The sequence below is a fragment of the Phocoena sinus genome, chromosome 3 (assembly GCF_008692025.1).
Source record: "Phocoena sinus isolate mPhoSin1 chromosome 3, mPhoSin1.pri, whole genome shotgun sequence".
In the NCBI taxonomy this organism is placed as follows: domain Eukaryota; kingdom Metazoa; phylum Chordata; class Mammalia; order Artiodactyla; family Phocoenidae; genus Phocoena; species Phocoena sinus.
In genome coordinates this window covers 130586934-130731112 of record NC_045765.1, presented here as the reverse complement: position 1 = coordinate 130731112, position 144179 = coordinate 130586934, and the positions used below count along the sequence as shown (strand labels likewise).

The window sequence follows — 144179 nt, the reverse complement described above, 5'->3', positions numbered from 1 at the left end:
ATGGCTCAAGGGCCCAGCCGCTCCATGGCATGTGGGATCTTCCCAGACCGGGGCACGAACCCGCGTCCCCTGCATCGGCAGGCGGACTCCCAACCACTGCGCCACCAGGAAAGCCCCCTAATGCTGTTTATTATCAAATCATTTGATCTTTGATAACGCATATGTGTAAAGTGTGCTTTAATTTTATTATTTTTCTTATTGTGAGGTAGAAAATATTTCATATATTTAAAATGCAATTGCATTTCCTTTTCTATGAATTGTCCTTTGTTATTATTTTTGGCTCTGTCTCAAACTCACACATAATCCCAAGTTAGGACTCCCAGGAAGCAGTGCTTTTCTAGAAAGCAGGGTTTTTTTTGTTTGTTTGTTTTTCCACATTAAGTCTCAGGTATCTCCACAGCTTGAGACCCCAAATGTTTGGGGATCCTATTGTCCATTCTTAGCAAGCACTTGGCCTATCAATTGTTCTTTAATAAGCATTGCTTTCACTGATGAACTGGGTATATTCTAGGCCTTTCATCATCGGTTCTCTGCTTTACTAGAGTCCGGATGGTACCAGTGGATGTATTGGGAAGCCATAGATGTCATCCAAGACAGGTCTAGGTCTAAGTTGTCCATGAGGTGAGACAGCACCATCTGTGCTCTTCTGCACCTATGATATGAGGTTTCTCAGAGGACCAACTGGTCTGATTTTGTTCTCTGCCTCCAGGCCTGTCCCTAACGTTTGTGGAACCTAGGGCAAGAATACAAATGATGGACCGCATACAATGCATCTAATAATGAAAAATAATAAATCAAGCCAACATGCTGTACACAGCATATTTTAACCCGCTTCCTTTACAAATATACCTTCATAATGACCTGGAAGGCTGGCTTCAAGTTTGGCATTATCAGAGTTCTTCAGAGTTCCAACTGGAATGTGGAACACCAGCTTCTGGTCTATTCCCCATTCCCTTTGCACCCTTCGCTCAACCCAGGCCCCACTCCTGGGATTCTTGCACACACATGTGTGGACACCCCAGTCACCCATACCTCCACTGATCAACACCCGTTGGTCACCTTTTGGGCTTGGAAAGTGCACACTACCAGCTCAGTGACCCTCTGGAGGTCACATTTCGGGAAGAAGGCTGTTCAAGAAGCAGGTGCAAGGGCCTGTTCTAGTTCCCAGATGCTTGGAGCATGATCTACAAGAGGATGAGCTTGGCTCCTTGGATTTCTGGGCCTGTGGAGGAGATGGAGGCCAGAGGAGGACCACAGCTGGGCCCCCTAGATCCTGTAGCCCAGGAAAGGCCCCTTGACCAGGCCTAAGCCAGTGCCATCTACCTCCTTGTCTACCTAGTACATCATCACAGAGTGTATTACTGAAGAACTCTCTGTGACTTGGCTTTTTGTATACTTTTGGAAAAAATTTTGACAGTTTGTTGAGTTTTCCTGGTGGCAAGCTTCTACAAGGACTTTGTCATCTTCAGGTTATCGCAGCAAGATATGTAAAACTACAAAGTACTTTATGCTTACTTTCATGTGTATGTGTTTCAATAGCACATGTATTCATAGAGATATTTATTGCTGTTGTTGTTGTTCTAACTAAATATACATATTTCCTTTTTCTTACATAAAAGTAATATATGCTTAGAATAAACAATCCAGACATTGCTTGAAGGTAATAAGAAAAATGCAAAAAAACCCACCTATAATCTCACCATTTAGGAAGAACCACAATTTACATTTTGGTATAAAGACTTCTAAACATTTTTCTGTGGATACACACATACATGCTTTTTTATGCAAAGATGAGATTATTTTATTCATGCAGTTTTGTGCTGTGCTTTTCCTTTTAATAATAGTTGACAGATAGCTTTCCATTTCAGTGAATTTAAATTTGCATCATCATTTGTAATGACTATAGAATATCTACTATATTTATTTGTTTATTTATTCAATAAATAGTCATATATGTACCAGTCACTGAGCTAGGGTCTTGAGATACAATCAAGTTTTTAAAAACACAAATTTCCCATAATTCATTAAATTAACCCCCTATAGCTAGACAGTAAAGTTTTTCAATTTTGCTATTATAAAAAGAGTTATGATGAATATCCTGTACATAGATTTTTATGCCCTTGCCTGAATAATTCCTTAGAATAAATTCCTAGAAGTGTTAATTGCTTGATCAAAAGTAAATATATTTTAAATATTGATAGAAATGCAGATCGACTTTCAGAGAAGTTGTTCCAATTGAAATCTCATCAGTAGCATTTACTGCTCCATATTCTTGCCAACACCACGTGTTAGCAATTTTTTAAATCTTTGCCAATCTAGTGGGCAATAATTAAAATAAGCATTATCTCTTTTTCTCTTTCTCTTTTGTAAACTGACAGTTCATATCTTTTACCTTGGGATGTTTATCTTTTTCTTAGTGAAGGTAAAAGTAATTATGTACATTAAGGGAATTGTCACATATCTTACAAATACTTGCTAATTTTTTGTTTTGTCTTTGGACATGGTTGTGGTGTTTTAGACACATTGAAGTTATTTTTCCCCAAATAGAACTGCCCATAAATTTTTTTTAACATCTTTATTGGAATATAATTGTTTTTCAATGCTGTGTTAGTTTCTGCTGAATAACAAAGTGAATCAGCTATACATACACATACATCCCCATATTTCCTCCCTCTTGCGTCTTCCTCCCACCCCCCATATCCCACCCCTCTAGGTGGACACAAAGCACTGAGCTGATTTCCTTGTGCAATGCAGCTGCTTCCCACTAGCTATCTATTTTACATTTGGTAGTGTATATATGTCCATGCCACTCTCTCACTTCATCCCAGCGTACCCTTCCCCCTCCCTGTGTCCTCAAGTCCATTCTCTATGTCTGCGTCTTTATTCCTGTCCTGCCCCTAGGTTCTTCAGCACTTTGGGTTTTTTTAGATTCCATATATATGTGTTAGCATACAGTATTTGTTTTTCTCTTTCTGACTTACTTACTTCACTCTGTATGACAGACTCTAGGTCCATCCACCTCACTACAAATAACTCAATTTCATTTCTTTTTATAGCTGAGTAATATTCCATTGTATATATGTGCCACATCTTCTTTATCCATTCACCTGTCGATGGACACTTAGGTTGCTTCCATATCCTGGCTATTGTAAATAGAGCTGCAATGAACACTGTGGTACATGACTCTTTTTGAATTATGGTTTTCTCAGGGTATATGCCCAGTAGTGGGATTGCTGGATCATATGGCAGTTCTATTTTTAGTTTTTAAGGAACCTCCATACTGTTCTCCATAGTGGCTGTATCAATTTACATTCCCACCAACAGTGCAAGAGGGTTCCCGTTTCTCCACACCCTCTCCAGCATTCATTGTTTGTAGATTTTTTGATGATGGCCATTCATTTTTTGATGATGGATATCTCATTGTAGTTTTGATTTGCATTTCTCTAATGATTAGTGATGTTGAGCATCCTTTCATGTGTTTGTTGGCAATCTGTATATCTTCTTTGGAGACATGTCTATTTAGGTCTTCTGCCCATTTGGGTTGTTTGTTTATTTGATATTGAGCTACATGAGCTGCTTATATATTTTGGAGATTAATCCTTTATCAGTTGCTTCATTTGCAAATATTTTCTCCCATTCTGAGGATTGTCTTCGTCTTGTTTATGGTTTCCTTTGCTGTGCAAAAGCTTTTAAGTTTCATTAGGTCCCATTTGTTTATTTTTATTTCCATTTCTCTAGGAAGTGGGTCAAAAAGGATCTTGTTGTGATTTATTTCATAGAGTGTTCTGCTTATGTTTTCCTCTAAGAGTTTGATAGTGTCTGGCCTTACATTTAGGTCTTTAATCCATTTTGAGTTTATTTTTGTGTATGGTGTTAGGAAGTGTTTTTCTTTCATTCTTTTACATGTAGTTGTCCAGTTTTCCCAGCATCACTTATTGAAGAGGCTGTCTTTTCTCCATTGTATATTCTTGCCTCCTTTATCAAAGATAAGGTGACCATATGTGAGTGGGTTTATCTCTGGAGAACTGCCCATAAATTTTAATAGTGATTGATGATTAATAAGCTTATTGAGTTGAAAGAGTTTGAAGTGATCAGGATATTTGTATGTAGAGACACCAGTATGAGTGTTCAGATCTCCTGTTGAATTCTTGGCAGAGTGAATTGAAGCCCTTGGAAACATGCAAGAGGAACAGTAGAATTACCTGAAATTCTGTTCCTTTGCATGGGGCAACAGTAGTTTGTGTTGAGAGGAAAATGCAAGCTAAGTGATTTAAAGAAAGGGAGTGGTGAAGGAGGAAACAACCAGTTTGGCTGTAAGCCGTCTCAGGAGGAATATGGGGCAGAGAGAGAGAGAAAGAGATGTAGTACCTGTGGTGGAGAGTGGAAATCTGAGGAAAGAGCAAGAGGTTTACAGATAATTTTTAGGAAGTTTGTAGGTATGATAGACAGTTCTCACAAAACCTGTGGAACAGAAACCATATTACTCATCCTACTTTGAAGTTGGGCTTGGATATATTTTTGGATACAAGAGTGGGAGATGAACCCCAAGGCAGCTGCTGGTGAATGCATTGTCAGCCCAAGGCACCCAACTGTGTTTAAGGTCCCCAATGTGGCCACACTGAGGTTGACTCCCCATTCCTCCATCCATCGCCACATAATTAATCCAAGCTGCTCATGGTAACTGCTCCCTCACCAGGACTCTGTTCAGGAACTTGTGCCAATGAGATGTCAGGGAATCCTTGCTGGGGCTTTCAGAAAACAGAAGTGAGTGTCTCTCCTGTTGAAAAATAACAGGGAAACATGTTGTCCCAGGTTGTGTGGCCTCAAGGGGAACTTGCCTTAGAGAGAAGCTGAACAGGTAATTAGCAGAGAGACAGACAGAAAGAACTTGGGTCCCTAGTGACATTGTTTTTGTTGTTGTTGTTTATTTTACTTTATTTTTGGCTGCATCAGGTCTTAGCTGCAGGATCTTCATTGCAGCGCGCAGGCTCTTCCGTTGTGGTATGTGGCCTTCTCTGTAGTTGTGGTGCATGGGCTCCAGAGCACCTGGGCTCTGTAGTTTGCAGCACATGGGTTCTCTAGTTGAGGCGTGCGGGCTCAGTAGTTGTGGCATGCAGGCTCAGTTGCCCCTCAGCATGTGGGATCCTAGCTCCCTGACCAGGGATCAAACCCCCGCACTGGAAGGCAGACTCTTAACCACTGGACCCCCAGGGAAGTCCCCTAATGACATTGTTAAGCCACTGAATCCACCAACCCTGAAGTCTGCCCACCCTGTCATATGAGATAATAAATGTCCTTAATCTTTAAACCTGTGGGAGTCAGACTCTGTTACTTGCAGCTGAAAACATTCTAACGGACTGACACACAGAGTAAAGTGTGAACAAGCTGGAACCCTGGCAAAGTGCTGAATTCCTAAATGTAATAGTCGGGACTCAGTGCAGACCAAATGTTTAGATTGGACCTGAACTGCTTTCAGTTCCCAGAACATGCTGTGTTCTCTCCCACCTCAGGGTCCTTGCATACGCCATTTCCTCTTTCTCCTCAGTCTGCTCTTTGTGTCCCTGACTCTGGCTCAACTTCAGGCCTCTAGTAGGAAGCAAGGGGTCCAGAAAGATTTCCCTGGCCCGTCATGTCTGAGTGGGTGTTCCTTCCACATGCTCCCACAGAGCCGTGTGCTGTACTGAATTGCCTGTATCTCCCTGTGAAGGCAGGAATATATCTGTGTTGGTCACAGTTTGGATGAACCTTGAAGACATTAGCTAAGTAGAAGAAGGCAGACACAAAAGGCCACCTATATGATTTTATTTATATAAAATCTCCAGAACAAGCAAATCCATAGAGGCAGAAAGGAGATTTGTAGTTGCCAGGGGCTGGAGGGTAGGGAAATGGAGAGGGCCTGTTAATTGGTATGAGGTTTCTTTATGGGGTGATGAGAATGTTCTGGAATCAGATAGTGGTTATGGTTGCAGGTATCTGTGAATATACTAAAAACCATTGAATTGTATACTCTAAAAGGGTGGGGGGGGGGAGGCTATGCTATGTGAATTGCATCTCAATTTAAAAAAACAAAAAACCTCCACCGTTTTCCTGTTTTAGCTGATGAAACCAGCTAAAAGAAAATGAAAAATGTCAATATATACTCATTTATTTAGTGAAATACATAGAATTTCACAATAAAAAATGTCATCCTAATTGTAGCATATGTCAGGGCTTCATTCCTTTATGTGTCTGACTAATATTCCATTGCCTGCATATATCACATTTTATTTGTCCATTCGTCAGTTGATGGATATTCGTGTTGTTTCCACTTCGGGGCTATGATGGATAATGATGCTATGAACTAGTATACAAGTTGTTACGTGAACATATGTTTTCAATTCTCACAGGTATATACCTAGGAGTGGAATTGTTGGGTCATATGGTAACTCCATGTTCAACTTCTTTGAGAAACTGCAGGACTGATTTCCAAAGCGGCTGCATTGTTTTACATTCCCACCAGCAATGTGTGAGGGTTCCAACTGCTCCACATCCTAGTAAAGGTCCATTTGAGTACATTTATTTTTGGCAAACAGAATGCTGACCTGGAGAAATAGGAATGATACACTTCATACTTACATAATTAATGTGCATAAATCAGACGATCAGAAATGACCTTGCCAATCTGCCTTTTGACATCCAAGAGCTCATAAGGAAAAGGCAAAAGAAAAGAAAACAACTAACTTGGGAATGAATGACTGATATTATCTGTTTAAAAAAAAAAAAGGCATACATATTGGCTAAAGAGCCTACAGTAAATTTAAACTTGAAAGTTATATAGCAATGGTCTCCTTAGCTTAAGCCTAAGCCATCCCCTGCTGGGGTTCAGATGTGTCTGGGCCTGTTTGGTGAAGTCAGATGTCAGAAACCAGTTTTTAAGAGGAAGAATAAACTTGGGAGAGAGAACTAATTTAAGGGAAGACAGACTTAAACAGAAAAGTTTATTAAGGCTTTTGGTGTGAGGCATAGTTCCGAAAACACAGGATTCCCCAAACCTTGGTCTTGCCTCCATGTATCCAGGACGGAGTCCTAGAAGAGAAAGGCCTGTGTGTAAAATTTGAAAGCATGATTTCTATGGTTTGAATGTTTTTGTCCTCCTAAAATTCAGATGTTGGAATCCTAACCCCGCAATGTGATGGTACTAGAAGGTGGGGCTTTTGAGAGGTGATTATTAGGTCATGAGCTTGGAGCCCTCATGCATGGGATTAGCACCCTTATAAAAGAGACCCCGCAGATTTCCCTAGCTCCCTGTGCCATGTGAGGATACAGCAAGAAGTCAGCAGTCTGCAGCACAGAAGAGGGTCCTCCCCAGAACCCAACCACGATGGCACTCTGATCTTGGACTTCCAGCCTCCAGAAGTGTGACAAATAAATTTCTGATATTTATAAGCCCCTTAGTCTGTGGTATTTCTGGTATAGCATCCCGAATGGGCTAAGATAATTATTCTCATTAAAAACTCTAAGAGGGCTTCCCTGGTGGCGCAGTGGTTGAGAGTCCGCCTGCCGATGCAGGGGACATGGGTTCGTGCCCCGGTCTGGGAAGATCCCACATGCCGCAGAGCGGCTGGGCCCGTGAGCCATGGCCGCTGAGTCTGTGCTCCGCAATGGGAGAGGCCACAACAGTGAGAGGCCCGCATACCGCAAAAAAAAAAAAAAAAAAAAAAAAAAAAAACTCTAAGAGGGGGCTTCCCTGGTGGCAAAGTGGTTGAGAGTCCACCTGCCAATGCAGGGGACACGGGTTCGTGCCCCGGTCCAGGAAGATCCCACATTCTGCGGAGTGCCTAGGCCCGTGAGCCATGGCCACTGAGCTTGCGCGTCCGGAGCCTGTGCACCGCAACGGGAGAGGCCACAACAGTGAGAGGCCCGCGTGCCACAAAAAAAAAACCTCTAAGAGGGACTTCTCTGGTGGTGCAGTGGTTAAGAATCCGCCTGCCAATGGAGGGGACACGGGTTCGAGCCCTGGCCTGGGAAGATCCCACATGCCTCGGAGCAACTAAGCCCGTGTACCACAGCTACTGAGCCTGCGCTCTAGAGCCCACGAGCCACAACTACTGAGCCCACATGCCACAACTACTGAAGTCCTCGTGCCACAACTACTGAAGCCTGCACACCTAGAGCCCGTGCTCCGCAACGAGAAGCCATTGTAATGAGAAAACCGCGCGCCGCAACGAAGAGTATCCCCCACTCGCTGCAACTATAAAAAGCCCGCACGCAGCAACGAAGACCCAACGCAGCCAAAAATAAATAAATAAATAAACAAACAAATTTATAAAAAAACAAACCAAAAAACACTTCTAAGACACTGGATAAAAGATAGTAGTGCCTCAGTATTCCATTCATATAGATATATTACCCAAAAGGGAGAGGACTTTCTCCCATTTTGTCCCCAAACTTCATGACCTCCAGAATATTCCTCTCCACATTGGTACACTGAAGGCCCCTGTGTATTGGGGGTGGTGGCAGTGGCAATGTGCCTGGATGAGTTGTTGGCTGGGGACATTGGAGGCAGCCTTGAGGCACCATCGTACAGCTGCCTGGGGAGTGCAGGCTGGGCAGTTGACATCACTGGAGAGGGACAGGGCAGAGGAAGACAGTGGTGGCAGCCCACGATGGTCCTGTGCTTTTTGGTGAGTCCAGGTGAGACGCTCTCTGGGGACTCCCAGAAGGGGCATTGGAGGGGACTAGAGGTGAGGATAAAAACAGGAGAGACTCAGATCATCACTATTTGTATATTCAGAGTGCAAAGCATTCTGGCTGGTGTGGCCTAGAGAAATACAGTCTAACCACTATTGAAAAAAAAAGGAAAACTAAGTAGGTAGCTGAGGAATGAGCCAACTTTGAAATGAAGGGCTAAAAACACATTGTTCTTCTGGGATGACTGGTAATCTTATAAAATAATCATTTTTCCACCCCAAGAATCTTTGCTATTTGTGATAGCTGATGTAATAAAGCTGTTTAGTGGCCTTTCCCACCATAGGTTGCTGTGTTGTTCTCACATCTGGGAACTTTCCACTGCTTCAGAGATGAACTTTCTCACAGTTTTCTATCCCATGGCATCTGAGGTTATAGATGAAAATGTAACTAGTGGTCAATGGCAGGAAAATTAAGTGGCTGATAGAGTGTGTAATAATCAAAAAATGAAGCAAGTTCAATTCGATCCAAGATGTTGCGTTAACACAAAGCCAATGCAACAGAGCCAGTGAGGACAGCCGCAGCCTGGGTTCTCCCATCTCACGGGGGAGGTGAGGGAACCATCTGTAAATGCTGCCTTCTTGACCTCAAGGAAATGAAACCACGTGATCACACTTCTATTTTTCTAGGAGAATAAAATACATGAAGTTCAGGCCAATGCTCTTTTTTGAAAATATCACAAGTTATCATTAGACTCATTTTCCATCAAAGGACACTTTCCAACTTTTAAGAAAGAAATACAACAAACCTCACCCGATAAAGTTCTTGGCATGTGTTGAAGCATAAAAGCAGTTTGGGGGAGGGGTGGGGGAATGTTGTTTGGGGAGCAGCTGAGGAGTCAGGATCAGAGAAGATCCATATTCCCTCTGTGTGTGGGGAAGACAGACCAGAGCAATGGCTTTCAAACCCTGGGTTCCATGGGGCCGAACAATACCCCGAAATTACCCTGGGGTGACTGGGGGAGGGGCCACGTGGGTCCACAGCCTCCACAAAAAATCAGACAGACTGAATCTTGATCTCTTTTGTGTACTGGTTTTCATTTAAAATGTATATTTGAACATAGGGATTTGCTGCCAAAGAAAGGGAAAAGAGAGAGAGGGCCTGCGAGAGAAAGAGACTGAGATTGAAAACCACTGGGGTTTGCTTGAATCCACTTCTGCAAATGTTATGGTTTCTCAGGAGGGGCCTTCTACTGGAGGAATCCTGAATGTTAATCACAGTCACAGCAAACTCGGGTGCTGTTTTCCTTACTCACACCGGGAATTCATCTACTCCTGGCTCCCAGCACATGGTCTTGGCAATACTCGTCGTGGCTGCTTTGTTTCTGAGCCACATGGTGGAAACTGAGCAGAGCCCTTGGCTGGATCCGTCACACCAACCCCTGGCTGACCTTCTGAACTGTACATCTCCGCATACAGAGGAAGAAAACTCAGGAGCCCCAGAGAGGAGAGGGCTGACCAGCTGGTCCTGTCCAGAATTGGGGAAGCTCTGCTCAGGACAGCTGAGATTAAAAGACAGTCAGGAAAGAGAAATCAGCGATTCCTTTAGGGGCCAGAAAACTTATGGAAATGCCAAAAGATGGCAAATCCAGAGGGCTTGGAAACTTGGTCACTTAGCACTCAGCTCTCTGACCTTTGGAAATGACACATCACAGTATTGAGTCCAAAACCAGCTTTGATAGATTTTTTGTTCATCTTTGTACTCAGGCATTTTAAGACACTGTAGAGAGGTCTTCTGATGTTTTCCACACATCATAATGGCATAAAACCAGGAGAGGAGCAGCGACAGCCAGAAAGAATTACAAATAGAGAATAGAAGACAAAAAAATGTGTGTCGGGGGGGGTGGCTAGGGGTACATCTGTGGGCTTAATCAGTAACTTAATCTGGCAATGCAAACTTAACCAGTTAAGAGTAAACAGAATCCAGTTAGGCCCCTGCCTCCTAATGAGCACTTACCCCTACCTTGGGCTTTTGGGGTCCTCAGCCAACAACATGCAGACATGTCAGTTCCTGCTGGCGTCAATCCTGTCTGGCCTCTGGAACAACGGCCAAGCACTTGATCATTCTGCATTTCTCAGTCCTGAGCCTCCGAAGGCTACATGTGGCATTATTGGGAGTTCTTTGCTTATTAGTGGGCTTGGAATTTGCCTGCTGCACCCACATCTGGCCCCCAGATGGTGGGATTGAACCAGGTGTGCACTAAGCTGTAGGTTCCCCGTGTTTATGGTCAGTGTGCCCGCCTGGTCCCTGCTTTTTCCCTGGGACTGGAACGTGGTCCAGAGCTGGCTGGGGCTGCCGTGCCTCCCCTGGCTTCTGCCAGTCTGCTCAGGCCATCTTTTCCCTCTCACTGCCACTCTTCCACCCTACAGCAAAGTTGAGAAAACAGTACAATGAATAGCCATATATCCCTCACTTAGATTTACTAATCATTAACACTTTACCACATTTGTTTTTCTTTCTTTCTCTTCCTTTGCACACAGACACACACACAATTGTCTTGGTAATGTCTTTTTTTAATATAAATTTATTTTATTTATTTTATTTTTGCTGCACGCGGGCTTTCTCTAGTTACGGTGAGCAGGGGCTACTCTTCGTTTTGCTGCGAGGGCTTCTCATTGTGGTGGCTTCTCTTGTTGCAGAGCATGGGCTCTAGGCGTGCAGGCTTCAGTAGTTGTGGCTCGCAGGCTCTAGAGCGCAGGCTCAGTAGTTGTGGCGCACGGGCTTAATTGCTCCATGGCACGTGGGATCTTCCTGGACCAGGGCACGAACCTGTGTCCCCTGCATTGGCAGGCAGATTCTTAACCACTGCGCCACCAGGGAAGCCCTTGATAATGTCTTTTATGGCTGTATTGTTTTTCAGTTCAGGATCCAATCAAGGATCATGCACTGCATTTAGCTGTCATGTCTCTAGTTTTCTTTAGTCTAGAATAGCTCCCTTTTTTTTAAAAAAAAAATTTTTTATTGGAGGATAGTTGATTTACAATGTTGCGTTAGTTTCTGCTGCACAGCAAGGCAAATCAGCTATACATACACGTATATCCACTCTGTTTTAGATTCCTTTCCCATATAGGTCATTACAGAGTATTGAGAAGAGTTTCCTGTGCTGTACAGTAGGTCCTTATTAGTTGTCTATTTTTATATAGTGGGGTGTCTTGACTTGGATATTTCTGAAGAGTTCAGGACAATTGTTTTGTAGAACGTCCACGGTTTGGATGTCTGCTTATTTCCTCTCGGTTGGACTCCGTGGGACCACGAGGATTTTTTTTCCATTCCCTGCGCTGCTGCACATGCAGCGTTTTTGGCGGGAATACCTTGCAGGTACGACTGCCTCTTAGGCATAGGCTGTGCCCAACGCCCACTGGCTTTCCTCTGTACCTCACTGTAACCACCTCCTCGCTGTCCCGGCCAGAAGGCGACACAGCAAGGGTGGCCAAGGAGCTTGCGCCGGGCAGACCTGGGCTCCCAGGGACCCGGCAGGGCTGCTGCCACCAGACACCACTCTGACGATTCAGCCCAACTGGATTGGTTCAGAAGGGAAATAGCTTAAATGTTCTCCTTTGGCTCCCACTTTCATTTGTCACAGCTGAGCTCTCAGATATCCTGGGCCCTTAGAACCCTGTCATAGTCCAGTGGTGGTTAGGTTGAGGAAACAAACAGGGCAGAGATCCCACAGAGGCAACATCTTAGAGGCTCCATAGGATATAACCTTCGGTATGTGGACAAAACTGCTGAACTCAAGTGGAAACTCCAGGCAAAGGGCTGCTGTGCTGGGCTTCAGAAACAAGAAGAACCAGGAGAAGTTGGGACCAGATGTCTGGTCGAGTTCAGGGATTTGGCAAGTATCCATGTTCTGCATTAACAAGAAAACCAAGTTCCTCCTTGGAAAGGAAGCTATAAGTTCAAAAAGTCAATGTCAAAACCCAAATCCAGAGCCCTCATAGGTTGGAGGAGACCTGGAACCAGGAGCTCCTCCAGGGCAGGAAGCCTTTCCTATTATCCTGTGCATCCCCATGACTGAGCACCATGCTTGGTGGGTGGGAGACACCCAACCCTTGCTGTTGAATGAATGAATGGATGAATAAATAAATAAATACGATTTCTAAAGAAGAAGAGTCAAGTTTAGTATCCAAGAGTCCAATTTAATTAGGAGGATTTAAGAGTCAGTATCTGAGGGTATAGATGGGGAGAGACGGCAGAACGTAGAATTTCGAGATACATACATCAAGGGTAACTGAGTTGAAAAATGGGGTTAAGCCACAGTAAGCTGTTGAAATGTGTTATAATTCATCCTCAATCGACCTAACTCCAGATTTTTCTTTTATGATGAGCTCATTGGTGTCCCGGTTTTCTTCAGGCAGAGAGAGAGCTTTTGTTCAGCCACTGTGCAGCCAGGAACGTGCCTGTCCCATCAGGCACACAATCTGCCTCTGAGAAGCTGGGAATGGGGCCACAAGGATGATTTTCCCCCCTTTCCTTTCCTGCTACAGGTGGCAGAAACAGAAGGTGAGATGTGGGCACCCTCATATAATATCCAGGCTTTTCAAACCTCATACAGCGACACACAAGCTCACTCTCTAATATCATAAAAGCTGGGAGGAAAGTCCAGGAGTGGGAATGGAGAAATTCCATGGAAAGAAAGCTCAGGAAGCTCCTAATAAAACCTAGCTTAAACATAAAAATTTGGCACTTTATCAAGACAAGGAAAATAGTGAGGGTTCGGTGACTGAGCTACGGGCTGCATTTAGCATCTGGAGTGTTGGAAGCTTCCAGCAAGGCCTGCTAGACTGATAAAGGGGCTCTGGAAGATCTCTTAATGGATATAAGTGCTGTGCAGGGGGGAGAAGACTTGTCAGGTGATTCAGAATAAAAGTATTTTTAAGTTGAGAAGAGTGCAATTGTATTACCATCCCCACATTTAGAGATGAATAAAAAAGGCACAGAGAAAGGAAGTGGGCTGTTACTGGGCCTCCCATAACTACAGTCCAGCTCAGCTTCCTTATATAGGTTTCTTTTCACACACATGCTGTTAGGTTAGGTTTCTAAAACTCATGGTTTTTATTTATAGGTTAAGCACACCCCAATTTTTCTAAATACTGAAGACGATGCTGGCCAGAACTTAATTTGGGTTATCACCATGCCTAGCACTCCCTCCCTCCTGCCTTCCTGTCTGAGTCCCTTGAGGAACCTGGGTGGCCTTTTCATTTCTATAAACTTTCCCAACTTTCTTCTCCTTTTCCTCCCTCCCTCCCTTCCTCCCTTCCTTCCCTCCTTCCTTCCTTCCTTCTTTCCTTCCTTCCTTCCTTCCTTCTTTCCTTCCTTCCTTCCTTCCTCCCTCCCTTCTTCCCTATTTTTTTGCCAACGTGTCAGTACAGCTGAGCCCCCTGATCCCTGTTGGCTGCACAGACCCAGCTCCAGTTCTGTCCTTTTACTGGGGAACTGATGTCAGCATGGCTGGATTACAGCCCAGCACCCGTTCTGTTACTAATGAATTGGCAAGGAGAACAAAACACTCTCCTGGAACAGTTTTGTCATCTATAGTTGGAGCACAGAAAACCTTGGGATTTGGAAAAGAACAAATGTCATTCGTGTTTGTTTATTTGCCTTCAGATGTCAGGACCCCCGGTTCACCACGCCCTGAATGTTTGTCTGATTACAGAACTCCTGCAAATAACAAAAGGTTAAAGGAAAACTCCACCCTTGCAGCATTTCCCTACTCATTTTCCGCCCTCCAGGACTGGCTGGCAGGCTTGGGTCGGGAAAATTTTTATATTTATAGTCCCATAAATAGGGGGACCAGACTTGGCAGCTTCAAAAGGGCTGAGACAATCTTGGAAAGCTGGGATTGAAAGAGCCCTTAAGGAGCATTAAGGCCAACATTCTTCTCTAAATATGAGAAGCTGAATCCAGAGAGGTTGCCGGTGTTATGGGTTGAATTGAGTTTCCCCAAAATTCATTTATTAAAGTTCTAACACCCAAGACCTCAGAAAGTAATCTTATTTGCGGATAGGGTCTTTACAGACATATAAGTTAAAGTGAGATAAGCGGGGTTGGGTATAAACCAATGTGCATGGTGTACTTATAAGAAGGAGAAATTTGGACAGAGGCACGTATACAGAGAGAATACTATGTGAACATGAAGCCAACCGTCTGCAAGCCAAGGAGAGGGGCAGGGAACAGATCTTTCCCTCCCAGCCTTCAGAAGGAAACAGCCTTGCCAACACTTTGATTTTGGATTTCTAGCCTCCAGAACTGTGAGACAATAAATTTTTGTTGTTTAAGCTCAGTTTGTGCTACTCTGTTACAGCAGCCTTAGCAAACTCTTACATGTGGAATCTCAGTTCAAGAGTGGCCTCGCCAGTTAAATCTTCTGAATGCCTTGCCCAATGCTTCTTTTGTCACATTGCCACCTACACTGGATACATACTATGAGATTACTATTTACAGAAAACAAGAGTACTTTTCCAAAGGGACAATTTGTCTAAGAATTTGAAGAGCAATGCCTCTGATCTTCCATGCTGGAAGCTCTATGTGTAAATAGAGGCAGGAAGCTGCTCCCCACCTACCCCCATCTTATTCAGTTTAAAAAGCTGCTCCCATTTAATTCACTTCCTCAGAACCCAGGAAATAGGCATTCTCTTTTTATACGATTGACCTCATTTTTAGTACTTGTCTCAATCTCTTTAAAAAATTACCTGGCCTTAAAAGAGCACAACTAGAAATATGAAAATTATGAAAGAAAAAAATCTCATTGGTAAAGGTAAATATACAGTAAATGTTGTAGATCAACAACATATAAAGCTTGTAGGAAGGTTAAAAGACAAAAGTAGTGTAATCATCCACATTCACAATAGGTGGTTATGGAATACACAGAATAAAAACATGCAAAATATGATGTCAAAAACATTAAACGGGGGGGGGGGGAGTAAAAATTCAGAGTTCTTAAAAATTTCAGGGTTGTTAAAATGTACTGCCTTGGGCTTCCCTGGTGGTGCAGTGGTTGAGAATCTGCCTGCCAATGCAGGGGACACGGTCTGGAAAGCCTGGTCTGGGAAGATCCCACATGCCGCGGAGCAACTAGGCCCGTGAGCCACAACTACTGAGCCTGCGCGTCTGGAGCCTGTGTTGCAACAAGAGAGGCCGCGATAGTGAGAGGCCCGCGCACAGTGATGAAGAGTGGACCCCGCTTGCCACAACTAGAGAAAGCCCTCACACAGAAATGAAGACCCAACACAGCCATAAATAAATAAATAAATAAATAAACAAACAAATAAATAAATAAAAAGCCAAGCATTTGAAGCCCTTAAAAAAAAAAATGTACGGCCTTTTTCTATGTCTTATGGAATTCAGTTTGCCGATATTTTTTTGGGAGGATTTTGCCATCTATGTTCACAAGTGAGAGGGCCTATGAATTGCATTTCTCACACCAAAAAAAAATTACCTAGCCTTTCTCTTTTTGTGAGAATATTCTCAGTTTAGCTACTATCATCTATTTTGCCCAAAGTTGTGTTCGTTATTTGTTATTAACGGTACCTTTGGTTTCTATCAATTTATAATTTTGAATGGGCTTGAATTTTATTTGTGTGCAGATAAACCATGGCACTTTATTACTGGAGGAACATAATTGAGGAATGGAGTGATAAGAATAATTGCAATAAATTTTCACAATAGATTGAAATTCTGTCCTCAAGGCAGTTAAAAACAACATCATCAAGAACAAAAATAGCCTTTGCTATGATGGCAGGCTCTTTTCCAAAGTGAAGACCCCCAACAGGGGTATTAGAGGATCGGGGAATTGACTGAAAGCAAGAGAAGTCTCTCTTCTCTGCACGTCTCAGTGCTGAGAGAGGCGCAGGGGCAGTGAAGCATTTGGACTAAGCTTAGGAACATCTCAGAGAAATCCAGCCACTACACTGACTTTACTACATGGCTAGTTTGTGTAAACCCCTGTGTTAGAAAGGGTGTACCCATGTGGGCTTGTGATCAGTGGCTCCCAGAGTTTAGGATTTCATGACACTGTCCCCGCACCCCCTGCCCAGTAAAAGAGGGACACTGGCAAATGGTTGGCAGCTTTTACTTCTGGCAGATAAGAGTATTATTTAAAACATAGTATCTTCTACCAATATAATTTCATAAAAACGTGAACATTTAAACAATTATTTAAATTAAAAAAACAAAACCTAAGAACAGTTACAATCTCTCCATTGTAGCCAAAGAATGTCGCCCGCCATATCAGTAAACAAAGGATGTTTTGGCCGTCAAGCCATCAGCCATTGCAGCTGGTATGATAACTTGGTATGATATTTTCATAAGTTATAAAATAAAGGTAACTGAGATAAGAGTTTTCAGGTGAACTCTTTAGGAATAATTATGGTTTGGTATATCTATCTAAAATAGTTTCTCCAGGTTTTTGGTAACTTGCAACTTAATTGCTAAATTAACCTAAATGAAGAGAATTCATTTAATAGCCAGGTCATTATGAATAAGATAAAATACTGGAACATTAATTGCTTAACAGGTCTGCTTTTGTCTTCTTATGAGAGGAAAACTAAAGATGTTTGGGGTTTATTAGACACATTTCTTGCACAACACTGAGAAAAGAAATTATGCTATCAGAAGAAGTATGTTTCTAGAGGTTATGAAATATTCCTAAATTTGCCAACCAGGAAATGCTGGTATGACCAACAGTTCACAATTACGTGCAGCTTGTCAGTTTTCACTAGAGATTAAAGATTTTAAGGGTTAAAATTGTAATATGTACATAAAGCTACTAGAAATAATAAGGGAAACATGTCAGTACGCAAGGAAAGTAGGATGTGTGTTTTCAACAAGAGAAGGTATGAAAAATGGAAATACATTTTCTTAAGGGGCAAGGGTGATTTTGTCCTACAGCTTGTTATCTCTAAATGGAACAGGAGAATAAGAGATAAACTAATACAGACACAGAAAGTTGTGGAAGGTCTGTAGAAAGGGAACCCTGAGAGAAGAGTTTTGTACATGGTAGGCTGGGATTGGGTTAAATATAATAGGTAAATAAATTTTGTTATGCAGGATTGGAATTTGGTTCTCTCTCTCTGTTAAGAGAACGAAGTTTTCTTGGAATGTTGAGTTACTTTTAATAACAAACTGTGAATTTATTTGCCTTCTAAATGATCTGTATTTGCCTTAAAAATCTTTTATTGTCACTTTGGTTGAATAAATAAGTATTGTTTCACAGCAACCTATCCTATTTAACCAAGTGTTTTAAACCCTTTTTATATCTTTCACAAACTTCCCCTAGTCAGATTCTAAATAAAGTTCATTTGACCTCCAGCTAACTTTGGGATGCTTCAAAGGGCCCCTGAAACATCCCAAAGGGAGATATTAAATTAAGGTTTATTTATGTTCAGTTACATGAGAAACATTGTCAAATAAGTGGTGATAAAACCTTCTTAGGCTGGGATGAATGAGACAGTAGCACTGACAGATATACACTACCATGTGTAAAATAGCTAGCTAGTGGGAAGCTGCTGTATAGGACAGGGAGATCAGCTCAGTGCTTTGTGACCACCTAGAGGGGTGGGATATAGAGAGGGTGGGAGGGAGGCTCAAGAGGGAGGGGATATATATATACATATAGCTGATTCACTTTGTTGTACAGCAGAAACTAACGCAACATTGTAAAGCAATTATAATCCAACAAAGATGTAAAAAAAAAAAAAACTTCTTAGGTTAGATGACTTTAACATGTATATATTCCAAAATTTATATGGCATTCCTAAAAGTCTGATATGTCCTGGTATAAGGTTACCAGGCATAATTCTAATTATTATCTTAAAATGTTGTATGTCACAGAAATATCCAAGTTCCTTGTCAATTGCATTATAATCAAATATTTAACCATGCCATTTTAAGTCTTTTGCTGTTTATAAACAATCATTGTTTTACTCTGATGCTTTCATAAAATGAAGATCTTCAAGAAGGTTCATAAAAAGGACTTTTTAACAATTATAAGTTTCTGATAACTTTTAGATCATACCACTGAACTGGGTAAGAAATTAAAAACTCTAATGGAAAACCTGATGATTTCATCCAGATCAACAGGAATTAATTACACAGGACTGAATGAACTGATAAATATGGTTTATAATTTTATGACTTTTTAAAAATATACTGGCTTTTAATCTTTGTTTTCTAGAAAACCTTTCCTCTTACACTAATTATGACCTACAACAAACTGATAAAGTATACTTTTGTAAAGAAGATGAAATATTTATCTTTTTCTCTCAACCTGATCCTTCCAGAATTTGGCTTCTCCACCTGGCTCCCCTGTGGACCTGATGGCTTATTGTGACCAGATTACAAATAGTTTACTAATCATTGTTTTAATGTGCTCTCTCTTGTTGTTTTCAAATTATTTATGCCTTGTGGCTCTCTCTGTTGCACTATGACTTTATTAATGTTGTTAGTTGTATTACTTATATCCTGTCTGTTTTATAAGATTGTTGTCTCCTGCATTACGAATGTGTAACCTGGCCTTCAACAAAATTAATGACATCTCAGGATAGTTGATCATATATGTAGCTCTATATAGAATAATTGTCATAGTGCAATTCTAGGTATGAGAAAAAGCAACAAGGGAAAACATTTCCTGGATTATGCTAAACTCGTAAGTCAGGCGATCCAGAGAATTTTAGATTATCAGCACAGTGAGAGGCCCAGAATTTTTGCCTGGTCTAGGAAGGCTTCCTAGTGCCTTGGGACAAAATTGCTCATGAAATGCCTCCCAAATGTTGGCTGAATTTATGACCAAGACGAGGCCCTGTGGACAAAGAATGTTGCCTTGTCAGTAAACAAAGGATGTTGTAGCCATCAAGCCATCAGTCACTGCAACTGCTTCCAGCAGCGCACCCAAAAAAAGATACTGGCCCTAGATATTAAGATGCATATCAAAGGAATAATTTCATTAAGCCCAGACTCTTGCATCTTCTCATAAGTAGGAAAGCACTGAATTCATTAACTTGAGATGTCTGTTTTTTCTTTAAATGACAGTAATCTTTTGGTGTTTGACTACCTGGTTTTTTGTTTGTTTTTCAAAAACTCCTATATATCCTGGCTTCTCCCTTACTTCTTTAGAACAGTCCCTCAGAGCTATCTGAGAGCCCATCTCCTGGGCTTACATCCTCAGTATGCCTGCTGAATAAAACATAATTCTCAACTTTTAGGTTGTGCTTTTTTTCAGATAACACCATCAAACGACGTTTGGCAATGCTGAAGTGACATATTATTTTGAAATAAGGATATATTTATAATTTTTTCAAATGGAAAAATCACAACGTAATATTTTATTTATCACTGCCATCTCTGGTACAGTTACTGGTGCTTGAGCCTGGACCTCTCTGTGGTCACAGGCTCTTGTGGAGATTTTCTTAGCAAGCCCAGCACCCCCAATGTTTCAGCTAGATGGTGTCAGGTACGATAGGGGTTCCCTACCCTATCTTTTATAGTTCCCTTGGTTCTACAAAAATAGAAGAATCTTTGCATCTCTCTACCGAGTGAAGAATTACAATTCATTATTACTTATAGGTAGCTCCTTAAAATGCTTTGTTAGCTAGTATCAGTGCTCAAAAAGATATGTCATCCCCCACTATAAAGGTGATGTCCCCTCCTGTCTTAGTTTGGGTTCTCTCAGAGGCAGATCCTGAAAAAAGGATTGGAGTGCAAGTAGGTTATTTGGAAGGGGATCTCGGTAGAGGAATGGGGATGTGAGACAGGGAGGGAAAGGCAGTTCATAGAGAGGAAGCATTCACAAGCCCATTGCCACTGGGGCAGCTGGGAGACTCCTTGGAAACTGCAGAGTACCCCTTGGAGTGTTGTACCATAATTCCCACCTGTTACTGGTTGAATGCTACTCCTGAGGGCATGGATTGCCCAGCACTTGCCACTTGCCCTGTGCACAAGCCACGTGAGCTTCTGCAATCAGAGCAAAAGTCTTCAGGAAGAGTCACAGAAGCCAAGTGCTTTAATCATAGCAGGGAGTGCTACAGAACGTGGGTAGGGCACCAAAGGAATCTGCTATCCCCACTTCGGCAACCTCTGAACTCCTGATATGAAATCATATCACAGACCCTGCCCTTTGATAGATAAAGCAGGAAGAATTATGACTCACCTCAGCCCTTAAAGGAAAAAGGAAGGGCCTTCTTCCCCAAAGAGCCACATCCTATTTTTCCACGGGTGGCCAGACAACCTCCAATAACCCTTGTCTCGAATCTGTGGGTGAGACCACCGCTGCACATCATGGTGATAAAATGCGTACACTCAAGACAAAAATCTTCCACTAATACCACGGGACTTTTACTAACAATGACCTAGACTAGAGATGGCAAACTGATTCCACCTGTGGGTCAACACTGATCAATTGGTGGTGGCTGCCAGAGCACTGTGTTGAAAAGAATTCTGAAGCATGGAGAGAAAGAGTGTGTTATGGATTAGGGCAGCTGGGTACATATACATAAGGGGTACCCAAAAAATCACTGAAAAACTTCAAACTCCTTTCAGGAATGTACTATGTGTGTACATATGCTACTGGAAGGAACATTTTCATAAGATCCTTGGAGGTTGTGTGTGGATGAGGCATGCAGTGGAACCCTCAGAAGGCAGCATGCTCTAGCTACATCTCGAGTGGGGGCTGGGTGGAGGATAGACGGACAGTTCAGGTTTTACTGTTGACATGGTAGACAAAATTACATTTAAAAGTCTCTTAATGGCTTACCTGGTGGCACAGTGGTTGGGAGTCCGCCTGCCAATGCGGGGGATGCGGGTTCGTGCCCCGGTCCGGGAGGATCCCACGTGCCGCAGAGCAGCTGGGCCCGTGAACCCTGGCCGCTGAGCCTGCGCGTCCGGAGCCTGTGCTCCACAACGGGAGAGGCCACAACAGTGAGAGGCCTGAGTACCGCAAAAAAAAAAAAAAAAAAAAAAGTCTCTTAAAATGTCCTAAAGCTGCTAGTATCTGGGCCCTCAGAAGCTTAAAAGCCTGTACAGTTAAACCCCCAAATGCAAACATGATGCAACCGTTCTACATGGTCCCTAACTGGCCTTCTAAGGTATCCACAGGGGTCAGGTCTGGTAAGCTGAGGGCTTTTATTTTGTTGAGTGGATTGTGTAACCTGGTGGCTGCCTTTAGCTGCCTTCCTTTCTCTTCCCACACCTAGTGCTCTGCTCCTCCTCTCATACTCAATATTGACAAAATGAGGAAGTTAGGCCCCCATCTCACATAACACAGGAAATCACATTTCAGATAGATCAATGAGCTAATTGTAAAAGATCAAAATTATTTTAAAAACCTAAATTCGGGGAGTTCCCTGGTCGTCCGGTGGTCAGGATTCAGCGCTTTCACTGCCATGGCCCGGGTTCAATCCCTGGTCAGGGAACTGAGATCCTGCAAGCCTCGGGGCGTGACCAAAATAAGAAAAAAAAAAAAAGAAAACAACTTAAAAGTTTGATAATATCCAGTGTTGGCAAGGATGTGCAGCCATGGGTACAATTAACTAAGAGGACTATTCCTATTAAAATTTTTACTTCGTTTCTGGTTATCTATCCTGTAAAAATACTAAGTAAATACTAAGACACCTGTACAAGGTTATTCACTGCAGCATTGTTTATAATAGTGGAAAAAAATTGGAAATAACCAAAATATTCCTCAAAGAAATACGGCTAAATAAATTAAGATGCATCCTTATAGAATGTTACACAGCTTTTTAAAAAAAAAATAAGGTAAATATATACACAATGACAGGGAAATAGCTCTAAGACATGTCAAAACTTACTTGAATTCAATTTCTTCATCTGTAAGGTGGAGAGGTTGGACAAAAAAATCTCTTAGAGTCCTTCTAACTTCACTCTATGAAAACGGAAGTACATCATATGGCTCAAGAATTTTGTGCGCCTAAAAATAGAATTGTCCCCTTTTCAACTTTTTCCCTGGGAAAATCTAAAATTCACAAAACCCGTAACTCCCTCTCTACTTTTTCTCCTTTCTCAAGGTTAAATCTTTCTTTCTCAATTCAGATGATCAAAATATCTTGGAATCTAAAAGTAAATAATAAAACTCTGAGAGTAAATATGTTCAAACAGCTTTACTAAGCGAAAAACCCCTGAATACATGGGTTTCATAGACAATACACTCCAGGGCCAGCAATTAAACGGGTCACTCTACATCCTCTGGGTAATATTGGTGACATTGATCAGCAATGGCCTGCTTGGCCAGAAGAGGGCTGTATTTTTTTATTTTTATTATTTTTAAAAGGCTAGGTTTCTTTTCTTTTTAATATTTATTTACTTATTTATTTAGGCTGTGCCAGGTCTTAGTTGCAGCATGCATGCTGAGATCTAGTTCCCCAACCAGAGATCGAACCCAGGCCCCCTGCATTGGGAGCTTGGAGTCTTACCCACCGGACCACCAGGCAAGTCCTGAGGGCTATGTTTATATGAAGAAGAGAGGCCTCATAACCAATGACTGTGGTGTCCTGGAGAAAACTGGTTCCAATTAGAGGGGACTCCAAATTTACATGTGTCAACAACAATCTCCTAGGAACTGATAAAATAGAAAGGATCTAATTTTAAACAAACAGGAAAGATAACCTAAGGAAGCAGAAGTTTCATTCCATTTTGACTAGATTTCCATAACCACTTGAGAACCTAGAGTTCCTCTGATGCCCTGGTAGGGAATTTGCTTAACCTTTCTGGGCCCCAGCTTCCCCCTATGGAAAGCAGTTATGGGACTTCTGACTCATCTTTCAGGATCATTTTGAAGAAAGGTGAATATTAGAAAATCCATCTGAAAAAATAAGAGAACACATCAATCACTGAGGGAAAACCAGGACATACGGCATAACAAACAATAAATTATCTACTGCCTAAGAAGGTCCTGGAACCAATATAGACAATTATTTTGGTTCTTATTTACAGCCAGAGAGGCCTCTGAAGCTCATTAGAGTCTGGAATTACTTCATACTCTGGGCTGGAAATTTCAAAGGAAAATTTCAAGAAATTCTGAAGGAAACTTCCAAATCCACTAGCTGGTTTGCTCTTCACTAGATGTTAACTGGATTATTTACTTTTAAAAATCAGGCTGAATTTTGCACTGACTGAGCCAAATTTTGCATCTATCTCTGAGCAGCTCTTGCTGTTGTCAGTGTAGCTTCCACGTGTGGACAGGAGAAGAAAATACGGGCCATTGTCCTACCAGATGCAAATTATGGTCCCGATTCAACAAAAAACATCTGTTCTCCACACAGGAAAAATAAGAACAGACTCTGAAGCCAGACTGATCTTTTGTGACATGGAACCCTGCTCTTGTAGAAATTCACATTGTGGTTTGTGATTAGCAAGCAAAAAAAAAAAAAAAAAAAAGATTCTGAAATTCACATGATTTGTAATTTTTCTCAGTTTTGAGGCCTGTGTTAATGATAAAAACTATTAAATTTTAATTAGAATAAACTGATAGTTTTTTGAAAGAGAGAAAGAATTTTGAAAGAAGAAATTATTTGTCTGACATAGCTATACATAACAAAGTTGATGCTATATTCCATCATTCTCTCTGGACCTTTGAGAAACCAATACCCAATAAAAAAGTAGTATCAATAATATAATTGGGGGCTTCCCTGGTGGTGCAGTGGTTGGGAGTCCGCCTGCCGATGCAGGGGACACGGGTTCGTGCCCCGGTCTGGGAAGATCCCACATGCTGTGGAGCAGCTGGGCCCGTGAGCCATGGCCGCTGAGCCTGCGCGTCTGGAGCCTGTGCTCCGCAGCGGGAGGGGCCACAACAGTGAGAGGCCCGCGGACCACAAAAAAAAAAAAAAAAAAAAAAAATTTATATATATCTATAACTGATTTTATAATTTTCTGTAGTCACTGATGATTCTTTCATTGAAGGTATGAATGACTGAGATTAAGTGTTGGTGGACTACATATAGATCACACCCCTCAAATATATTTGATCCCTACCTACTTGTAATAGAATAATACTATAATATTAATCTTACAGTTCTCAATTCTTTGTACTCCTACACCTCCCCCATCATTTCAGCAGCAGTGAGGCCTTTTTTTTTTTTTAAGCCTAGAGCTTTAGACAGCTCTGGGATATTTATTTATTTAAAAAATGGTTTTTCTTGGCTGCATTGGGTCTTAGTTGAGGCACATGGGATCTTCGTTGAGGCATGCGGGATCTTCGGTTGCGGCGGGCAGACTCTTTGTTGTGGTGCGTGGGCTTCTCTCTAGTCGTGGCTCGCGGGTTTTCTCTTTTCTAGTTGTGGCGCGTGGGCTCCAGGGTGCATGGGCTCTGTAGTTTGCGGCTCACAGGCTCTCTCATTGAGGCGTGAGAGCTCAGTAGTTGTGGCGCGCGGGCTTAGTTGCTCTGAGGCATGTGGGATCTTAGTTCCCCGACCAGGGATTGAACCCTAGTCCCCTTCATTGGAAGGCGGATTCTTGACCACTGGACCACCAGGGAAGTCCCAGGGCTTTTGTTTTGTACTGCTCCTAAGGTAGTGTCTAAACAGCTAAAATGCAGAGAAAGAAACTGATTCAATGCCTGGCTCTGAGTTTTAAAATCTTGGCTTTGATGATCAAGAGCAAATATGAAGGAGTGTGCGCAACTAGAGTACCCTAGTCAGTAATGAGCACTGATTTTTTTTGTCTTTTTCTTAATAATATTTATTAGAAAATGGTTTTTATTATTTTATGACTGTTAGTCATTTGTACTTCCTCTTTTGTGAATTGTCTGTTTTTATGTTCTTCCCATTTTTGAACTGGAATCTTAGATTTCTCCCCCTTATTCACTTTCACATTGATATGCCATATATGTAGCTAATATTTTCTCAGTTTGATATTTCTTTTTAAATGTAGCTTATAATTTTTTTGATCTGTAGAGTTTAACAGGTTTTTTTTGGGTTTTTTTTTGCGGTACGTGGGCCTCTCACTGCCATGGCCTCCCCCGTTGCAGAGCACAGGCTCTGGACGCACAGGCTCAGTGGCCATGGCTCACGGCCTAGCCACTCCACGGCATGTGGGATCCTCCCGGACCGGGGCACGAACCCGTGTCCCCTGCATCGGCAGGCGGACTCTCAACCACTGCGCCACCAGGGAAGCCCCGAGTTTAACAGTTTTATGTAATCAAATCTACACCTTTTTTTCCAGATGATTTCCTCCATGGCTTGTAAACTTAAGATAGTTTTTATCCATACACAGCCAAGAGAAGCATTCACTCATACTTTCTTCTATTTTGTTTGTAGTTTGATTTGTTACAACAAATTATTCTACCAGGTATCCTGTTCATTCCATCAACAAGTATTTCCTGAGCATCCATCTGCCGTGTGACAAAGTAACAGGTGTTAAGGATAAAGCAGTAACCAAAACACTTAGAGAGTAACAACTGGCAATTTCCAAACTGTTGTGTAGTGCTGGGGAAATAGGTTTGGCTGCTTTTGGTACAGTTTTGAGCCCAGTGAAGTCGGTCGGGGTTGAGAACTACTGGAACCTCTGCAAACCTTAGCTTCCCCTCCCCCCCGCCCCGCAGAGAATCCCCTTGAGCTAACTTGATAAACTAACACAATTCCTGCAGCAGTCTAAATCTGATTAACCATAGAGCATTAATATGCTCCAGGTACTAGACAAAAGGTCATCAGAAACAAAGGAACCAAGAGAACTACTTGAGAAGGACTTAGAGAAACAACAAAATACACCTTCACCAAGATTTCGAATCAGGATTCAGAGCAGCAGGGCTGTCGGAGATGATTTAGACTTGGCCTTTGCATAATACACAATTAAAGAAAACCTTAGGACAACCTGTAAATGTGAAAAAAAGGGAACAAAGTCAACTGTAATTAAAGACAGCCTCTGAGTGTTTCACCAGCATCAGGCTAAGTTTGTCATTCAAACTTAACCTGACGCTGCCTTTTGGGCTCAGTCTGTGACCTGGGAGGTGCTGGGCCCAATGGATAGGATTAGGACTGCTTTGTGAGGGCACTGCTTGCTGCTGGGCCTTGAGCAATGGCCTGACCAGAAGATCCCTTTCTGCCTCTCACTCCTGGCCCCAGGACTGGCTTGTCCCTGCCAGCTGTCCCAGTTGGGCCTCATCTCTCAGTGTTTCAGAGCTGCTGTCTGCTGGACCTGCTATCACATGACATGCTATTTCCTAACACGGCACACCCAGCATCGCCATTGGACATTCAGCCTTAAGAAATTCCTGGAAAACTGATAAGGAAGGGAGGGGGAAACTCTTTGCAACCTGCGGCTGTGATTTAAAAGTTGGTATGATGGTTAATTTTGTGTCATATTGGCTAGGCTGTGGTATCAGATTATTTGGTCAAACATGGCTGGATGTTGCTCTGAAGTTCCTTTTAAGATGAGATAAACACTGAAATCAATAGACTCTGAGTAAAGCAGATCACTCTCCATAATGTGGGTGGGCCTCATCCAATCAGTTGAAGGCCTTAAGAGAAAGACTGACATCCCCTGAGGAAGAGGGAATTCTGCCTGCAGACTGCCTGTAACGTCAGCTCTTTCCTGGGTCTCTAGCCTGCCAGCCTGCCCTGCAGATTTTGGACTTAGCAGCCTCTACAATCACGTAAATCAATTCTTTAAGATACCTTCCTAACCATCCATCTATCTATCTATCTATCTATCTATCTATCTATCTATCTATCTATCTATCATCTATCTACCTGTCTCCTATTGGTTCTATTTTTCTGAGAACCCTGACTACTACAGTGAGTAAAGGGCTCAAGTAACCCTACTTTGGGCTTAGACAGGAAAGAGCTGAGGAGTAGGATATCTCCTTTACTTTTTATTTGTATACATATAACCTAATCATGGTTTTGCCAGAAAAGTCAGGACTAACTAGGACTAAATAGTCCTGATTTGCATGATGTAATTAAATGCACCAATATTTTGTGTTTCCATGATTTCCAGATGTTTTATCACCCACACTCACTTGAAAACCATTCACCTGACTACAAGATTTCTTTTCCCAACCCACTGCCATGCTTCTCTTGTTAAGCTGTACAGCCCCTCAGTAGGAGTCTGGCCAATTCCATGAAGTGTTTTCAGGAATGTAATGATATAATCCCCAGACTGAGCATTTGTACAGTGTATCACAGCTTAATAAGGTGTTTTTACATAGTGTTATATATTCTTCTAAATAATTACATAAATTAGGTAAAAGAGGTATAATTATTCTAACTACCTCCATTGTGCCAAAGAAGAAACTGAAGGCCAAGAAGTGTGAACGTGTCATAAAGCTAGTCTATTCAGTGATTCTATGGCAAAGCCAGGATTAGAAATCAGTTCTCCCATGCCCTTACATAGCACTTTTTCTTACCACCCAAATCTGTATCTGACCAGGTAAGCAAACTCTTTGCCAGATTAGACTGCCAACTCAGCATCCTAAGAAGGAAATTTACTGTCAGTGATTTTTGACGAGATGAGAGGAAAGGGAAGCTGGGGCAGTGGGAATCAGGCTTAGCTAGGGCTGAGGGTAGCTGGAGAGCTGGAAGTTCAGGGAGTAGCTGGTGAGTCATTTCCATTTTTCTACAAAATGAATTTCTAAAGTGTAATAAGGGACTCAAGGCTTTTATTCCTCCTTTCTGCAACTTGTCAAAATAAGTTTAATTCAAATGGACCCTATTCTGGAAAGCAATTCCTGATTACCAAGTCAAAATTAATCACTAAGTCTTCTGTGCGCTCATTCACATCTTTTATTATAGGACTAATCATATATTAGACAGGCATGTCTCCCTAACTAGACTACGAGTGCCTTAAGGGCAAGGGCTGGGTCTTTCTCTGTGCACTCATTCAACTAAGATTGCAGGCACCTCTTCTATTGTAGACAATGTGCTAGAGGCAGTGGGTACAAAGGTGAACTTCCTCCTCTGGATGGTGAAATATACACAGCCAGTAATTACAATACAATGTGATAAATGCTACATTAAAAGCATGTGTGAAGTGGACAGCACAGAAAAGGGGGCACCTAAACTATTTGGGAGGCAGTTAAGGCTGATTTCCAAGCAACCTCCTGAAAGATAAACATTTGTCAAGTGTACAAAAGGAAAAGGGCACGTCAGGCTCAGGGCACAGCATGTACAAAAAGCAGATGGAATAAGAGAGAATTAGTAGTTTTGTATGAACTGGTGTGAGGTTCGAAAGGTATAAAGATTGTAATAAAAAGCCTTGTTTACCATGCTAAAGCACTTCTATTTTATTCTCTAGGTTGGTCCTTTCCAACCTGCAGACCACAGAATTGTTTCAAAGTTTATAATGTAGACTAAATAAACAGGTCTAAAAGGTGTGTGTGTGAGTGTGTGTGCAGGGGGTGGGGGGCGCTTGTTTAAATGTTTGTAGATACTTTAAGAATATATTCAAAGCTATGTATAAGTGGTATAGGAGTTATAGTAGCTTTTGGTCATTATTTTTATAAATCAATAAATACTAAAAACAGAAGTACTATTGTGTGAGGGTGCAAAGGATTTTGTTATATCATCAAAAGCGATCCTTATAGTTAAAGTCATGAGAAGTCAGTGAAAGATATTTTCTTTTTTAAGAAAAAAAAATTTTATTGCTTTTTTTCATAAAACATGACACATTTAAAAACTTTAGAAAATACAGATAAACAAATGAGAAAAGAAACACCCAATAGTCCTAATACCCAGAGATGCCCAATATTCATATTTGTTATATAAACTTCCAACATATACATATATATACACAAATATTTTAAATTCTATACATAATTGTACTCTCTTTACTTATATTTATGAACATCTTTTTCACACTTATTACATATAGGCACCTGCATCGTCATTTTAAATAGCTAAACAGTATTCTATTGATGGGTATTCTGTAATTTATCTCCTATTGTTGGACATTTAGGTTGTTTCTAATTTTTCCATTACAAATAGTAAAGAGATAAATATCTCTTTGTGTTTATATATCTACACCTTCCAATTAGGACATACATCTGGAAGTGAGTCAAAGTATATGAGCATTTTGAGGCTTTGATGCATATTGTCAAATTATCTTCAGAAAGTTTACACCCACTTTTACACCAACCACTTGTGTATGAGTGTTCATTCCCATACGTTTGTCAGTGTATAATAATAATAATAGTTACTATTCTTTTAGTATTCGACAAGTAGAAAGCATTTTAAATTACTTTTCTACTGAGGTTGAACTTTTTAAAAAACTGCTTCAAGGGATAATTTACACTTCATAAAATTCAATGTAGTGTACAATTCAATGATTTTAGTAATTATATAGTTGTGCAACTACTACCACAATCCACTTTTAGAACATTTCTATCACCCTAGAAAATCTCCTCCACATGGCCATATACAGTGAGTCCCTGCTCCCACCCCCAGACACAGGCAACTACTATTTCGCTTTCTGTTCCTGTAAATTTGCCCTTTCTAGACATTTCATATAAATGGAACTGTTAGTCTTTTGCATGTAGCTTCCTTCACTTTCATGTTTTTGAGGTTTATTCGTTAGCACAGATCAGTATTTCGACTCTGAACTTTTTAAATCTTCATGTTAACTTGCAGTTGCTCCTCTGAGAGCTGTTACAAAGGCCCTTGCCCATTTTTCTATTGGGGCACTGAAGGATTTTACAGGAGGGATATAATCAGGTTCATGTTACATTAAGAGAATTCTAGCAGCACTGGGAAGGATAACTCTATATTTGCATTTCCAATTCTAGGACAATCATCAATACGTTTACCGCATTGAATTATGCTTTATCTACCTACAATAAAGAACTATAATATAAGCTACAAAGAACTATAAAATTATAAAAGGTATAATTATTTGAATAGTTTCCTCTCCTTAAGGAGTGTCATAAAGTTCTAATTTAGTCTCTAAAAAAGGAGACAATTATGCAGTTGATTTTATTTTACTGTAGTGAAAATAGGTCCCTTCTGGGACAGTGAAGTATGAATAAATAAATGTTACCTTATTCTAATGTTGCTCTTGGTGGCTTGTTTTCTGCATCAAGAGCCCTTAAAATGTTCCTCATCTCTAAGGTTCATTGAATAGGTATTTGACAAACAGTATCTTTGAACTCTATTATTTCTGTAAAGTTAAAAGGAAACCCCCCTGCTGCAAAACCCATTCCCAAGTAAAACCTCTCTAAAAAAGAAAAATGTCCTATTGTGATCCCATATTAACCATTACTGAATTTGTATCCCATGCTATTTTGCTAAATCCAATTAGACTCTTTGAGAAGTAAAGGCTCAGATCTAGTAAAAGTTGCAGTTCTTAAAGGTAGCAGAGGCACTCAAAGCTTGACATATTCGAGTGCTGAAACTTTTCTTCATTACACCTCCTTCAGTCTTCTAAGTCCCGTCCCCAGAGCTGTGTGGATGATTTACCTTAAAGCTAAAAATCGTTAAAGCAAGGGATCCTCACTTGTATGGGGTTCTTCCTAATTTTGTATGTTTTTCCTTAAGAGGGAAGAACAAATTATATAACTTCAGGCCCCACTAAACTTGGACCTGCCCTGTAACCAATGACCTCTATCCCCCATCCCAAAGGTTCTTTGTAAGTTGGTCCTTTACTTCATGGCTTGAGTCTAGATAAATTTCTACAAGCCTTCTTTTAATACAGACATCCTTTTAGAAAGCTTGTCACGCAGATAATAAAGTAACAACATAAATGATTCACCTAGAGTCTCATCACTTCAACAGGTAACCCACATTTATTCTTCTGTGGCCCCTTCCAGTTTTTGTCCACATGTCTACATAACTTTGTGTGATTATAATTAAAGTTGTTTTATCTTGGAAAATGACCAGCTGCCCGAGTTCAGAGGGTGGGCAAGGATGCTGTCAGGGCCACATCCACCTTGTTCACCACTGGATGCTCTGTGCTTAGCACAGAGTCTGGCATCCGGTTAGTACTTAAATATTGGCCGAATTGGCCGAGAGACTAATTCTGAATCTGAATGGCCCAATTTTTTTTTTTTTTGGGGGGTACTGAACTCCAAGTAGAAACGAAAAACTCTTAAAAAGTAGCAATTATTGTTTTCCATTAAAGTGGAATCCTGCCTCATTAATTGATTAAACAAGTGTATATTAAGTGTCTGTTAAAACCAAACACAGTTGGATTACTTGAGATATCAAGAGAGACCCAAAGGAGGAAAAATCTGCAGAGTGTGCTCTTTCTAATCCCTATCCCAGCCCTGTACTTTATGGCCTGAGATGAATAAGGAGAATGGAGGAATTTTTAATCTTTTAAAAAGACACAGCCTTATTTTATCTTTGCAGAAGAGTTGAGAAATATATTTTAAAAAATGGCATTGGGGAAAAAAAGGAATTTTACTTAAGGCAGGCAGAAGATTAGAGCTCTCTATTGCCTTAAATGGCTCTGTAAGATTATGATACTAAGCTCTTTGCCAGAAACTGGGCTACACTTATCTGAAGTGCCACATTCATTCTGAAATGCTCTTAGAGGGAGAAGTCACACAGTATTATTGTCCAAAAGGGATGATCATTTTAGGTTTTGGTTAACATACAAAGCATATACCTTTTTTTTTTTTAGGATCTAGAACATGAGGGAGGGCATGTGAGACATGCATCGGTCACTTGAGTGACCTCATGTGACACATGCAGAGTCACTTGAGAAGTCTGACCCTGCAAAAGATTGTCTCCTTCTACCCTGGGGTCAGTGCTACTAGGCAATGGCATTTCCTGGCAAAGTTCAATTAAACAAAATCCCAGAGTCGTTTTTCTTCAAAATAATTTTGATTTAATTTCTTCTTTTATATAAAAAGACAACAAATTACATTTCAGAGAACAGTGTTTGGGTTATGAGGTTCCCGTCAGAGCTGTTTTGCAATACATGTTTACATAATCTGAAGTGAAGTCGGCAGTCGACTGTGAAACTGGGGCCAGCCAGGCTGCCTTGTGTGCGTTCCATTTTGGACGACAAACTAATATAACATTCTATTGTTTAGGTGTCAGCTAGATTGGGATTTTCTTTTGGACGTTCGAATTGGGATGAGAAAACAAACCACCACCACATCACCATGACCAGACTTTAAAAAGCAACAGGTCAGTGCTTTGTAAAGAAAACAAGCAGCATCAATATTTTCTGCTCTAATCAATGAGCCCAAACATTTGACGTTTTGAATACAGATAAATAAGTCAAATTTTTGGAGAGAGAAATCTTATAGAGTCTTTCTGTTTGTACTGCCCAATGTGTTACTGATTATTTCCCCTATTGACCAATTGTACTTTGCGGTCCAAGATTCACAGAAGTGAATCTTGCAGTGTTAAAATGCAAAGAGAACAATAAACAGTATACAGAAGCAGTTAAATACTTCTTATAAAACTTATCTTAAGAGAAAATTTGCCAAAGTAAAAGCAATTACACTTTAGAAGATCCCACTTGATGGCGAATGTATCAAACACCTAAAATTTTGGACAGTTATTAGGAGAAGGCTGAAAATGTGTCCTTGCAGCTTTACCACTCAGCTTCATTTACCTGCTCTCCCTGAGGAGCCCGACTGGAAGGGATCTGTTTCTCTTTGTCTGAAAGTGCCTTGCATTATAGTTACCTGTAGGCGTAGTTTACTAGACCACAAGTTCCTTTAGGATATGAGTGATGTCTTATACATATTTGCCTTCTCCAAAGTACCGAACATGGCAGTGCTGGGGCTCAGGACAGGCTGCCCCAAGATATGTCACAGTGGCATAGTGATTATTTCGAATTAAAGTTACTTGAGAAACAGCTGGTGGAAACAAAAGATATAAAAAACACTCTGACTTCCCCCTTCCCCATGAAAGCAAGAAATAAATCTCCCAGGTGAAGGTATCCTCCCTATACCAGGAGGCTACAAAGCGTCCTTATCACCCGAGTTAGGGAACTCAAGGCTTAAAAAGCTATACTATAAACAAATGTTGTTACTTCTTCATCAGTTTGCTCCCTAGCATAACTTAAATCTTCATAAATCTTTCTTTGTCTAAAAATGATATATGGACAACTTGCTTTGGTCACTTCGGGGGTCCCATTTCTCTGAGAATTCTACACATGCAAATTAAATTGTTTTGTTTTACTTCTTTCTCCCGTTAATATGTCTTGGGTCAATTTAATTATTAGACCAGCCAAAAGAACTCAAGAGGGATGGGGGGAAATTTCCCCCTCCCTGATAGTAGTTATTCAATTATTTATGGAAATGAGTAAGTCAAAATACAGGTAAAAAAATTCTCCTAATGAACTCCAAGTAGAAACCAAAAACTCTTCTGCTTCTACATTTAGTGGCTGTATTGTATTTGCAAAATGTATTTAGCGTAAATGAAGTGAATATTTCCCTCTAATACAGTCCCTTTTTGTGGGTAAATTTATTCTTTATTCCAATACATTTTTTGGGTGTGATGATGAAACTGATTTTGGATGATCATCCATAGGTGTCAAATGTCAAAGCATATTTCTTTGTCCTTTCTGGCACGGTATTAGCATACCGCATATTCATCCAGAGCCTTTCCAAGGAAGAGCTCTCTAAACAAGCTATTTTAAATTTTATAACGTCCTCAGTTATGTGTTAAATAAGCTAAATTCAAAGAAACTAAGATTAACCACATCAGAGCAAAAAGTGAAAGAAATTTAATTAGAAAATTCCAAGAGATGACAGCAGAGAAAGTCTAAAATTAATTGTAATATGATCAGAATGAGATCTCATCTCATCATTCTAATATGGGGGCGAGGACACACGTACACAAAGAGTTTTCCGATCAAGCTAATTAATAGGCCAAAGGAGCTGGTTTTGTGAAGAAAAACCTAAAGAGGCAAAGTCATTCAGCATAAGTCTAACATAGGATTTTGGAAATTCTAAATCAGCAAGTCTCTTAAAGAAAACAAAAAGCAAATATCGGGCTTCCCCGGTGGTGCAGTGGTTGGGAGTCCACCTGCCAATGCAGGGGGCACGGGTTCGTGCCCCGGTCCAGGAGGATCCCACATGCCGCGGAGCGGCTAGGCCCGTGAGCCATGGCCGCTGAGCCTGCGCTCCGCAACGGGAGAGGCCACAACAGTGAGAGGCCCGTGTAACGCAAAAAAAAAAAAAAAAAAAAAAAAAAGCAAATATCACGTTGCTTTTCAGTTTAATCAATAATGCATTCATTTTCATATTCACTTTGATTATTAAATGCACAAAAATATATCAAATCACTTTTCTATGTGTTAAAACATTCAAGTATATCATTGAAAAAAGGCAATGCAACTTTGTCTCTGAAGTTTTTAAAGACAAGGGAGGCAACTAGAGATAAACAAGGATTAAGCTTGGAAGATCTCTCAAGGTCTGGCTTTTGATTCCTATGTCTCTAACTGAACAAAACCCTCAAGTCATAAAGGCACAGAGACACATTTTCTCCACGCCTTATATTCCTGTTCTAAGAGAGGTTAACACCGGGATCCAGACACATAACGCAGAATTTTCTAATTACCTAATTTCTACCAGCAGTTTCTGCTAACAACGACAACAAACAACTTCAGAGAGACTGTCTCCCTCAATAAACGTAACTAAGTTCAAGTGCATATTAAGGTTTGTAGAGATGAAATGACATAACTTGAAGATTGACTTTAAAATGTTTCAGTGGAAAAGAAAAAAAGGGGGATAGGTGAGCAATGTGGCAAAGTCTTATAATTACTAAATGTAGGGGATGGGTATGGGGGGATTTATCATATTATTTTTTTCTACTTTTGTGTATGCTTGAGAATTTTCATAATGAGACTTTTTGAAAAAGAGCTTTAGGCAATATAGTTCATCAGTATAGGTATGGGTCTATGGACTAGATAGAAAGCTCTGCTAAAAAGAAGAGTGGCTGGTCTTGAATCTGGGGCTCTTTACCAGGTTTAAAAAACCATTTTACCTGTCTTTCTCAAAGGAAGGAAAATCACACAAATCTACACATTATCTTGGGATGTGTATTAACACAATACACTGTTTAATGTTACCATAAAATTAGAAAAATCTAACTTTTCCAGCTGAACATGGAGGCTATATTACATGAAAGACATGGATTTAGATTTTGGTTTAGCTTTTAGTTTGAAAGAAAAAGAGGAGAGTGTTAATCAAAGAATTCAGATTCCCTAATCCTTTTCTCAGATCCAAGCAGTTTTTCTTTTGGGGATTTAACCTCTACCCTGACAGTTACAGAAGTATGTTGAGGGGGTCTCCTTCTGGAGGTCATACTTTGAACAGAAGTAATCCTTTCCTGTGTTGAAGAAATCACTTTCACCCTCAGCAGAGAATACACTTTTGAGGAGGCCTCAGTCTTTCTGGCCCCTCTCTATTCCCTTAACGCCTCATATATCCCTCTCTTCCATGCTTCCTATATTCTTCCCCACTGGTCCTGTCATCACATCCTATGCAATCCTCAGAGGTCCAAAAAGCCAAAGAGCCCCCTGGGTCTATGAGGACAATACTTGTTTCTATGCAAAATGTGGCTTGGGGAACTGGAACTGGATTAGAAACAAAAGAGGAGTCAGATAGCAACAAATTCTCTCCTAGTTCCTTTATTTTACATAAGTTTCATGACCATGGGGCCTGTTCGGACATTGCTTTTTTTTTTTTTCCTTCTTTCTTTTTTAAAACAGAGATTAAGGGCTCACATAAGAATTCACTCTACTAACACTGATGTCATGGACACTTCTTTTTTAAAATGAGGTATTTGGTTTACTGTCTAAAACAGTAAAGGTTTGGGCAAACTGCAGAAATGATATAGCAAGTAATAAAATAAAAGTGAATAACTGAAACATAAAACAGAAACGGGATCTGGCAACATAGTTGCTCTGACACTCTAAGAATCATTATTGTAGCCAGAATAAACCCACCTACCCTACATCTCTAAAAGCAAAACCCAGCATGATTTTTCCTAGGGGCATACATTTCTACTCAGAAAAGACAGTGAGAATGAAGAGATGAGTGAACATGAAAATGGTAAAGAGATTAAGACCACTCTTACTGCCCTTTTCCCCATTCTAACACGAATTACTTATTAATGGACCACTATTTCCCTTGGTTTCAAATTACCTTAGGAAAACATTAATAATTACAGCAACAACAGCATTTACAAGTGAGTTTATGTGGAACTGTTGTCAGTTCAAAACACCATGAAAGATCTGGAGAAGACAGTTGACTATTTCACATAAAAAACTGAACAATCAGGTTAGCCAGGCCCAAAATAATGATGACAACGTGAGAGATTAACTTAGGCCATGTTAGACGCTCTTCTTGGTAGAGGGAAATTATATAGATGAGAGATGGATATATGAATACAAAGGCCAGGCCACATGCTGCTCCTGAATACCTGCAAAATAAAAGCTTTTGGGTTAATATTCATCCTGTGTTTTTCTGATTTACAATTATGGTAAATATAGTACAATTTAAATCCTCCTCAGTCTGATATTACAATAAAATTGTTTTTGATTCATTTGTTGACATAAAGCATTTGAGTTTAAAACTTATTTTACTTGCTAAGTTGATATAAAATATTATTTCCTGTTCATCTTTATAGCATCTGCTTGACAAAGAGTTTTTTATTCATCTCTCAAATCTCCCTAGTTCCTCTGTATCTCAGTGATTATGGCTACTTCCTCAGAAACATCTGGAGATAGGCTTCATACCTTTGATCTTTTATAAACTAATTATAAATTCTGAGTTGTTGAAGGACTGCTAGCATCTGCTTAAGACTGAGAGTGCCTCCTTGGCATTCAGCATAATTATCAAAGATAGTAACAAAAACACCTAAACACATGACAGAGGAACCTATACTTTCTTCTCTCCTTCCCTATACTTAGTTTTCTTGAAAACAGGTTAATGGGAACTTGTAAATCCATTATATTCAATAAGCATCAGGCTAAAAGTCTCCCCTTTTGTTTCTTGCTACTTTCTTAGGTAAGGGTCTTCCAAAAAGTGACTCAGTCCTGCTTTCTACAGGTCAAGGAAATCAGATCATTCGAAATTTCAGTTTTCCGTGAGAATCTGAGGCCACAAATATATTCCCAATCTACTCAACCTATCACAATGTACTTGGAGAAAGGATATCAAGGAAAGAGCCATCTGGGATCTAAACTCTTACTTTATGACTACAATCGACAGTGAAATGTGATCTTGAGTAGAAATGGATTAAGAAAGTTAGGACATAGCCTTGACATATTAGGGACATTTGAGGTACCCCAAGAAGTTATATATTATATATTAAAAACAATTTTATTTTGGATAAAGAAAAAGGAATACAGTAGAAAATTATGAGAAAAAGAAAAAAGAGAAGGGGAAAGGTACATAAGGCTAAGGGATAATGGGGCTTCTAGAGTCAGGAATAAGCAGAAATGGAAGATAATGAGCACCTTAACTGATACCAGGGAACTACATTTGAATGTTACCAGCTTTAAATACTCACAGGAATTTTATACAATTATATCAAAACAACAACTACAACAACAACAATAACAGGAAAAGCATAAAAATAAAGACCAATATATGAAGGGGCAAAGTTCCCTTACAGGCAGTACCTTATGATTCCTCCTATGTTTGGGTAGAAACAGGCCATGAGCACGCCAGCTCCCACAATAACTAGATTAAGAATCAACACGTGGAAAATGCTAAAAGTTGAGAAGAGAGTTTGGAGGAAGAAAAAATATAAAAACAGGCAAATTATAACAATTAATATGAGAATAAAATTCATTATTATCATCCTTAAAATGAGAATGTCTTAAACTTGACAATAAAATTACAGCATAAATAGAAGGCAACAACAGTACTCAATACCGGTGATGGGACAGTGATACTGGCCCTTTTTTTGCGATTATATAAATAGGTTAAATTTTGTAGGAGCAAACTGGTAGTGTGTATCAAGGTTCACATTCTTTGACACATAATTCCATTTGGGTGGAAAATCATAAGAAAATAATTGAAAAAGCTATTAACATAAAGATATTTGTGAAAAGACAGAAGCATCCTAGATATATGGCAGGGTAACAATTTACTTGATGGAATATATTAAAAAACATTAAAAGTAAGTAATCACTGTTACCTAGATGGTAAAAATCCATCTAGGCAACTTGAGGGAAAGTTAGTTAGATTTTTTTTTTTTTTTTTTTTAGTTAGATTTTTACTACACAAGAAAATCTGAAAACACTTAAAAAAATATCAGAAGGAAATACACTGAAAAGGGTGTAGTGACTGTGTTATAATTTGGGATTTGGGGTAATCTTTGTTTCTATATTTAACAAATTTTGTATGTTTTACAATATTTCTTTGTAAAGTGTTTACTTTTATAATTAGAAAAATAAATTTTATTAAGGGGTAAGGCAAAATGGGCAGGTTTTTATTTTTCAGATTTAGTCATTTAAAGCTATTCAGTATTTACCATGAATAGAATATCTGCTAAATAACTTGAACTAGATGTTAACAATTCAAGGTTTGGGAATCAATTCTGGACACAAATAAACATAATGTAGATGGAATACGATGCTCAAGAAATAACACCATTTCCCCCAAAAATGATCCTTAAAAGCCAAATTTACACATCAAAGCAACATTTTGAGCCCAAGTTATCAGAGGTTAATTAATCCTAGGTAAAGATTACAGAAAGAATTAAAAATAAGGAAAAGTATTTACACAAATAAGTGGTTAGTCATCCATCTTGATGAATTACAAAGATATTCAGGCTTCCAGATCTTACTATTTATCCAGAAACTCCAACCTTAAAATTGCTTCAGAGCTTTGAGAGAGACATTGGTTGGGCCTTTGTTATTTCTATATTGTAAAAGGAATCAACTTTGTGTATTTTCCAAAGTAGTGGTTCTCAAAGTGTAACCACGAACCCCAGGGAAGTTCCCAATTCCCTTTCAGGAAGCCCTGAGGTAAAAATTATTTTCCAATCAGACAAAACATTACTTGCTTTGCAAAAGCATTGGTAGGTAAACTGCTGCCCCCTTAGCATGGATAGAGGCAGCTTCACTTGTCTGTATTCTATACTGTATTCTTCACTGCCAAACACTCTCAAAAAAACTAAAAAAGTTTTATTAAAAATTGTCCTTGATAAAGGAGTAAAAATTATGTTTTATTAAATCTCATACTTTGAACATACATCTTTTTAATATTCTGTATGATCAAATAGCAAGTATATAATAAAGCACATCTGCTGCATACTGAAGTAAAAAGGTTGTCTTGAGGAAAAGTACTTGTGCAACTGAGCTGGGGGACAACCCTGCCGTTTTATCCAAAGACTGCTATTTTTATTTGAAAGGCAGATAAACTATGGTTCTTCAGACTTGGGTATTTGACAGACATGATCTTATCATTTCAAGGAAAGCAACTGGTAGTTTGTGTTGCCAATGATAACATTTGAGCTTTCGAGCAAAAACTAGAATTTTGGAGAGCTTGTATTTGCCACCATGAGAGCTCGACAGTTTTCCAATAAATATCTAAAGACTTTTGATATTAATGAATGTGGGTTTTGAAATGTGCATAATGAAGTGTGTCAACATTTGGAAGATCTACAGAACTCACTGAACCAGTATTTTCCAAAGGATTAACCCTGATGTTATAAAATCATGCATGGGTAAAAGATCCAAAGTGTAAGATAGACCAATGGATTTTAAAGTAACTGAGTTTCAGATTCAACTAACTTTTAAAAAACTACCACTTGTCAAGGTTTGGCATAGTATCAAAAAAGAATATCCACAATGATCTGAAAAGGCTATTAAAAGTACTCCTTGTTCCAACTGGGAGGGTGTATTTTCTTCATATATTTAAACAAAAATTACACATTACAACAGAATGAATGCAGAAGAAGCTAGGAGAATCCAATGATCTACTAGCAAATCAGACATTAAATCAGTTTTTCTTTTTTGCGGTACGTGGGCCTCTCACCGTTGTGGCCTCTCCCGTTGTGGAGCACAGGCTCCGGATGCGCAGGCTCAGCGGCCATGGCTCACGGGCCCAGCCGCTCCGCGGCATGTGGGATCTTCCCGGACCAGGGCACGAACCCGTGTCCCCTGGATCGGCAGGAGGACTCTCAACCACTGCGCCACCAGGGAAGCCCCCATTAAATCAGTTTTAATGTCATTAATCAGTTTTGAAAGGTAAAAGGAAAGTTTTTTTTGGAAATCGTTATTTTTCAAAAATGTTATTTATGTTAACAAGTAATGATTTTATTATTGCTTTTTAAGTAAATTAATAAACATTTAAAAAATTCTGTTCTAATTTTTCATATGTTAAATATTGATGGATATAACCCACATAAGCTAAAGTTCCTGGGGGTCCTCAAATAAACCTTAAAAGTGTAAAGGGGTCCTGAAATCAAAAAGTATGCTCCAAAGTATGCAGTCTGTAGAGTACTTGTAACTGTAGGATAAATGATAATGTCTTCTTGGTGGCAGGGGAAGAAATGTAATGTGAACACAAAAGGGAATTCCAGACTTTTTACAAGAAGAAAAAACATTCTAACAGCCAACATTATGCAAAATAATGGCAGAAAACAGGAATAAGGCATTTACCTAGAATTTTTTTCATCTATTACTTCTCCGTATTTATTTTATTTTGGTGAATGTAAATCTAGCAGGGTGTATAAACACAATAGGAATCATATTTACTGAAATCCAATAGGAGAACTGTAGCTGCTGCTATTGTCAATGCTAGAAGCCTGGTAACTCTCGATTTCTGCTTTTAAAAGCTTTTTTGTTTTTAAACCTACACATTTATAACTAATTATTTATTAAATGAGGGGAAAGACTGCATTAGTTCACTTCAAATAAACTGGTTAAGACCACTTGTTTAGCTGGTTACCGTAAATGTAATTTTTTTCTAATTTTATCCAAAAGTTTTCTTCATTTAAGATCATTTATTCCCAATAAAATAGGTCAGGACTAGGTACTTTTTACTAGAATGAATCTATAATAAAACTTAATTAAGAGTAGGAGTTAACCAGGGGTCCACAAGGAAGTTTCAGGGAAACCTGAAGCAGTATATGGAAACTTCTCTTGGATGAGGGTGACTAGCTTTGAACGGATTTTCAAAAGGACTCACCACTCCTCCATTACCAATAAGAGATTAAAAATTACTGCAATAGTTACAGAAGCAAATAAGAATTTAAACTTGTTATGTATCTCACCTTCAATCCTAAACAATGATCATTTATGTAAAAATGCATGAATGTTAAATATACAAGTAAATATCAATAACCAATAATTAAAAGAGTTGCTTCTTATTAGCCATACAGGTCCCTACATACTATTAACTTCTTGGCAAAGAGTAGATTAATAGTGACTAAATCATAAGATAAATGTAACTGGTATCAGAGCTAACATAAATTCACTGGAAGGAATTAACTTTAAATCATTCTGGACAAGGGAGAGGCTTCTATTTTTAAAGCTCTTCTGGGACAAGAACACGAATGATCTATCCTTGGTGTTAGGCAAGTTTTTCATTGTTCATTAGGCAAATTTTTCTAGCAAAAGGATCAGTCACATTTTAAACTGACCTGTTTGCACAGTCATTTGTTGCTTGGCACATCTTGCTGGTCAAGAGAAGAGCCCTTACCTAGGATAAACGTCACCGAAGATATGGCCCAACAGCTGGACACGAGCCAAGTAGCCTAGGAGTGGATATACAGTCATCATCTGGAACAGCAGGAATATCCTTGCAATGAAGGACAGGATGTCACTGCTAGGGAAGTTGTCTAAAAAATTCTAATCCAAGAAAGATAATAATGTTACAAATCAAATTCAGTATATACAAATTTATAAAATGGAATTTTTTCGCTTCGGTTGAACATGGGTGTCACTCAAATTGTGGTTTGTGGATGGGCGTCCACCCACAAACTCTTTGTTAACTATGATTCTTCAATGACCTAAGTACAGAAATTGAAAGTAAGTGTTTGGAAACTTAAAGACATTTGACATTAGAATAAAAATGTGGCATTTTACGAAAGTATCAGTCTGCAAATGATTTGATATTAAAACAACAACAACAAAGAAGACCTTGTCCACCACTGACAGTCTGAGAAGTACTGCTCTATAAGGTTCAAGCATAAATTTGTTTGAATAAATTTAAACAGCTAATTCAATGCTACTTCATCCTTAATAGTTCTCTTGCTTTTCCTCCTCTGAAACACTGTTACACTTTCAAAGTAAGATTATAGAATAAGGTGAGAGTGTATCTATCACCTACTATCATTATTATGTACAGTCTATCAATAAATAGAAAAGAATTTATTTCTCCTTCCTTTCATGATTCTTTTCTCCATTTTCGTTAGGCATCTAAGAAAACAAAAGCTAATCACTCAGATTTTTTTTTCCTTGCAGATACAAATACCACAGATATTCTTATTCCCAAGGGAGTGGGCTTTATATGGGATTGTTCACATCAGGGGAATTTTCAGCAAACATTTGGCTGCCAAAGAACTTGTGGAATCAAGGAAATCAAGAGAACATTTCAAGCTATCATAACAGCAATAACCCAAACCTATTTATCTTATAAAGATGAGAACATTATTACCACTATCATGCTGAAATAACCTTTATAATTCATCTGTAATAAATCATACTATATACTCCACTACACTCTATTAGAGGAATTTCTTCTGCCTAGAAAGAAAATCACCTGTGCATGCTATTTCTTGTGAGAAATTCTTCAGTTACATAAAACTAGAGATTATACTATTCCCAGGTTTATGACAGGCCAAAGCAAAGAAAATATTATTTATGGCAACCTTTTAGTAAAAGAATGTTTCTTTTATTCTTTCTGTCTCTCCCTCTGTCTTTTTAACAGTCAAATAGTCTTTCTTTGCTTTGATACTTGACACATAGTACCAAAATGGGTGTCAGACCTATTATTACGGACTGATGAACTAAGACACCAGTTTATTCAAGACATTTCCAGATCTGGACTTTGGAAAATAAGGGAATTGAATATAGTCTCTGTGGAGGGTTTATAAATTCAAGACTACTACTAGTACAGTTCTCCACACACCCAAAGATACTATGCATATAATAGGAATCATTTATTTGAGTACTACAAGGTGCCAGCATGCAGTAGGACTTCTCAGAGAGTCCATCTAAAAATCTATGGAGTATCTATTATAATATTTAATGGAAGAGGAAACCGAAGCTCACAAGGGAGGGGTAAGGTGCTTAAATTCCCACATGCACGGTAAATAGTAGAGATTGTATTCAAACTCAGGCCTGTCTGGTATTATATTTTGCTACTGTATCACACTGCTTGCTCTGCAGATATGAAGGTGTAAACAATCACATAGAGAGGGTACACAGTGCCTTACCTGCTCTATACAATCTTTGGATAATGGTGGTGAAGGAAATGAAACAAAAACCAGGACTCCAATATAGAAATAAGTTAATGTCACCAGCATATAAGCAATGGACAAGTCCCTCACCTGTAAAGAAAGAATAAAATTTCCACAATGTTGAATAAATTTTTAGTAAGTAAGTATGCCTGAATAGGCTAAATAATAAGACTGACAAATAAATATAAGATGTATCTTTTTGCTCTGTGTGTCTGTGTATACCTCCTGGGTATCCAGTTTGCTCAGAGAAAGTAGTTAAAACAAGATTCACATACTTTACAATTAGTCTGACAACTTTTTAAAAACTATTCTGGAGTATGTAGACTAAGCTACCTGTTGGCAGACTTAGAAAGTTAACATAAATGGTGATTTAACATGATTGAAATTCTGACTTAATTTCAAAATGTAGTTCATTTACCAAAATATAAAATATTTAACTAAAATAATAAAGCTAAGGGACAACAAGAAATCAAGAATAGGCTACTTTCTGTATGACTTATGGAATTAAAAAAATTTTTTTCTTCTAGTGAATTAACTTGTTAATTCATCAAAGCATGCCTAGACCCAAAGAGACTGGTATATATTAAAATATATTTAATAAAGGAAAGCTAACGCAGACAATAAGCAGGTATTAAAGACAAGCTTGATAAACTTAAACAGTAAACAAAAGGAAATCAAAAGGCAGCTGTTCAAACAGCTGCACAATCTTATGACTGGAGCCAGTAAACAAATGGAGAACGTTAAATAAATTGGACTGCTTTCTTCCACTGCTGCTCCCACCCTCCCAACCATCCCCATGCAAAGTAAAAAGCTCCAAGATATTTAATGAAGCCAGCTGCCAGATCCAAACAGAACAGATCCCACAGCTTATAAATCTGGTCTCCATCACCACTAAAGTTATGGCCAAATAATTCAGCACAACTAAATTATGGCTATAAGCCTATTCAGTTTTCATTTTAAACACACATTACTTTGAAAGCTAAGAAAACAGGTAAGAAAAGAAATTATATATAATTTTGCTTTAGTTTGATTCCACAGTAAGAAAACTGGACATTTGGTATTAGAGAACATTTCTGATTTTTGGGAAAACGTTCCTCCTTAAATGGGCTAAAGCAATAGTACAGAGTTATAAACTTAAATGTTGATAAATTCACTTAAAAAGCAAGTAACAAAATATGAGAAATCCAAAGTTAGGTCTAAGTTGACAATCAGCTTGAAAACAAAACAGGGATTTCAAACCCTAAATTAGACAGTGGATAGGCTATGGAACTACAGGAACCTGGATTATGGAGATTACTTCCAGCCTTTTCAGAGTTTCTAATTGTGTAGGGTTGAAGAAGGAGAGGCTGACCAAACCTCCAGGGAAGTTCCAAAGTCTTTCCTCTAGTTCTTGAAGCTCTAGGGCCCATCTCAGGCTAGACTTCAGTCACCCCTTGGGTTGCCTGATGGTCTTGTGTAGTTATTAACAGAAATGAACCAGGCAACTCTTATTTTCATATCAAAGGGTAGTAGTCTCCCATTATGACATTTGAAAGTCATTCTACCCTCAACCTACTCAATGTCACTCAAGAACAAAGAAGTTTTGCAAAATGCAAAACCTTGGAAGGCCGAGAAGGCTGCGTCAGAGACAGCTATATATAAAAAAGGACAGCTACCATTTCATGGAGTCTTTAGCCAGTATGATCAACACATTATTTTGGGCAGGTTTCCTGCAAAGATGTGTATCTTAGCAAACTTTGGGGAAAATCTGATGAAGATAAAAAGGCAAAGGTGCAAGGCCTTCCTGATAAGATAGTTTCCCCCTTCTGCTTCCCTGTTCTTATAGCACTGTACACATATCTGAAATATAGCATCTGCTACCCTATATTGTAACTGTCATGAATTTTTATTATAAAAGATTCTATATATATGATATGAGGATATCAACTGGAAAGAAAATGTCCTTTGACACCCAAAAAGTGGTCAAGGTTAATAGTTCTTCTATCATGTTGGTATTTTAATTTTTCCATATCTAAGTTGGTCCATACTACTAGACTATGAGACCCCTGAGGACAAGGACTGTGTCTTCTTCATCTTTGTATCCCCAATCCCCAGGACAATACCTGGCACATAGTAGGAACTCAGTAAATGTAGGTAAAAATAATCATGCTGTCTACAATTATTAAGTGCTTCTAGGTACTAGGCTCTGTGCAAAGCACAGTACATATATTATCTCACTTAATGTAGGTACAATCCTTTTCTTCATTTTATAGATAAGTAAACTAGTGCAGCTAGGTTATTTTCTCTTTTTTTTTTTTTTTTTTTTGTGGCGTTGAGTCTTCACTGCTGCACGCGGGCTTTCTCTAGTTGAGGTGAGCAGGGGCTACTCTTCACTGCAGTGCGTGGGCTTCTCACTGCGGTGGCTTCTCTTGTTGTGGAGCACGGGCTCCAGTAGTTGTGGCGCACACGTGGGGTCCTCCCGGACCAGGGCTCAAACCCGTGTCCCCTGCATTGGCAGGCGGATTCTTAACCAGTGCACCACCAGGGAAGTCCCTACAACATTTTTCATGGTTACACAGTGAACAGTTGGTGAAGTCAATATTCAAACCAAAGACTTTCTGGCTCCAAATTGCATGCCCTTAGCTACTACAATGGAGAGCTAACCAGTTTCTAATACATTTGTGTCATAGTTAATAAACAATAGTAAAGAAAACAGTGAAAGAGAGGTAACAAGTTTTGAGTAACAAACGATACAATAAAGCACACATATAGATGCAAGAGAAATAACTATAATCAGAAAAGTTCTATTTCACAGTAGCATAAATGTACATTCAGTAGAACTAGGTCAAGAGTTACATATCTGGGGACTTCCCTGGTGGCGCAGTGGTTAAGAATCCGCCTGCCAATGCAGGGGACACGGGTTCGAGCCCTGGTCTGGGAAGGTCCCACATGCCACAGAGCAACTAAGCCCGTGCGCCACAACTATTGAGCCTGTGGTCTAGAGCCGGTGCTCCGCAACGAGAGAAGCCACCGCAATGAGAAGCCTGTGCACTGCAACGAAGAGTATCTCCTGCTCACCACAACTAGAGAAAGCCCACGCATAGCAACGAAGACCAACGCAGCCAAAAATAAACAAATAAATAAATTTATATATTAAAAAAGAGTTACATATCTGTTTTCATCTGAAAATACTCTAATGAACAGAAATGATATTTTAATATAAAAAGCAGCTGAGGTTTAGCACAATCCTGGGAAACATGCCACCTATGAAGAGCATGCACACATGTGGGCTTTGCTATTCTCTGGCTTGAACACAAGCCATCACTATTCTAGGCCTGGGGATACGGCCTCTTAAAAGCCTGTTTAATGGAAAATGGTAGAAAAAACCCATCTTTTAGAAAATGAGGCTCAAAGTAAAAAAGTATTTAAAAAACAGGCACAAGTGACCATATGAACTGGTAATGTGTCAAGAATCCTACACATTAATAAGGTAACTTATTCTGCCTCGCAAATAAGCAGTGGCTAGCAGGGCTGGCACTAGAGAACTAATGACAGGAAGAATGACAACTGGAACACAAGTGGGTCTGGGAGCACATTCTGTTTCTCAAATATGTTTTATAATCTATCTGTTCCACGTACTGTTCATAGTGAAAATACTATCCAGTGGAGCATTTACTAAGCAAATGACAGACCTACCCCAAACATTTACATAAAAACTTCTGCTGATGTATATAGTTGAGTAAACTACACAGATTCATAAGAAGCAAGAAGTGAATAATAAATTAAGATATAAGGCATCTCAAATAGTTTTTAAAGAAGTAAGTAGGGCATAAAACTAAACAAAGATAGGCAAAACAAAACAAAAAAAGCACAACATAGGTTCTGATTCAAACATGATGAGGAAATTCAAACAAGATGAGGAAATACCATATCCAGGATGGTTATAAAGAATACATATTCTGATGATAAGAAATGAGTTGGATGATCTTCAACTCTACAACGTTTTTTTGGTAAGGTATGCCTTACTAAAAATAGAAATTATATCTCATTTAGTTATACATATAAAAAATTATGTTTGGTGAAAGAAAACCCATGAAATTAAGTCAAATTTGGAAAACCTGGAAGATCTGAGCACTACACCTGTGTAAGAGCCTCACTGTTCTCCTTCACAAATGTCTTTAGATCCATGTCCAACTATAGTTTATATAGAAGAGAATGAGGCCTTTTTTATTCTTATATCTTTTCTATTTTCCAGCTTTTTTTTTTTTTTTTACTGATCTGTGAATGACTAACTCAACATCAACATTAAGAATTCAGAGTTCCTGACAAGCTTCATATTTTCTGACTTAAATCTCAAGAAAATATTGTATCATGATATTAACAAAACATCTGTGAGTCAAATTACTTACTGACACCTGATTAAAAGTACAATCATTAAATAAATCAAATGACAAAGTTTTTCTCAGAATATAGTAGCATTTAGCTTAATTTATGCAATATATAAGTACAGTCAAAAGGAGAGTATTCTATATTTACAAGTATTTAAACTGCTTAGAATTTTGCTGGCACACAGTGCTTCATAAATATTAGCTTTATCATTAGTAATTATTAATATTTTAAGAAGTTAACATGAAGCATAACTGATTTTTTGAACGCTGGGCCGCATTTCACATACTAGTTTCAATCAATTAAGACAGTAAGAAGACATCATCCATTTCAACTTTTATTTTTAAGCCTTTACAAAAATATTTTCCACAAGGGACAAAAGTTGAGTTACACTTCATTAGCTGAACCTCACATACTAGTTCTACAAAATGCTAGTCCCAAAACTCAGTAGAAACAAGAACTCATTTTATGGTATTTACATATGGAATACGGATTTCAAGGCCCATTTGAGTGTTTTTGTATAAAAGGCAGGCAGGACTCTTCCTATGCCTTTCGGGGACTATGAACAGGAACATTCATCTCTCTACCCAGTCCGGAGCTTCTCACACTGAGGAATGCACACCTTCAGGTAAACTGGTGTAAATTTCCAGCAAAGCTCTTCCTCTTAAGAATTTTCAGGAGCAAAAAAGCTAAGTACAGACAGTCCTCTCTTTTCATGGTAGTATGAGACTGTGAAAGCGCCTGGACACCTTTCCGAGGAAGATACCTTTGCAGCTGCAGCACAGTTGGGGTCGGTCTGCTCCTGCCTCACCGCTGTTTGCTCTCACCCAGGAACAGGTCAGTCAGGAAGCTGCACTGCAGCAAAGGCTTGCAGATACTGGGAAGACCCCTTTAACACCTCACCAAGGGAGAATTACTCCATCCAGCCACAACATAACATCTCTGGAGAAGGGATGTGCTGACTCGATCAGAGGCACAAAGGAAAAATATCTAAAAATGAAAGGACCAGTTCAGATGCCAACCAAGACTCTGGGAGTCACTACAAGAAAAACTCTTTGAGATGAAGGTTCTAAGACTCTAAGATTTTTCAAAGTTGGTTCCAGATGAAGAGCTGTAAGTGATTCATTGACTTGTACAGTCTTTCAGAGACTGTTAAGCAGATTACTTCCACCAGTATTGAGCAGTTGAAGTCACCAGTGCAGCTGCTTATATCAACTATTTTAATAGATTAATGGTTGTTAAAAAAAATGACCATGCAGTGCGATCATAATAATCAATGGGAAAAATTATGATTGTTCCATGATGCTTCCTCTTTCTCACGGTATAATTGTAAGAGCAAACTTCCTTTCTATGCTTTGGTGAACTGTCATATTCCTTTCTTCTAAGTTTTTATCAGCTTCCAACATTTCATTTTTTGTGCTTTCAATGTTGTAAAGTATCGCTAAGAATTCTTTCAACGTGAAGTTTTTTGACAGTGTCATTTCCTCTGCAACATCTTCATCCTTTTCATCACAACCACTTTCTTCATTCATGTTGGTAAGTTCACCTTGCCTAAGTTCCTCTGGCTGCATACCTAGAGTCTCTCGAATGGCAGCAATGTCAACATTTCCACAGTCAAATATGTTTGATTCAAATTTCATTTCCACCATTATGACTTTTTGTTTCATTTTTGCACTTTGATGTTTGTTTGCCAATTTCCTTTTGATTCTCCATTTTGTAAAATATAATGTGGGTTTACCACCTGGTGACAAGGAGGCAACTGAACTATCTGCTTTGTCATCTGGATGTAACGTGAATAATAGATGGGCAGTGACCAACCTCTGACAGATTTTGAAAGAAGTGGTGTGACTGGTAACTAATCATGTTGTGCATCTGTAATTTATGGAGTGAATTATGAACTGAAGGGGTAGTAGTTACTACTTTATGCAAGTACTCATAATTCAAATCCTGTGGCAACCTAAATTTGAACCATGTGGTTAGGGGGTACTGAAATAATTTAACTAAGCCATAGTAACTGAAATTCACGCATATGGGAGCTGTGCAAAGTGAAGTCTGCCTGTAATTTAACTCATTATTTTCAGACTGTTTTCTAGTAAGACAAACTAATTATGAGCACAATAAAAATATGCATGAGTGTTTAAGATAAAACATGAGAGTTCACTGAAATTGTGTTCTTCACCCCCAGATACCCAGCGTATACAAGGTGTTGTTCTCTGTCATTAAGGGGACTTTGGTGGTAAAGTTTGAGAAACACAGCCTTATGGATAGAATGACCCAATATACATGAGAATCCAACTTCACAAAATGTGTCTCTGTGGTACTTGGTCTAAGCTGGCATAGTTGATAAGGATAGATAGGTGACTTGGCTGACACCAAGGTATACACTGTTAATGAAATACACTATTTCCTGTAAAGATAAAATAGATTTTTCCCACATATCTCTAAACTTCCTAAACGTGTGGTAGGCAGCTTAGTTCAAGTCAGGAAATTTGTGAAGGAGAGGAATTTAAGAGTAAAGGCCATAAAGTATATCCTCAATTTTCCCTCTACACCCCAAAGTTCCAAATGATTATTTAGGATAAGTAACATTTTCTTCCTATTCCCTCAAAAGGTTTAAAACTGTTTATGATAAAAATACAATAAGACTAAACATTTCCAAAATAAAAACCCTATCTAAAGTGTGAGGGATACAGGGAAAGATAAAAACTCTAAAAATACATTTGCCTAAGAAAAGTTATAGAAACAGATAAAAGAACTTAATACTTTAAGTTTTCCAAAAGTCAAAGCAAAAATTGAAACAAGAATAGTTATATGACCCTTACTGTCAAACAATGAGTTTATTAAGAGAAACTTTTTCCTAGCCTTGAACACAGGAAATTTTCTCTCCACAGTCTTTGTACAAAGGATGTTGAGCAATTTAACAAAGACTATCCCAATGACAGTTCTTAATAAACAGTGAAGCAACATTCTGCATATGGCTTTCTTGTATTACCCTGAACCTTTGGTAAAAAGTCAGTTTTAACATTAAAATTTAGTGCAGTGATGAGAGAAGAGAAAGAAACAACTGATGTGGTTCAGTTATATATTTTTCTGAGACTCTAACTATATCATAGGAAGAAATCTTGGAGAAGACTTAATATGTTCTCATTGCAAAACAAATTTAAAGGCACTAGAAAAAATCTGCGGGATACTCTCCTGTTAACAGAAAGATCCACAGTTTGTGAACGTCAGGAAAGCAAGGGTAAGAGAGGTAGAAAAGCTAAAAACTTCTAGCCCCTACTATACACCAGGTCATGTTAAACACTTTTCCTATTTTATAATATTTGATTATGATTAAAAACTTGAGAGGTAGGTATCAAATTAGGCTATTTTTATATACAAAGAAAATGAAATTTGAAGATCACCAAGCTAGGAAGTTGGGAAAAATCAAGGTTTACTCAATTCCAACACCACTCACAGGTAATATGCCAGTCGTATGTAACCAGGTAACAATAAAGATGAAAATGGAAGAGCTTGACTTATATTCTTGCCCTAATTTGAGACCTAACTTCCTTCTACTTAGAAAGGCCCTCATAATGACTCTGCCAAACATTACTTGAAGCCTTCTCAGAATCCCCAGGCACAGTGAACTCTTCTTTCCTTTGTATTTCAGTAACAATTGTATAGACTCCTATTAGAACTTCATCATCTTTGTTTACATGGTTAGAAGCTATCAAATCGAATTCAAATTGTACAAATAAGGCCACAGGTAACTGGTTAAATTTTGCTTCCTTTGGGTTTAGTTTGCTCTTCTTTTTTCCAGTGTCTTAACATAGAAGGTTAGGTTACTGATTTGAGATGTTCTTTTCTAACGTAGGTGCTTACAGCTATAAATTTCTCTCTACACATTGTTTTAGCTGCATCCCATATATTTCATTATGTTGTGTCTTCATTTTCAGTAATCTCAAAATACTTTTCTAATTTTTCTTGTGATTTCTTTCTTGACTCATTAGTTATTTAGGAGTATGCTGTTTAATTTCCACATATTTGTCAATTTCCCAAATTTCTTTCTGTTATTGATTTCTAACTTCACTGTGGTCAAATAACATACTTGGTATGATTTCAGTCCTTTCAAGTTTATTGACTTGTTCAGTGACTCAGCATGTGGTCTATCTTGGTAAATGTTTCATGTGCATTTGAAAAGAATGTGCATTCTGTTCTTGTTTGAGAGAAGACTTTTATAAATGTCAATTAGATCAAGTAGGTTGATAGTGTTTTTCATGTTTTCTACATCCTTACTTATTTGTTCTATCAATTATTAAGGGAGGGGTGATGAAATCTCTAATTATAACTGTGGATTTGTTTACTTCTTTCAGTTTTTACAGTTGCTGTTTCATTTACTTGGAAACTCTGTCACTTGGTGCATATGTGTTTAGGATTATTATGTCTTCTTGATGAATTGATCCTTAAAGATCATAATATAATGTTCCTCGTTATCTTCGGCAGTACTCCTTGTTCTGAAGTCTACTTTGATATTAAGACAGCCTCTCTTGGGGCTTCCCTCATGGCGCAGTGGTTAAGAATCCGCCTGCCAATGAAGGGGACATGGGTTCGATCCCTGGTCAGGGAAGACCCCACATGCTGTGGAGCAATTCAGCTGGTGTGCCACAACTACTGAGCCTTTGCTCTAAAGCCCACGAGCCACAACTACTGAAGCCCGTGCGCCTAGAGCCTGTGCTCGTCAACAAGAGAAGCCGCTGCAATGAGAAGCCCAAGCACCGCAACAAAGAGTAGCCCCCGCTCGCCACAACTAGAGAAAGCCAGGGCGCAGCAATGAAGACCCAACACAGCCAAAAATAAACAAATACAAAACAAACAAACAACCCCCCCCAGCCTCTCCACCTTTCCTATGTTTAGTGTCTGCATGGTATATCTTTAAAGTAAATTTCTTGTAGACAGCACATAGTTACGTTTTGTTTTTTATCAGACTGACAATCTCTGTCTTTTAGTTGTAGTCTTTAGACCATTTTTAATGTAATTATCTATACTACTCGGTTTGAATCTTTTATCTTTCTGTTTGTTATCTATTTGTCCCATATAGTCTCGTTTCCCTTTTCCTGTCTTCTTTTAGATTACTTGGGCATTTTTAAAGATCCTATCACCACTATTTGCTATTATCCGTACATCTTTTTTTTTTTTTTTAGTGACTGCTCTACAGTAAACTATGGCCCATAGGGGAAATCTAGACCACTGTCTGTTTTTGTAAATAAAAAGTGAAAACAAGAAAACACTCCCATTTACCACTGCAACAAAAAGAATAAAATATCAAGGAATAAACCTACCTAAGGAGACGAAAGACCTGTATGCAGAAACTTATAAGACACTGATGAAAGAAATTAAAGATGATAAAAATAGATGGAGAGATATACCATGTTCTTGGATTGGAAGAATCAACATTGTGAAAATGACTCTACTACCCAAAGCAATCTACAGATTCAATAATATCCCTATCAAACTACCACTGGCATTTTTCACAGAACTAGAACAAAAATTTCACAATTTGTATGAAAACACAAAAGACCTCGAATAGCCAAAGCAATCTTGAGAATGAAAAACGGAGCTGGAGGAATCAGGCACCCTGACTTCAGACTATACTACAAAGCTACAGTAATCAAGATAGTATGGTACTGGCACAAAAACAGAAAGACAGATCAGTGGAACAGTAGAGGAAGCCCAGAGATAAACCCACACACATATGGTCACCTTATCTTTGATAAAGGTGGCAGGAATGTACAGTGGAGAAAGGACAGCCTCTTCAATAAGTGGTGCTGGCAAAACTGGACACGTACATGTAAAAGTATGAGATTAGAACACTCCCTAACACCATACAGAAAAATAAGCTCAAAATGGATTAAAGACCTAAATGTAAGGCCAGAAACAATCAAACTCTTAGAGGAAAACATAGGAAGAACACTCTATGACATAAATCACAGCAAGATCCTTTTTGACCCACCTCCTAGAGTAATGGAAATAAAAACAAAAATAAACAAATGGGACCTAATGAAACTTCAAAGCTTTTGCACAGCAAAGGAAACCATAACCAAGACCAAAAGACAACCCTCAGAATGGGAGAAAACATTTGCAAATGAAGCAACTGACAAAGGATTAATCTCCAAAATTTACAAGCAGCTCATGCAGCTCAATAACAAAAAAACAAACAACCCCAACCAAAAATGGGCAGAAGACCTAAATAGACATTTCTCCAAAGAAGATATACAGAATGCCAACAAACACATGAAAGAATGCTCAACATCATTAATCATTAGGGAAATGCAAATCAAAACTACAATGAGATATCATCTCACCCCAGTCAGAATGGCCATCATCAAAAAATCTAGAAACAATAAATGCTGGAGAGGGTGTGGAGAAAAGGGGACACTCTTGCACTGCTGGTGGGAATGTGAATTGGTTCAGCCACTATGGAGAACAGTATGGAGGTTCCTTAAAAAACTACAAATAGAATTACCATATGACCCAGCAATCCCACTACTGGGCATATACCCTGAGAAAACCAAAATTCAAAAAGAGTCATGTACCAAAATGTTCATTGCAGCTCTATTTACAATAGCCAGGACATGGAAACAACCTAAGCGCCCATCATCGGATGAATGGATAAAGAACATGTGGCACATATACACAATGGAATATTACTCAGCCTTAAAAAGAAATGAAATTGAGCTACTTGTAATGAGATGGATAGACCTAGAGTCTGTCATACAGAGTGAAGTAAGTCAGAAAGAAAAAGACAAATACCGTATGCTAACACATATATATGGAATTTAAGGGAAAAAAATGTCATGAAGAACCTAGGGGTAAGACAGGAATAAAGACGCAGACCTACTGGAGAACGGACTTGAGGATATGGGGAGGGGGAAGGGTGAGTTTTGACAGGGCGAGAGAGAGTCATGGACATATACACACTAACAAACGTAGTAAGGTAGACAGCTAGGGGGAAGCAGCCGCAAGGCACAGGGATATTAGCTCGGTGCTTTGGGACAGCCTGGAGGGGTGGGATGGGGAGAGTGGGAGTGAGGGAGACCCAAGAGGGAGACATATGGGAACATATGTATATGTATAGCTGATTCACTTTGTTATAAAGCAGAAACGAACACACCATTGTAAAGCAATTATACTCCAATAAAGATGTAAAAAAATAATAATAAAAAATTTAAAAAATAAAAATAAAGTATACAGGAGGATAAAAAAAACAAAAAAAACCCAAAAGTATATTCTTGACTAGGGCAAAACTACTGTCTACTATTATTCAGAAATTTTTTAAAAATCTGAGAGGTGTGTTCATTAATATTAAAACCAGATAACATGGTATCAACAATAAAGGAAAATCTCAATCAAAATTGTAAAAAAAAAAAAGAAAATTTTCTTGCAACACAGTCACCGCCCACTTGTTTACATATTATCGTTACTTTCATGCCACAATAGCAGAGCTGGGTCATTGTAACTACATGGCCCACAAGGCCTAAAATATTTACCACCTGAACCTTTACGGAAAAGTTTGCAGACCACTGTTTTGTGGTTTAAATTTAAAAATTAATATCTGGTAACAAAAGTCAAATCCTCAGGTAATTACTCACATTGTTTTCTTGGTTCTTGTTGTTCTTCAAGAGGGTGATAATACAATTATGAATAAAGAAAGCAAGGGTAAGCACCCCAGTCAGCTGTGGAAACTGAAATCTTATCTCTAGGAGAAAAAGGGGGGGAAAACACATTAAAACTGACAGTTGGAAAATGAATATTAGTAGCTGAAAGTTGATTACTAAAAATCAGTTGTCTCTGTTTTGTCCAGGGAATAAGAATATTAAAATGTCTTTACAAAGTTCCTCAAGGCTAACATTATACTAACAAATACTTGAAAAGGGAAAGAAAAGGAATCAAGAAATGACTACTCTGTAAAGGTACTTTATATCAGTTATTTCTGTTTGAGGTCATACAACTAGTATGTGGCAGGGCAAGATCAAATACAGGGTCTGTCTGATTAGAAAATGGGCAGAACACCATGGAGAACAGTATGGAGGTCCCTTAAAAAACTGAAAATAGAACTACCATACAATCCAGCAATCCCACTACTGGGCATATACCCTGAGAAAACCATAATTCAAAAAGAGTCATGGGGGGCGTCCCTGGTGGCGCAGTGGTTGAGAGTCCACCTGCCGATGCAGGGGACACGGGTTCGTGCCCCGGGTCCGGGAGGATCCCATATGCCACGGGGCGGCTGGGCCCGTGAGCCATGGCTGCTGGGCCTGCGCGTCCAGAGCCTGTGCTCCACAACAGGAGAGGCAACAGCAGTGAGAGGCCCGCGTACCGCAAAAAAAAAAAAAAAAGTCATGTACCACAATGCTCATTGCAGCTCTATTTACAATAGCCAGGACATGGAAGCAACCTAAGTGTCCATCGACAGATGAATGAATAAAGAAGGAGTGGCACATATATACAATGGAATATTAGCCATAAAAAGAAACGAAATTCAACTATTTGTAGTGAGGTGGATGGACCTAGAGTCTGTCATACAGAGTGAAGTAAGTAAGTCAGAAAGAGAAAAACAAATACCGTATGCTAACACATATATATGGAATCTAAAAAAAAGAAAAAAAAATGTGGTTCTGAAGAACCTAGAGGCAGGACCAGAATAAAGACGCAGATGTAGAGAATGGACTTGAGGACACGGGAGTGGGAAGGGTAAGCTGGGATGAAGTGAGAGAGTGGCATGGACATATATACACTACCAAATGTAAAACAGACAGCTAGTGGGAAGCAGCCAGATAGCACCGGGAGATCAGCTTGGTGCTTTGTGACCACCTAGAGGGGTGGGATTTGGAGGGTGGAAGGGAGACGCAAAAGGGAGGAGATATGGGGATATATGTATATGTATAGCTGACTCACTTTGTTATAAAGCAGAAACTAACAAACCATTGTAAAGCAATTATACTCTAATAAAGATGTTAAAAAAACTAAAAAAAAATGGGCAGAAGACCTGAATATACATTTTCCCAAAGATACACAGATGGCCAACAGGCACATGAAAAGATGATCCACATTGCTAATCATCAGAAAAGTTCAAATCAAAACCACAATGAGATACCACCTCACATCTCACACAAAATAGCTATCATCAAAAAATCTATAAATAACAAATGTTGGTGAGGATGTGGAGAAAAGAGAACCCTAGTACACTGTTGGTGGGAATGTAAATTTGTGCAGTCAATGGAAAACTAAAAATTAGAACTACCATATGATCCAGCAATTCCACTGCTGGGTATTTATCTGCAGAAAATGAAAACACTAATTTGAAAAGATAATGCACCCCAATGTTCATAGCAGCATTATTTACAATAGCTAAGATACAGAAACAATCTAAGTGTCCCTCAACAGATGAATGGATAAAGACGGTATGGTATATATACACGTATAATGGAACATTACTCAGCCATAAAAAAGAATGAAATTCTGCCATTTGAAGCAACGTGGATGAACCTAGAGAGTATTATGCTTAGTGAAATAAGTCAGAGAAAGACAAATAGTATATGTTATCACTTATACATGGACTCTAAAAGATAAAACGAATGAATAGAACAAAACAGAAACAGACTCACAGATATAAAAAACAAACTAGTGGTGAATCAGTGGGTAGAAGAAAGGCAGGAAGGGCTATATTGGGGTATGGGATTGAGAGATACAAAGTGCTATGTATAAAATAAATAAGCAATGAGGATACATTGTACAGCACAGGGAAATATAATCATTATTTTGTAATGGAGTACAAATATATTGAATCACTACACTGTACACCTGAAACTAATATTGTAAATCAACTCTACCTCAATAAAAAAAAAATTCAGGTGTCTGACTGAATTTGTCTGACTCTGAAGTCCTTCCTCTTCTATTACTTGAATTTGCCAGAAAAATACTTAGAAAAGTCATCAGGGAAGGGAGAATTTGTCATTTAACATTCTTCAATGGCTAATCTAAAATGCATTGCTTAAAAATACTGGAAATAATTTAAATGTCTACATAGAGGGGAATGGCTAAACTATGATGCAGTTGCTCAGTGGTACATATTATGCAAGAATTATGTTCCAGAGAAAGATTTTATGCTACAGCAAATGTTCATAAGTCAAATAGCATGTATAATACAATTTTACTTTTATTTTTAAAAGTGTGTGTATGTGAAAAAAAAAAAAAAGACTGCAGAGATAGCCACAAAGTCTAAATAGTGGTTATCTCTGGTTAATGGAATTTATTGTAAATTAATCACTTACCTATATTCTCTAAATTTTCTACAATAAACACAGTAAACATAGTTACTTTCAAATAAGAATAATAAAATAACATTTTAAAAGCACTGCCAATTTTTGTCTTTAAGGTTTGCTAATATAAAAATGAAAAAATTTCTTTTCTGTAGAAAAAGATCATGATTTACTCAAAAACAGTGCTGCATCTAGGCAAAGGAGGTGGCAAAGTGGAGGACAACTCATCACAAGTGATTCCTTAGTGTAAAAAGTAGAAATGAAAAAAAAAGCTCCCTGGCTTTTTACCATAATATTTTAGGAAAGGAAGTGAGAACAACTAAGAATCAAGCAGTAGCTCTAAAAGAAATCAGGAAGTAAGATAAAAAAAAATTACATACTTTTGTTTTATATCAAGTTTTTTGTCTGCTAGCTTTCATCTGAATTTTTATCTGTGGAAGCAATTCAAAATGTATTTTTCTTAGGAAAAGTCTCTCCTTCTTCTGTCTATAATCTTTTAAAATTTTACATGTCAGCAACAAAGTAAAATGTGGGGGCAATTTCCACTTGTTTTTTAAAAAACTCTTAAATTGGGAATAGAAGCATACTTTTTTTTTTTTTGACATTCTACACAAAGTGTAAAGGGTCTTTTTTTTATCATGTGTTACACAGGCAAAATTATTTAAATCAATAAATTTTTAAGAAATTTCACATGTTCTGATTCTTTCCACGGCCAATCACATTAGTTCCTCCAAAGTCATAATCTTCAAGATAAGATAGCCCTTTCACTTCCCTGGTGGTGCAGTGGTTGAGAGTCCGCCTGCTGATGCAGGGGACGCGGGTTCGTGCCCCAGTCCGGGAGGATCCCACATGCCGCGGAGTGGCTGGGCCCGTGAGCCATGGCCGCTGAGCCTGCGTGTCCGGAGCCTGTGCTCCGCAACGGGAGAGGCCACAACAGTGAGAGGCCTGCGTACCGAAGAGTTTGACTGTTAGGTTTTTCAATTTATTTAGCAGCTCTGTCTTGTAGTTCTTTCCCACTGATCTAATACATAGTTCTATGAGTAAAGGAAACCACATAGTTACTCTATGAAGTGCTTCCAATGATATAGGTTTATAGAAAAAACCCCATCGGGATAGACCTCAACAGAAGGATACTTTCTCAACAAGAAAAAGAATGATCACTTTAGATCAACAGTTAGCATTATATTTATATAATTATATAGAGCCCCAAATTTGGGGGAAGATGATAAAATTATTATTTATACATGACAGGCCTAACTCAAGAAATAAGAAAAATCTCAAATAAATGGTCTAATTTTACACTTAAAGAAACAAGAAAAAGAAGAACAAATGAATCCCAAAGTTAATAGAAGGAAGAGAAATAAAGATCAGAGTGGAAATAAATGAAATAGAGACTAAAAAGACAATAGAAAAGATCAATGAAACTAAGAGCTGGCTTTTTTTGAAAGATAAAACAGACAAACCTTTAGTTAGATTAACCAAGAAAAAAAGAGAGGACTAAAATAAATAAAACTATAAATGAAAGAGGAGATACCACAACTGATACAATAGAAATATTACAAAGGATCGTGAGGCTACTGTGAACAATTATATGCCAACAAATTGGACAATCTAGAAGAGCTGGATAAATTCCTAGAAACATACAACCTACCAAGACTGAATCATGAAAAAACAGAAAATCTAACAGACCAGAGATTGAATCAGTAATCAAAAACCTCCCAACAAACAAAAGTCCAGGACCAGATGGCTTCACTGTGAATTCCACCAAACATTCAAGAATTAATACCAATCCTTCTCAAACTCTTCCAAAAAGTGAAAGAGGAATGAACACTTCCAAACTCATTTTACAAAGCCAGAATTACTCTGATACCAAACCCAGACAAAGACACACAAGAAAAGAAAATTATAGGCCAATGTCCCTGATGACCACAGATACAAAAATTCTCAACAAAGTATCAGCAACCCAAATTAAACAATACATTAGGACTCTCCTGGTGGCACAGTGGTTAAGAATCCACCTGCCAAAGCAGGGGACACAGGTCCAAGCTCTGGCCTGGGAAGACCCCACATGCCGCAGAGCAACTAAGCCCATGCGCCACCACTACTGAGCCTGCGCTCTAGAGCCCGCCAGCCACAACTACTGAAGCCTGCGTGCCTAGAGCCCGTGCTCTGCAACGAGAAGCCACCTCAGTGAGAAGTCCGCACACCACAACGAAGAGTAGCTCCTGCTCACCACAACTAGAGAAAGCCTGTGCACAGCAACAAAGACCCAACGCAACCAAAAATAAATAAATAAAATAAATAAAATTTAAAAATACATTAAAAGGATTACACACCATTATCAAGTGAGATTTATTCCAGGGATGCAAGTATGGTTCAACGTGTACAAATCAATCAATGTGATACACCACATTAACAAAATGAAGAATAAAAATCATATGATCATCTCAATGATGCAGAAGCATTTTACAGTATTCAACATCAATTTATAATAAAAACTCTCAACAAACTGGGTATGGAGGGAATGTATCTCAACATAATAAAGGCCATATATGACAAACCCAGAGCTAACATCATATTCAATGGTGAAAAGCTGAAAACTTTTCCTCCAAGATCAGGAACAAGACAAGGATGCCCACTCTTGCCATTTTTATTCAACATAGTATTGTCCTAGCCAGAGCAATTAGGCAAGAAAAGAAATAAAAGCCATCCAAATTTGAAAGGAAGAAATAAAACTGCCTCTATCCATGGAGGATATAATACTATATATGGAAAACCAAAAAACTGTTAAAACTAATAGTCAAATTCAGAAAACTTGTGGGGTAAAATTTCAACATACAAAAACCTGTTGGTGTTTCTATACACTAATAACAAACTATGAGAAAGAGAAATTAAGGAAACAATCCCAAATGCCTTGGAATCAAAATTCCAAGGCATTTTTCACAGAAATAGAACAAACATTCCTAAAATGTGTATTGAAACATAAAAGACCCCAAACAGCCAAAGCAATCTTGGGAAAGAAGTACAAAGCTGGAGGCATCATACTTCCTGATTTTAAATTCTAATACAAGATATAGTAATCAAAGCAGTATGGTACTGGCAAAGAACAGACATATAGATCAATGGAACAGAGTGCCCAGAAATAAACCCACACATATACAGTCAATTAATTTATGACAAAGGAGTCAAGAATACACAATGGGGAAGGGACAGTTTCTTCAATAAATGGTGTTGGAAAAACTGGGAGACACATGCAAAAGAATGAAACTGGGCCCCTATCTTAAACCATATACAAAAATCAACTCTAAATGGATTAAAGGCTTGAATGTAAGACCTGAAACCATAAAACTCCTAGAAGGAAAAGGGGGGCGGGGGGAGGGTAAGCTCCTTGACATTGGTCTTGGCAGCGATTTTTTGATTTGACACCAAAGCAAAGGCAACAAAAGCAAAAATAAACAAATGGGACTACATCAAACTAAAAGACTTCTGCACAGTAAAGGAAACCATTAATGAAATGAACAGGCAACCTATAAAATGGGAGAAAATGTTTGCAAATCATATATTGGATAAGGAGTTAATAACCAAAATATATAAACAACTCATATAACTCAACAGCAAGAAAACAAACAATTCAATTAAAAAATGGGGGCTTCCCTGGTGGCACAGTGGTTGAGTCTGCCTGCTGATGCAGGGGACATGGGTTCGTGCCCTGGTCTGGGAAGATCCCACATGCCGTGGAGCGGCTAGGCCCACGAGCCCTGGCCGCTGAACCTGCGCGTCCAGAGCCTGTGCTCCACAATGGGAGAGGCCACAACAGTGAGAGGCCTGCGTACCGCAAAAAAAAAAAAAAAAAAAAAAAAAAAAAAGGGCAGAGGACTAAATACGGGCATACCTTGGAGATATTTTGGGTTTGGTTACAGACCACTGCAATAAAGTGAATATTACAATAAAGGAAGTCACATGAATTTTTTGGTTTCCCAGTGCATATAAGTTACATTTACAATATATTTAGTATATTAAGTGTGCAATAGCATTATGTCTAAAAAAATACATACCTTAATTAAAAATACTTTATTGCTAAAAAATGTCAAAAATCATAGATCACCATAAAAATATAATAATAATGAAAAAGTTTGAAAATTGTGAGAACTTCTCAAATGTGACACAGAGATATGAAGTGAGCAAATGCTATTGGAAAAATGGTGCTGAAAGACTTGCTAAATGCAGGGTTGCCACAAACCTTCAATTTGCAAGAAAACGCAATATCTGCGAAGTGCAGTAAAATGAGGTATGCCTATAGGCTGTTATCCAAAGAAGACATACAAATGGCCAACAGGTACGTGTAAAAGTGATCAATATCACTAATTATCAGGGGAGCACAAATCAAAAACAATGATAGTGCTTGCTTTGGCAGCACATATACTAAAATTGGAACAATACAGGGGCTTCCCCAGTGGCGCAGTGGTTAAGAATTCGCCTGCCAGTGCAGGGGACAGGTTCAATCCCTGGTCCGGGAAGATACCACATGCCGCAGAGCAACTAAGCCTGTGTGCCACAACTACTGAGCCTGCGTTCTAGAGCCCATGAGCCACAACTACTGAGCCTGCATGCTGCAACTACTAAAGCCTGCGTGCCTAGAGCCTGTGCTCCACAACGAGAAGCCACTGCAATGAGAAGCCTGCGCACTGCAACGAAGAGTAGCCCCCACTCGCTGCAACTAGAGAAAGCCCGAGTGCAGCAACAAAGACCCAACACAGCCAAAAAAAAAGAAAAAGAAAAAGAAAACTGGAACAATACAGAAAATATTAGCATGGCCCCTGCACAGGATGACACACAATTCGTGAAGCATTCCATATTTTTTCAGTATTCTGTAATAAGCCATAATGGAAAAGAATATGAAACAGAATAAATATGTGTGTGTGTGTGTGTGTGTGTAACTGAATCACTTTACTATATACCAGAAATTAACACAGCACTGTAAATCAACTATACTACAATAAAAAATTAAATACAAAAACAAAACACAATGATATATCACACCTGTTAGAATGGCTATCATCAAAAAGATAAGAGATAACAAGTGTTCTTAAGGATGTGGAGAAAAGGGAACCGTGGTATATTGTTGGTGGGAACGGAAATTGGTGCAGCCACTATGGAGAATGGGATGGTGGTTGCTCAAAAATTTTTAAATAGAACTACCATATGACCCAGAAATCGCACTTCTGGGTATATATCCAAAGGACTATCTTGAAGAGACATCTGCATTATGTTCACAGCAGCATTATTTACAATAGCCAGGATATAGAAACAACCTATAAGTCCATCAACAGATAAACGGATTAAGATGTGGTAAATATATACAATGAAATATTATTCAGTCATGAGAAAGAAGGAAATCTTGCCATTTGTGACATGGATGGACCTTGAGGGCATTATGCTAAGTGAAATAAGTCAGACAGAAAAAGACAAATAGTGTATGATATCATTTATATGTGGAATTTAAAAAAGCTAAATTCATAGAAACAGAAACCAGAATCCTGGTTATCAGAGGCTGGGGAGGTAGGGGAAATGGGGATATATTGGTCAAAGAGTACAAACTTCCAGTTATAAAATGAATAAGTTCTGGGGATCCAATGTATAGCATCATGATTATAGTTAATAATACTGCATTACTTGAAAGTTGCTAAGAAAGTAAATCTTAAATGTTCTCACCACAAAAAAGAAATGGAAATTATGTGATGGAGACGTTATCTAGTGCTATGGTGGTAATCGTTTTGCAATATATAAGTGCATCAAATAAACATGTTGTACACCTTAAACTTACACAGTGTTATATGTTAATTATATCTCAGTAAAGCTGGGGAAAAAAAGTTCAAAGTAAGGGAGCTGGAAAGAAAATTTTATATAAATAAATAAATATATATATGAAATCAACATCTTTCTTATATACCTATAATTGGTTAGAAGATATAAAGAGAAATTAAAGTCCATTCACAATAATAAAACAAGCATACATATAATACCTTTAACATATTTAACGTACTGTTAAAGGTATTCCCAGGCCACAACTAGGAATAACATTAATAACATGACAAATTTATATTAAAATATTATAAAACTTCACTGTGGCAGCCATGTAAATGTACTACTCCGATATCCAAGTGAGAACCTGATGCAAGGCATGCAGTGAGCTGATAAACTCCAGCTGCAGCCTCTTTGGGCTGCGCTGTGCTGACCTTATCAAGAAGTCATATTTTCCCTGGGCAGCTCCTAGTCAATGACTGAGCAAAGCAGAGTACTTGGGCCTGACCACTTTTGCCCAACCCTAGACTCCTCTGCAGGCAATCTTTGACAGAGCTTCACATTGGGTTGGCTAAGACTTTCTTAATCTATTCCTACCCAATCCTCCTTCTTTCCTTTTCTCCTTTTGTAGATTTGAGCTACAATATGGTCTGATGTAGCTACCTACTCCTGCTTGCCCTCCTCTTTCACAAATGCTCCCCTGCAAAATTTCTTATACTTCTAACCCCATTTTGATGGCTGCTTACTGATATTGGAAGTTGTTTAAGAAAGCAGACAGTGAGATGGGATTTGGGCATGGGATCAGTCATCACCCATCTCTGAATTACCATGTCAGCAATGCTTTAGCGATATCCCAAGGTTCTAACAGTGTTTTCACTGTCATTGCTTTTCTACAGATTCTATTGATTCAAAGAGGCTACAGCACCTCTGACCTCAACTTACCTTTTATGAGGGTGGTATCTGACTGCAGCAGCTCCATTATGAATCCTAGTTTTAGGCAGGGAGGTATAGGACTACTCTTCCTCTACTCTATTAACCTAGGGACACAGAAGCCTAACTCTTAGTTCAGCCAATCCCAAATAAGGGAGAAGGAGGGTCTCATAGCCAACCAGAGAGTTATTTCTAGCTTAAAATAGAAGACTCTTCATGATCTAGCCTTTGCCTCTTTATCCGTGTCTCCTATTACTTCACCAATAAGTATTCTTTCACTTCAGCCATCCAAATTCTTGTAATTTCCTAAATGGGTCATGGTATCTCAGGCCTTAACTGTTTCTTAAACATACTGATCCCTTGTCCTGGCATTAACCCATTCCTCCAATTCTTCATTTAAAGAACTCCTTTTGGCCTTAAAATACTCTTATTTAGAACACTTCTCTGATTCCTAATTCTCATTTACATGCAATTCCTCTATACTACTATGTCTCTTGTGTATCTTCATACTGTGATCATTAATTCACAAAGCAGTCTTACAGCTCAACTGCAAGCTCCCGAACGGCAGTGGACCACGTCTTTTTGGACAATGCATGACATAATCACAGGCATTCATTTATTTTCATAATAAAGGACTCTTGGCCACGAAAGTGGTCAACATTCTACTTTAAATGGCTCTTCAGAATGATTTTGCTTTTTGCTAAGATTTACACGTTTTCGATAAGCTCTTTTCAATTTAACTGATCTTTCCTGTCTTCTGGAGCACTCAACGTCTATTACTTCTAAGATGCCTCGTGAAGCAACTTGTTAGTTGATTCTTCTGTAATTAAGGCAGGTGATACCACTGTTGTTTCTAACTTGTCAAATTAGAGTGAGTGAATATCCAGCTTTTTCCAATTAACCAACAAAAACTCTGAGTAAATTTCTTGAAAAACCTAAGATTATCTTTAACAGCTCTACTGAGATACAATTTACATATCTTTCACCCGTTTAAAGTGTACAGTTAAAAGTTTTTAGGGCTTCCCTGGTGGCGCAGTGGTTGGGAGTCCGCCTGCCGATGCAGGGGACACGGGTTTGTGCCCCGGTCTGGGAGGATCCCACGTGCCGCGGAGCGGCTGGGCCCGTGAGCCATGGCTGCTGGGCCTGTGCATCCAGAGCCTGTGCTCTGCAATGGGAGAGGCCAGAACAGTGAGAGGCCTGTGTACCGCAAAAAAAAAAAAAAAAAAAAAAAAAAAAAGTTTTTAGAATATTCCCAGAGTTGTACAACCATCACCACAATACCTTACTCCTTTCTATTGCCAAATAATATTCCATTGTACGGATATACCACATTTATTTATCCATTCATCAGTGATAGATATTTGGATTGTTTCCACCCTTTGACAACTATGAATATTGCTGCTATGAACATTCGTGTACAAGTTTTTGTATGAAAAATATGTCTTTTAAAGAACCCAGACATTTATACCATGATCAATGTGTAGTAAATTAAAGAAGACAGATTCCTTCACAAAGTGGTTTTAAAGAAGCCCCAAACCTCCAATCATTCTCAAACTGCCTACTTTATTCCTCTGAGAAGTCATATTAAGAAAGGAAGTAAGCAGAGGGGGAGAAGATAATTGAATACATAAGACAGGTACTTAGAAAGTAAAAAGAACTCCTATAAATCAATATGAAAAAAATAGAAAATGGGCAAAAGACTTGAAAAGGCACTTGACAAAAGAGGAAATCCAAATTGGCAATGAACATATAAAAAGGTGTTAACTTCATTAGCCACCAGGGAAATGCAAATTAAAAGCACAATACCACTACACACCCACCAGCAAGGCTAGATGAAAAAGAAAACAGAAGTGTTGATTGATGAAGACATGGAACGACTAGAACACTCAAACACTGCTGGTATGGACGTAAATTGGTACAACCATTTTGGAAAGCTGACTGGCAATATCTGCAAAAGTAGAATATATGCATACCCTTTGACCTACCAATTCCACGCCTAGGTTTATACTCAAGAGAAAGCAGGCATGTATGTTCACCAAAAGATATGTAAGAGAATGAAGAGTGCTACAATAAACATAATGGTCGCAAATTGGAGACTACTCAAACGTCCCTTAATAGGAGAAAGATAAACTGTGGTATAGTTATAAAATGAAATACTAATGAGAATGAATAAAATACACACAACAATATGGCTCAATATCACAATATAATGCTGATTGGAAGAAGCCAGACACAAAAGAATACATATTGTATATTCCAATTACAGTCAGTCAAAAAACAGACAAAATTAATCTTTGGGATTAGAAGTTAGAACAGGTGGTTATCTCTGCAGGGAGACAGCAATTGGTAGGGAGAATGAGAGGGACTTCTGGGGTGCTAGTAATTTCTGGTTTTGATCTGGGTGCTGGTTATCTGGTTTGTTCAGTTTGTGAAAATTTTGTGAGACTTTACTTTCTGAAAATACCTTTATTGTACTCTAACAGTTGAATGAGAGTATGGTGGGATTTAGAATTTTAAGTTAAAATAATTTATTCTGAGACCTCTGATGATACTACTATTGTCTTCTAACTTTCAGAGTTGTTGTTAAAACGGCTGATACTACTCTGATTCCAGACCTTTTGTACAGACTTGTTTTTTGTCCCTGAAAGTCCTTCTCTTTATCCCTGGTGTAAAATTTCATAATGAGCTTTGGTGTGGGTCTTATTCACAATGCTGGGTATTTTGGGCCCTTACATCTAGAAACACATGCTCTTTAGTTCTGGGGAAATTTCTTAAATTATTTCTTTGATAATTTCCTCACCTTCATTTCCTTTCTTCTCTATGAAACTATTTTTAGCTGGATATTGGGCCACCTGAATTAATTATCTATTTTCTCATCTTTTCTGTCCTATTTTTTTCCTTCCTCTCTCCCTCCCTCCCTTCCTTCCTTCTTTCTAACCATCCATCCATCTGTCCATCCATCCACCCATCCGTAATCTCTAGTCTTTTGGGGAAGTTAGCTTTATCTTCCAAATTTTCTTTGAATTCTTAATTTCTATTACATATTTTATTTCCAAGATCAACTTCCCATTTTTCCTTCCTTGCTTGGCATCCAAATATTGTTTCATGGATATCACTGTCTTTTGTTACTTTGAGGATGTAATTTTTTGGAATTTTGCTTTTGTTCCTTCTTATTATTTTTCCCTTTAAATTCCCTTTTAATCTTTCTTTCTTTTTTTTTTAATATTTATTTATTTGGTTGTGCAGGGTCTTCGTTGCAGCAGGCAGGCTCATTAGTTGTGGCATGCGAACTCTTGGTTGCGGCATGCATGTGGGATCTAGTTTCCTGACCAGGGATAGAACCCGGAACCCCTGCATTGGGAGCATGGAGTCTTAACCACTGCACCACCAGGGAGGTCCCCTTTTTTATCTTTCTTGTTTTATTTTTATGTAAGAGGTTTTCCACAAATATCTAGTGCTCTTTGTATGTTTGTTTATATTTAAAAGTGAAGCACTAAAAAAATGCATACTTAGTGGACATCTAAATGGTCTGATACAAGCAAGGTACCTGCCATTTCTTTGGTAGAACCCAAATATCTGAGACTCTAGGTCTTTCCTCTTAGGCTTACTTTCTCCTGAGAAGAATCCTCTATTACCCTATTCTATCAGCATTTTGGGAACCAAGGAATAAAGAAAAGAGAATTGGAGGGGTAGACGGTGGGGTATGGCCTCACCATTCAGCATATATACTTTCACTTAACCTGTTTTCAGACTAGAGGCTTATTCCTACCCTTTTGCTGTATCTGGCAAACCCGAGTCCAGAGAGTATCTGATTTAGTTTCTTCCATCTCTTGCTAGGTTGAAGAGGGAAAGGGGATGGATTATAGCTAATTATTCCTGATATAAACCTTCAAAGAATTCTCCCATTTTAAGCCCTTCTCCTTACCCTTGCTTTCAGAGTTAACCAGTTTTCTCCAAACACTCAGGCTTTCAAGAACTGTGTAGTTCAAACTGGCCTCCTCTCTACAGGTACTTACATTTCAGCTTTCTCTGCTTTGCTGTCAGTTACCAACCATGTATCAGTTTTTGAGCTTCTAAAAATCTGTTGCTCTCTCTCATTTGCTATTGTCTCTTCTATAGAGCCTCTTTGTGTTTGTTTTTTACATTTATTTTTTTAACGTAAATGTTTTAATGGGATTTAGAAAGGAGTGGATATAAACACATTTACTCTTAATAATTATTTATTGAGCACTCATTATATGCCAGAAGTATTATAGGCCTTGGGGACACAATAGTAATAGAGAAGTATAAAAAACAAAAAAAAATTTCTTTTCTCAGAGAGCTAACATTCTAGTTAAGGGAGACAGATACACAGGTAAAAAAAATAATACAGATATTTCTTACCATCCGAACTTTCACTACTCGAATTCAAGAACCAAAAAGATTCAGAAACAGTTCTAGGTAAGTCTCTTGTTATCTTAACATCTGCTACTTTTTATCTTAAACTCAGGAGCTAAGTTGATTAGAATAACAGATATGCCTCAATATTCCAACTAGTCAGAATCAAGAACTTAATAGATTTAGATGACCAGGGATACCTGCATATAAGATTTGGTAGTGATGAGGGCTCTAAAGAAAATAAGGAACAAGAAGGAGGTGTGAGAATGGGCAGGAAGTCAGGGAAGACCTCTCTAACGATACCAGCCATGTAGATACCTGAGAAAAAGACAACAACGTTTCACGTACAGGGAATCCTAAGTGCAAAAATTCTGAGCTAGGAGTGTGCTTGGCATTTTTGTGGAACAGCAAGGAAGACAGTGTGGTTGGAGTGGACTGAATGAGTGGGAAAGTAATAGGCGATGAAATAAAAGAGGAAGCCAGGAGTCAGATCATATAGGGCCTGTGGACTATGATAAAGACTTGCCTTTATTCTGAATGAGTTGGGAAACCATTAGAGGCTTTTGAAGGTTGTTTCAAAAACACCACTCCAGGGCTTCCCTGGTGGCGCAGTGGTTGAGAGTCTGCCTGCCAATGCAGGGTACACGGGTTCGTGCCCTGGTCCGGGAGGATCCCGCATGCCGTGGAACGGCTGGGCCCGTGAGCCATGGCCGCTGAGCCTGCGCGTCCAGAGCCTGTGCTCTGCAACGGGAAAGGCCACAACAGTGAGAGGCCCGCGTACCGCAAAAAAAAACCAAAAAAACAAAAAACACCATCCTAATTAGCCTGAAAAACAGCAATATTGAAAGAAAAAAACCCATAAGGGGAACAATGATGTTAATTACCAGTACTGTCCACATATATTTATATAACACTGACTATGTTCTAAATAAGTCTCTGAAATTCTAGGGGTATGTTTCCTAGAGAACGAGTTCTTGATTTTTCAATTGCATTGTGACTTTAACTCCCAAGTAGAAATGACAAAGGGTACTGGTTATCCCTAACTGCAAGAAAACCACAGTAATTTCAACTGTACTCCTGTTTTTAGCTTAACAGCATTAATAAAAGTGTTCATCATAAAATCTACCAATATTTCTTTTATAGTAACAATAGTTAACTGAAGATCACATTATTGTAATTTATTAATTCTTTACTTGGGACAAATAGCTCACCTGGGACAAAAAATTCTGTTGGCATAAACCAATGAAACTCCAAATGAAATCCCAAGTGAATAGCCTTCAAGGTGACAAGAAAAATCAAGTAGAGAACGGACACTGTGCCTGTAAGGACAAATTCAGAAACCATTTATCAACTTTGTTTTACAGACTATTTCAAAATCAAGTTTTGTTTCTATATTCTCAGCATAGTTTGGAAAATTATTACCTTTGTTGTTTATGCCCACTAAAACCCAGGTAAGATCTAAAGAACAGAAAGAAGCTATGTGAGATATCAAAAGATAAAGCAAAAAACTATGTAGTAGGCCTAAGAAGAACTTATGACCTGAGTTTAGTGGAAGATACATGCAGAGAGTCCATTATAAAATTGTAAGGTTACATAGGAGAGAAAAAACAACCTGAAACTGACTCTTATTCTTTGTATTGAAAGTATTAGAGGGGAATTCCCTGGCGGTCCAGTGGTTAGGACTTCTCGCTTTCACTGCTGAGAGCGCAGGTTCAATTGCTGGTCGGGGAACTTCAAGATCCCGCAAGCTGTATGGCGTGGCCAAAAAATAAAGAAATAAATAAAAAATTTTAAAATAAAAAGGAACGGGTGAAATTAACTTTAAAAAAAAGTATTAGAGACAGTCAATAAGCTGGAAAAGTCTGTCAAAATATTTAGTATAAGAAAGAAAAAAGAAAGAAAAGTAGTAAATGTGGATTATAAACTTATTTGAGAAAGGCAATAAGCCACATAATCCATGAACAATCTGATCTACTATCTAGATGAAGTTTTGATTGAGCAGTACTACTTGCTAGATGGAAAGATGCCAGATTCCATTCACTTGTGTAAATGCCCACTTTATGCAGGGTAAAGTGGGCATTCAGAATTTCAGGATTTTTTAGTAGTCTAGATGTTAGAGGATTTAAGGAATTAAGTCCAGTCATTATGGAGTAGAGTCAAGAAATCCAGAAAGGTTTCTAGAGGAATTAGATTCTAATTTCTCTAAAGCAGCTTTATATAGTTTTAAAAGTGAAAGTACCAAGAAAAAGGGCAAAAGAAAAATATCCTTAAGGAGGTAGAGAATAATTAACCTGGTTAGAGGCCTAGTGATTGTTTTGCCCAACTGAGCAAATTCTTCTATAAGTTTACATGCTAACTTTTAAAGATCTGTTCCATGGGAAAGTCGGCAAGCAAATCAGGAAACCACAAATGAGCTATATAAGCTCTACTGTGGGTTTGGAGGTTAGCTGATTCAGAAAGGATGAATATAAGAGGCTAAAGCTTATATAACCACAACTCTTCATTTTCTGTGTGTGTCTGTGGTAGTCAGTCTTACAGTGAATCCTGTTGTGAAGCAGAGGTATAGAGAAATATCCTTACCTCCTCCTTTGGTCTTCTGAAAACCCAAAGCCACCTCCTTGATGTGATGAGTAATCTAATTATTTCATACTCTAGGCCGCCTACCAAGAGGTCAGAACTATAGGGAGGAGGTGAAATCCTATTATCTATTTAGGTTATCAATTCTTTATGAATGATATCCTTGTCTTTAGTTAACCAGATCTGAGCTTTCATAGGGGTTCTTTTTCTAAAACAGGTCTCACAAAAAGAAGTCTGTTCCTTTAAAGAGGCAATAGTGTTTTAAAAAAGAAAAAGCACAGAGGAAGAGAGCAGAAGCAGAATAAACCTAAGGAGCTTCAGCTAGAGAACAATATCCCAGGTTGAAAGTCAAGTGATAATTTTGTGCTATACTCTTAAATAGATACTATAGGAAAAAAATATTCCATAACCTCCCTTAGTAAGTTCTAATATTTCCAACCCTTAGAATTGAGAATTCCTAAATTATCCACTTTGGATCTCTCCTGCTGAAATCTTAGTTTACTTCCTCTAGCTGTTCTCTTAGAGGAAATGAGGAATAGTTGTTCAGTAAGGATAGAATGGAAACCACAGCAACTCATCCTTTTTTCTCTTTTTTTTAATTTGGTTGAACCGGGTCTTAGCTGTGGGAGTTGGGCTCCTTAGCTGCAGCTTGAGGGCTACTTAGTTTTGGCATGCAAACTCTCAGTTGCAGCATGCATGTGGGACCTAGTTCCCTGATCAGGGATCAAACCCAGGCCCCCTGCACTGGGAGCGTGGAGTCTTATCCACACTGGGCCACCAGGTAAGTCCTTTTTTTTTTTTTTTTTTTTAATGCACCCAGCAACTCATCTTAAAAAGGGACTTGGACTTGAAATGGTCATCTATATTTTTCTTTTTTTTTAAAGATGTTTTTTGATATGGACCATTTTTAAAGTCTTTATTGAATTTGTTACAATACTGCTTCTGTTTTATGTTTTGGTTTTTTTGGCTGCGAGGCATGTGGGATCTTAGCTCCCCCACTAGGGATTGAACCTGCTCCCCCTGTACTGGAAGGTGAAGTCTTAACCACTGGACTGCCAGGGAAGAGCCCATCTATATTTTTCTCTCTTCCAAACTCCATAAAGAAAACCAAAAAGCAGGGTAACATATGCATGAACTAATTAAACATAGATGAACAGGCCTGGAAGGTAAGTATTGATATTTCCCCAGTCAGACCATATTTCCACAGAATCCAGCATGTATTCTACTACACAGAGGCTCTATAACACAGTGCCTTGGCTTACCTAGGATATTAAATTTTGAAAAAAATGAAGGAGATTTGAAATTAAGCAGTGGCAGGAGGAGCCCCATGAGGTAAAAGGGCACTGTCTTGGACTTATTCCACCACTTTTCAAACTGCTGGAGTCCCGAGTCATTGGTGTAGAAAATCATAGAGCCATTCTCAGGATGGTCACCACTCCTGGCACTTGGACAAATCACTGCAATAGGGAAGCAACAGGTTAGAGAAGGCAACAAAGAACAGAAAATTACTACCCCCAAGACTGACACTTGTTCTGCCAACCGCAATTTTTACCATGAATGCTAAGTTTCTTCTTTCTGGAAAAAAACAGAGGGTTATATTTAGATATATTAGGAACCCTTTTTATTTATTTTTATTATTTATTTTTATTGAAATATAGTTGATTTACAGTGTTGTGTTAGTTTCAGGTATACAACAATGCGATTCAGTTATTTATATATTCTTTTTCAGATTCTTTTCCATAATAGGTTATTAGAAGATATTGAGGGCTTCCCTGGTGGTGCAGTGGTTGGGAGTCCGCCTGCCGATGCGGGGGACATGGGTTCGTGCCCCGGTCCGGGAAGATCCCACATGCCGCGGAGCGGCTGGGCCCGTGAGCCATGGCCGCCGAGCCTGCGCTCCGCAACGGGAGAGGCCACAGCAGTGAGAGGCCCGTGTACCAAAAAAAAAAAAAAAAAAAAAAAGAAGAAGATATTGAATACAGTTCCCTGAGCTATACAGTAGGTCCTTGTTATCTATTTTATATATACTTATATTAGAAACCTTTTACCTATAAATAATTGAAGGTAGGAGAATGTTAGAAAATTTTGAGGTATAGCCTTAATTTCTACTTGAAATTATAAAATTATCCTACCAAATATCCTTTGGTCCCATTGCTAGAGAGAAAATACTGGGTTGGATGATATTTGATCCTATTTATATAATAATATAAGAAATATCATACAGGTAATTGTTCACTGTGCTAATAACCCACACAAAGGCCAAAGAACAGGTTTCTTCTAACAATAAGCAAAATCTCTGGGTTTGGAATAAAAAGTGGACACCATCAAAACATCTGCCATGGTATTGCCAAAATCTAATTATTGCTTATAGCTTAAGAATCTTGAATTCCAGCAATCCACAGTAACTGTCCTGGACGTTTATCACAACTTGTAGCAGCTTAAGAGCCCAGATGATATCCAGAGAACTGGGAAGCGAGTAAAACATATTTTTCCTAACACTGATCTTCTGTTAGCAGAGAGAATACAAATCATTCTCACTGTTTCTAGTTTCGTAATAGTACTTTTTCTAATAATCAGCTCTTTGTAAAGAATGTTTAATGCTAGTGAAAAATGCTGACAATTTAATTCTCTATCCATTATTTCGCATACCACAAAACCAAACAATTTTCTTTCACCTTTTTTTCTTAGCACTTTAACATGCACATTTTTCTTCTATGCTCTGGAGAGAAGTAAATTAACTTTAATTTTTGTGCTAATAACTGTGCTAATAATTACAGTGGTAAAGAGCACAGGCTATGGAAGTATATTGACTGAATAAAGAATCTCGACTCGGGCTTCCCTGGTGGCGCAGTGGTTGAGAGTCCGCCTGCTGATGCAGGGGACACGGGTTCATGCCCTGGTCCGGGAAGATCCCACATGCTGCGAAGCGGCTGGGCCCGTGAGCCATGGCCGCTGAGCCTGCGCGTCCGGAGCCTGTGCTCCGCAACGGGAGAGGCCACAACAGCGAGAGGCCCGTGAACCACAAAAAAAAAAAAAAAAAGAATCTCGACTCTGTCACTTAATAGTTATGTAACCTTGGGCAAGTCACTAACTTCTCTGTACCTTGGTTTCTGCATAGAAAATGAGAGAAAAGATCTACCTTATGGAGTTGCTGTAAAATATTTAGAACAATGCCTGCACACAGTAAGTATCCAATAAATGTGAGCTGTAATTTTAAATATTAACTGAGATGGACTGTTTCATACTCTATTTAATACACTTCAAAATAAACCAAAGAATCAAGAAGTGCTACCATCAACATATCACTATGCAAACTAAACTGACTTTGTTGATGGTGCTCTCCAAATTATCACTGTAATTGTGATATTTATGAACTCAACAATGAACTCTAGTGAAGAAATCCTATTAGATATTAATAAACTAGTTTTATCAATAGATATCAGAATAGCTATAGTAAAATGGATTTCTCTTTTAAGACAAGTTACTTGGTCTTTTGAAAATTCTGAGGTAAGGAACAGTGTGCAAGAGATACATGTTTAAATTATACTAAAATACTTTAGTATAATTATTGAAAAGTGTGTATGTGTGTGTTCACAGAAATAAAACCTGATACTTCACTCATTTTCTAGTGTTAATAAATGACAGGTTAATCAGTTTAATCAAGGGGTAAAATAAGACACTGAATAGAAAACATGGGAATGTACGCTTTATGAGAGGAGAAACTCTTGTCTGTCTATTATATCCCAGAGCCTAGAACAGTTCCTCACAGGTAACAGACTTAATAAATATGCATTGAATGAATTGTCCTCTTAGTGATCAATGTGTATCTCCATGAAAATGCTATGAATTCAGTATCTCTGAAACTTAAACACATAAAAGCTTTAGGTGATGTTAGTTACACTGTTAACCAGGTTATTTTATCTTTTCTATTCACTCTTCCTATGACTGCCATATTGGATAAACCCATAGGCTACAAACGTTTATTTTTAATAAACTAATTAAAAGAAACTTTCCTAAGAAATTAAGGGTTTTTTTTGGACAAATCTTTAATTTATTTTTCTGTATTTACTAACCTTGGTTCATTATTAGGAAATTTAGGCCACAGATTTGTATATCTTAAGTATTACTAACTAAAACAATAAATATTTAAAACTAAGTTAACAAACTGAGAACTATGGTTCTAGGCTTCCAAAACAATTAGCAGTGATACAGGTTCTTCAAAATGTGTATTGATCATAGGCAAATATGGATACTATAGATGTGAGCTATAACTGTGGATTGAATAATATGAACTAAATATTGTTTAGCTCACATTAACACAAAATTTTGTGGAGTATTTTTTTTTTAAACATAGTGACTGCCAACAACTTAACAGTGGCTTACTTAACATAATGATTTTATGCTGGTCATTTACCTAAAATAAAGTTATAGGTTCTACCTTAGAGCATTTTTGAAGCGAGGTGATGAATAAAGAAACAAGCCAAACTTTCAATTCCAAACTACTTACCAGGGTTGCTATCGTTGGTGCTCAGTATTGCATCTGTGTCATTAATGTGATGAATAAAGTCTAAAAATTAAGGGGAAAATATAGTTTAATACTGAATGAAAGATGCTAAATCAGTCACCCTCTAAAGTCTTTTACTTATAAAAATCTTTTAAGATCTACTGTGTGGTAATATTACCTAGTACACTGAACAAAGGCTACTTCACTGTTAACATAGCTTTACCTTCTTCAGCTTTCTCTACTTACAGGAACAATGTCATTGGTGTCACAGTCCCACTGTGTTTTACATGATTGAAGATTTTTTAAAAAAACTACTCACAAGGCTGAATTTAGTTAAAAGCCCTGGAATAAAGACAGTGTGCACAATTTTTTTACCTATACGGACACTAATTTATATAAGTGTAGTTACATCTTACATAATAAAGTTCTAAAGTCTGCAAAAGGGGTAAAGCCAGTACTCATAACAGCTGAGTTTATCTGGAAAAACACTCAAAGTTTTTACAAAGTATAGGATGTGCTATTATAAACTGAAAGCTATATAGTAATTATTGCTCACAAGCACCATTAAGTAATACTAAAAGAAGTAGCAAAACAAAAAGCTAATGCAGATACCTGAGCATTCATGTCATTCTACAGTGAATGAGAGAATGGGTAAAGAATATGTTTTTACTTGCCTGAGGGAATTTACTTTATTCTGTTTGATGTTAACCTTTTATAACCTTAGTAAGCATTAATAAAAGTAATGTAAAACTTAAAAATAGGATGATAAAAAATGCTGAAGTTAAATATGTGAATTATTCATTCCATTGTACATTAAATATGTGAATTATATTGTAAGTTATATAAAAGTAAGTAAAATATGTGAATTATTCATCTCATTGTAAAGTAAGTTAAATATGTGAATTATTCATCTCCATTGTACGCCTCTCAAGATAGAATGAAAGAAGTAGTCTCGTGCTCTAGGTTTTTACAGTTATCTCCAGGGCTTATTAGTGATTTAAGATAGGAAGTTATGAATCTTTAAGGAATCCCTGGTGCCAAAGACTTACATAACGCTAGTAAAACCTTGATACCAAGTATACTGGGTTGAACTGTATTCTCCCCAAATCCATGTCCATCGGGAAACTCAGAATGTGACCATATTTGGAAACAGACTCTATGTAGAGATAATCAAGTTAACATTAGGTTATACTGGATTAGGATAGGCCCTAAATTTAGTGACTGGTGTCTTTAATAAGAACAGGAAATTTTGGACACAGAGACACTGAGGGGAGATGGCCATGTGAAGGCAGAAGCCGAAACTGGAGTGATACACCTACAACTCAAGGAATACCAAAGACTGCCAGCAGTCGATCACCAGAAACTAGAAAGAGGCAAGAAAGGCTTCTTCCCTAAAGGCTTCAGAGGGAGCAGAGAGCCCTACAGATACTTTGATTTTGGACTTCTAGTTTCCAGGACTGTGGGAGAGAACAAATTTCTCTTGTTTTAAGCCAAACAGTTCATGGTAATTTGTTACAGCAGCCCTAATACATCAAGGCTCAATGAGGACAGTATGAGAAAGAAAAACTCTAGGCCACTATCTCTTATGAAGAGACACAAAAGTTCTAAATAAAATATTACTCCCACTCCTCCCAAAAGTAAACTGAATCCAGTAAGAAAATTTAAAATAAACATCATGACTTAAAAACTAATTTAAGTTTGCCCCAGAATATAAGTATGATTTAAATATTATAAAATGTATTCACTTAATTATCCATATTAACAATTTAAAGGAGAAAAGCTTTACAATCATTTCAAGAGATGTAGATTAAGTATTTAATAAAATCCAGCACACATTAATAAAAATGCTTAAGAAAACAATAGGCTAGAACATCTCTGAATTACTAAAGGGTACAACCCTTTGATCCTACAACTAATGCAATATGTAATGGTGAAACATTAGAAAGATTTCCTCAGGAACAATATAAGGATGTCTACCAGCACTGCATCCATACAACTTTACAGTTAAAAAAAGCTAAATATATCTAGATGTATATATATGTAAACATATATATGTGTGTGCATGTGCCTGTGTGTATGTATGTACATATTAAATATAAATGTATGCATACAGATATGAATCATTCAAAAAATAATAACTAGAGAGGAAGAACTTTTCACTATTCATGGATGACATAACTACCTAAATAGAAAATCGAAAGTGAATCTACAAAATTATAAGCAATAAGAGTTCAACACATTTACTAGATTCAAGATAAATATTAAAAATTTAATTAGGTTCTTTTACTATAACAGCAACAAATAACCTGAATTTTTTATACTTAAAAACTATATCATGAAAAGCAAGAAAAACTACAATTCTGCAGCCTGTGGAAGGAAAACCATTCACAGAAAGATAGACAAACGAAAAGGCAGAGGACTATGTAACAGATGAAGGAACAAGAAAAACCCTCAGAAAAACAACTAAATGAAGTGGAGATAAGCAACCTTCCAGAAAAAGAACTCAGAATAATGATAGTGAAGATGATCCAGGAGCTTGGAAAAAGAATGGAGGCAAAGATCGAGAAGATGCAAGAAATGTTTAACAAAGACCTAGAAAAAGTGAAGAACAAACACCTAGAAGAATTAAAGAACAAACAGAGATGAACAATACAATAACTGAAATGAAAAATATACTAGAAGGAATCAATAGCAGAATAACTGAGGCAGAAGAATGGTAAGTGACCTGGAAGAGAGAATGGTGGAATTCACTGCCACGGAAGAGAATAAAGAAAAAAGAATGAAAAGAAATGAAGACAGCCTAAGAAACCTCTGGGACAACATTAAACGCAACAACATTCACATTATAGGGGTCTCAGAAGAAGAAAGAGAGAAAAGACGCGAGAAAATATTTGAAGAGCTTACAGTCAAAAACTTCCCTAACATAGAAAGAAAACAGCCCCCAAGTCCAGGAAGTGCAGAGAGTCCCAGACAGGATAACCACAAGGAGAAACATGCCAAGACACATAGTAATCAAATTGACAAAAATTAAAGACAAAGAAAAATTATTAAAAGCAACTAAGGAAAAATGACAAATAACATACAAGGGAACTCCCATAACGTTAACAGCTGATTTCTCAGTAGAAACTCTACCAGCTAGAATGGAGTGGCACGTTGTATTTAAAGTGATGAAAGGGAAGAACCTACAACCAAGATTACTCTACCCAGCAAGGATCTCATTCAGATTGACAGAGAAATCAAAAGCTTTATAGACAAGCAGAAGCTGAGATAATTCGGCACCACAAAATCAACTCTCCAACAAATGCTAAAGGAACTTCTCTAACTGGGAAACACAAGACAAGACAGGGACTTACAAAAACAAACCCAAAACAATTGAGAAAATGGTAATAGGAACATACATATTTGATATTTACTTTAAATGAGAATGGATTAAATGCTCCAACCGAAAACACAGGCTTGCTGAATGGATACAAAAACAAGACCCATATATATGGTATCTACAAGAGACCCACTTCAGACCTAGGGACACATACAGACTGAAAGTGAGGGGATGCAAAAAGATATTCCATGCAAATGGAAATCAAAACAAAGCTGGAGTAGCAATACTCATACTAGATAAAACAGACTTTAAAATAAAGAATGTTGGGCTTCCCTGGTGGCGCAGTGGTTGAGAGTCCACCTGCAGGTTCGTGCCCCGGTCCGGGAATATTCCACATGCCGTGAAGCAGCTAGGCCCGTGAGCTATGGCTGCTGAGCCTGCGCGTCTGGAGCATGTGCTCCGCAATGGGAGAGGCCACAACAGTGAGAGGCCCACGTACCGCAAAAAAATAAAAATAACAAGAATGTTACAAGAGACAAGGAAGGACACTAAATAATGATCAAGGGATCAATCCAAGAAGAAGATATAACAATTATAAATATATATGCAACCAACAGAGGAGGACCTCAATACATAAGGCAAATGCTAACAGCTATAAAAGATGAAATTGACAGCAACACAATCATAGTGGGGGACTTTAACACCTCACTTACACCAATGGACAGATCATCCAGACAGAAAATTAATAAGGAAACACAAGCTTTAAATGGCAAAGTAGGCCACATAGATTTAATTGACATTTATAGTACATTCCATCAGAAAACAGCAGATTACACTTTGTTCTCAAGTGCACACGGAACACTCTCCAGGATAGATCACATCTTGGGTCACAGATCAAGCCACAGTAAATTTAAGAAAATTGAAATCACATCAAGCATCTTTTCCGACCACAACGTTGTGAGATTAGAAATAAATTACAGGGAAAAAAAACGTAAAAAACACAAACAGGATGTCCCTGGTGGTTAACAATCTGTCTGGCAATGCAGGAGACACAGGTTCGAGCCCTGGTCTGGGAAGATCCCACATGCCACGGAGCAACTAATCCATGAGCCACAACTACTGAGCCTGCGCTCTAGAGCCATGAGCCACAACTACTGAGCCTCTGTGCCACAACTACTGAGTCTGCGCTCTAGAGCATGTGCTATGTGACAAGAGAAGCCACCGCAATAGGAAGCCTGTGCACCGCAATGAAGAGTAGTCCCTGCTCTCCGCAACTAGAGAAAGCCTGCGCACAGCTATGAAAACCCAATGCTGCCAAAAATAAATAAATAAAATAAATAAATTAAAAAGAAAAAACACAAACACATGGAGGCTAAACAATACGTTACTAAAAAACCAAGAGATCACTAAAGAAACCAAAGAGAAAATCAAAAAATACCTAGAGACAAATGACAATGAAAACACGATGGCCCCAAAATCTATGGGATACAGCAAGAGCAGTTCTAAGAGGGAAGTTTATAGCACTACAATCCTACCTCAAGAAAAAACAAAAACCTCAAACAATCTAACCTTACACCTAAAAGAACCAGAGAAAGAAGAACAAACAAAATCCAAAATCAGTAGAAGAAATCATAAAGATCAGAGCAGAAATAAATGAAATAGAAACAAAGAAAACAATAGCAAAGATAAATGAAACTAAAAGCTGTTTTTTTGAGAAGATAAACAAAATTGATAAACCTTTAGCCAGACTCATCAAGAAAAAGAGGGAGAGGACTCAAATCAATAAAATTAGAAATGAAAATGGAGAAGTTACAATGTACACCACAGAAATACAAAGCATCATAAGAGACTACTACAAACAACTCTATGCCAATAAAATGGATAACCTGGAAGAAATGGACAAATTCTTAGAAAAGTATAACCTTCCAAGACTGAACCAGGAAGAAATATGAACAGACCAAGCACAAGTAATGAAATTGGAACTGTGATTAAAAATCTTGCAACAAACAAAACTGCAGGACCATATGGCTTCACAGATGAATTCTATCAAACATTTAGAAAAGAGCTAACACCCATCCTTCTCAAACTCTTCCAAAAAATTGCAGAGGAAGGAACACTCGCAAACTCATTCTACGAGGCCACCATCACTCTGATACCAAAACCAGACAGAGATACTACAAAAAAAGAAAATTACAGACCAATATCACTGATGAATATAGATGCAAAAATCCTCAACAAAATGCTAGCAAACAGAATCCAACAACATATTAAAAGGATCATACACCATGATCAAGTGGGATTTATCCCAGGGATGCAAGGATTCTTGCATTAATATGCAAATTAATCAATGGGATACATCATATTAACAAATTGAAGAATAAAAGCCATATGATCATCTCAATACATGCATAAAAAGCTTTTGACAAAATTCAACACCCATTTATGATAAAAACTCTCCAGAAAGTGGGCACAGAGGGAAACTACCTCAACATAATAAAGGCCATATATGACAAACCCATAGCAAACATCATTCTCAATGGTGAAAAACTGAAGGCATTTCCTCTAACATCAGAAACAAGACAAGGATGTCCACTCTCGCCACTATTATTCAACACAGTTTTGGATGTCCTAGCCATGATAATCAGAGAAGAAAAAGAAATAAAAGGAATACAAATTGGAAAAGAAGAAGTAAAACTATCACTGTTTGCAGATGACATGATACTATACATAGAGAATCCTAAAGATGCCACCAGAAAACTACTAGAGCTAATCAATGAATTTGGTAAAGTTGTAGGATACAAAATTAATGCACAGAAATCTCTTGCATTCCTATACACTAATGATGAGAAATCTGAAAGAGAAATTAAGGAAACACTCCCATTTACCACTGCAACAAAAAGAATAAAATACCTAGGAATAAACCTACCTAAGGAGACAAAAGACCTGTATGCAGAAAACTAAAAGACACTGATGAAAGAAATTAAAGATGATACAAACAGATGGAGAGATATACCATGTTCTTGGATTGGAAGAATCAACATTGTGAAAATGACTATACTACCCAAATCAATCTACAGATTCAATGCAATCCCTATCAAACTACCACTGGCATTTTTCACAGAACTAGAACAAAAAATTTCACAATTTGTATGGAAACACAAAAGATCCCGAATAGCCAAAGCAATCTTGAGAACGAAAGACGGAGCTGGAGGAATCAAGCTCCCTGACTTCAGACTATACTACAAAGCTACAGTAATCAAGATAGTATGGTACTGGCACAAAAACAGAAATACAGATCAATGGAACAGAACAGAAAGCCCAGAGATAAACCCACGCACATATGGTCACCTTATCTTTCATAAAGGAGGCAACAGTATACAATGGAGAAAAGACAGCCTGTTCAATAAGTGGTGCTGGGAAAACTGGACAGCTACATGTAAAAGAATGAAATTAGAACACTCCCTAACACTATACATAAAAATAAACTCAAAATGAATTAAAGACCTAAATGTAAGACCAGACACTATAACACTCTTAGAAGAAAACATAGGCACAACACTCTTTGACATATATCACAGCAAGATCCTTTTGACTCACCTCCTAGAGAAATGGAAATAAAAACAAAAATAAACAAATTGGACCTAATGAAACTTAAAAGCTTTTGCACAGCAAAGGAAACCATAAACAAGATGAAGAGACAACCCTCAGAATGGGAGAAAATATTTGCAAATGAAGCAAGTGACAAAGGATTAATCTCCAAAATTTACAAGCAGCTCATGCAGCTCAATATCAAAAAAACAAACAACCCAATCCAAAAATGGGCAGAAGACCTAAATAGACATTTCTCCAAAGAAGATATGCAGATTGTCAACAAACACATGAAAGCATGCTCAACATCACTAATCATTAGAGAACTACAAATCAAAACTATAGTGAGATATTACCTCACACCAGTCAGAATGGCCATCATCAAAAAATCTACAAACAATAAATGCTGGAGAGGGGGTGGAGAAAGGGAAACCTTCTTGCACTGTTGGTGGGAATGTAAATTGATACAGCCACTATGGAGAACAGTATGGAGGTTCCTTAAAAAACTAAAACTAGAACTACCATACAACCCAGAATCCCACTACTGGGTATATACCCTGAGAAAACCATAATTCAAAAAGAGTCATGTACCACAATGTTCACTGAAGGTCTATTTACAATGGCCAAGATATGGAAGCAACCTAAGTGTCCATCGACAGATGAATGGATAAAGAAGATGTGAAAAAAAAAAAGATGTGGCACATATATACAATGGAGTATTACTCAGCCATAAAAAGAAATGAAACTGAGTATTTTGTAGTGAGGTGGATGGATCCAGAGTCTGTTATATGAGTGAAGTAATTCAGGAAGAGAAAAACAAATACCGTATGCTAACACATATACATGGAATCTAAAAAGAAAAAGAAAGTTACGTAGAACCTAGGGGCAGGACAGGAATAAAGACGCAGGTGTAGAGAATGGACTTGAGGACATAGGGAGGGGGAAGGGTAAGCTGGGACGAAGTGAGAGACTGGCATGGACTTACATATACTACGAAATGTAAAACAGACAGTTAGTGGGAAGCAGACACATAGCTCAGGGAGATCAGCTTGGTGCTTTGTGACCACCTAGAGGGGTGGGATAGAGAGGGTGGGAGGGAGATGCAAGAGGGAGGAGATATGGGGATATATGTATATGTATAGCTGATTCACTTTGTTATACAGCAGGAACTAACACACCACTGTAAAGCAATCATACTCCAATAAAAGTGTTAAAAAAAAAAAAAAGACCCAATGCAGCCATAAATAAATAAACAAACAAACAAATAATTTTTTTTTAAGAAGGAAAGAAAACAGGTGAGGGGAACATGAAGGTTCTTTATGTTGTTCCATTTAATTTGTACATGTTTGAAATTTTCTATAATAAAAAGTATGTGTATTTGAATATTAAACTAAAACTGCTTTACTAAAGAAAAAATATTTTAGGGTCCTGAGAATAAAATAAGTCTAAAAATAAGATATGTAAGACCTTTATGAATAAAAATTTAAAAGATATTTAAAAAGACCTAAATAAATGGAGAACTATTCCATGCCATGATCATGGACAGTAAGACTCAGTATCCTAATGATATTATTCTCTCCACATTTATACATCCAATGCAATGCTAATCAAATTCTAAAGTCAGTACCCTAATGACATCAATTATGGTAGTGGTTGATACAGTAATGTACACTGATAAATTCAATACAATTTCAATCAAATTCTGATTGGAATTTTTTGTGGAATTTGACAAGTTGATTCTAAAATGTATGTGGAAGAGTTGTGGACCATAATGAAAAAGACTGAGTAATTTGAAAGTAAAAGAAAAACTTCTGAACCAGAGAGCCACCATAGACCAAGTGAAGATAAGTCACTAACTGGAAGATATTTGCATACATTAATCAATAAATATTAGTATCAAAACTTTACAAAGAGTTCCTATAAATAAATAAGAAAAAGACCAACAATCCAAAAGAAAAATGGGCAAAGGATATAACAAGCTATATAATGTCCAATTAAGAGAAGATGTCTAGGATCATTCCTTATGAGGAGAAATGCAAATTAAACCATATCCCGACTGGCAAAATTTAAGTCTGATAATATCAAGTGTGTATGAGGATGTGGAACAAGGGGAAGTTTCATAAACTGTTGGCAGGAACATAACTGGTATAAATAAAGAACAATCCCATAATTTCTAGTGAAGTTGAAAATGTGAATATTCTAAGTTCCAGCAATTTGTCTTATAGGTACATAGCTTGAAGAAACTCTCCCACATATACACAAGGAGACAAACAATGATGTTTAACAAAATCTTGTTTGTAACAGGAAAGTACATAACTGAAAACAAATTAAATAGCAAGAGAATGGATAAAGAAGTCACGGTACATTCATATTATGGAATAAAGCAGTTAAATTGAACTAGAACAATGTATTATTGAAGATGATTACAGAAAAAAGCAAGTTGCAATAGCATTTATACAGATTAAAAACATGCAAAATAATATGGTATGTTGCTTATATATTTATATAGTAAGATAACAAAAACATGTAGGTACCATTATTTTGTACCAAAATTAGGGAAGAAGGAAAATGAAATTGAGAAGGAGTACACCTGGGGTTACATTTATAGGTCTGTAAGAATAGAGAACTAATGTAAATATGGCAAAATGTTAAGACATGAAAACTCATTTAGTGGGTACAATGGTATTTCTATTACCCTCTGCATTTCCTTGGTAGTTTGAAACGTTTCATAATTTCTCATACAATAAAAATGATTATTAATAAAAAACTTAATTAAAATGCTAATTTTATGGTTTAAAATAAAAATAGAATTTATCTCCCTCACTCACCTGCCTCTCAAAAGTTCTTAGGAAAACTGGCTGTTGTAGTTATGTTAGAACTTATTTTGAAATTTGGTTTTCATGTAAATCTAGATTTTAAATATATAGGGCTTATTTAATAATATATTTCCCATATAAATTCCACTATTCTATTGTTTCCTAATTTTAGATCCTAATATTTTGAAAATACATGACTGAAATTTGTTTCTTCAAGACTCTACACATTGAATTCTTTAGCAACAAACACCAAGGAACTTCATAAGTTTTTCTGTTACACTAAAATTTTGTGGTAAAAATTGAGCAATGCTTAAAACATCTGTTAGAACTTAGAAATATTTTATGTTAATTAGAGAATTTGAAGGAATATTATTTATTCAAAAATTAATTTTTGGAAATTAACATACACATTGTATTTGAGATCATAACCATAGAAAACAAACTGAATCAAGTATATCTTCTAGAATTACAAATATTACTTTTTACTTTATTAATCCCAAGGCCAGAATTTAAGGTTGAAACGAAAATATTATAGTAGTTATTGTATCTGAAAGTAACTCTGTTAAATATGGATACTTACTAAAAATAAACTTTCCAGTATTAAAAAGAAAATTAGACATAAGCACCCAATACACTATCATTGCTCCAATAAGAGACACCAAGGAGCAAAGGAGACTTGACCACTGCCCAAAGGAGCCAAAATAATATCTGCAGACATCTGGATATTCCCAGGTAGTGGTATCCACTGATGCTAGATAAAATATAAAAGGGAAAGAATAAAATAAGATGTTAATTATATATTCCATATTCATAATTTGTGTTCTCCAAATTAAAACATTTAGCAAAAGATTATGGGTATTCCACCACCAGGTATTAGACCATATTATGAAATAATAGTAATTAAAACATTATATACAGCAGAAATTAACACAACATTGTAAATCAACTATACTTCAATTAAAACAAAACAAAAAATTATAGAACAAATACATAAAAAGAAATGTAGGTGAATGAAATAGTACAGGTAATCTGAGAAGTAGATTATAGTATCATAAAATTTTATAATTAATAAAACCAAGTGATAAACCAAGGCTAGAAAAAATCATCAATAAGGGACAGAAGACATTATCCAATATTTGGCATACTTAATAATAACATTTCTTGAGTCATACTTCACACCACATGCCAATTTAAATTTCAGATAATGAGGGAAGTGGGGAAGGGCAATAGAGTAGTAGAGGAATAAGAGGTACAAACTATATATTATATATAAAGTAAGCTATAAGGATGTATTGTGTAATATGATGAATATGGCCAATATTTTATAATAACTAAATGGAATATAAATTTTAAAAACTGTGAATCACTATACTGTACACCTGTAACATATAATATTGTACATCAACTATATTTCAATTAAAAAAAATTTGAGACAACTGAGTTAATTTAAAAATTAAATAACAGAAAATTTAGATGACAATGTAAAAATAGCACCTGAAAGGTTATCCTTTTCTATCAACTGAAGAAATAGAAATTACAGTGGAAAAGATAGGCAGATATAAACAAACTAATACGATACAAAAGCCATTCAAATATTGAATAGGAAAGAAATTGACAAAAAATAACAGGTAAAGGGCTAACTGCTACCTCATATAAAGAATTTAGCATTATCTATAAGAGCACCAAGGGACTTGTGGATAAATGGGAAAGGGATATGACTAAATAATACAATTAAGAGAAAATATACCACTGCTTAATAGAGACAGAATAAAACTGGAGCCAAAGCCTGGTCTGTTGATTCGCACTTGCTAAGATTCAATGAAATAATGCATGTCTATTTAGGTCCTAAACTAAAACAACCTAAAAAGGTATTTCCTTGATCTAAATTATAGAAATGACTGGAGGTAACGCATTGGTACAACTTTGAGAATTCATTACAAAGGACACATTGCTCACATTTTCATACTTACAATTTCTACTCTTAGGAGATTCCAACATTTAGATCTTTTGGTAGGGATAGGTCAAAACAAGTCACCATAAACGGATAAGAATCATAGAATTCTCAATTTAGTTCTAGCAAAGACCTTATTTTTAAAATACAACTTTTAAAATGATTCTTACGAGGAAATTAGCACCAAAGTAAATGCACTCTGCAAAGAACCAGTCTCTCAGAATATCAAAGGCAGCCACTAAACTCATTAACGTATCAGTTCAGTCAAATGCTATGAATTAGAGAAGTAAATCTTTAGGCAGAAAATAGTTAACACATTTGTGAAATGTACACATTAGTGATCTACCTCAGCATAAATTCTTAATACCCATATCACTCATCTGTTTTTACAGTGGCAAGTTCTTACATATGATAGTTCGTGATTTCACCACTCTGTAGCAGCAATAAAGTGTTAAAAGGCCCATTAGCATGATGACACACATTCCAGTAGTAAACCCAGCCTGTTTAAAAAAATAAAAATACAGAACAACATATATCATCATTTTAGGATAAATTCATATATAACGATATTGTTACCCTAAACAATTATGATTAAAAACCAGACAACTAATGTAAAATTAAATATAATCATCTAGGGACCTCCCTGGTGGTGCAGTGGTTAAAAATCTGCCTGCCAATGCAGGGGACACAGGTTCCATCCCTGGTCCAGGAAGATCCCACATGCTGCAGAGCAACTAAACCCACGCGCCACAGCTACTGAGACTGCGCTGTAGAGCCCATAAGCCACAACTACTGAGCTCACGTGCCACAACTACTGAAGCCCGCGTGCTGCCACTACTGAAGTCTGCACACCTAGAGCCCGTGCTCCACAAGAGAAGCCACCGCAAATGAGAAGGCCGCGCACCGCAGCGAAGAGTAGCCTCCACTCGCTGCAAGTAAAGAAAGCCTGTGTGCAGCAACGAAGACCCAACTCAGCCAAAAAATAAATAAATAAAATTAAAATAAATAAATATAATCATCTATTTTCTTTAACAAATTTTATGTAGATTTATTAAAACCTCTATTGTAAAACTTAAAATACAAAGAGAAAAAAATTCTGGTAAAAAGTGTGCTGAAAATTATATTACCTGTCTTATGCCCCAAGGAATACTTAGTATAGATGTTCCCATCATGGTATTCCAAATCATAAAACTGAAAGCAGAGTAAAAGCAGTAAAAATATGACGTTTGACTCTTCAAACATTTTAATTAAGACAAAAAATTAAAATAATCAATAACTTTTGTTTACGAAAAGTTTGTTATGCTCCAAAAAGTAGTTTTACTCACATGGTTACTAAACTGGTGTTTTTACCATATCCTTCAGTGTAACTTTGAAGTTTATAAGCAGAACCTAATGGACTATACACATAGCACTCTTCTGGAGCTGGAACTACATGATCTGGGGCAACCTGGTTAAAAAAAAAAAAGTACAGAAATGTTAGAACCAGTAAATGTGCAACAGAGGATATTTTCTATACAACAGAGTACCTGACTCTAGACACATTTCCAAATATCATGAACAATTAAATAGTGTGTATATCTGGTTAATATAAAAATTATTTTTCAAATATAGTAGAAGATCTAAAGGAGCAAGAGTTTAAATACTATAAACAATAAGCTGTTCATCTCAAATGAGAATGAATTCCTAGAGTATGCAATGTCAAAATATTCTTCTCTTCATTTTCATGAGACAGGAGGAAGAAGAGCCAGCAAAGACCTAGATTAAGTAATTCTAGATGGACGAGACTTGGGTCTGAAGTGAGGGAAATTTTAAGAATGAAGTGGTCACCAAACTCCTATGTGAAGGTGGTCTTAGCAAAGAGGCAGGTAGGGACCTCAAACTATAAAGAATTGAGGAGTCAATAGAAGGGAAAGAAAGGAATAATAAATATGGACTATTCTTCTAAATGCTTTGGTACCAGAAGAAAAAGGTGAGCTAAAGTGGCTTAAGGAAAAGGCAAAGCAAGGGTTCTTAAAGACAGAAGATGTAAGCAAAAGGGAAGGAGCCAATAGAGAGGTTGAAGACGTACACAGAAAGAACAATTGAATAGATATACATTTTTATACACATAGCTCCCACCTTACCCTGACACATTTCTTTCTAATTCTACCTCCCTATTTTGGAGGGGAAAAAAATATGGTTTCCTGATGGAATTCTGACCATCTCCCTGAGAATTGTCCTTTGAGAATATGTAGTCCTTACACATAATATTAAAGACGTAGGAGCTGACTGGTATAAATCAACAATCTTTTATATCAGTACTTACTATGTAAATCTACAACTCTGTGCTAGGTTTAGCATTCAAGTAAAAATAATATACAACCCCTAACTTCAAGAAGTTTAAATACCAGTTGGAACACATGTGAAACAATTAGAAAACGCTATAAGAATAAAAATTAAGTGTTCAACTCAAGCACAGGAATGACAATAATAATGATAACAACAATGGGGACAAGAATAGTTGGGAAACACCTCAAGAAAGTGGAGCATTAGGACTCAGCAGGTAGACAGGTTACGAACTGGTGCAAAAAGAAAAAATATCAAATCCTTCTCTCTTTATGCATATGATTGGTGGTGTCTTGCGGGCAAAGAATGTCTTGAATGCCATGCCTGGTGTGGCTTTGGAAACAACTATTTCCTATAGATACAAAAGCATATATGGAAATAGGTCTGCTGCCTTCTCTTTACCCTCAGTCCTCTTGGGTCTGAGTTCTGCTGTCTTCTACTATGGAGTAAAAAGAAAAAAGGGGCAGTACCATGTCTGTATCAGGCAGCAGATAAACCATGATATCTAGCAGAGCAAGGTCAGAAAAAGTGAAAATCAAAAGTTATCAGGGATAGGATTAGAAGCTACAGGATAAGAAATTATTAGGAGAGACAGAAAAATTGGAAGATTGGATCCCACACTCTTATCAGTGGTCTAGGACAGTGCTTTTCAAACTTGAATGTTCTTGTGATTCACACAGAGAATTTGTTAAAATACAGATTTTGATTCAGTAGATCTGGAGCAAGGACTGAGATTCTGCCCTTTTAACAAGCTCTCAGTGATGCTGATATTGCTGGCCTGTGCAGGCCACACTTTTATTAGCAAGCATCTAGGAGATGTCAGCAGCCAAATAATTTACTACCCTTCCCCAATTTAGAGTAAAAATATTAACGTAAGTGGGGAAATTTTCAGAAATAAAAAGGTGTAACTGTGTAAAGACCTGACACCTGTGGTTTCATATTACTCTTCCCTAAAAGGTCTTTTAGGAAAAATAATTTTGGGATTCTCAGAAAATGAGCATGGATGTATACACACAGTCATTAAAAATGGTCATATTATTAATTTTAGATCACTGCTTATATACTTTGATTAACTAGACTCATCTCACTGTCAGTTAACAAAAGGGATTCAACTTGGTGTACAATGCTGACTTAATTTCCAGGCAAACAACATACACTCAGACCTAGACTGGCCCAGTTGGTATCTCTGAAGTTTGCTTCCATAAGTACAGTCTCTAGGAGGTCTGAACTAGACCCAGAGATATTGGATTACTTCTACTCCCCAGAAGGCTTAGATAATTCTGACATGGAACTAAGACTTTATCACAACTATTGATGTAAAGACCTAGGGGAAGAAAAAGTGAAAAAATTGGGGAAAAATATTATCCCACCCAGAATATTTTGGAAGTCCCTACTATGATTACACAGAAGGAGATCTTAATAATTCACAAGGCTTAAAATGAGATATCTGTGTTCAAGTGACTAGCCCAGTCCCTGCCCCTCAGTAAACATTTAGAGTGTTGAATTCCCTTCTCCCTTTTTATTATTACCTATAAAAAAATCATTATATTTTTCTCAGAATGCTTCATTTTTCTTTCAACTTCCAAATTTCTGAATATTGTTAATTCTTATAAGAAATGAAATTACTTACATATTTTTGATTCTAAGATAATAACACAGATTTTGTAAGATCAAGAGTCAACAAACCATAGCCCATGGGCCAAATCTAGCCTTCAGCCTTATTTTAATAGCCCCTTTGGTAAGGGGCTGTTTAAATGATTATAAAAGAAAAGTAGAGAAGAATATGCAACAGCAGGTGGCCCACAAAGCTTAAAATGTTTAGTATCTGCTCTTTGACCCTGCTTTTTGATCTATAAAAGGACATTACCAAATAGGAAAAAAATATATGTATGTATATATTTCAGTTTCTCACTCCTGTAGAAAATTTCTAAAAACAGTTTTCCCTTGTAGCTTCAAACTTAAAAATTGAATAGACTAACCAGAACTTGTTATTATTTATGTTATTAATCAATGACCTAAACTACTTCAACAGTTTATCCTCCTCAAAGCTTTTAGGATTATGGATTAGCAGAATTTTAATCCAACGAATCTCTAGGCTGTTGTCAACATAGAGAGATTGTTTCAAATCTCTCTATGCCAGGCTAATAAGAATGAACTAGCCTGAGATGTAAGACGTATTAATTAATATCTTTGACTTTCCATGATGCTGTCCTTGGAATATGGCCAGCAAAAAGTTCAACTACTGGGAGCTGCCGTGGCTTATGTTGTTCAGTTCATTTCAACTTAAGCTTAGACAATTAGCAATGCTTTGCCCCTTACCAGTGCCTTGTCTGCAGGAGCAGTGAGCCGGCTGTAGTAATGAATCCTCTTGTTCATTGCAGAGGCATGGTCACTAACCCTCTGAATGACATCATTCACACTGACGATGTTTGTGGGCTCTATATAGAAAGGCCTAGAGAAGGGAATATACACTTGACAAAGAACGTTCAGGCAGAAATTCTGGAAGTCAGCCATTGAAGAAAATAACTTCTTGTCCTCCATTAGAAATGGGATGTACCAAGGCAAGGCATTCACTTCTCACTTTTGGTGGGAAAAGAAAATGTCACAAGAGAAGTATTATCCAATCCACAGAATAAAGCTTTTGTTTCATAATGCTATTACTTTAAACACACTTTTTTAAACTTAAGGAATTTTGCAATAGAAGAGACATAACAGAAAGACTTTCAATCAGTTATTAAAAAGAAATATAGCAGCTGGCAGTTTTCAACAATGAAACTCAGACAGACACGGCTTTGAATGTTCTCTCAAAAAGCATCTGGCACTGAATCAGAGAAATTACAGACAAAAATGTCCCTCTAGTTAAGACTCTCTACTCCTTCTTTACGGGCCAAAGTTACTTCTTATGATAAATACAATTCCTATTTGTTGGTTCATGTACTAAGGATTAGTGATCTCAACCATCTCCCTTATGAAACTTATCCAAAATACTATCAAATAGAACATCAAGATACTAGAGATATTTTGTCTCATTCTACTTTTCTTAGATTTCAGTAACATACCATTATGTTACTATTTATACGTATGCTTTCTCCTCATAACTATGTCCCAATCAACTGCAGATTATGGTTTTCAATCATCATTTTCAGTCATTAACCCATTCAGTTCCTTATTGAAACTCTGTCCATTTGCTTTCTTTCCATTAATAAACTACCCAAAATGGAAAGATCTGGCACAAGCTCATGAAATGACTGCATTCCTCAGATGCCCTGAAGTCACAAATGACACTGTCTCCCAAACTGTATATAATTTGCTATTTCAGATTATACACAGATCCAAATAAGAAAGGGGAAAAAAGCCAGGAGGTTTATCACTGGTTCCACATAAGTCTTCTACATTTACAGTTCTGAAATAAGCTTAAAAGTTATCAAAGTATGGTAACCATTTTTGGAGACATTGCTAATCTAATCTTGTGGGAAGCACTTGAAAAACCAAGTGACTAGAATTTTAGTTTATGCTATTTTTCCAAATAACTCTGTGATATTAGAGAAATTAAATTTAGCCTAGTCTCTCTAGTTAGCATACAGAATCTTTGAATCTTTCTTTTATTATTTACTCTCCATCACAGCATCTAAATTTGGTGGGTACTTTCTAGTTCAATCCAACAAATATCTAAGAGCACTTACTAGAGCAAGTATGTGGATATAGAGATCAACATGACATACTACCTACAGTAAGCATATAACTGCTAAGCGAATTCATCGGTATCAATAAATCTCAAGGGGATACAATGAAAACGAAAGGGTTGGAGGCCAAATAAACTATCCCTACTTATAAATTTGGTAGGCTGAGATAACTACCTCGCCTTCCAAAGCATTAATGTGTTCTAAATAATTTACATCTCTACTGTGACACTCAGTAGTACTAAAAAGCAAGGTAAAAATATTTATGTCTGGGAGATAGTGTGGGGTCACACTCTACAGGGCATTCTCTTCTTGTTTTATAAGTATGATATCTGACAAAATTAAAGCTACAGCTTTAATGCCAACATAAAGCAGAGATTTAAGCTAATCAAGGATTACTAGTAGAGACTAATAAGTATGATATTGATAGAAAGAGTTGTAGATGTTCTACTTGTAGCTTATTATCTGAAAATTCAATGGTATTAATATCAAGCACTAAGTTGGCTTGAAGGCCTGTTGAAAAGCAGTCCAGGAAGAGCTACATTTCTTGGCTCCTGGCCTCTTACAGAAGTGTTAACTGTACCAGTTTAGTTGGCTTGGGTACTCAGAGAGCAGAATGACTCTGAAAGTTTTTCTTTTCCAACAGTTTTCATCAAGATGCTGAGTGCCTGTTCAAACAAATATTTTGGAATCTTTTCAATGCAGATTCTTTTAAAAAATATACAACCCAGCATATTTTAACTGAATTATTAGAAACATATGCTTAACGCTTCATCTGAGAAAGCAAAAAATATAAATTATATTTCTCAATTGAACTTTAGTTGGATCTGAAAACACTTTTAAAATTAAAACTATACGGAGGACAATATTCAGAATAAAACATTTTTTGAAACTTGGGCTTTTTCTTTTGAACACAGTTTCACATGAGTGCTCCCTATCAATGTTACTTCCCATTAGAAATGTAGCTCAACTGTGCCACACTGAAAATAAATCATAATATTTTATGTAGAGGTTATATTTGTCTCACCTTAAAAATATTTATGGTCATGATACAGAAAAAAAATGCTTTTAACATTCAGCAAAATTAAAAAAATATTTTAAAATGTGACTCAAAACCCTTTATTTTCATTTAATACACTTATAAACAAAGAAACCTTATTTCTACCTAACACCTTTTCTAGGTTCCACTCCTTAAATTCCTTAAAAGTTTTTGGCTTTTAAATCTGTCTCCACCCTTCTACTGAGTTATGCTTCTCTGAAGTTCAATAACAATTCCATGACTCTTAAGAAGGTTCATACTCAATATGAAGACCCTTCATTTAAAACTATTCCTTTAGGGCTTCCCTGGTGGGGCAGTGGTTAAGAATCCGCCTGCCAATGCAGGGGACACGGGTTTGAGCCCTGGTCCAGGAAGATCCCACATGCGGCGGAGCAACTAAGCCCATGTGCCACAACTACTGAGCTGGTGCTCTAGAGCCCTCGAGCCACGACTGCTGAGCCCATGTGCCACAACTACTGAAGTCCACACACCTAGAGCCCGTGCTCCACAACAAGAGAAGCCATGTTAACGAGAGGCCTGCCCACTGCAACAAAGAGTAGCCCCCGCTTGCCACAACTAAAAGGAAAGCCTGCACACGGCAACGAAGACCCAACGTAGCCAAAAATTAATTAATTAATTAAAAAAGAAACAAACTATTGCTTTATTCACATCTCTATGGAAGTTGCAACTCTCAAACACCTGCCAGATTGGAGTAGTTTGCTAGAAAATGAAAAAGGAATCAAGTATTCAAAACATCTTATATAAATAAACATTCAAAATAATGAACCCACTGTACTTGTATCTACCTGCTTGGTAAAACACTATGTCTGCCAGGCAGCTTTTCAATAAAGAAGACCGAAAAGAAGTTAATCAAGCCATTGTACCTAGATATTTATTGCTACAAAAAAAATATTGGTAACTTCTGGCTTGCCGACATGTTTCTTGCTTCCTCTGATGCCTAAATAACACCCTTTTTCACAAAAACCCTGCTCTACACTCCAACTTCACTCACTGTCTCCAAAGGCTAAGCCTGTATAAGCTCTTCTCTTTCTATTATGGCTAATTAATTTATTGGTTCTCTAGTTTATTAAATATTGTTTAAGTGCCAACCAAGTATTCAGCACTGTGCTAAATGTTAAATGATGAATAGAACATAGAACCTCAAGGATCATAATCTACTGGAGGAGATACATAAGTAAGCAATTCCAATCCAGAAAGAAAAATAGAAAAAGAGAGAAAGTGCTTATGAGCAATAATGGGAGTAAGGAGATTGTGTGATGCTGGGTATGTGTACAGTACATAGAAGGGGAAACTAAACCACGTCTGGCAGACCACTGAGGAAGCTGTTGTTGAGGTGAATTCTAAGATATAAAGGAGTTAATCAGGGATGGGGAACAGGAGGAAAGAAATAGTGCTTCAAAGAATGGAAAAGCATGTAGAAAGAACCCAGAAAATGAGCACAATATATTTTTTAAAACTATAAGTAGTGAGAAGAGAAGTAGTAAGAGATGAGGTAAACCTGGGTTAGTACATGGAGGACTTCACATGCCAACAAAGACATAATCCTAAAGGGAAGAACTCTGTCTCCTTTGCTGATTCCTTCTCAAACCCCCAACCCTTAAATCTCAGAGTAACCCAGAGTTTAATCCAGACATTGTCTCTTCTCTGCCTACCCTCAATCTCTTGGTGGATTTATCTAGTTACATAATTTTAAATATCATGTGTACGCTGATGGCACTCAAACTATTATCTTCAGCCTGAACTCCTGATTCATGTATCAAACTGCTCTCTGCTACCTCTCCCCCACCTCACCTCTAGGACTTCATTGTTTACCACACTAACCACAGTAGTTTCCTCACCATTCCCGACACACCACAAGCATGTACCTACTTTAGGACCTTAGTTAATAATTTCAGGTATAAACAAAGGCTCTGAAGGCCTCTTCCCTAAATATTTTCATGGCTTGCTTTTTTACTTCTTTCAAGTCCTTCCTCAAGGTCCCCTTTCTCAATGAGGCATTTGGCTATCCTTGTCACCATACCTAAAATTTCAACCCCTCTTCTCTATCCTTGTCATTTCCTATGCACCATCTCTGCTTTTCTACCTTACATTTTCTCTTTAGCATTTATACTACCTAGCATAATACATACTTTTTATTTATTACTGATTACCTCCAGTAAATATAAGTTTCATGAGGGCAGGGATTTTTGTCAATTTGGCCACTACTATATTCCCAGGGGCTAGAATAGTACCTGACATATCGTAGGAGCTCAATAAAATGTGGTGAATAAATGTATTTTGAAATAATTTTAGACTCATACAGAAGTTGAAAAAATAGTACAAAGAGCTCCCATATATACTTCACGCAGGTTCCCCCCAATGATGACATCTTATATAACCATAGTATGATCATCAAAACTTGTATTGCTTTTATCATCAGAAAAAAAGTTAATAAAAAATTATAAGGATAATGCTTTTAACTTTTCTTTAGTTTAAAAAATTTTAAAATAAATATCTGGGGGAGAAATGATAGCGGCAATAATCAAAAGTATCAAATGCTATAAAAAATGAAAAGCAGCAACCTATAAGAAAATCAATTTATTGTGGTATCCTCAAGCAAATTAAAGACTTTTTCAGGGTTAGAAAATGACTGTCAAGCGCTACCGCTAAGTCAAATGAGATGCGGACTAGTCGATGAAATGACCACTGGTAACCTGCATGTGAGCAGTTTCAGTGGAATGGTTAGAACAAAAGCTCGTCTGGGGCTTCCCTGGTGGTGCAGTGGTTGAGAGTCCGCCTGCCAATGCAGGGGACACGGGTTCGTGCCCCGGTCCGGGAAGATCCCACATGCCACTGAGCCTGCGCTCTGCAACAGGAGAGGCCACAACAGTGAGAGGCCCGCGTACCACAAAAAAAAAAAAAAAAAAAAAAGTTTGTCTGAACCGGGTTCAAGAGGAAAATGTGGTATGGTGAGCACAAATAATCCTTGCAAGGAATTTTCCGTAAAAAGGAAAGAGAGCAATGAAATGGTAGCTGAAGAAGTAAGTGTAAATACTATAGGAAATATTTTAAAAGAATAAAAAATATAAAAATCACCTATAATCCCACAACCAGTAATCATTAATAACGTTTTACCAACCTCAATCTCTTGGAAAAAAATAGAATGAGATACCGCTATATGTTCATCAGAATGGTGAAAATTTAACAATCTCAGTATGAAGCACTAGTAGGAGGTAGAGCAATGGAAACTCTAGTGGGAATGTAAGTTGGTATAATCCCTATGGAAAACAGTCTGGCACTATCCAGTGAAGTTGAATATACACATACACTATCGCCAAGCAAATCCACTCCCAGGTATATATCATAGAAAAGTTCTTGCATATGTATACCAGGAGACACATATATTAATGTTTATAGAAGCATTCTTTGTAAGAGCCCCACACTGGAAACATCCCATATGTTCTAAAGTAGCATGGATAAATAAACTGCAGATACTTACAGAATAAAATGCTAGAAACCACTGGCAATGAAAGTAGAGTTATATACAACTTGGATGAAAATTATAATGCTAAACAAAAGTCACAAAAGAATACATACAGTGTGATCTCATTTACATGAGATGCAAAAACAGGTAAAGCTGAATTCAGTATTTAGGGATACACAGACAATAAATTATAAAGAAAAGTATGAAAATGATCACACAAATGTCATGAGAGTGATCACCTGTAGGGAGGAAGAGGGATGTGCTTGGTGAAGGACACATGGGGAACTTCTGAGGTGCAGCTAATTTCTAGACCTTGTTGTTGAACATATGTATCATGCACTCTTCTGTATATATGATGTATCATGTGGTAAAAAGAACTTTAAAAACAAATCTTAAAGTAACATATGCTTTCAAAATATAGTAATGAGACCAAGAGGGACTGAAAAAATCTTGTGTACCATACAGAAATTTGCTGGTTATCTTGTGGCAAAATATCTTAAAAATTTGTCAAACTTAAGTACGAATTATCTACTTTTCTTCTATAAAAAGACAACTGTTCCAAATTCGTTGACCTCTTCTATGATGACTGTGGCTATCAACAGTATGCTACATAAGTACACAGCAGGTATCAAAAGCCAAAATAGCCGCCCACGTATCTAATCCATCTCCCTTCAAGGTAAAGATATTTTAACAATGACTGAGAAAGCAGCTGCTCTTAAAAGAACTCACAATATACAGAGAATATTCTGATAATGGACGTTTAAAAATGTTTCCATTGTTACATGATTTTATTGTTGACAATAATGTCTGTCACCAATAAAAACTCAAAACTGCAGTTTTATAGACATGGAATAATTGGTCGAGAAAAACAAGGACATTGCTTAAGTATTGTATTTAGCTCCCCTCCAATGGAGCTTTCAGACCAGCTAGGCAGCTCCTGCATTCTGGCCAGAAGCCACTGGGTTGTAACCGTTTTGATTTTAATCCCAGTTAACCTGGGAAGGATGATTCTATTAATTTCTCCCCTTCCCCGAGCAAAGAGATCAGCTGCTTTCTGAAGGCTCTCTCTAAATCAATGCTTTTTTTTTTTTTTGAAGCAGAGGAGAGGTCGGAGGATAGACTGGAGAGAGAACCAAGAAAGGTGAACAAAGCTACTGGCTGTTTCCAAATTAACAGTTTTAAGCCAGTAAAAACAGGAGTATTTTGGACTTTAAAAATAACATGGGATACCAGAATACACAAACTAGCACAGCAATCACTAAATGTAAGAACTGAGTTATATCAGGGAGGATAAATTTAACCAGGCAAATTTCAACAAAAACTTCCACATAATTGTAGGATGAGCAGAAATGAATTTCAAATCAGCCTGAATTACTATTGTGGCAAGGTGTTATAAGAGTCTCAAAAATAATAAAGCATATTCTATTGTTACTGTTAATATTATAAAGTGAAAGCAAAAGTTTTAATGTACTGTTAATAGATAAAATTTTAAAGTTAATTTTATCAAGATCATTACATCTTATAATTTAAAATTTTCTATTTTTATGTTTTATAATATACATATTTTATAAGTACAGAAGTACATGTATATAATTTGCAAACGAACACACATACACACACATAAATATATACAGTCCCAAAGTTTTAGGTTGTTATTATTTGTTTAACTGATGAGGATGATATGAAAAAAGTAAATGTTAATAAACACCTGGTTGAAGGTTATGGGTTCTTTATTTTAGAATTCTAAGCTGTTACTAAGCCATGAGTAGACATCTTCATTAATGACATACGGACAAAGAACTTGACCTAAATATTAATTCTCAGGCCTAATTAAACTATATGTTTAATTAAATGCAGATTCTGCTAAGAATGAATTTAAAAATTCTTTCAATGCAATTCATGCTTTCAAATTTTGGTTTTTAAAAACACATAAATTGTTTTAATTCTACTGTCCTGAAAACAAACAATCTCTTCTTTCATGGTTACAAAATGATCAGTAACAGAAATACAAGGGTTTTTTTGTTTGTTTTGTTTTTAGTATCAGCACTGGAATGAGGCTAAAAGAATTATATAAACATCAGGAACTTTCAACAAAGTTAAGATGCTAGAAGCACCTGCAAGTAAATACAAACATAACAGTTCTTTAGCTTTTCACTAGGTTGATATAAAACAATAACAACACCAGCATCACCACATCCTACCTTCTATCTAGAAAAAGCAGTTCCAATGGAACATACTGACTGACATTCCACAAAGGAAGATTAACAATACTTAATTATAAATTATAATTAAGATATACTTAATTATATACTTAGTTATAAATAATTATATTAACTATAAACAAATAAATTACAGAGACACTGTAAGCTTCAACCTGTAACGTCATGCCAACTATTATTCTCCTTGTTACACAAATCTACCAAAAGAATTTCTGGAAAAGAAATGAAATTTCTAGTTTCAAAACCTAGTTTTTCCCCATTAAAAAGAAAAGAAAAAAAAAAGCAGGGAAGAAAATTGCCAGGCCAGCATTTTAACTAAAATTTCCTCAAAAACTTGAAACGTGGGCTTCCCTGGTGGCGCAGTGGTTGAGAGTCTGCCTGCTGATGCAGGGGACACGGGTTCGTGCCCCGGTCCGGGAAGATCCCACATGCCGTGGAGCGGCTGGGCCCGTGAGCCATGGCCACTAAGCCTGCGCGTCCAGAGCCTGTGCTCCGCAACGGGAGACGCCACAACAGTGAGAGGTCCGTGTACCACACACAAAAAAAACCCCAAAAAAACTTGAAACATAATGAAAGAAGGTAAATATTTCATTAAGTATATATATTAAGATAAATCTTATTTTTAATATATACATGTGATTCTTCGGATGAACACTAAAATTGCTTTCTTCATTCTGTTATCTAGAAATTGAAAACACAAAAACAAAAATTCATCTACTCTTTAAACAGACTACCAAAGAAAAGGAGCCTCTTTCTTATTCTTCTTCCATAACTTAAGAAAGGGATACTACTTATCACGCCTTAGAAGTCTTTATCATGGCTCCCAAGAAAGGTAAATGGGCTAAGAGAACTTCTGCTTTGCCACTGGAAAGACAGCAACAAATCGTCTACACAAACTGGCCTTTCAGGTGACCATGGCTGTATTTTCAACCCAGACAGCAAACACTGTAGTAGTCTGACCAGAATCCATTGTTGGTTGTATGACATGTTACTCCGCAAACCAATCCCAAAATAACAGAATAGACTGATAAAGGCAAGTGTCCAAAGTGAAACCTGCTGCCAACTGGCTCTTACCAACTTTTACATATAGGAAAGTTTTATAAACAAAATATAAGATGTTTTAGTAAAAAAGAAAATAAACAGTGCTAGAAAGGGGATTTTGAAACAGGAACTTTCACATATTGTTGGTAGGAGTATAACGTGGTACAACCTTTCTAGAAAACAATTTGGCTATATATATCAAGAACCTTAATTGTGCTTTACATCCTTTTATTCTAATAATTATACTTTTGACAGTCTATCAGAAGGAATCAAAATATGGTTTAAATACAATATGTAGAAAGCTGCTAATCAAAGCACCATTTAAAATAATTAAAATTGTAAGCAGCTTAATAAAACATTAAGTGGTTAAACATTGTTAAATTATGATATATTTAAATAATACATATTTATCTAAAATGATATTCAGAAAGAATATGGAAAATTGCTTACAGCTTTGTGGGACATTTCAGTGATTCTTAAGAATAATTTTTATTGTAAAACTTTTTACTATTCCTTGAAACCTGGTACTTACCCCTTATTTATCACTCCTAGCTTCAGTCACTATCTCTACAGTTTATGGCAGTTAAAATCCTTGGATGACCTTGCCAAAGAACTCTAGGCTTGCTGCAAGGGCATGAGGTTCAGGGGGAGGCTGGAGGTTGTTTTGTTGTCCAAAACACTACTTTGATTAGAACAACTTCATTAAAAGCAACTGTGAGGGTGGATTGAAATTAAGGTGAGTGGGCCTCACTTTTTTAACCTCTCTAAAAGGAAGGCAAGAGGTATCCTAGGGGTCACAGCAGTAGAAGTACCAGTCCCTATGGCTGCTTACACCTGAGTCCAGAGTCTCTCCTTGCAGACTAGAGGTTGGTAGTCAAGGACAGATAGGACAAATCTGGTCCATGGCCTGCTTTCATAAATAAAGTTTTATTGGAACACAGCAAGGCCTGTGTGATTATGTGTTATCTATGGCTGCTTTCACTCCACAATGGCAAATTTGAGTCCATATGCCCACAAAGCCTAAAATATTTACTATCTGGCTCTTTACAGAAAAAAAAGTTTGCTGACTCCTGCCCTAGACCACTGAATGTTCTTACACAGAGCGATGCCTGCACTGAAACCCCCAAAGCACCTAGCCATCAGTACCACAGATGACCTCATTCTACTCCTGGCTGGGCTTAGCCATACTCTACAGCACAGTTACTCGCTGGGATATGATCCCATGGGTTCTTTGTAATGCTGGATCAGGATGGGTTAAATCAGTATTTTTTTCCTAATAAAAATTGAGTACTGAGTTAAAAAGAAAAAAATATATATGTGTGTGCGTCTGTACATATACATAACAAGTCAAATATTTATAACCCCTAATCATAGTGATCCCTGTCCTTTTTTTTTGCTGTGTCTATCTCCTTCCCCAAAGTGTCTGGCACCAAAAAAGAGCTTAGTGAATGTTTACTGACAAAAGGAAGGAATACAAGAACAAAAGGAAGGGAGGAAGGAAGTAGAGAGGGAAGGAGAGAAGCAGAGAACAAGAGAAACAGGTAGGCAGGCAGGCTGGCAACTTGGGAATAGCTTACAGAAGTACCAACAGCACTCAACAGAAATTTAAACTGAAAAAGTAGCACATTAAATTGTATATAGTATATAAGCTCATAAAATACCATAGAAAAGGATAGAAAAAATATACTAAAATGTTTTAACAACACTTGCCTCTATGTGATGGGAATATATTTCTTTATGCTTTTTTTTCCAGAATATTCTCTATACAAGAACAAAACAAAATAACAAAACAAAACATCCCCTAAGTAGAGAAAAAAGATAATTTGTATCATCCTATAGAAGTACAGGTGATTTAAACATTGTTTCTAATAAAATGGGTTTTTCATTTTGTATATACTATTTTTATCCTAAATTATAGGAATGCTTTATTTTCTGAATAACTATTTTCTCATTATAAAAGTAGTACATTGTTTTTGTATGAGGATAATATAGAAGTTATAGAAGAAAATAAAAACCACCCATTAGAAATAATCAGTTAACATTCTAGTATATTTTCAAATGAGTGTAGACCCACATACGTGCACACAGGTGCACACACACACAAAATTAGTTTTACTTGTTTTTGAACTTTACATAAAGTGGAATCACACAATATGTATTTTTCTGTCTAGCTTCTTTTGCCATCATTATCTTTCTGAGATTCATCCATATTCTTGCATGCAGCTGTAGACTGTTATAGCTGTGTAATATTCCATTACATGAAAATACAATTTATTTAACCATTCCTGGTTGGTGGGTATCTGGGTTGTTTCCAGTTTGGCACTCCTATGAATAACTCATAATCTATATTTTTGTACATGGCTTTTGGTGAAATGTGCACACATTTCTACTGATTATAAACAGAGTATCTCAATGTTAACAGATAATTACAAACTCTTTTCCAAAGTGATTATGCTAATTTACACTTACGCTAGTACTGCATAATCATTCCCATTGTTCTACATCCTTGCCTTGATTTGTTTTCATCATTGATTGATTTCTTACCTTAGGTTACTGTTTTTTGTTTTTTAGTTTTTAGTTTCAGATTTTCCATTATTTTTTTATTCAATAAATATTTTCCACGAATTTGGTTCTTTTTTACATTTCTAGCCAGTGGCAAAATTCTCAACCTTATTTCAATTTCCCTGAACATATTAAACATAGTCTTTAAAAAGTCTGTTTCTGATAACTCCATTGTCTGGATCATCTGTCTATTGTGTATCAAGTCTCTTAATTTCTAATCATGTTGTCTCATCTTCTCTTATGCCTAGCTATTTTTGATTAAGTACCTGGCATAATACTTAATAAAATTCTAGTATACAGAAAACAGTATAAGTAAGTTGAAGCCTAGAATAATATTATTTTCTTTAGAAAGGGTTTACATTTGCTTTTGGGAGCCAATTTGAGACACTTAGCAGTCCTAGATTACCTTAATCCAGTTTTAGGGATTGAGATGAGTTAAAGTTGAGCTACAGTCCCTGAAAGAAGGCCATTCTATTTCCAGTTCACTCATATTTCTAGGCTTATAGACCTTAGGGCTTCCAACCTAAAGCTTGCATGGGGCCTACCTACTATTAGTGAACCCTGGATTCCAGTTTTTCTCCCTCTAGCCTTGTAAAGGTATTGAAAGCTCTGTCAATTTAATAGTCATTCAGCTAATAAACTGGAATTGGCAGATACCCTTGAGGAAATGCTGGACTCCCCTCTCTTCGTTTTCTCCTTCTTCTTCATCTAGAGCCCATTATTCTTCATTGTTTTATCAGTTCTCCCATGTCTTTAGGCAGATTAAAAAAATTTTTTTCCGTCAGTTTTTCCAGTTATTCTCAGCAAGATGGTTGGTCCAAATTCCTTAATCTGCCCTTGTTGTAAGCAGAAATCCCCCATGCCCTCTTTAATTAAAAAAAAAATTAAGATATTAATTCACATACCATAAGATTTACCCACTTAAAATGTACGATTCAATAGTTTTTAGAACATTTATGGAGTTGTGCCTCCATCACCATAATCAATTTTTGTTTTTCTCTTTTTTTTTTGGCTTTGCCATGAGGCATACAGGATCTTAGTTCTCTGACCAGGGATCGAACCCATGCCCCATGCAGTGGAAGCAGGGAGTCTTAACCATTGGACCGCCAGGGAAGTCCCACCATAAGCAACTTGAGAACACTTTCATCACCCCCAAAAAAATCCTGGACTCCATTAACCCCTCTCTCCAGCCCCTGGCAGCCATTAATCTGCTTTTGGTCTCTATGACTTTACCTAATTTAAATAGTTTGTATAAATTGAATCATACAATATGTGTCTTTTGTTGTGTGGCCTCTTTCACATAGCATGGTTTCAAGGTTCATACATGTTGTAGCATATATTGATATTTTAATTCTTTTTTACAGTCAAATAATATTCTGTTGTATGGATATATCACATTTGGTTTATACATATATCAACTAAAGGACATTTGGATTGTTTCCACTTTTGGCTATTATAAATGTTATGGACATTTCTTTATATTTGTGTGGACATATGTTTTCAATTCTCTTGGGTATATACCTAGGGGTGGAATTGTTAGGTCAAATGATAATTCTATATTTACATATTTAAGAATTATCAAACTGTTTTTCAAAAGTGGCTATACCAAAAAAAAAAAAAAAGTGGCTATACCAGTTGCAAAAGGAGTCACAGGTATGAAATGAATAGTATGGGGAATACAGTCAGTGTAATATCTTTGTATGGTGACAGATCGTAACCAAACTTATCGTAGTGGTCATTTTAAAATGTACAGAAATATCAAATCACTATGTTGTGTAATGGGAACTAACATAGTGTTGTATGTCAATTATACTTCAAAACCAAACAAATTGATAGAAAAAGAGACTGGATTTGTGGTTACCAGAGGCAGGGTGAGGGTGGGGAATGCATGAAGGCAGTGAAAAGCTACAAACTTTCAGTTACAAGATAAATAACTACTAGTGATGTAATGTACAACATGATAAATATAGTTAACATTTCTGTGTTACAGATGAAAGTTGTTAAGAGAGTAAATCCTAAGAGTTCTCATCATAAGGAAAAAATATTTTTCTATTTTTTTAAAGTTTGTATCTATATGAGATGGTGGATGTACACTAAACTTATTGTGATAATCATTTCATAATGTATGTCACTCAAATCATTATGGTGTATACCTTACACTTATACAATGCTGGATGTCAGTTATATCTCAAAAAACTGGAAGGAAAAGAGAGTGGCCATACCACGTTTCAATCCCACTAGCAACATTTAAGGACCATGCCCTCTTTTTAAGCAATTATTTTTAACACCCAAATTTACTAGCCTTAATAAAATAGACCAATTATTCCTCAATAAAGCTGAAATAAATAAAATAGAAAATATTCATAAAAATAGGGACTTCGCTGGTGGCTCAGCGCTTAAGAATCTGCCTGCCAATGCAGGGGACACAGGTTTGAGCCTGGTCCGGGAAGATCCCACATGCCATAAAGCATAAAGCCATAAGCCCGTGCACCACAACTACTGAGCCTGCGCTCTAGAGCCCGTGAGCCACAACTACTGAGCCTGTGTGCCGCAACTACTAAAGCCCACGCGCCTATAGCCCATGCTCTGCAACAAGAGAAGCCACCACAATGAGAAGCCTGCACCCCCGCTCCCCACAACTAGAGAAAGCCCGTGTGCTGCAACGAAGATCCAATGCAGCCAAAAATAAATAAATAAATTTATAAGAAAAATAATAAAAAATAAAAATAATTCTCTAACTATAATAAAGGAGAAACAAAATAAAATATAATAAATTAACATAAATTTTAATATGTAAGTTGTAGGGCATAACAACAAAGAATGAACACCAATGCATACATCAATTTATAATGAATAAGACAGGATTTAAGAGAAGATTCAGCTATTCTACAGAAGAGGTATAAGAAAATAAAAAATCAGAGGTATTGGTAGATATAAAAACTCGTGTTAGAATAAACAAGTCATATATGAATTTGAGGAAATGCAAATTTCAATTTGATGAAATTCAAATTCAAATACGAGATATGAATTGTTGGAATTCAAATTCAAATTTGAGAGAAATAACCTTAATTGAAGTAGTGAGAACATGCCAAGATAAATTATAAACTAACTGAAATAGAAAAAATGAGGAAGTGTGATGCTGTTGCAATGAATCAGGATTTTAAATTAAGTATAGCACCAAAGTAATTTTCTATGTTACTGTATAGAAAACATATTTCCTCACTTAAAATGTTGAGGCATTCACTTCTCTCTTAATATTTAAAAGATCTTGGAAACCATACCTTGTGACGAAGGAATACAGAACAGATTGCAAGAAGAAATCTTAAAAAAAGAAGCCAGAGAAAAAAATGTAATAGCCTTTTGGAGACAATTTCAGACTAAGACTAAAAAATAATAGGCAAGCCAAAGATACATAATCTCAGTATGTTATTTTTACATCAGTTCCTTATCTTTGGGTTACAGTCATCCATTAGGCTTTTAACAAGATCCATAAATTTCATGTGCTTCCATAATTTTAAAACACTTGATTTTAAGTCTTTGTTAAAAGGAGCTTCCATTTTCTTATTGTACATTTGCAATTGGTTTCATTGCTTTTGCAGTAATAGTATAATTACTTGTGAAAGGAAAATCCAAATGGAGTTGGTATTGCTGAGAGCTCTCTAAAATGGAGCCGGGAAGCCATTAAGGAATTGTGACTTACGCATGTCTCAGCCTGGATGGAGTGTGACCTTTTGACCTTACAAGCAAGTCATCCAGAACATATGCCAGAAACTCAAGATACTTATTGGATCCTTACCTTAAAATAACTAGTGACAGTCTATCTACCTGTAGGACCCCTATCCTAAAACAACTTGTGATTCCTTAAGGATAAATCACAATCCTTCCCAGGCAATTTTTAACAACCTCGTGGCTTTTTGTCTTTATAAGCCCCTGACTCTTTCTCTTCCTCAGCACACTCTTTCAGGATTACCCAAATCTGTGTCTCCCGAATTGTAATTTTAAGACGCCCCCCAATAAACTCTTTTCTTATTTGCAGCCCCCTGCATTATTTTTTTTTGGTTTACACACTAAAAAGCCTTTTCAACTATATACTTGGAGATGTTATAATACTGAGTAGACAGAGAAAGATGCTAGCCCAACTCTTCATACCCTTTCCTCCCAACAAAACACACTTGATTGGTGCTAATGAGCACTGGTCAAACTCATTAGGCTCCCTCTTTCTTCAGGCTTGTCCAAATAATGTCAATGAGGGAGGAAGAAAGGGAAGAAAATAAAGCATTAGTTTAGAGGCAACGAAGGAAACAGCAAAATCAGACAGACCAGAGAGAATAAGGAAAGAAATGGAAGCAACTCAGGCAAGCAGATATGGATACAAAAGGATAGTTAAGCAAACAAAAACATCTGGAAAGAGAGACAGAAGTAAAAGAACCTATGAACTTGAGAAAATAAAAAGGTTCTGATGGGACTAGAAATAAGATCCCATTCTAACAAAGTCCATAGTTAGATTTATTTATTTATTTATTTAAATTAATTAATTTATTCTTGGCTGCATAGGGTCTTTGTTGCTGTGCGCAGGCTTTCTCTAGTTGTGGCGAGAAGGGGCTACTCTTCGTTGCAATGCGCTGGCTTTTCTCACTGCAGTGGCCTCTCCTGCTGCAGAGCATCGGCTCTAGGCACATGGGCTTCAGTAGTTGTGGCACGCAGGCTCTAGAGCGCAGGCTCAGTAGTTGTGGCACACGGGCTCAGTTGCTCCACGGCATGTGGGATCTTCCCGGACCAGGGCTTGAACCTGTGTCCCCTGCATTGGCAGGAGGATTCTTAACCAGTGCACCACCAGCGAAGTCCCTTTAGTTAGATTTAAAGCATCTCTGAATCCATGGCCAGGGTTGCTCTCTTCAAGCATTTAGCAAAAAGAGTTCCACTGGAGAAAAATAATGGTGGAGAGTGGGGAGAAGAGACGTTAGAGAAGTGGACTAAAAAGGGAGAGAAAAGAGGAGAGGGAAGAGAGTAGGGAGAAAAGGAGGAAGGAGAGGGAAGGGTACAAAAGTTGTAATACAATCAGCAAGTTGGTATCAGCTCCATGGCACTGATAAATGGTTAAGGGCCCTGGTCCTGTCTATTTAACATAGATGGCAAGTTCCTCAAAATGCAATTTATGCAGCTCTGGAAACCAGTCCTCCTGGGAAAACTACTTTTCTAGATCTGTATAAATCCCCAACTATGAAACTACCAAGCCTCAATAATCACTGTTATTGGTCCAGGTCACAATAGATAAACTCTTCACTTTGTTAGGCACCCCCCGACCCAGGACCACAAATACCAAAAAGAATCTATTCAGCCTGCTATTCAGCGATAATATTACTGACAGATGAAAGTGAGAGAGGCCAGTTTACAGATGTGTAGACAAGTAGACACTCTAAAAAAAAAAAAAATAGGGGCCATAAGCATGCTTAGTATGTTTGAAGGGCACCCGGAACGGCCTATTTTCAATGTCTACCTCTACCCCACTGGCTTACCAGAGTACTTGAAATGTTATCAATTAGAAAAATCTAACCTTTAGGTTAGGCTTTTATTTATTTGTTTAATTAATTTATTTTTGTCTGTGTTGGGTCTTCGTTGCTGCGCGTGGGCTTTCTCTAGTTGTAGTGAGAGGGGGCTACTCTTCATTGTGGTGCACGGGCTTCTCATTGCAGTGGCTTCTCTTGTTGCAGAGAACAGGCTCTAGGCACGTGGGCTTCAGTACTTGTGGTGTGTGGGCTCAGTAGTTGTGGCTCACGGTCTCTAGAGCACAGGCTTAGTAGTTGTGATGCACGGGCTTAGCTGCTCTGCGGCATGTGGGATCTTCCCGGACCAGGGCTCGAACCCGTGTCCTCTTCATTGGCAGGCGGATTCTTAACCACTGCGCCACCAGGGAAGCCCTAGGTTAGGCTTTTATATTCTAGGATTCTCCTTATTAAAATGCAAACAGCCATGGAAAAGTAATAGAGTAGGTCTTTGACACATCAGATTGCCATCATAACACCTAAACAGACAAGAAAGCCCTGCAGGAATAGGACAGATAAGCACTAGTGAATAAGGGGAGGAAGAAAAAGTATAACTTACAAAGCACTGTCTAGAGGAAATTTTTGAGTGAATTCCCTGAGAAAAACTGGGCACATAGAGAGGAGCAAGAAAGCCCTAGGTCCTGGGAAAAAAGGAAGAGGAAACAGAGTTTGAGAAAATGGAAAAAGGGAAGTGCAAAGCCAAATTAACCACTTCACAATTTGGTTTCAGGCTGGCTGGAGTGGTCAACTCCCAAAGGTCATAATCCCAGAGTAGCAGCAAAGCATGAAGCAATCCCGAATACCAGGTCTAATATTTGGTTACCAGAAAGTCTGGGAAAAGCAGGAAAACAATCTCTAAGACCAGTGATTGCCAATGGAATATTATCAAATACAGTATAGCAGATTTCTAAACCTTCCTGTCCTGCCACCCACATTCCTCACTCCACCCCAAACCAGGTAAAAAAAACTAATAGGGGAGGGGAGGGGAGGAGAGGGGAGGGGAGCGGAGGCATGCAGAGGGAAAAGTGGATTTGTACAGTTTGCAAAAGGCCCCCAAATAATCCAAATAATTATGACATGTATCATTCCTCTACAGTGACAAGCTCCTTCTTCCACCTAAGTCTAATTAAACCCCAGGTCCAACAAAATGATAAGCAGGTCCAGCACATTATCTTTTAGGCCAAAGCAGTTCTTAAAATTCTTATATTTGAACCAAAACATGATTTTGACTGCCACCTAGTGGAAGAGATAAAGTCAACCACAAACTAAACTGAGGATAAGCAATCTAAAATTATCAAATGTTGTTCTTTATATTCTAACAGCCTAAGACAGTTTCCAAAAGTGTGGTTATATGTAAGATGATTTTAGGTAGCACAAGGATAAACGCTATTTTAACTACTTGGTATTTACTGCAATGCATATTAGAAAAAAGTATAAACAATACTTCATTTCACGAATACATGAAGATGAGGCTAAATTAACCCTAATTTTTCAACGTTAATAAATTTAAAAAATATTAAATTATAATATTACACAGGTGGTACTGGGATATCACCAAAGTCATAAGGTGACTCTAAAATGACTGAAGTTTTGGAAATAGGTGTCTAAGTTGGTTCTTCTAATTGAAGACACTTTTCCCTCACTGTGTCTGAGATTTATGTACATAAAGTGAAATAACAATGTTTTAAGGTACTCCTGTTTTTTTCTCATCAAATAAGTTTCTGAAATTATTTCACAAGCAAATTAGCATTCAATACTGCTAAACCCCTATAAATATTTGCCTTCCTTAAAACATGCTTACCTAGGGCTTCCCTGGTGGCGCAGTGGTTGAGAGTCTGCCTGCCAATGCAGGGGACACGGGTTCGAGCCCTGGTCTGGGAGGATCCCACATGCCGCGGAGCAACTAAGCCCCGTGAGCCATAATTACTGAGCTTGCGCGTCTTGAGCCTGTGCTCTGCAACAAGAGAGCCCGCGATAGTAAGAGGCCCACGCACCGCGATGAAGAGTGGCCCCCGCTTGCCACAACTAGAGAAAGCCCTCGCACAGAAATGAAGACCCAACACAGCCATAAATAAATAAATAAATAAATAAAATTAAAAAAAAAAAAAAAAAAAACATGCTTACCTAGATAGTTATCCTGATTGAAAATAGTTGATTCCCTCTTATTTTGACAAGTTTCATTATAGAAAATATATTTCCATTCAACCTACACGGTTAAACAAATTCTCAGAGAACTGTTTGAACTCCTGCCAACCTACTGCAGTGGAATACACTTTAATGACCTATGTTCTATTGTCACAGTGGTCAATTATTTATCATAGAATTTAGAGGTTTCAAGAAACTCCTGAGCATTTAATCAGCATTCATTAGTCCTTGTATTCACGGGTATTGGAACATATAAGTGAAAATTACAAGATTCACTTCATTATCTTCTCTGATGGCCACCTTAAATGACAAAGATAAATTTCTCATGTGATAAATTTCACACTGCTCTAGCTGCAAAAAAGACTAAAAAATTAAGTATCTGGAAAATGGAAATGGGATTATCAAGACTAGCTTAAACCAATCCTCCTTCATCTCCTGGATTGCAAACTACTTCGACCCTTAACACAGTTAGGCTTCAGCTGGCGAAGAGGTGGGGTTGATGAATAGTTGGGCATTTCCTAAATAGTAATCTGCCACACGTCCCACCTCAAGCACTCAGTTTCCTTCTGAGGAGGCAACCACTCTTACAGTTTCCCATTTATTCCCCCAGAGTCATTTATACATAATTGCATAATATATAACTTGTTAATGTTGTTTTTACCCAAATGGTAGTATACTATATACACTGCTCTGCACTTCACTTTTTTCATTTAATAAAATAAGTTGAAGACTTGTTCCATTTTGATATGTAATAAAGCCACTTCCTTCTTTTCAATGGGTGAAAAATATTCCATTGTATCAATGTGCCATAATTTATTTATCCAGTCCTATAAGAAAAGACATTTTAGTTGTTTTCAAACTTTTGCTATTATAAAAAATAGTGCATTAAACAACCTTGTGCATATATTATTTGACATTGCAAATTAATGCTTAGAAATGAAATTGTTGGGCCATGTAAACTTTGGAATTGGTTGCTGGCATGTTTTTTGGTGAAGGGCAGATCACATTAATTTTATGGATTAAAATTTAAAGAGCATGACATTTTATTTTAGAGTCTTCCCTACTGAGACCAGTATATGCCTTTTTGTTACATGTCTTATTAATTCTAATATGCACATTTAATCATTTCTAAAATATGGATGCATCTCATAATTCAGGACATCTTTTAATCACTGTCAGCCAGGTGGCAGTCATGAAAGTAATTATTTCTGGTGGCACGACAGGTAACTGTCACCTGTGATCGTTTCAGTCATCAAACCATTTAGGAACCATTTAAGGAAGAAATGTGAGCCACAGTGTTTAGAAAGCTTTCTGTGACACCTTCTGGTAAGATCAGGAAAGTGCAAGCATCAAAACTAAAAAGTGTCAATGACTAGGAAGAAAATTCTTTCAAGAAATGTTACACTATCAATGTTCTCAGTGATACTAAGGACAATTTTGTGTGGGCAGGAAATAAAACACTGATTTTGATGACTGCAAGTCAAAAAGTGATTCAGAAGAATTAGACTCTATATGCGAAGAATCAGATTTGTAATATCTTAACCGATATATTTTGTTTATATTTTTATTTTTATAATTACAAGAGTTCTTCTAGTAAACATCAAAATAAAATTCTAAGTCCAAAGAAATTGTTGCATCAGAGGTATGGGTAGCAGTTTATGTATTATGTTAAAAACAACAACAAAAACAATAGGGACTTCCCTGGCGGCGCAGTGGTTAAGACTCTGCACTCCCAATGCAGGGGGCCCGGGTTCGATCCCTGGTCAGGGAACTAGATCCCACATGCATGCCGCAACTAAGAGTCTGAATGCCACAACTAAGGAGCCCAGCTGCCACAACAAACACATGGCGAAACCAAATAAATAATAAATAAATAAATAGTTTTAAAAAAAGCAGCACAACTTATAATCAGCATCTCAGATTTGAAGAAATACTCTACATGTTATTTTAGGTCTCTCAGTAGTATTTTAAAGTTTCTCTCATATAGATTTTGCACATCCTTAAGGCTATTCCTATGTATTTTATCTTTTTCTTCATTATATTTTCTCATCAGAATGCTATTTATTTTTGCCTGTTTTGTAAACAACCACGTTACTGAATTGTCTTATTATTTATAATAATTTTTCAGTGGATTCTTTTGGGTTTTCCAGGTATGCAATGAAATAAATTTTAAACTCTACTTATCTTCAACTATCTGCTGGAATTTAAGCTCAATGAAGGTAAGGATTACGTATTACTTTTACTGTTCTATGCCCAGCACCTCTCATATTACCTTGCACAAATCAGATAATCAATATATATTTGTTAAATGAGTTATATGCATCTTACTTCATAAACCTTCCCAACCACCCCTGACAGACAAGTGGAGTTTAGTATAAAAAGTCAGATATAAGTGAGAAAAGAGTATTTATATTTATTCTCTACCACATACAAACATACAGATCCTGTAAGAAACTGGATATTTTATAATCAAAGTTATATATATTTGGTTATAATTAGTTCTTATTAATAATTAAAAACCTTAATTATAAAATAAATATTTTATTTTAAACACTTACCTTTTGGATCTTATATCTGATGAATCAAACTGGATATTCATAGGTCCAGGATTTATTTCATTATCTACCTCAGGGATGAGAAGATGGCTAGAATCACTATCCATATTTGCCATTTTTTCTTAGACTCTAAGCACTGAAGAAGTCAGTCCTATAATAAATCAGAAAAGAGAAACAATTTAAAGTTTAATTTAAAAAATATTTTATTATTAATAGGTAATATATTTGCATGCATAAGAAATTGAAAAAACACAGGAATTTGCTGAAGATATCTTAATGAGCTACATGCCTAAAATATTTATATTATCAGAAACCTGTTAAGTTGAAATGGAGTTACTGCTTATTTTTCAGCTTAGTAAAAAAGAAGCAGGGCAATCCATTTCCAGTAATAAAATAGATTAGGCTACTTGGACTCATTTTCCTGCAGAAAACAACTAAAAATACTGGATAAAATATTATTATTATTATTTTAAATCAGAGATCTCATACGTTCATTTTATTTTATTTATTTTTTTGTCTGTGAAATATATTAAAACTTTGCTGATGACAGCTGGAAATCAAAACATTAAAACTTTTAACATAATAAAATAGCTGTGTTTGTGAAGATCTTTTAAAAGTTTCCTAAACCAATAAGAGAGAAAAATTAAAAAGTAGTGAATATAATACAAATTAAACATCAATTGAAAATAGGAGTCAGTGTGTTAAAAAAAAAAATTAAGAGGTTGGTCAGGTATAAAGGAAGTCATCTTAAATTTTTAATACTGTTACAGTATGTACAGCACAGCTGAGGTAGGGTGATGGACAATATGACCTCTTGAAGCCCTTTACAATCTTTTTGTTGTTGTTATTCTTTTTTAATTTATTTTTTTATACAGCAGGTTGGATACAATATATTTTTTTTAATTTTTGAAAAGCACCTTTTAGTAAGGAAAAGCAGGCCATTTGCAGGTGAATTTAAGGAACCTAGAAAGTAAGTAGCTCAAAGACGTTGCTTCTGCTCTGAGGGTATTTGCTGTGCCAGGAGAAACTGGGCTGAGGTTTTCAAGACCTTGTGAAGTATTAAGAAAATAGAAGACAAAACCCAAGATTCACCCAAAGTAAGGAACGACTGTAGTAAGAAATCATCTCCTCTCCCTACTTCCCATACAGCTGGGACTACAAAGAACTTTACCATCAGATTAGGAGTTAACAAGAAGTAAAAGTGCCTCACTCCCTCACAAAGGAATAACAAACAAGTTTTCTTGACAATGACTACAGCCTGTATATATGTATGTATGTATGTATGTATGTATGTATGTATGTGTGTCTGTGTGTGTGTGTGTGTGCGTGCTTGAGGGAAATATTATATACCACAAACTGCACCTCATGTGGATTTGCAAGGTGATCAAAGAACACTTAAACCTGTGAATATAATTTCAGGTTACTTGCTTGGTAGAGCTTATAGGCAATTGGCCAAAGCAAATGTAAATCTTTTCTATGAGGATACAGAAAAGATTGATCCTAGGCCTCAAAAGACTTGCGAACAATCTTTCAAGAACAATGAACAGTACATAGTCAAAAATAACCTAGCATATAAAGAAACAAAGTACTATTAGTGAGAACCAGAAGAAATAGCAGAAGCAGATCCACAAAGGCTTCAACTATAGGGATATCAGAATAAGATTATAAAATAATTATGCTTCCTATGTTTAAACAAATAAAGGAAAAAGTGGACATTTTCAAAAAGTAACAGCATATTTGAAAAGGACCAGAATGAATGTTTAGGCCTAAACAAATAAAAAAAAAGAAAAAATATAGTAACACAAAATGTAATAGCCAAAATTTAAAACTCAATGGATGCATTTTAAAGTTGAAGAGAGGGCGTTGGCAACATGGTAGAATAAGAAGCTACCTTTATCTTTCCCCTTCAACCAGTAAACCAGTAAAACATCCACAACACAACAAAGGTGACTCTGCCCAACATACTAGGATGCTGGAGAATCCCACACATCTGTACATCTACAAGTGAGTGGACTGGAACACACAGAGGAGGGGAACTGAGGGAGGGAGAAACCAAGGGAAGAGCAAAGGCAGTGCCTGTAATCCTACCCCTCTGGCTACAGCAGCTGAGACCGCAGCCCCAGAGTACTGGGTAGCAGCAGGGGAGGCAGGGCACATGACTCCTGCCTCAACAGCCCCCATGGCCACAGAGGCAGAGACGTAGAACCTTACAACACTGAAAACAGCAAAGGTGCCCATGCAATCCTGGCTCTTCTTCCCTTTCGTCTCCCTCCCCCCCTGCAGTGTCAGAGTCTGTGACTCAGGAGATCCTGGATGCGAAGGACGAGTCCACCGTCCTGGCTGATGATGCCAGTGACAGTAGCAGAAGCAATGCGCCAACAACCCTGGAGGCACAAGAAGCAATAATGAGGACCCAGGGTAATGCCACTAACAGAGGTGATGGACGATGGAGAGTAAGGGCTCAAATATAACCAGAGTTGGCTCAGGTAAGAAAAACCAAAAGATTGTGCTATAGCACCACCTACTGGAAAGAAAAAGAAAGGCCTCAATTTCTAATCTGTTTAACTCATTATAATCAAGCAAAAATGTAAAAAAAAAAAAAAAAAGTGCCTGTGGAGAAACAGCTCAAATGTGCCTGCGGAGAAACAGCTCAAGTGTGCCTGCAGAGAAACAGCTCATCAGGCACCATGAACCACAGTAACAGTGCACTACAAAAAGAAAATGACAATTCTCCAGAAACCAAACATAAAGTCATGCAATATTGTGATCTAATTGATAGAGAATTCAAAATAGCTGTTATGAAGACACTCGACAAGCTACAAGTTTTCTTGTAGAAAGGCAGTTTCAATGAGCTCAGGAATAAAATTAATGAACAGAAGTAACAAAGAGATTGAAACTAAAAAAGACCTAAACGGAAATTCTAGAGCTGAAGAATTCAATAAATGAGATGAAGAATGAATTAGAAAGCAATGGAAATAGAGCAGACCAAATGGAAGAGAGAATTGGCAAGCTTGAAGACAGAAATCTAGAAATGATACAAGAGCAAAGAGAAATAAGATTTTTTTTTTTTAATGAGGAAATTCTGCAAGAGCTATCTGATTCTTTTAGGAAGGGCAACATTAGGGTAGTGGGTATCCCAGAAGAGAGAAGGGAACAGAGTTTACTTAAAGAAATAATAGCTGAGAACTTCCCAAACCTGGGGAAGGAATTGGATATACAAATCTATGAAGCTAAGAGAACACTTAATTACCTCAATGCAAAGAGACACATTATATTAAAATCATCAAAAGTCAATACAGGGCTTCCCTGGTGATGCAGTGGTTGAGAGTCCGCCGGCCGATGCAGGGGACACGGGTTCGTGCCCTGGTCCGGGAAGATCCCACATGCCGTGGAGCGGCTGGGCCCGTGAGCCATGGCCGCTGAGCCTGCGCGTCCGGAGCCTGTGCTCCGCAACGAGAGAGGCCACAACAGTGAGAGGCCCGCGTACCGCAAACAAACAAACAAAACAAAACAAAACAAAAGTCAATACAAGGAAAAAATTTTAAGGGCAGCCAGGGGAAAAAGGATGATAACCTACAAAGGAACCCCCATTTTACTGTCAGCAGATTTCTCACCAGAAACTCTACAGGCCAGGAGGGAGTGGGATTATATTCTCAAAATACCATGAAAGATAAAAACTTTCACCCAAGAATACCCTATCCAGCAAAGTTATCATTCAGATATGAAGGAGAAATAAAGACTTCCCCAGATAAACAAAAGCTGAGGGAGTTCATCAACACTAGACCTGTCTTACAAGAAATGTTGAAAGGAGCTGTTTTACCGGAAACTAAAAGGCAAAAGTACACAGCATTTTGAGTAAGGTGATAAATAGATGAAATCAGAAAATTGCAACTCTTTATTAGAATAGGTTTGTAAACACTTTATTATAGTGTAAAGGTAAAGGGGGGGGGAATAGAAAAAAATTTCAATTTGGTAACAAACTCACAATATAAAAAGGGATAGTTTGAGACAACAAAAACACAAAAGGGGAAGAGGAAAAGGACAGAATCCATATAGGTAAATGTAGCTAAGATGCTATCAGCAGGGACCTCCCTGGTGGCAGAGTGGTTAAGAATCCACCTGCCAATGCATGGGACATGGGTTCAATCCCTGGTCTGGGAAGATCCCACTTGCCTCAGAACAACTAAGCCCATGCGCCACAACTACTGAGCCTGAGCTCTAGAGCCTGTGAGCCACAACTACTGAAACCCATGTGCCTAGAGCCCATGCTCCACAACAAGAGAAGCAACCACAAGGAGAAGCCTGTGCACCACAACAAGAGTAGCCCCCGCTCACTGCAACTAGAGGAAGCCCGTGCCCAGCAACGAAGACCCAGTGCAGCCAAAAATAAATAAGTAAATAAATAAATAAATGAATTTAAAAAAAAGATGCTACCAGCAGAAAACGTACTATTTTATGCATGACAATTTTATATAAACCCAATGGAAACCACAGAACATAAATCCAGAGCAAAGACATGACACATAAAAAAAGAGGAAACTGAGAAAAACATCACAGAAAAACACCAAAACAAAATGGTAGATGGAAACACAAGAAAAAAGAAATAATGGAGATGTAGAGTAACCAGAAAACAAAAGATAAAATGGCGATACTGTCTTCATCTATCAATAATCACCTAATTGTAAATGGACTGAATCCACCAATTCAAAGACACAAAGTGGCTGGATGGGATAATTCATCAAGAAGACATTACAGCAAAGTGATTCAGTTATACATACGTGTGTGTGTGTACACACACACACATACACACAAACATATATTCTTTTTCAGATTCTGTTCCCTTATAGGTATTACAAAATACTGAGTATAGTTCCCTGTGCTATACTTCAATAAAAAATTAAATTAAATTAAAAAAAAAGACATCACAGTTACTAATATACATGCACCTAACATAGGAACACCAAAACATATAAAACAATTATTAACAGACCTAAAGGGAGAAATTGAGAGCAACACAATAACAGTAAGGGACTTCTAACACCTCACTTACATCAAAGGATAGATCATTCAGACAGGAAGTCAACTGAGAAACAGTGGTCTTAAATGAAACGTTAAACCAGGTTGATTTGATAGATTTGTACAGAACATTCCATCCAAATGCAGAATACACATTCTTCTCAAGTGCACATGAAACCTTCTCAAATGATAGACCATATGTTGGGAAACAAAATAAGTCTCAATAAATTTAACAAGACTGAAATTATATCAAGCATATTTTCCAGTCACCATGGTATGAAACTAGAAATCAACTACAAACAAAAGCTGGAAAATATATGGAGACTAAACAACATGCTACAGAACAACTATTGGGTCAAAGAAGAAGTCAAAAGAGAAATCAAAAATTACCTGAAAATAAATTAAAATGAAAATACATCAAACCAAAATCTTCAGGATGCAACAAAAGTGGTACTAAGAGGGAAGTTTATAGCAATACAGAACTACCTTAAGAAACAAGAAAAATCTGAAATACTTTATCTTTCACCTAAAAAAACTAGAAAAAAAGAGAACAAATAAAACCCAAAGTCAGTAGAAGGAGGGAAATAATATTGATCAGAGTGGAAATAAGTGAAATAGACTAAAAAGGCAATAAAAAAGATCAATGAAACCAAAAACAGGTTCTTTGAAAAGATAAACAAACCTTTAGCTAGACATAGTAAGGAAAAAATGCTGATAAATAAAACTACAAATGAAAGAGGAGAAATAACAACAGATACCATAGAAACAAAAAGGATTATAAGAGATTATGAACAGTCATACACCAACAAATTGGACAACCTAGAAGGGACCAATTCTCAGAATCATACAATCTTCCAAGACTGAATCACAAAGAAACAGAAAATCTGAATAAACCAATCACTAGTACAGAGATTGAAATAGTACTCAAAAAAAGCTTCCAAAAACAATAGTCTGGGACCAGACAGCTTCACAGGTGAATTCCATCAAACATTCAAAGAAGATTTAATAACTATCCTTCTCAAACTCTTCCAAAATACCGAAGAGGAGGAAATGCTTCCCAACTCATTTTACGAGGCTAACATCACCCTGACACCAAAATCAGAGAGAGACAACATAAAAAAAGAAAAATTATAGCCCAATATCTCCGATGATCATAGATACAAAAATCCTCAACAAAATATTAGCAAACCAAATACATCAATACAGTAAAAAGATATATGCCATGATCAGGTGGGATTTATTCCAGGCATGCAAGGATGGTTCATTATCTGCAAATCAATCAATGCGATACAACCACATTAACAAAATAAAGGATAAAAACCATATGACCTTATCAACGGATGCAGAAAAAAGTATCTGACAAGATTCAACACCCATTTATGATAAAAACTCTCAATAAAGTGGGTATAGAAAGAATGTACCTCAAACATAATAAAGGTCATATGTGACAAATCCAGCAGCTACACATACTCAATGGTGAAAAACTGAAAGCTATCCTCCTAAATCAGGAAACAAGACAAGAATGGCCCCTCTCACCACGCTTATTCAAACATAGTATTAAAAGACGGTATCCATCCATCTCCTTCTTCCTACCTCCCTGGATGCTCCCTGATCCCTGCAGGCAGCATCCTCAGTCCATCCTCACTGCCCCTGGCCACATGATGGGAACAGTGGTGGGCCTTGCCATGCATGTCCCAAAACTGGCCTGCATCGGTCGGTCGGGGGAGGCGCCTGTTCCACCTAGGCCAGGGGTCTCAGGTCGAAAGGCAACATTCTGCCAGAGGAAGCGGCGAAAGGGAAAGGGGGTGGGCGCCCTTCGTAGCACTTCCCGCCTTGGTGCACTGCGTCTCTTTCCACACCCTGCCATGGGCCCAGCACACAGGTTGGGATGGGGAAAAGGGGAGAGGCAAGTGCAGATGGCGGGGGCATTGGAGGGTAGGTCCCACTGGATCCCTTTCCTGGGGGAAACTTGGGGCTGGAGGGCAGCAGCAGCATGTGTGTGCTGCTGAACACATCTGTATCCGGGTCCTCTGCCACCCCTTGGTGTGAGGAGTGGGCCAGGGGGCCTGGTTGGTGGCGGCCCTTGTGCTTTCTCAAAGTCCTAGACAGAGCAAGTAGGCAAGAAAAAGAAATAAAAGGAATAAAAGAAATACAAGGAATCCAAATTGGAAAGGAAGAAGTAAAATTTAATAGTCTGCAGATGATATGATACTATTAATAGAAAAAACCTAAGGACACCACCAAAAAACTACTAGAACTCATCAATAAATTTGGTAAAGATGCAGATACAAAATTAATACTCAGAAGTCTGTTGTGTTCCCATACACTAACAATGAACTATCAGAAAGAGAAATTAAGAAAATAATTGGGGGCTTTCCCTGTGGCCACAGTGGTTAAGGATCCGCCTGCCAATTCAGCGGACACAGGTTTGAGCCCTGGTCTAGGAAGATCCTACATGCCGCAGAGCAACTAAGCCCGCGAGCCACAACTACTGAAGCCCAAGCACCTAGAGCCAGTGCTCCGCGACAAGAGAAGCCACCACAATGAGAAGTCCGCGCACCACAACAAACAGTAGCCCCTGCTTGCCACAACTAGAGAAAGCCCGCATGGAGCCACAAAGATCCAACTCAGCCATAAATAAATAAATAAATTTATTTAAAAAAAGAAAATAATTGCCTTTACAATCGCAACAGAAAGAATAAAATACCTAGAAATAAATTTAAAGACACAAATAACTGGAAAGATATTCTGTGCTCATAAATTCAAAGAATTAACATTATTAAAATGTTCATAGGGCTTCCCTGGTGGCGCAGTGGTTGAGAGTCCACCTGCCAATGCAGGGGACACGGGTTTGTGCCCCGGTCCAGGAAGATCCCACATGCCGCGGAGCAGCTAGGCCCGTGAGCCATGGCCACTGAGCCTGCGTGTCTGGAGCCTGTGCTCCACAACGGGAGAGGCCACAACAGTGAGAGGCCTGCATACCACAAAAAAAAAAAAGGGCAGAGGAGATAAACAGACATTTTCCAAAGAAGACATATGGGTGGCCAACAGGCACATGAAAAGATGTTCAAACATCATCAATTATTAGGGATTATTAGGGATCAAAACACAATAAGATATCACCTCACACCCATTTGAATGGTTAATTATCAAAAAGGCAAGAAATAACACGTGTTGGTGAGGATGTAGATATAAGGGAACACTTACACACTGTAGGTGGGAATGTAAACTGGTGCAGCCACTATGGAAAACAGTATGGAGATTCCTCAAAAATTTAAGAATGGAAGTAGCATATGATCCAGCCATCCCACTTCTTGGTGTTTATCCAAAGAAACACTAATTCAAAAAGATATATGCACTCTTATGTTCATCACGGCACTATTTGCAATAGTATTGCAAGAAATATTTCCAAAGTACAGAAACAACCTAAGTGCCCAATAATGAATGAATGAATAAAGAAGGTGTGGCATATATATACAATGAAACACTACTCAGCCATAAAAAAAAGATGAAACCTTGCCATTTATGACAACATGGATGAACCTTGAGGATATTATGTTAAGTGAAATAAGTCAGAGAAATAAATACTGTGTGATTTCACTTATATGTGGAATATAAAAAACAAAACAAATTAAATAAATAAATGAACAAACTAAACAAAAACAAATACATGGATACTGAGAATACTGAGTAGTGGTTATCAGAGGGAAAGGGGCAGAGAGAAGGGTAAAGGGGATCAACTGTATGGTGATGGATGGAAAGTAAATTTTTGGTGTGTGAGCCACACTGTAGGGTATACAGAAGTAGAAATATAATGAACAATTTTTATAAGCCAATGGTACCTTAAAAAACAAATCTATAAATAATACTAAATTAAATAAAATTAGCAACCTTTATTAAAGAAATTGAAGAGAAAATTAATGTGCTAGAAGATACATCAGAAGACGTATCTAGAAAGTGGCAAAGAGAGAAAAAAAAAGGCAGAAAATGTGGGAGAGAGGTTAAAAGACAAGAGATAGAATGAGAAGGTCTAACATGCATGTAATTGGTTGAACCGGAAAAGAGAGGAGATAGCAGAGGTAATATTGAAGAGATAATGGCTCTAGGATTTTCGAGAATTCGTAAAAGATAATGATCTGCAGAAGATCAAGAAGCTTAATGAATTCAAGCAGAATCAATAAACAATATGTTACAGAGTTGGAAAAAAAATTAAAATTCCAGACCAAAGGGGGAAAGATCAAGTGAAGTTCTTGGAATTAAAGTGTTCTAAAGCCCTTGTATTGTCCAGATCAACATTACACTTTGATGTGATGGTATGGTGTAATTTTTAAGGTAACTACTAACATAATAGAAAACAATTATATAACTTATAATCTAGGAGAGGGAGAAAGGAGAATGTTTAAAAAATAAATGACTTAAAGAAAGGTAAGAAAGGAGAAAAAAATGTAAAAGAAGTAGGACAAATAGAAATGCATAAAATAGATAAGATCACTCCCATTCTTTCTTAAACCCATGCTAATCAGGCTATCTTCCCCATCACTACACAAAACCTACTCTTTATTAGACCAATGCCCTCCATACTGGTAACTCAATTTCTCAGTCTTTAACTTGCTTGCCTTATCAGAAATATTTGCCACAAAGAATCACTCTCTTCCTTAATAAACTGATTCAACAGGGCTTCAGGTTTTTTTCTATATCTGTCTGGTCCCTCCTCCTTTTCTGTCTCCTTTGCTCACTGTTAGCTCCTTGTCTCCCTTAAAATTGTAGAGTCTCGGGCTTCCCTGGGTGGCACAGTGGTTAAGGAATCTGCCTGCCAATGCAGAGGACATGGTGTTCGATCCCTGGCCTGGGAGGATCCCACATTCCACAGAGCGGCTGAGCCCGTGCGCCACAACTGCTGGGACTGCACTCTGGAGCCTGCGAGTCACAACTGCTGAGCCCGCGTTGCCACAATTGCTGAGGCCTGCACACCTAGAGCCCATGCTCTGCAGCAGGAGAGGCCACCGCAATGAGAAGCCTGTGCACCGCAATGAGGGGTGGCCCCTGCTTGCCAACAACTAGAGAGGGCCCGCATGCAGCAGCAGAGGCCCAACACAGCACAAAAATAAATACATTTATTAAAAAAAAAAATTGTAGTCTCAAGGGTCAGTCTTTGTACTCTTCTCTATTTCACCTCAATTTTTAGGTAATGTTCTCCAATCTCATGGTTTTAATATTGTCACTTGTGTTATACAATACAGTAGCCACTAGTCACAAGTGATTACTTAAATTTATACTAATTAAAATTAAATTAAAAAAATTCAGTACCTGAGTCACTCTAGCCACATGTGGCTAGTGGCTACCATATTGCACAGTGTAGGTATAAAACATTTCCCATCATTGTAGAAAGTTCTACTGATCTAGATAATGACAAAATGTTCACATTATATTTCTAGCCAAAACTTCTCTCCTAAATTTCAGACTTGCATATCCAACTACCAACTTAACATCTTTTTAAAAATTGAGTATATAATTGACATATAACATTATACTAGTTTTATATGCACAACATAATGATTTGGTATATGTATATATCCAACTTAACATCTTTACTTGGATATAATAGAAAGTGAAACCTGTCAAAAACTGAACTTCTGACTTTTTTCCTGAAAAGCTACCCCATGCATTGTTTTCCTGATTTCAGTTAATGGTATTTCCATCCTTCTAGTTGCTCAAGCTAAAATCTTGGAATCACTCCTAACTTCTTTTTCTCAGTCTACATTCAATCCGTTAGGAAATCTTGGTTGGCTTTCTTTCAAATATATCCAGGACTCTGACTACCATCATTTGTTACCAAGATTTCTACAGTGGAGCTCTCTGTTTGTACCCTTAAAGTTTACTTGCCACACAAGCAGGTAGAGAGTTGTAGAGTGGTATAATAAGGAATTTGGCCTCACCCAGTTGGTTGTTACAACTGAGGGAAGTGCTATTAGCACCCAGTAGGTAGAGACTAGGGATGCTGCTAAAGATCCTACAATGCACAGGTTAGCTTCCTACAACAAACAATTACCTAGCCAAAAATGTCCTGAGACTGAGAAATCTGCCCTAAGGGGGAAAATAGGAGGCTGTGTTAGGGAAAGATAGGAAGGGACCTTATATGGTAATGGCAGTATTCTATTTCTTTAACTTGATTGTGGTTACATGGCCATTTGCTTCATAATTATGTCAATATACGTATGTTCGATGCACTTTTTTGTAGGATGTTGTATTTTCACAATTATTTAAAAAAAAAAAGGGAACTCCATAAGATGAAGTAAACAGATTTTAACACAAAACCAAGTGCTTTTACCTTTTATCCTCAACCTGTAAGTTACTATTATTACCTTCACTTTATAGAAAAGGATACAAAGCATGGAGAAGTAATTGACTACAAAGTTAGTAAGTGGCAGAGTTCAAATTCAAGCCTACACAGTTTAAGTCCAGAGCCTGTATTCTTTGCCACTATGCTGTGCTGTTTTTCCTGCTCTTTGGCCTTTCCTCCTTTCTTTTATCTTTCACTTTTACTTCTCTTTCTTGTTACAGCCCAGACTACTCAACAAGTATAGTTTTATTATTGCTGTATTTGTTTAATGGAGTTTAATGTCCACTGATCTTATTTTTCTAATTGTAGCATTACGGCAAAGTAGAAAGAAAATGGGGTTTCTGAGGGAGAGTCCTATATTTGCCACTCACTACCTGTGTAATTTAAGACTAACCATTTAACCTCCACGAGACTATTTTCCCATTTGCAAAATGGAAATAATAACATCCTCTTCACTGGGAGTGTTTGAGAATTAAAGTGACATGATGTATATTATACTTAGTACTTTGTAACGGGAAAATAAATGTTCAAATGTATTATTATTCCTTTCAAAAATCAAATAGGGCTTCCCTGGTGGAGCAATGGTTGAGAGTCCACCTGTCGATGCAGGGTACACGGGTTCGTGCCCCGGTCCGGGAAGATCCCACATGCCGCGGAGAGGCTACGCCCATGATCCATGGCTGCTGAGCCTGGGTGTCCAGAGCCTGTGCTCCGCAACAGGAGAGGCCACAACACTGAGAGGCCCGCGTATCGCAAAAAAAAAAAAAAAAAAAAAAAAAAAAATCAAATAAAAATACTTTTTTTAAAAACATATGCAGCCTCTTGAGTTTTTTCCTATTTTTTTAAATGAAAAATTCTTCTTAGTAACAAAGAGCTAAGCAAATATTGCCAACATGCCACTATTATGTGATAGAGATGTTGGTAACATGTTCTATTCCCCAGCATGTGTTTTCTTTTCTGTTTCTTTCCTTTCCATTTCCCTATTCTGCTCTTCTGTGTTTCTGTTCAACAATTAAGCCAAAGCTCTCATTAACTTAGTTCTACTGAAGATAAATAATGTTAAATAAAAATGTTAAAGTATTACCTTATAAGGTAATAATAGTAATTTTAACAGTAACTTTTCAAAAAAGGCAAAACCATATACAGTTGACCCTTCAACAATGAGGGAGTTAACTGTGCCTCTGCACAGTTGAAAATTGGTGTATAACTTGACAGTCAAGTATCTGCAATTCTGCATCTGTAGATTCAACCAATCATGGATGGTGTAGTACTGTAGTACATAATATTGAAAAAAATCCACATATAAGTGGATCTGAACAGTTCAAACCTGTGTTGTTCAAGGTCTACTATATTACCATTTCCAATCAAGAAGGGCCTTATTTCTGTATCTTATAAAGAGTATGAACATAAAAATGATGATCTATTCTAAGATGAGACAACTAAAATACTGAGTAATGGTAAACTCTGAACAATATATTCATCCAACAAGTTCTCAATGAGCCTCTACAAGGTACTGGGGTACTGAGAAAAACAGAAAAAAAAAAAAAAAGTCATGGTCCCTATCCTCAACAAACTTAAAAAATATAATTTATGAAGTCAAGAAGTCAGGTAATTTGTCCTAAATCACTTAAATAATAAAACCAAGCAGGATGCTAATAAATGATTATGATTTTCTGTTCTTCATTTCACTTTTAGCTCATATCTACACCACTTGCTAGTCGTGGCTCCCAAATTAGCTCTGTAATAGATCAGTGCAAGATTTATTCTTTTAAGGTAAAAAGTTTAGTTGACTATTTGAAACATAGAGCCATATAACATATATATTCAAATGTGGAGCATCAGAAATGATCTTGAATATAAAGTATACACTGCTCAATAGTAATTGTTACTAAAATATCACTAAGATAAAAGGAACTGTGAGTAAGCTAAGTAGTTTTATCAGAACAGTTAGTTGATATGCAAAAACAGAAGCCTGATTTTTCAGTTCCTTTTTTAATGTAATAAAACTGATTAATAATTCAGTTGACTTCTTTGGTCTTAAGTTTTAAAACTAAAGGCAGAATTAAGAGTACTTTGACCCACTAATTTACAAGACTAGGATTGACAGTCCTATTAAATATCCTTAGTCTAAAACTGTCAATTTCACTAAATAACTTGAAAAAAGTATCTCCTGGATGTAATGAGTAAAAACATTCTATATAAAATATCAATGAAAAATACATTTTAAATTAAGGTGGGTATCTAAGATCAGCAACAACTCAAGGATGTCCACTCTTGCCAATTTTATTCAACATAATATTGGAAGTCCTAGCCACAGCAATCAGGCAAGAAATAGAAATAAAAGGATTCCAAATTGGAAAGGAAGTAAAAAGGTAACACTACACATAGAAAATCCTACGATGCCACCAAAAAAGTAGTAGAGCTCAACAATGAATTCAGTAAAGTTGCAGGATACAAAATTAATATACAGAAATCTGTTGCACTTCTATACACTAAAAATGAATTACCAGAAGGGAAATTAAGAAAACAATCCCACTTACCATTGCATCAAAAAGAATAAAATACGTAGGAATAAACCTACCTCAGAAGGCAAAACACCTATACTTGGAAAATTATAAGACACTGATGAAAGAAATTGAAGACAACATAAACAGATGGAAAGGTATACTGTGTTCATGGATTGGAATTAATATTGTTAAAATGACCATACTACCCAAGGAAATCTACAGATTATTGCAATCCCTATAAAAATACCAAGGGCATTTTTCACAGAACCAGAACAAGTAATTTTAAAATTTGTATGGAAACACAAAAGACCCTGAATAGCCAAAATAATCTTGAGAAAGAAGAACAGAGCTGGAGGAACAATGTTTCTTGACTTCAGACTGTACTACAAAGCTACAATACTCGAAACACTACGGTACTGGCCAAAAAACAGACAAATAGATCGACGGAACAGGATGAGAAAGCCCAGAAATAAACCCATGCACTTACGGTCAATTAATCTGTGTCAAAGGAGGCAAGAATATATAATGGAGAAAAGACAGTCTCTTCAATAAGTGGTGCTGGGAAAACTGGACAGCCACATGTAAAATAATGAGATCAGAACATTTTCTCACACCATATATAGAAATAAACTAAAAATGGATTAAAGAACTAAATGTAAGACTGGAAACCATAAAACTCCTAGAGGAAAACATAGGCAGAACACCCTTTGCCATAAATCACAGCAACATGTATTTTTGACCTGTATTCTAAAGCAGAGGAAATAAAAGCAAAATAGGACCTAATCAGACTTAAAAGCTTTTGCGCAGCACAAAGGAAACCACTGACAAAACAAAGAGACAACCTACTGAATGGGAGAAAATATTTGCTAATGATATGACTGATAAGGGGTCAATACCCAGAATATATAAACAGCTCATACAACTCAACAAAAAAACAAGCAACCCAATTTAAAAATGGGCAGATCTGAATAGACATTTTATAAAGAAGACATACAGATGGCCAACAAGCACAAGAAAAGATCCTCAACGTCAGTAATCATCTGGGAACTTCAAAACCACAATAAGATATCACCTCACACTCATTAGAATGGTTATCATCAAAAAAGTAAGAAATAACAAGTCTTGGTGAGGATGTACATATAAGGGAACCCTTATACACTGTTGGGGGAATGTAAATTGGTGCAACCACTGTGGAAAACAGTATGGCAATCTCTCAAAAAACTAAAAATAGAACTACCATATGACCCAGCAATTCCACTCCTGGGTATATATCTGAAAAAAAATGAAAACACTAATTCAAAAAGATACAGGTACCCCAATGTTCATTGTAGCATTATTTACAACTGCCAAGATACGGAAGTAACCTAAGTGTCCATCAACAGATGAATGGATAAAGAAGATGTGGTATATGTATAATGCAACACTACTCAGCAATAAAAAAGAATGAAATTTTGCCATTTGCAATAACATGGATGGACGTGGAAGGTATTATGCTAAGTGAAATAAGTCAGACAAAGACAAATACTGCATGATATCACTTATATGTGGAATCTAAAAACTAATACAAACTAGTGAATATAACAAAAAGGAAACAGACTTACAGATACAGAGAACAAACTAGTGGTTACCAGTGGAGAGAGGGAAGCAGGGAGGAGCAAGATATGGGTAGGGAATTAAGAGTTATAAACTATTATGTATAAAATAAATAAGCGGGCTTCCCTGGTGGCGCAGTGGTTGAGAGTCCGCCTGCCTATGCAGGGGACATGGGTTCGTGCCCCAGTCTGGGAGGATCCCACATGCCGCGGAGCAGCTGGGCCCGTGAGCCGCGCGTCCGGAGCCTGTGCTCCGCAACGGGAGAGGCCACGACGGTGAGAGGTCCGCGTACCACAAAAACATATAAATAAATAAATAAGCAAGCTAGAAAGATATATTGTACAACACAGGGAATACAGCCAATATTTTAAAATAACTATAAATGCAGTATAACCTTTAAAAATTGTGAATCGCTATTTTGTACACCTGTAACTTATGTAATATTGTACATCAACTGCATCTCAATTAGGAAAAAAAAGGAAAAGGAAAATAAATAAAGATGGACATGGCATAGGAATTAAAAGCTTGGAAAATAAACATATAGTAGAGAAGTTATTAACTTTAGAGAGTTTAAAAAATATCATCTCAATTTAAAAAATTAAATATTTTAGAAATTGAAAAGTTGACTGTCAGGAAGCCAGTACCCTTTCATCAAAAAATAACTTAAAGAACTTGGGGGAAATTTATAAAAGAAAATCTAAAGCACATAAAATAACCTATAAATTAATGTGTAAACATTTGGAACTATTCCAAGCACTACTGAACTTTATATAGGAGTTTGCTACTATTATTTGTGAACTTAAACTAAGTTTAATGAAATGAGCTTAATGAAACTGTTATACTGTGGGAGGAAAAAGGCATAAACAGAATTGCTAAGAAATGCTAGAGAAAATTTTTAATATTGGTAAGCAGGCAGAACCTTATTGCTCTTTTTTTTTTTTTTTTTGCGGTACGCGGGCCTCTCACTGTTGCAGCCTCTCCCGTTGCGGAGCACAGGCTCCGGACGCACAGGCCCAGCAGCCATGGTTCACGGGCTCAACCGCTCCGCAGCACGTGGGATCTTCCCAGACCCGGGGCACGAACCCGTGTCCCCTGCATCGGCAGGCGGACTCTCAACCACTGCGCCACCAGGGAAGCCCTTATTGCCCTTAAATCTACAAACACTGATGAAACCACCTTCAGAAGGTATTCATTTGTTTGAATTATACACAATGGTTAAATTGGGATACAGTCTATTCTGATTCTATTAAGTAGAATGTGGTGGTTGATGGCTCACATAAGACTGCTTGGATTTAAATCCTGGATTTACTGTGTGACTTGGGGCAACTTACTTAAATTCCCTAAGGGAATTTGGTTTGAGACTTAAATGAGATAATGCACATAATAATGTGACCGGTCCACAGTGAGTGCTCAATAAACATAGCTATCATTTTTATTATGAATTTAGTTCTTTAAAAGTAACTAGCAAAATTATATTTTGGCTTAATTTAGTGGCCTGAATAAAATCAGCTGACATATGTATGTCTTTAGCATAAAGTGAGTAAACCCAGTGAGGTAAGAAAGATAAAGAAATTGAACTTCATAGAATTACTGAACTGTCACAAACAGAATAGACCTAAAGGGAAAGAATTCATTTCTGAAGAACAAAACAGTGTCACTTTGGAGAAAAACTCAGAGAAAAAGACAAGTCAATAGAAAGGTAGTGGAAGATGGAACTAACATTAATTTATTGAATGCCTACTACTGGCCTAATGTTTACATGTTGTTTAATTGCATCTAATACTTTAGGATTTGGGAAATAGGTATTACCTTCAAATTACTGATACAAAAAACATAAATAAATAAAAAACCATGAAGCTCAGAGGTAACTTGTCCTAAATCACATAACTAATAAAGCCACAATTGGGAATGAAACCAGGCCACTCTGATCCCAAATGCTATTTCCCACTATAGTGGGATGTCTGCTTTAAAGGAGGCAGGCTATTTGGAAGACAAAAGAAGCCTCTGAAAATCAGGTCCTGTTCAGATTCGGAAACAAAAAAGCAGTAATACCTAGAATGACAAATGGCCTTAAACTCTTTAAAACAAAGTTTAGGACTAGAAGAGTGAAGATATATGCCCAAGTATCTGGATTACAAATTTAAAACAACACAGTTTTCTTGAAGCAAACTACCTTAGATGAATTTGTTTCTCTTGATGCAAACTTCTTTGTCTCAAGGCTAGATATTTTCCTGGACAGCAATAATCCTTCCAGCAGCAGTGAAACACAGGAAACGTCAATAGCCAAGTCAGAGTAGGAAAAAAGATACCTGCTTAAACAATGGCAGAAAAAAACGGCTACACTTCTGACTTACTTTGTTAACCAATACTCTCCATTGTATTGGTTCCTAAACTAAACTGAGAATGTGGTTGAGTTTAGAAACAGGATTTTTTATGCCCTGGAGATGATACTTTCAATGAATACTGAATGTTAGGAAACCAGAAAAGAGGAAAATCTAGAAAGGTTCTTAGATTTCAGTCAGCCTTAACAAAAAGTGATAATCAAGGTTGGGGAAAATACGAAGGACATTCAGGAATTGACATAAAGTTTCCAGTTTAATCACATACATGTATTTGTCCTGAGCAAATCTGAAATTTTGTGGCATTGTCAAATTAGCTTTTTATTCCAAACAAGCAGAAAACTGATGATATTTCAATGATTCAAAATAAATCATGAATGAGTCCAAAGTTCCTAGTGCCTTTCAAAGATTTATTAACATTCAAGTAAATATGAAGAACTGTAAGGAAACTGATCATTTTCAGTTGCCTCAATTGAAGTCAAGTAACCTGAACTTCAAATTCCCCCAGAATGCTGTTTCAAAGGAAATTTAATACCTTTTTGAAAGTCTTGAGAACTATAAACTGAAGTTTGATGAATTAGGTTGAGAGGTGAATTGGAGTTTCATAGCTAATATTACTTAGATGGTAACACAGAATAGTGCTATCAATGATTAAGTAAAATTTTAAATGTTCCTAAGCACTAATTTGCCACAGACTAACACTAATATAGGGAGTTAAATACAAAAAAATGACTTAAACAGATATATTCACTTCGATTTCATTCAATCCTCTGATCTTCAAGACATTGAAGTCCCAGATGCAAGATTATTAATGTCAAAGATAAGTCATTTAATAATAAGACCCTTGGGCTTCCCTGATGGCGCAGTGGTTGAGAGTCCGCCTGCCGATGCAGGGGATACAGTTCGTGCCCCGGGTCTGGGAAGATCCCACATGCCACGGAGCACCTAGGCCCGTGAGCCATGGTCGCTGAGCCTGGACGTCCAGAGCCTGTGCTCTTCAACGGGAGAGGCCACAACAGTGAGAGGCCCGCGTACGGCAAAAAAAAAAAAAAGACCCTTATCATTTATTTTAAGATTGGTTTTAGTAGGGGGTCTCAATATGAAAACAGCTTATTAACTTGTTTGCTGGTGCTTATGCTGAAGCATTTATCTCCATGAAAAGAACATAGAGAACAACCAAAGGAAGCTCCTAAATGTTATTTTTAAAAGTTATTAACTGTGAGCATCAGTATATCTCAAAGAATGTCAGCCCTTTCCACACTAGGTTCAGAAACTTTCTTTGACAATTCTTTGCAAAAGCAAACCTATAGTACATATGCCAAGATGCTAGCAACAATCTGCAATAAGGAGGTACTAGCTTTTGCCCAAAGAAATGGATCATGAACCCACCATACAAGTATTTATGAGTGAAAATTACTATTAACTAATGCTTCTGCAAATGGTAGAGTTTTAGATACTATATTTACATTCAGTTCACCAGGCCAGGGGTTGATAATTTTTTTTCTGTAAAGGGCCAGATAGTAAATATTTTAGGCTTTGCCAGCCATATGGTCTCTGCAACTACTCAAACTCTGCCTGTAGCACAAAAGACAATATATAAATGAGTAAGCATGGTTGTGTTCCAGTAAAACCATATAAAAAGTAAATACATTTGGCAGTGGCCAAATTTGGTCATAGTTTACCCACCTCTGTAGTATGCCAATATAAAAGCAATTGGAACCATATCATTAAAAAGGCAGCCTGGTGAAAGCAGTTATGTATATGTATGTTCTTCTAGGTAAGTCTGTAACTTCTATAAAGTCCAGTAACAAACTTTATCTAAACCTCTTCCTTATGAATTGCTTAATGGTGAGCCAATAGGAGCCATAATATTCAAATTCTGATGTGACAGTTGGAACATGCTTCCAATCTGATCAATAAATCCTTCAAAAGGTGTTAAATTTGACAGTGCTGGAAGACAATGTGTTTTTTTTTTTTTTTTGGCGGTTCGCGGGCCTCTCACTGTTGTGGCCTCTCCCGTTGCGGAGCACAGGCTCTGGACGCGCAGGCTCAGCGGCCATGGATGTGGGATCTTCCCAGACCGGGGTACGAACCCATGTCCCCTGCATCGGCAGGCGGACTCTCAACCACTGCGCCACCAGGGAAGCCCGACAATGTGTTTTAATAAAGAAATTAGCAGTCAGAACAATGCAATGGCACCAAAGAACCTCTCCTCTCACACTGGGAACACTAAATGCTCTAGTTATGTTTAGGCAGTAGGAAAAAAAAAGAATACTGGCAAGTACTGAAATTTTAGTGTATTATAAAATGCTGGCTTGCTAGAAATTTTTATCTTAATTTTTTTTCTTTACTTTTATGCTCGTATCTCTTAAAAAATACTATAAATCATTATTTTAATTTGTAATTCAGGTATTCCCATCCTCCTATGCTGTTTACCCTTTATTGTAACTATTTAGGGTATTATAAAAATCACAATAAACAGCATTATTTTTATGTATGTAACAGATATGCAGCATTTAAGACAAAAGAAATCTAAGGCTAAATGTTTTCAGAGCTCTAGTGGGCATACAGTGGGAAAGGAAAGGTGAACTTTATTTTCTTCGAGGCAAAGAAGCTATAGGTGACATCTTAGCTTGCCACCAACCTTTATTCTTAATATGAAGTTTGTAGTTGTTTGTGAGGCAAGGAGATTTTTGTTCAAGTTAAAACAAGGGTTTCTTTGACCTACTGCAAAGTGTAAAGCCTTTCCCTTCAGGGGCTGCCTGTTACCCTGCATATGACAAGCAGTAAAAAGATAAAAGGAGGGGAAACAGGTTCTAAAGTTTGCTAATCTATTGCTAATCAGCAATAGATTACGGCATGGCTTGAGAGTCATGAAAATTAGGTTTTAGTCAAGCTGGCCATTAACCGGTTGCCTAGTGGTGAGCGAGCCAGTTTCTTCAACTCGGTGGACTCAAGTTTCCTCATCTGGAAAATGAGAGAATGCGCTTGACTGGCTGCTCTCAAAGGCCCGTTCCAGCTCTATTATTCTAAGACAGGAAGATGTCAAGCCACCTACCGTGGTCACTGTCTCTCACAGTCGAGCCGGGGAAAAAGCGTGACGAGGACTTCCCTGTCCAGCCCTCACCCCATCTGCGGTCCTAGCTCAAGGCACCAATGAAGCTTCCTCCCCACCTCCCCTCTCTAGCTCTCTCCTACTCGGGATAGAAAAGGGCGCTCCCATTCCCGCAATTCCCCCAATTCTCCTCCTCTCTCCTCCTCTCACTCGGGTGTTCACCCACGGTAACCCTGCCTTTTCCCTAAGGTCCGGCAGACACCGACTCCCACAGCCCCTCGAGTTCTTTCGCAGCCCCCGACGGAGGCCCTGACTTGCTCTCACCCGAGACCTGTAGGAACGCGCGCCGCCTCTCCAGACCGGTCTCCGCGGGCCCCGGCTTTGGCCTCACCGCTTCCGCAAGAAGCCACAGTTCCGAGGCGTTTCTCTGAAGAACTTCCCCGGGTAACAGCCGACTCCGTCGGAAGCTCAGCCTTAGCAGCCTTGTCCCCACTTTCCCTCCGCTCCCTCCCGGGAGATGAGTTTGCAACACCCGGAACGTCCTCTACCTGAGCAGGCCGAGCCCTTAATCTCAGAGAGCTCGGCAGGGAGGAGGACACCCCTCCCCCAAACTTCTCAACTTGCTGCAGCAAGGGTTCTTGTCCCCTGAACAGGAAAAGGCAACGGCCTAGGCCGCGGGGGCCAGCGGGGGATGCAGTTCTGAGAGCGCTAAGCCGGCCGCCGCAGTCAAACCTCCCGCCGCGGCGGACTACAACTCCCAGAGGGCTCTGCGACAGTCAACACGCCTTCCGCCGCAGAGCCCAGCCCTCCGGCTTCGGAAGAAAGGGCGGCGCAGGTGGGCTAATCGCGTTTTATCTGCAGCCAGGCCTTTGCGCTAGAGTCTGTTGCCTGCCTGCCTGCCTTTAAGGCATCTAAGAGGAGGGATGCGATCTCCTGCAGTCTACCACCCCGGAGGCCACCTGGGAAAGGGCTGATGTGACATTTCCATCTAGGGCTGACCTCCCATTATCTGTCATCTCAGGCAGTTCTCGCTGGTGCTCTGTACTCTCATCACGTGCTTGCACCCTGTGGACACCAAGGGAAGCCGGTTTGAAAAAAAAATTGTTAGATCTGGCACTTTCTCTCCCTTGTCTAGACGTTTAGGTTTGTTTTTTGTTTTTTACGTGTTGGCAGTTTAGTCACTAGGCTAAAAGAGGGGTTTTGGTAGGATTTTAAGCACCCTCTCCCCATCCCTAACAATTTCGCCGACAGTCACCCCAAATAAACATACAGTCTAAGGAAAATTGGTGTGCTTGTTATAAAAAGTCAGCTTAAGGTAAGTCTCTGAAAAGCATATGGCAATACCTCAGCTCTTCTTACGTAGGAAGCCCGTGGCTTTTTTTTTTTAAGCAAAACAACCAGGAAAAATCCGACAATGTTAGTGTAATGTGTTAATCCCAAATGAAAGAAACCAAATTTAACAAATAGTTAAAACTGAGTGCCAAGCATTTTACATAAAATATCTCATTAAATCTTAACCATGATTCTAGAAGTGTATATTATCCCTATTTTACAAATAAGGAAACAGCCCTAGAGAATTTTAAGAGTTACCCAAGGCCAAACAACTATCAAGTGGCAGAAGATCTGGAATTCAAACTGAGGTCTTCTTCCAAAGCCTGTGCTCTCAAACTCTGCCTCTATTATCGAGGGTTTGACAAATGCAAGGCAGGTAACGTGATGAATATTGCCTTTAAGGCAGATAAAAGTTATTTTGCTAATGGTGTCCTTATTAAAAAACTTCTGCAACTGCTTTTTAGCCTGCCTTCAACAGTACATTCTTTTGATAGCTGCAATGGTGGCAAAATTTTCTTCTTTCTCTGCTTTCCAGGCTGAGAAAATATTTTTAGGTAAGGCTGAGAAGCACGAAAGTAGATGGTATGGAATGACGTCAGCGAAAATGGCTGAATAGGGAACTTGAAAACTCTCCCTCCACAAAAGCAACGAATAACCTGGTGAAACTGTCAGAATCAGCTTTTTTTGGAACTCTGGAATCTAATAAAAACCAGGGGAACACTTAAGAAAAGACTGCTGAATTTTGGCAAGAAATCTCTGTGATTATCTCTAGCTTGCCAGTGGCCTTGAGGACAGCAGCCCACATTCCTGGTGTAGGTTGCTGGTACCAGAGAGAGTAATATGGACCTTATTCTAAAGGAGTTGTAATTTTGTGTTTTGACCTATCTGGTGGTGTCCTGAAGGTTTGGCTCAAGGGCTTACCTTTGTTTCTCCAGCCTTGGAGCCTCCGAGGGCTGAGGCAGGATTGTCAAAAGAGTTTAAAGCAAATGTATTAGCCACTGCCACCAGGGTATGGTGTAACAGTTGGGACAAACAATAAACAGGCCAAAAAGCCTAGGAAGGAAGAGGCTGGGGAAGCAGATACTTGGGGAATAAGGGGTTTTTGTTTTCTATTTTTTAAATATTTACTTATTTATTTGGTCGTGCTGTATCTTAGTTGCAGCAGGTGGGCTCCTTAGTTGAGGCATGCGTGCAGGATCTAGTTCCCTGACCAGGGATGGACCTGGGCCCCCTGCATTGGGAGCATGGAGTCTTATCCACTGTGCCACCAGGGAAGCCCTGGTATAAGGGTTTTCTTGAAAAGCTTCCTCCTCTTCTGGGGAATCCAGAAGGCCACATGCATGCCTTGGTCTGGACCCATGCTCGGAAAAGACCTGAGAAGACCCTAAGCTCTCACTTCTGGCTGACTTTCAGACTCTGTACAAGCAGGAAGTGAAGGCTAATGCAGAAATGTAAAGTATCCTGCTAAGCATTGAAGGAGTGCCCCAACACACAGCTAGCTGACAAAGACTGGGAGAGATTTTTTGCATTTTGGCTGGTTTTTTCTTTTTCTTTTTTGCTTATAAACATTTAATAAAGATATCTCTGCTAAATCACTAGCTGACCACTAAGCTAATGGAACAGAGTGGTCACACAGCAAAGAATACAGACTTTATAGAATTAGCTGACTGGTAGTTAAGTCTAGAAGCTTGATCACATTTAAACTTGATTTTTAAAATCAAGCATTTATAGTTGGTGTTATAGACTTCCCATCACATCAGGAAGCACGTTTCTGGAATTCTTTCATTTGTGATATTAAGACTATTCAGTGGGCTCAAATATTGTCTCTTACAAAGTTCGCCTTTAGCTTTTCACCAGTCATTGATGATCAGTAGCCATTGATGATCATCTTCTAGATCAGAGGTTTGTGTCATCCTTAGTGTCTGAGTAAATTTTTCTCAGTGTCCTTAGTTTCTGTTTACTAAGTGGTTAGGTCCAAACAAATTAATATGTGTTTATTTAAATATATATGGAAATTGAAAGGAAAAGATTTTATTTCATTCTTTAATAACCACAATTGCTTACTAATTGGGTGTATACACCTATTGGGCACTGCATAACTTCTCAAACCTTGAAATCAGATGGGACATCACTGTCTCCATTTCCTCTTCCACATTGGATTTTGCACAGCACTTGCTTGAGATCATAGGAATTGCTGAAAACTCAATTTTGAAAAGATACGTTAGCCAAAAGAATTAACTTGATCTAATGTTGAAACTGTGAAGTACCTCAAGCGTTCACATGGTGTCTGACAGACGTTGCTGTTTTCCTCAAAAATTTAAAATACTCTGTGAAGTCCTTGTGAGTTCCCTGTGGTAACCTCATAGCTTAGGAACTGCAGGTCACTAGCAATTATGTTCCTGGCCTAAAGCAAGAATTGACAAACATTTTACGTAAAGAGCCTAGTAGTAAGTATTTTAGGTTTTATAGCCATATGGTCTCTGTTAACAACTACCCAATTCTGCCTTTATGGCGTGAATGCAGCCAACATAGGCAATATATAAACCAATGAGGTGGCTATATTTTAATTTATTTATAGAAATAGGTATTAGACTGGATTTGTTCCCAGAACTGTAGCTTTCTGACCCTCTGACCTAGAGAACACAGAGTGGAGATTTTCCTTTATTAGCTGGATTCTTCAAAGGAGAGGACTTTCCCCTTTCCTCCAGGATCTGAGCTCACTCCCTTTTTGCATTTGAAGCTCTCCAGCTTTGTTTGGGATTTATTTAAAGGTTTCATCTTTCTTGGTAAGGCCTTGTTTTGAGTACTCATTTGGCACTTTGGTCTGATCTTGAGATCAGAATGTTTCAACTGAAGTTAGCTGAAAATGACTTTGGACCAATTTCTTTGGGAAGGGGCTGCTTCAAATGAAACTGCTGGTTTAGCCTTCAGCCCATTCCTCTGGAAGGGCTGTTTTCTGGAGAATGGCAAAAGAAGGGAGGAAGAGAGGGAGGAAGGAAGGAGGGAGGGAGGGAAGGAAGGGAGGGAAGAAAGGCCTTTGTCCTGGCTCCTCAGGGACCAAGCTGTCTTCTTAAGACTGGCTAGGATGAGCTTGCATGCTGTTTGAATTGAACCTATTGTGCTGTAAGCTGTTTAAACTGTTTGAAAATTGTTCTTTACTCTAGAGGAAAAACACCCAGAAAATGAGATCCCAGTTATCTAAGTATTTTGAGGGTACACCCTCTACAGGGACTTTAGCCAATTTTATGTTTAAAACCAAGGTCCTATGGGGAGGGGGAAGAAGGGTAAGCTGGGACAAAGTGAGAGAGTGGCATGGACATACATACACTACCAAATGTAAAATAGATAGCTAGTGGGAAGCAGCTGCATAGCACAGGGAGATCAGCTTTGTGTCCACCTAGAGGAGTGGGAAGGGGAGGGTGAGGGAGGAGTGGGGATACATGTATATGTATAGCTGATTCACTTTGCTCTAAGGCAGAAACTAACACACCATTATAAAGCAATTATACTCCAATAAAGATGTTAAAAAAATACCCAAGGTCCTTCCCCTTGTGCACTTCTAATTAAATAGACTGACCTGACCAAAGGCAATTGAGAATATCAATCGTCATTATGGGGAACTTTTGAAATCCCCAAACTTAATATTCTTAAAACAGAATTGGACTACAATAGCTCAAAAATTTACAATTGAGTGGAATGCTTATTTCTATGGGTATTTTGAGGCTTTCTGAAATTATCAGGAGTCTAAAATTGCTTCTGCAAAATAAGACTTTAAGATTAACTGAGGCAGACAAATGATTAAAGAAAGGTAAAGTGGCTCCTGAAGCCTCAGGCTCTTCTTCCTTGGCTTCTTTGTCTCAGGCTCTGCCTCTGGCCCCTTCTTGTTTCCCACAGCTCCGTCTTCCTCTTTTTTACCACCATCCCCATACTAATTCTCTCACCAAACTTCCCCCTTTCTCTGAAACTCTCCCTACTCCCTTTTTCTCTGCACTTGTCAGTACCTGTTGCTTTAAAATTTAGCATTCTGAGGATCGAGGCTAAAAGCTTAGTTTCTTGATATTCTCTGGACTAAAGCTGAACTGCGAGCCATAGCCAAAGATTTTTCCAAAGTAACTGAAGGTTTTACACAGATTCGCTGAGGAATTTAATATAGCCATTCAAGTGTATCAACCTGGTTTCTCTGATTAATATCAGCTAGTTGGTATATGCTTGTTGGTAAAGGCCAGGTCCAGCATTGGATGAAAACTGCTAATTGGGAAAGTCCTGAAAGAGCTCTAGAATTACAACTGAGAAACCAGCGCGCTAACTTATTTTATGATTAGGCTCAGGCAATTGCTAGATGACTTCATCGAGCAATCCCTAGGGCTTTTCCAAACGGGAAATTCGATTTGAACAAAATTCAGACTTGCACACAAAAATCTAATGAACCTGCTCATGAATATTACAATTGACTTCAGAATGTTTTTAAATAAAATTCTGGTCTTCCTTCAAACGTTGATTCCACCTGAGTAGTTTTTAAATTATTTTACTCCTAATTTATCCCTCATGCACCCCCTTCTGCTTTGATAGCCATAAGTTTGTTTTCAATGTCTGTGAGTCTATTTCTGTTTCATAAGTTCATTTGTATCATTTTTTTTAGGTTCCACATATAAGTGATATCATATGATATTGTCTTTCTTTTTCTGACTTGCTTCACTTAGTATGATAACCTCTAGGTCTATTCATGTTGCCGCAAATGGCATTATTTTATTCTTTTTTATGGCCAAGTAGTATTCCTTTGTATATATATATACCACATCTGTTTTATCCATTCACCTGTCGATGGACATTTCAGTCGCTTCCACATCTTGGCTATTATAAATAGTGCTGCTATGAACATTGGGGTGCATGTATCTTTTCAAATTAGAATTTTTGTCTTTTCCAGATATATGCCAAGAGTGGATTGCTGGATAATAATGGTAACTCTATTTTAGTTTTTTAAGGAACTTTCATGCTGTTTTCCATAGTGGCTGTACCAATTACATTCCCACCAACAGTGTAGGATGATCCCCTTTATTCCACACCCTCTCCAGCATTTATTATTGTAGACTTTTTAAAGATAGCCATTCTGACCCATGTGAGGTGATGCCTCATGGTAGTTTTGATTTGCATTTCTCTGATAATTAGCAATGTTGAGCATCTTTTCATGTGCCTATTGGCCATCTCCTTTGGAGAAATGTCTATTTAGGTCTTCTGCCCATTTTTTGATTGGGTTTTTTTTTTGTTTTGTTATTGAGTTGCATGAGATGTTTATATATTTTGGAAGTCAAGCTCTTATTGGTTGTATCGTTTGCAAATATTTTCTCCCACTCCATGGGTTGTCTTTTTGTTTTGTTTATACTTTCCTTTGCTATGCCAAAAGTTACAAGTTTGATTAGGTCCCATTTGTTATTTTCCCTTTATTTCTATTGCCTTGGGAGACTGACCTAGGAAAACACTGGTACAATTTACTTCAGAGAAATGTTTTTTGGTTTTTAAAAAGATTATTTATTATTATTTATCTATTTTATTTTTATTTTGGGCTGCATCGGGTCTTAGTTGCAGCACATGGGGGATCTTCGTTGAGGCATGCAGCTCTTCGTTGTGGTGTGCAGACTTCTCTCTAGTTGCAACATGTGGGTTTTCTCTCTCTAGTTGTGGTGCACAGGCTCCAGGGTACATGGCCTCCTGTAGTTGTGGTGCGCAGGTTCCAGAGCATGTAGTTTGCGGCATGCAGGCTCTAGTTGAGGTGTGCAAACTCAGCAGTTGTGGCACACAGGTTTTAGTTGCCCCACGGCATCTGGGATCTTAGTTCCCTGACCAGGGATCAAACCCGCGTCCCCTGCATTGTAAGGTGATTCTTTACCACTGGACCACCAGGGAAGTCCCCATTCAGAGAATGTTTTGCCTGTGTTCTCCTCCAGTAGTCTTATGATGTCATGTCTTATATTTAAGTCTTTAAGTCATTTTGAGTTTATTTTTGCGTATGGTGTGAGGGAGTGTTCTAACTTCAGTGATTTACCTGCGGCTGTCCAGTTTTCCCAACACCACTTGTGCAGAGACTGTCTTTTCTCAGTTGCCTCCTTTGTCAAAGATTGACTGTAGGTGTGTAGGTTTATTCTGGGCTCTTTATTCGATCCATGATCTATATGTCTGGTTTTTGTGCCAATAACATGCTGTTTTGATTATTGGTAGCTTTGTAGTATTCTCTGAGTCTGGGAGGGTTATGCCTTCAGCTTTGTTCTTTTTCCTCAGGATTGCTTTAGCAATTCTGAGTCTTTTATGGTTCCATCCATCCGTATGGTTTTTAACTCTTATGGGGTTTTTTCTTTTTTTTTCAATGGGAAACTAGCTAAATTAATTATATTGCATATACACAATAAAATACCAGCTATCTCCAGCTTTCTTTTGATTTCCATTTGCATGGAATACCTTTTTTTCCATCCCCTCACTTTCAGTCTGTATGTGTCCCTAAGTCTGAAGTGGGTCTCTTGTAGACAGTATATATATGGGTCTTGTTTTTGTATCCATTCAGCAAGCCTGTGTCTTTTGGTTGGAGCATTTAATCCATTCATGTTTAAGGTAATTATCCATATGTATGTTCCTGTGACCATTTTCTTAATTGTTTTGGGTTTGTTTTTGTAGGTCCTTTTCTTCTCTTGTGTTTCCCACTTAGAGAAGTTCCTTTTGCATTTGTTGTAGAGCTTGTTTAGTGGTGCTGAATTCTCTTAGGTTTTGCTTGTCTGTAAAGCTTTTGGTTTCTCCAACGAATCTGAATGAGACCCTTGCTGGGTTAGAGTAATCT

The 144179-nt window shown here is 37.8% G+C and overlaps 1 protein-coding gene, 1 non-coding gene and 1 pseudogene across 14 annotated transcripts; 1 reads left to right on the top strand and 2 right to left on the bottom strand.

Annotated features, from left to right (window-relative positions):
* Positions 1 to 34840: 34840 nt before the first annotated feature.
* Positions 34841 to 137059, bottom strand: SLC38A9 (solute carrier family 38 member 9). Of its 13 annotated transcripts, none has more exons than XR_004349168.1 (16): positions 136349 to 137056; positions 134436 to 134544; positions 115178 to 115325; positions 93226 to 93358; positions 89907 to 90028; positions 89709 to 89772; positions 88988 to 89081; positions 87211 to 87381; positions 76911 to 76970; positions 73666 to 73860; positions 71038 to 71145; positions 56048 to 56154; positions 44028 to 44141; positions 42231 to 42344; positions 38257 to 38346; positions 34841 to 37052 (listed from the first exon to the last, which is right to left on the bottom strand). XR_004349168.1 is itself a non-coding variant. In XM_032626417.1 (16 exons), the coding sequence occupies exons 3-16, from the start codon at positions 115288 to 115290 to the stop codon at positions 36887 to 36889; spliced, it is 1617 nt and encodes a 538-aa protein (XP_032482308.1). In that variant the 5' UTR covers positions 115291 to 115325; positions 134436 to 134544; positions 136349 to 137049; the 3' UTR covers positions 34841 to 36886. The 13 variants fall into 13 exon arrangements, 7 of the variants coding, with proteins under 7 accessions (XP_032482308.1, XP_032482305.1, XP_032482310.1 ...); XR_004349171.1 differs by having other exon boundaries at positions 42290 to 42388; positions 136349 to 137054; XM_032626417.1 differs by having other exon boundaries at positions 42290 to 42369; positions 136349 to 137049.
* LOC116752425 lies at positions 59711 to 59841 on the bottom strand. Its single transcript, XR_004349496.1, has one exon. It is a non-coding gene; the product is annotated as a small nucleolar RNA SNORA18 (small nucleolar RNA).
* On the top strand, positions 63493 to 63577 carry LOC116752393 (annotated as a pseudogene).
* Positions 137060 to 144179: the final 7120 nt, after the last annotated feature.

Excerpts from the sequence above, each read along its gene's own strand:
- SLC38A9 (XM_032626414.1), bottom strand. The coding sequence starts at position 115,290 with ATGGCAAATATGGATAGTGATTCTAGCCATCTTCTCATCCCTGAGGTA. Across the intron at positions 89,773-89,906 it reads AACACCAGTTTAGTAACCAT|TTTTATGATTTGGAATACCA; the intron begins GTGAGTAAAACT and ends CTCTGCTTTCAG. Across the intron at positions 76,971-87,210 it reads TACTGGAAAGTTTATTTTTA|ACTTTATTCATCACATTAAT; the intron begins GTAAGTATCCAT and ends CTTAATTTTTAG.